This window comes from Leptosomus discolor, chromosome 19, assembly GCF_034619465.1.
Source record: "Leptosomus discolor isolate bLepDis1 chromosome 19, bLepDis1.hap2, whole genome shotgun sequence".
NCBI lineage: Eukaryota > Metazoa > Chordata > Aves > Leptosomiformes > Leptosomidae > Leptosomus > Leptosomus discolor.
The window spans coordinates 6,928,776-7,072,954 of NC_141409.1; the positions used below are offsets into that span (position 1 = coordinate 6,928,776).

The 144,179-nt window shown below is 43.3% G+C and overlaps 2 protein-coding genes across 3 annotated transcripts in view; both read right to left on the bottom strand.

Moving 5' to 3' along the window:
* Positions 1-8,944: 8,944 nt before the first annotated feature.
* CDK5RAP2 (CDK5 regulatory subunit associated protein 2) lies at positions 8,945-91,768 on the bottom strand. Of its 2 annotated transcripts, XM_086475520.1 has the most exons (40): positions 91,701-91,753; positions 91,447-91,508; positions 89,633-89,700; positions 84,960-85,070; positions 83,472-83,548; positions 81,988-82,111; positions 79,410-79,561; positions 77,479-77,641; positions 75,963-76,016; positions 75,418-75,537; positions 74,715-74,807; positions 72,631-72,849; positions 66,963-67,133; positions 66,021-66,194; positions 59,468-59,565; positions 56,335-56,465; positions 54,796-54,911; positions 53,178-53,306; positions 48,443-48,538; positions 47,239-47,286; positions 46,420-46,607; positions 43,749-44,211; positions 40,318-40,585; positions 38,810-38,926; positions 36,044-36,644; positions 33,779-34,011; positions 30,970-31,018; positions 30,067-30,251; positions 28,795-28,920; positions 24,300-24,416; positions 22,241-22,430; positions 21,905-22,026; positions 20,288-20,510; positions 19,895-19,905; positions 18,726-18,809; positions 18,341-18,600; positions 15,893-16,039; positions 13,903-14,041; positions 10,455-10,501; positions 8,945-9,593 (listed from the first exon to the last, which is right to left on the bottom strand). In XM_086475520.1, the coding sequence occupies exons 1-40, from the start codon at positions 91,751-91,753 to the stop codon at positions 9,534-9,536; spliced, it is 5,889 nt and encodes a 1,962-aa protein (XP_086331646.1). In that variant the 3' UTR covers positions 8,945-9,533. The 2 variants fall into 2 exon arrangements, with proteins under 2 accessions (XP_086331646.1, XP_086331647.1); XM_086475521.1 differs by lacking the exon at positions 19,895-19,905 and having other exon boundaries at positions 20,262-20,510; positions 91,447-91,514; positions 91,701-91,768.
* Positions 91,769-100,003: 8,235 nt separating this feature from the next.
* The window catches only part of MEGF9 (multiple EGF like domains 9), a 50,765-nt gene continuing 6,589 nt past the window's right edge, over positions 100,004-144,179 (bottom strand). Inside the window, exons 2-6 of the mRNA XM_086475830.1 lie at positions 122,250-122,451; positions 109,568-109,707; positions 105,895-106,038; positions 104,738-105,010; positions 100,004-100,458 (exon numbers count right to left, since the gene is read on the bottom strand). Coding sequence (XP_086331956.1) covers positions 100,004-100,458; positions 104,738-105,010; positions 105,895-106,038; positions 109,568-109,707; positions 122,250-122,451 — 1,214 coding nt within the window. The remainder of the gene's footprint in view (positions 100,459-104,737; positions 105,011-105,894; positions 106,039-109,567; positions 109,708-122,249; positions 122,452-144,179) is intronic.

Below are 144,179 nucleotides of genomic sequence, written 5' to 3' on the forward strand. Positions count from 1 at the left end.
TGTCCACTGTTATCTTGACAGTTGCTGACGATGATGGATGGAGACAGGTTTAGAAGATCAAACGCGAGACAATCTGTACTGCATTTCAAACCACCTTAGGCTTTTAAGTGCCAATATGACATCTGGTGGACTCAATAACATGAACCGCACTTTAAAACACCTTCGCTGTCCCCATCAGCCCTTATTTACCATTGTTATAAATTAATAGCTTTCTCCAAGATATTTTAACTTATTATTGCACGTGGGCATTTTGTGTGTGGCTCTGTTAGGGACAGGCTGTTGAGTGAAACTGTAACCGCATGGTTCATTTTTTTTTTTTAACTCAACCACCAGTGGTTTGCTATTTTTTATTATCTTTTCTGCCTGGAGGAGTTTTAGAACAAAGTAACTTTTAAAATCACAGTGTTTCTTTAATGCAATGTCTGGAGATAAGTTTATTGTGTTTTTACAGGATATAAGTAAACACATTTCTTACATATATTCCCATCTACAAAAAAAAAAAATAATCCTGCTATGGCTCCAGGCAAGCAGAATACTGGTGGGGACTGTCAGAGCCACAGTACCACAGGCAAGACTGGGTTTGGGGGTAAGGTACAGTCTCTTTTCGTCATTTTTTTTTTTCTTTTTTTTTATGCCTTGAGGGCAGGAGAATATGGGAGGGTTGCGGGACCTGGGGGGTAACACTGAGCTGCAAGGGGATGCTGCTGTTACCTGTTTGCCGAATAGAGCCTTGGGATCACAAGGTGGATTTCACAGCAAGTGACGCTGGAGGGAAATCATGAGCAAATGGGCTCAAATTGTGCTCAGGGGAAGCGGAGAACTTGCCTCTCCCATTCGCAGCACAATGGAGTTATTTAATTTCATATTACATGACTGCTGGAGAATGCATAATTTGCTCTGATGACTTGAGGCAAAGCAGGTTGGTTTTTCACGTCTTTGACATCATTTTTTCAAGGCTGCTGACATCACTTGTTGCCTTGAGGAATAGCATCGTTCAGAGCTATTGATATAGCGTCAGCGCTATCAGACTGAGCACTCTGATACCTGCCCATGGCACGGCGGTGGGATGCTCACCCCGGGTCAAACTGCAGCTGGGGTAGGAGGAGGGGGGCAGAGGATGGATGTGGCCCCCCTGAGAGTGGTGCAGAGGCAGGTAAGGTGTCAGGGTGTGATTTCTCTGAGACGTGCCAGCCCTGTGCAGCGAGAATATCTTAATGAAGCCTTAATGAACTGCTGCTTCTGTGCTTTTCTTCCCGCTGAACCACGAGTAGATGGAGACGGCGTGTGGGGATGGGGCAGCGCCTGCACTTCCCAGTCTCTGTAACGAACCACCTTGCCTCTTCTAACCCCTAGAATGTTTCTTTCTATATACACACCATCTCTATACAGCGTAAAGATTTTTCCCTGTCAACCAAGATACACTGTGGAGGTGTGATGAAAGGCTCAGCCTCACCTAGTTAGTTTATACAGCCAGTCTCCACCCCAGAAATCACGGCTGAAGATCTCGTATCCCCACCTTCACCCGTGAGTGTGTGGGAAATACACCAGCATGTCTCTCTTTTTGGTTTCTTTTGTTGGATTTGGTTGGTTGGTTAGTTTTTCACATCTTTATATCTGCCCTGGTGGGTGCCCGAGTGGCTGCTGGGGTTAACGTGTGGGTGGGCACATCCCCAGCACTAGTGTGTAAGTGCAGGAGAGAGGAAAGAGAGACAAAAATTCGCAGCCTGAGCCCGGCTCAGGGGTGGGATTGGGACAAGGAAACCCGACCCTGTGCCTTTCCACAAAACCCTTCTGCCCCCACGTGAAGCCCCATGGCTCTGGGAAAGTGCCATATTTCTTCATGCTGAGCAGAAGGGGAGACTGTAAAGAGTGAGACATGGCCTGTAGGCAGTTAAAATTTTCCACTTTTCTGAGCATTAATATCATGATTACGCTGTCTAAATAACGTTCAGGCTCTGACCGCCGTATTACCTATCCTAAGCATGATTTACCGCTGTAATAAATTAGCCCCTAAGCCAAAGAATCAAAAATAATTGGCCTTATATCTTGGTCCCCGTGTTATCCTGTTCCTTTTTCCTTTCCACATGTCCTCTTTCTCTCCCTCTTATTCATTCTCTGACACATTTTTTCCCCCCCTTTATTCCTTCTCGGGGACCACTTTCTGATTCTTTTCTGCTCCTCGTGCTCTTCTTGGGATTAACAGACCTGGTTTCTTGTCCTTCGTTTTCTCCTCCAGCAGTTTCAAGCTGCCGTGCCCGTGAGTGGTGCCGTTGCAGAGCGGGGGCTTTCGACCTCCTCCCAGAGCAGGATGACCCAGTGCTGGCCACAGCCCATCTCGGGAGGCTGGAGGAGAAACCTGCTGCCCACCGTGGCCCCTGTGGTCCTGTGCAAGAGGTGATGGAGGTGCCGAGGGCTGCACTGCAGCGGAGGTTGGTAAGGACATCAGCGTTGCAGCTGGATTTTAAACAGATTTTAAAATGAGCCACACATCTTATTGCTCTGAAATAATAGCAGATGACTTCCAAGCATGAAATACAGCGGAGCAGGGGTAGTTTTGATGGCCGATGAATTTTCTGCTTCTCTTTTTGTATGGTTCTGCTTTATCCATTTAATCAGAAGGCTTTTGACACAATGCTTAGCAGCATGTATCCTTAATCATTTAACCTTCCAGTGCCACCAGCTCCTACCATATCCCCACTGCGTAGCGAACCATCTGCTCCCAGTGTAACTGGCCAAGGAGTCAGGCATCCAGCCCTTGTGCAGGAGAAGGTAAAGGCGTGAGTGATGGGGGGGAGAGATGGATTAATAGGAGCAGATCTGGTACAAAAAGGCTCAAAGCCTTGGTGAATGTGGCCTTTGGGGTTTTGCCCCAAAGATTTGGCCCCATGGCATGCTCTGAAAGCTGTTGCAGCACAAACCACGTGAACAGGAGTGGCTACTACAGGCTTTATTTCTCTCCAGCAGCAAGAAAGTATGAGCTCAAAGATGCAAGTGTACATGCATTTCTCTGTGTAATATATGTATAGATACCAGGGGGGATGGAGAGAGTGAGCCTCCTCCTAGGAGAGGGAATGTGCCACCCGAGCTCCGTCGCTGTGGTGTGTTTGGTGATGTTGCACAGTGAACTCGCCATCGGCGCTGTCTCTGTGTGTCACACTGAACACAGCAGCTCTGAGCCACTTTATTCAGTCGCCGAGTGTGAGTGGGAACAACCTGACTGCTCTTGCTGCGTAGCTGCGCTGAGCAATTCCAGCTAGAACAGCTTGAGAGAGTGGAGGGTTGGGGGTTGGGTTTTTTTGCTTTCCTTCAAATAAATGGGCATTTTCTTCTTTCTTTTTTATTTTGAGCTGCTAATGTTCGTTTTGCGTGCGGGCACGCGATGCCGTTCCCGCTTCAGAATGCACACAGTGGAGTGCAAAAATAAAGATTGCATCTCATGCATAATGCATGCCCCAGCAACCTTCTTCAACAAATTACCCAAGTAGATTCTTCCGACGGGGCTGGGGGGAAGGAGGGGGAAAAAATATTGTAACAAGTATCTTTCTAAAGAAGTGACAAGATAAACACACAAAAAATAGGCATGCAGAGCTTTTCTCAAGCAGGGTCAACTCAAAAATTAAAGATAAAGATTATGTGGTTGCCGAGTGTGGAGCAACAGCAGGTTCCGCAGCCCCTGGATGGATGGGGAGAGCCCAGAGCTGCCCGCGGAGGTGCCCAGGGGATTCATTTTGTGTCGTTTGGAACTTATTAGAGGAGTAACTTCCCGGATAGATAGGTAGGAAAAGGGGTTACTTGTTGGTTTATTTATCGCTTTCAATTTGCTCGGTGGCAAACGTGTTGCAACTCTGCGCTGATGCTTGAACCCAGATTTTGTGCTGCTTCTGTGGAGCCAGGCGTGAGCTGTGCAAAATTGTCTTTGTGGGAGGACGGTGAGGAGTGGGACGGAAAGGTGGGAATGGGCCACTGGAGTGACTTGAAATCTTTATTTCCTCGGTGTCACCAGCCCAGGAGCAGCCTTGGCTTCCCCCACTGTTGCCAGTTGCTGCTTTGCAGCCTGGAGAAGCCGGAGGGTGCAGCCTCTCCTCCCTGCAAGGGGAATTTTCTGCAAACAGATGTTACAGCCTTTGCCTCTGCAAAAAAGGCATAAAGTGACCAAGCTCCTTCCCCATGGGTGCATACTTTCTCCCCTGATAAATCTGAAATATTCACTGCAGGATGGCAGGAGAGGCAGCAGCCCACTGCCCTTCTCCGAGAGCGCTGCCCTGCAGAGCGGTGCACTGTGGTCGGTGTGCAGTGTGAAACCCAGGTGCTGAGCTGGGGGTTCAGCATCAAACTTTGCAGTGGAGAGAAATGGCATTTTTAGGAGCACGTGGGGTTTGGATTGCTTTTATTTTGCCCTGGAGCGTGAAGGGGCAGGGGGTTGGCCTGCCAACCCAACGGGGTTGCTGTTGCAAGCAGAAGCAAGTGATTTGGTGCTGGGCTGCCTGCAGCACCCTGCCGAGGATGGGGCACCCTTGAGCGCTTTCTCCTCTGGAAGCTGAAGCCTGTTGAAGGGGTCCTGGGGGGGGGGGTTGCCTGGAGGGGAGCAGTACCGCAGTGAAAGGGCATCTCCAAAATGTCAGCGAGCGCTAAACATGCTGATAATTGCACCTTGGCGATAGCGCCGGTAGCTTCTGGATCATTACGATTCGATGTAGGGCACGTTTTAAGACTGTTTGGGATTGTTTGGGTTTTTTTTTTTCTCATTTGAGTCAGTAAGCCCTGGCTCCAAATCTCATCTTTTTAATGTCATTCACACTAATGAGCCCAGGCCCGATCCAGCAAGATGCTTTTGGGTTTGTTTCAGCTTCCTGCAAGCAGGAGACGTGCAAGACGGGCAGGAGCACAAACCCCGAGCAGCAGCTTTGTGCTGGAGGACTGGAGGCCGCAGGTACGTGCTGGGCTCTCGCCTGCCACGGGCTCCCACCGCTGCGGCCCCGCTTCTCTGCGAGCACAACTTGCTTTTGCCATCTAGTGGCATTTGCAGAAAGGCTCAAAAATGGACCCGGAGAGCCAAGGTGGGGATGGAAGAGGTCAGGAAGGGAAAGAGGGGGGAAGAAGTGTGTGGGGGGGGTGTATCTGTGCTGTCCAAGCAGCTTTTTTCCGAGTTGTTACAGGCAGGACAGCAGCATGGCGGGCTTTGCAGAGGTTGGTGCTGGAGCCCACCAGCCCGCGAGGCCCAGCTGTGCTCGCAAGGCGGAGAGGCCGAAGGCCCTCGGCCAGCAGCAGAGCCCCTGCCTGGAGCCGCCAAGGGCCCTGCAGAGCCCCCGAGGAGCGGCTGCCGCGGGGCAGCCGAGGGCTTTGGTCCCAGCGGCGGCCCGGGCCCGTCCGCGCTGCAGTGGTTTGCCCGCGGCGGCGATCCGGCTCACAGCGAACCGTGCAGCTGCGTCCCGGGTCACGCTTCAACCCCCAGCCCAGACCTGCCCAGGGTGGAAAAGCTCTGGGCACCCACGGCTTCACGCAGCCCGTGTCCGTGGGTGACTGGGGGGTCGGGCTTCGGCTGCTTGTCAGTCAGGATTTTGGTGTCAATAGGATTCCAAAGAGTCGTGCTGCTTTGTTTTTATGTTTTTCTCTCCGTATCGTCATTTCTGTTGAATTTGGAAGCGATGGCAGGATTTGCTTTCCGTCTAGTTCCAGAGTGTTTAAAATAAACCCAAAATGTAGAGAGGGTGCGTTCCGCTCTGCTCAGCCTCTCAGGACACAGCCGGGGGCGAACGCTCTGCCCCATCCCCGCAGTAACTCTGTCCCCCTCCCCGGAGCCCCACGAGGACCCGTCCCTCTCCGCCCCGGCAGACGGCATCCCGTCTCCCTCACAAAAACGGAACCGGCAGCTTTTGTCGAGATTAAAATACCACACCGAGCTGCTGCGCTTTTGTTTTTAAACGCTTGAATGCATTAGCATCGATTTATTTTTGATACAACCAACCACCTGTGATTTTTGGATATTATTTCTATTTGTTCTCTCTGGCAGAGGTAATTACAACGTTGTTCTTAAGCTGCGACCGCAGCCTCCCAGCCGTGCTGCCCCAAAGGGCTGGCTCGGGGCTGGCCGGCAGCGCCAGGTACTTGTGTGTATCTGTAATGCACCGCTCTGCCCCGATGGCACAAATATTTCCTTTATTCGGTGCTTTTTTGTAGCTGTGCATGTTGTAGGGGGCCTAAAGAGGAGGAAAAAGCTTTTTCTTTTCTTCTTCCTTTTCTTAATCACTGCTGGATTCAGCATCCTCTATGAGACAGACCACAGCCTGGTTTCTGCCTGCAAGCCTGGGAAACGAGTGGAGAGGTTCCAGGTCATAGGTAAAGACAACAGACCCACAGGTCTCCCCTTACCGGCTCAAATGCTCGTTCCTGAACTACTCCCTCAATAATGTTTCAAATCACCTTGCACATACAATGAAAGTACGGGCAGGAACTCACTAAGCAAATGAGCCCCTCCTTTAATTCCATTTGCTTACGCTGCTTTTTTTTCTCCTGCATAATTATTTTTAAAGGAAAATTTAATTTTGTTTAATGGGAACAAAGTTTAACACTCCATAAGCTTTGTCTTCTGCAGCCCTCCATCTGGTAAGCTTTTTTTTTCTCCTTAATTATTTTTAAACCGGCCCAGTAAATTGTGTGTGTTCAAGAGGCACTTCTCATTAAGATGAAATACTTTGATCTCGTAGGATCATCTGTTTTTAAAGAGGTAATGATATACTACCTTTTGTTCCCCCCAGTTAACCAAATCTCAGCAGTGAATCCGTCCCTTTGCCCTGCCCAGCACACGCACAGGCACATGCTCTGCTGGGAGCTGGATGCAGCGATGGCAGCTGATCGGAAGGAAAAAGGGGTCAGAAGAGCTCTGAGAGGGCACAGCAGGGACCATCAAGAAGTAAGTAAGTGGCAAATCAGCTCAGGAAAGGGAAATGTCTTATTTATTTATTTATTTATTTTTAAGTACAGATGGTGTGGGGGGGCGGGGGGGAAGGCTGCAAGAAGACCCAGAGATGTGGGTGTACTATATATAGATGTACAGCTGTTTCCTTCAGGTGTTATAACTCAAAAACGTAGGATGATTAATTTTGAAAGTTGAAATGTATAGCAGATTCTGATTACATCTGAGTGTCTATAATTTAGCTACTTAGTAAAATTAACTTGACGTTTTTAGTGAGCTGTGAGGACAATAATGTGTGAAGAGACTGAAGAGCAAGTTTGACGGCATGCTCTTCCCTTACCTCCCCCTTTTTCAATTTGCAAAGTTTATTTTTAACTTTTCCAATTTTTCTGGCATCTTTCCTCTAATCCAGACGAATGAATTTGCCTCCCCCTGCTGCCAGCCGAAGGCAGCGCGTTCCTCATTGACCTTCCATTTGCCGCGACGGACTAGACAGAGGCGCAAGCACCCAGGAGCCACCACCTGAAGTGGAGGGTCAGGGCAACTCAGGTAAGGGCTGGAGGTCGGGAGCTCCAAGGCACACACGAGTTCTCAGAGCATGACACCGCCGGGCAGGCTGTGGGACCTCCTGTTAAATCCATTTTCATATCCAGAGCAGGCCTGTTGCTGTGAACTTGCAAAAAGCCCCAGGGACCACAGAAACAGGCGCCTGGGAAGTCCACGGCTTGGTGCTGGTTTAATTTGATCAAACCTCGCACCACGCTCGTGTGGGAGTAGGAAATGTGACAGACTGTCCCCCAGCCAGGGCCGAGGACCAGACCACCTGCGAGCTGTGCGATACCTAGTGACCGTACCGGGAACCACCCCGAACCCGGGGGTGCAGCTCTGCCCAAAGGGAGGAGGCAGCAGCTCCCCCTGTTTAATACCAAGCTGCAATTTAGAAGCCAAGTGATTCAGAGCATCTTCGTGGCACTCTGTTAGCTGAATTATCAAACTGTTGGGAAATTAATTTGAATGAACCAAAGCTTCAGTGGAAGGCGGGAAGCTATTCTGACTTGTCTGAGCCTCTACACGTTGTGCACGTGCTACTGGAGCAGCCCCTGGCTCTCGGCCAGCTCCCCGGGTGCCAGAGCTATCTGTCTCACAGCCCTCTTTCCGTGAGCACAGACTCATTCTTTGTGAAAGCCTGTTACGTGTTGGTTAGTCTCTGGAGGGCAATATCCAAGGCCCCAGAATAACCACCTCCTGTGCTGAGATTTCCCAGGGCTGGTGCTAACCTCCTGGGGCGATGGGGGCAAGTGATCTTGTACAATAGGGACAGCGTTGGCGGGGAGGGTGGGGAAATCACACGTCTCGTGTGAAATCTATTTAGTTCAATAAAGCCATGATTGCATCGTGAAGTCCACTTTTGTAACCACCAATCACTTTAAAATATGGTCCTGTTAGGGTTAAACTAATCTGTTTCCCAGTTATTTTCCCAGTTCACTTCGTGCCACTGCTGTGGAACTGAGGGCTCGGGCAGCTCAAACCAAAGGCAAAACTGAAAAGGCACGGGGCAGGATGAGGGGAGCACAATGCTGATTTATGCTGGTGTTCTCTGGCCTTGCCAAAATATCGCTGTTAGATGTATCCATGTGGGAGATAAATTTAAATAAATCTATTACTTTGGGTTTTAAGAAACATTTTTTCATTGGTTTTTAGCAGAAAAATGGAATTCAGACCTGTTTGGCTGGGTCCCTTTCTGTCCTCCCCGTACCGCCCGCGGGGAGGGCAGGGGGTAACGCTCCCCTTCTGCCACCAGCAAGGGGCCTTTCCATTGTGAAACCCCCTGTCCAACACGGAGCCACACCAAGCGCTGCTGCCGTCCCCGACACACCCTGCCCCTCCGGGCTGGGATCATTTCAGCCAAACGCAGGAAACAAACGCTCTAATGTGACGTCTCTGTTCAGTAAGTGCTCAAAGTCTGGTGTTTTAAACAAAAAACCACACGCACATTATTGATTATTTTTCATTTTAATTTTCTAAGTAACATTTTCAGACCTAGCATCAGTCTAAGTTCCTAAAAGGGCACTAAGAAAGTTCAGCTTCAGGCAGCTTCCAGAAGAATCTTTCAGATATGTTTAAAATGCTTTAAAATATTGAACATTTCTCACATTGCTACAAAACAATGACAACTGGCAGAATAATTATTATTTTTTTTTAAACCTACATTCTTTTAGCAGTTGAGAAAAGAATTTGGAAGGTGGATCACATTCCTGATTCTTTCAGGACCTGGTTAACTATAACAAAAAACAGTTTTATAACATGACAAGTACAAATATAAAATTCCAAATGAGCCAACTTTTAAAAAAAAAAATCTGGATTTTTCTTCAATACCTCCAGTACCTTGCTTCCATAATAAATATTAAAAACCATCTTTTTACATTACAGAAAAAGTTAAATAAGTTATTTACCAAAAGATGTGTTTGTTTTGTTTTCCCCTCCTCCCCCTTTTTTTTTTTTGGTCAAAGGCTGATCCCATTAGAAGAGCTGAACCAACGTTTTTACATCAATAAATAGTAAGGCATAAAGAAGCAAACAACAATCACAGGACCAGTCTCTACTAGTGGAACTTTCTCCTTCAGAGAATCCTTTTTTTGCTGGTATGGGAAGGTGATTTTTGATTCTCAGCTGGTGGGACCTGGTTAGAAAAGCAGTAATTACGACTATTTTACAGTACTTCAAATGCACACGATTTGTCCCTCCCCCTGGGCCAGAATGCTGCAAAAGGACTTGCAAACAGAAGCTTCTGTGTTCAGCTCATCTTCAAATTAAAGCAGTAAGACAGACTTCTGTAAGCAGAAAGACTTTTTTGTGTCATGGCTTCCTAACTCGGGTAGGGCTGAGACAAGAGCACAGCAGCTGCTGGGGAGGGGAAGGGAGCCGCGATGCACGGGAAAGGTCAGAGGAGGAGTTAAGGAAGGGCTGGGAAATGCACCATCATTCAGAGAGTGGTGTGAGGAGAAGGATGGGATTTAGGAGTCAAGAAGCGTATTACATCCTTCTGGGAGTGAAGGCTGAACCTTCTGGGAGAAATCAAATCTGAACAGTGACTACTTGAACACTCAAACTAATTTAATCCACTGCTGTTTGCAGCAGCTTTGCCTGTTGGGTCTATATCTACAAAAAAGGCACCACCAGTTACTAGCACACACACAGGCTTTAACTAAGGGTGCCTTTTGTGCACTTATTCACTAGACGGGTTACTGGACTGCAATCTGCTGAAAATAAACTACTGGAAGATGATGACAGACATGAATCTTAATCTAGCGAAAGCAGCAGAAAGGAAAGGGTTTAGCTGTTTATGTGGTCAGTCATAAAACTAATTCAAACATCAAACATTGCAGAATATTTATCATACTAAACTGCTGCCTTCCAGACTTGATTAGGTAGCAAACGTAAAGCAAACCAGACTAATTCTGCAAAATACTACTGGCACAGCAATGCAGGCTTCTAATGAGTATATACCAAGGAACTCAATGCAAGCAAAAATTTTACTCACTTCCAGGTTTCCTCTAGCCTTCTTCAAGACATCATGAGTTAAAACCACTGGAAAGAAAGAGGAGATTAAAAAGAGTACTGCACAGTCTTTCTGTGTTCCCTGTATTCAAGTCTTATGCCCAAATACTAAACAACACATGAACTCCTATTTACACGTCGTGCAGCCACCAGGCAATCACACACAGCCCCTACCGTCACTTCCACTTTCTTTCTCACCCAAATCCAGAACTGTTCCTCCCTCCCCAGCCCTGTTCAGAAGCTCAGGCCAATGCACAACCCTCCAGCTCCAACAGCCCAAGGTTGAGGGGCAGTGCTGTACAAGCAGAGGGTTAGGAGGAGCTGGAGGAGTCACTCAGGACCACAGGGCAGGTCCGAAGCAGTGCCACCACTAGAACGCCGCTTCCTGGCCTAGCTCCCACCCGGCACATCAGCTGCTTTTCAAATCTAAACATCAGGGAAGTGGTTTTAAAGTTTTTCTACCGTATCCAGCGCGACACATGTGAAAATACACAGAGCTCTTCGCTACGTTTAACATCACAGATAATAAGAGCGCCCTGCGATACGGATGACTTGGTTCCTTTGGTCTAAGTCATCAAAGGAAGATTTTCTGTTCATTTTAAGGGGAGCTGGTGCATGAGCTAACTACAGTTTGATCTCTTCTGTAGCCCACTTGGGCTGGGGGGGCAGTGAGCAGGAGGGGGAGAAAAATTGCTCAGTGGAGAGGTTACGGGGGATGATGGGCTGGGAAGAGGACGGACGGCAAAAGAAGCCAGCCAGATCCTCCAGCAGTTCAAGGACAAAGCGACCCGTATACGCTGAGGGGAAACATGTCAGTGCCTTGCTCTGAAGGCTTCCAAGTTTTCTCTGTGCATCCAGCTCGTTTTTCTCTGTGGGGACAGCGCGAGACCTGTGAACGGCGGAGGGGATGCTTCTAAACAAAACTGATATTTAGAAATGTCAGGTTAAATATGTGATTCTCTAATCTGTGTCAGCTCCATAACTGCTGAAAAAATACCACTCACAAGTACCAATTTAATATTCCAGTCTCAAAAATAAACAATTTAGCCATAATAAAGATTTTTCATTACAATAATAAGAACCCAACAACTCCAAGGGTACAGCTGTCATGAGATAATTATACCCTTGGCAGATTACTGCAATTTGGCACTGCATTGTTACATGTTCAGAGGTTCAGATGAGGTTTATAAGCTATGAGTTTGCTCGCCAGAGAAAGCACACAGAAGACTCTGAGCCACAAGAATGTTCCAGTCTCTGCCTCTAAATATATTTAGGAATGCTCAACTAAGTAACAGAGGGAACCTGAGTATCCTCAGCGGAGTGGCCAGCTAACAGGATGTTTGGAGAATGAAGGCAGGCAAGGTCACCTGCTGCGAGGCCTTTCCCTTCTGACTCGCGAAAGCAGAAAGGAAGAAACAGCAAAAACAAGCATAAGCATCCTAACAAAATCCGGCAGCTTCATAGGACCCACCAGTGTTGTTGTATGCTTGGTCAGGAATTTGTGTACAGATGCAATTTAGAAACATTTCAGAAATTGCTCTTTAAGGCAAAGGTAACTCAACATCCATAATTCCCATAATCAATGAAACTTACAGAAAATCGTATCTAGCTCTTTCTGTGTAGCAGAGTGCTCTCTGCTCATGAAGAACTCCGCTAGTAAATTCATTTCACTTGGCAAACTAAATTTTTCTAAATCAAAAATATTAAATTCAGTACATGAAGAGAATTTCGAGGATGTGACACTAACAGCGAAGCTGCTGCTAGTCAGGCAGTACTTTGCATTAAGGAGATTTCAGAAAACGCAGGCTTCATTTCATTAGGACCTAGTTCAGATGAGGGTGATGCCCTGAAAAGGAGCGAGCAAAATAAAGGGGAGACATAGTTTTCTTTTTTAACGTACGGGTGGGTGGCGTGGCTGTGGGGATAACATTTTGGCCATAACAGCAAAATCTCTGTCAATTTATACTCTGCCGAGCCCTACTGAAATTACCCAGTTACGGCTGAGATGTCACTGGAACTAGGAACTGACCAAACTAAACCAGTAAATCCACCTCGTGGATAGTGTTTGGACAGACATAAAGAACAGCTTTGATTTTTATATGACAACCCCGAACTGAGCTATTTAACTTTAAAACCTGAACAAAACATCATTTTGGATTTACTATAGGTAGCTTGTACATCATTTAATACGACAGTTCTGGAAGGAGGGACCAAAAAGCAGCCCACAGATGCTTAGAAAGAAAAAATCTGCAGGCAGAAGATACATGTACCTTAGATACACAAATTACAGGCTATGGAGCAAAAGAACATTTATTCCTGTACATTGCTTTCAAGTGACTTGAGTAACCTACAGTATTATGGCCACTTTCAGAACTTCGAATGATGTGTAACGTTTTACAGTGCAGATGAACTACTGATAACGCAAGTGCCATGCCAGTACAGACCAGTGATTCCATTTAGTCCCACCTTTAAGAGAAGGTAAGGAGAGCTTTTTATCGTTTGTTTTGCTTTTAAGAAGAAAATTAAATCCTCCTCCGGCAATACACATATTGCCATAGCATGAAGCTAGAGAACAGGTTAGCTCCATTCAAGTCTCTTCTGATTAGTGATTAAACTGTAAAGCAAAAGAGATGGATCTCTTCAAACAGACACCCAGCTTAACACAGCTACAATACAGCCCGTGTCCCACTTGTTCTCATGTTTCCCAATAATTTTCTAGATATGGCTGCTAAGGGTAAAATACCATTTCACAGCATGTCCTAATTTTTCTTTGCAAAAATGACTTGTAGTAAGCTTTTCTTTGCTTATTCTGAGCCTTCTGTTCTCTTGCACTTGTCAGCCTGGTGTAGAGCGCTGACAAATCTCCTTTGCTGCTGCTCTGGCTTTTCCCAGTATTCCGCTACCTAGTGCCATACACGCAACAGACAGGTACGTCAGGAAATTTAAAAGCCTGATTCCTCATTTATCAAGACTGAGGCAAAATCACAAATTTGAGAAGGACAACGTCAGAAACTTTGGCTGGAATGGTCTACAGTAACGTTGCCGCTGCCAGGAACTGCTGTAGGATAGAAAACCAGAGGAACTGCAGTATCTGAAATGGAATAACTCAAGTAATTAGTGGCAATTAGCGGCAGCTGCATGGATTGACACAGTATCAGTGGGTTGTGGAAAACCATGAATCGCTCCTCATCATATTCTACGCAGGCTTTTGTAGTTGGGCAACTTCTTTCCATGTGAATGAGGCTCCACCAGTTCTGTACAGCCTGAACCTCATGAACTGTCTGTCACTAACTGAGAGCACAACGGGAACGCCAGTCAGAGCCAACTGCAAAAGAACGAGTGTCTATATTCATTTTGTTGATTCTCCAATTTTAGAGGTAGCCACCAACTACAAAATAAAATAAGAAACGGTAACAAAAGCATACACTTACGCTGGTCAATGATGACTTTCTCCATGTTTTCCTTCAGCTGGTTTGTGGAGTGCAAGCGTTTCACGGTGCTATGTAACTTCTTCTCTTGCTCAGACAGTTTCTTACGTAACCTAAATATTTCTGCTTTCATTCCTTCATCCTAAATTGAGAGAAGAAAATACTATATTAAAGTATTATATAGTAATTACTTTGTGCATTGTGAATTGCTAAGTATTTTTGTACAAGAGCCATCAAGCTTCCTTAGAGCATGAGCGACCTAAGGGAGTGAAACACCACTGAGTGCCTGCCCTTCCACATTCACATCCCCAATGACGTATGATTCCATGACATTTGCCAAGAGACAACTACAGTTCTTAGCTGGCTTTTAGTGCAATTAATTTTTCTGCTAGTCTGAGAAAAGTCTTAACACCAGTGCCTACTTTTGTTTTTAAACTTCCATTCCTCTCTTTCCCCGCCCCACCCCCCTCAACTAGAAAATGTAAGGCAGGCCTGTGCTATGGAATCAGCAAGTATCCAGTCTGCCAGGTTCAGAAATTCCACCTTCCTTCTCCAGTGTTCTGTTAATAGTTGATGCTGCCCTTCTCAAAGGGCTCGAAGGCATTGTACAAATGACCAGGACAGTTTTATTGCAAAATTATTTGGCAGCATCATTATTTAAAGTTCTGTTTTCCCCACCAATTCCAACTAAGTTATGGTTTGTGTCTTTTAAAACAAGTAGCCCTGACATAGTCTGCCGGTATCGCTGATCCGGATCCTCATGCCAATGTAAGCTTGTACATTTTTCTTCTTGTTGTGCCACCTGTGAATAGTATCTTCTGGAATTTGCCCCTAGCATTTAGCTCTTCAGAAGAACTGATTACTCACAGCTCCTGTGGGGCTGAAGAGAAGGCAGTGAATGCTCAGTACCTTTTGGAATCAAGCTTCAAGAGATATTCTTTCATGCACTGCATTTAAGACATCAGAAGCAATCTAATGTCCTTCAGATCTCAGGATGCTGGATAAGAATCTCTAGAAAAGATTCTATCAGACTAAGCAGGTGCAGCCCTGGGAACTCAGATCCCCCACACATGAGGTCAGGTTTTGAGAAGTGACAGATGCAGATCACGAAGGTTCAGATCAGTATGGCAGTAAAGCACCTGTGTGTGTGTACGGTATGTTCAGATACTGCCAATCCAGGCCAACATATCACTGTCTGTACAGACATACATACACCTCAGGGTAAAAAGGGAAGTACACACAGTTGTCAAGACATCCCAAATAGGGAGCTGAAACATCAGTGAAGAATATTAGACAGCACAGTTCATTCTCACTGCTTTTGTGATTTTACACATTTAAGGATGCTAGAAAAATCAAAACAAAAGTGTTATTAAAATTATATATAAAATATTTACTTTCCTAAAGTTTGTTTGGGTTTTTTTCCAGCAATATCCTGCCTTCCTTAAGAAACACATACAAAAACCTCAGTGAAAACACTTTAGATTTATTTTAAAGCCAGAGTCTGCAACAGTTTCTTTACTGAGTGGTGGTATTACGGCAGTATAGATAATTCATTCCTCATTCAGTTCACTTCCACTCATTTGCATAGCACAATCCTTTTTAGTTAAAATGTTCTAAAACTTGTCTCGGGGTTTTGTCACACTTTTAAAAAAGCATCCTATTTTACAGCTTAAGCATCAAAATGTAAAAGGAAAATGTAGCTCAGATTACATCAAAGTTGCTGAAGTTTCTGTTGTTACTAGTATATACATAAACAAATTGAATTTGGTTCTATAACAGGGAGTTCAAACCTTTTCTTGTTGAAATGGAACATTTGCCACCCGCCTAGGTTTCACGAATACTATGTACCAGGGTTACAGGTTCAAAAGACTTTCCCAAATGACATGTTCCTGACTGGTGCAGCTTCCTTGACACACTACAACAGTTATAAAAAACCCCCAAAACAGACACAACAAACAAACCAAAACAAAACAAGAAAAAAGAAAAATGGTACCTGAGTGCTGTGAGCAGTACCATGTACAGTTTTCAGTGGAAGGGAAACTCTCCAGAGAAGTTTCAGTAAACGTGCAGCCTCTTCTAAAATCTGCTGTACTGTGTGAGTATGTGCGGAAAAGCTATGCAGTGAAGCCTGGTCTGGTACCTATAGCATAGGGTTAGAGACATGTTATATTTTATGCTTAAAACATTACGAAAATGCAATCTTAATTAATGGTTTAAATCAAGTTGCTATGATTTCATATTTAAGATGATGTACACAGCTATTGTGTGCCACAAAAGCTAATTTGTTAGTTTACAAAGACTGCTGAATTATGCATTATCTGAGAATTTCAGGGAGGGAGGGGGTTTATCCTAATCAATAACCGTGATTAATATGAGATTATATTTACTAGATTTGCTATGTCACATGGTAATAGTTGGCAAGTCTCTTCTTTCTCCATTTGCATTTTGTGTCATGTTATTTGAAAGTCAAATGATTATAGACATCAATTTCAGCAATATAGATGTTTCTTCCTTAGCAGACCCTTTAAACTGTTCCATTTAATGCTAAAATAACTATCAGGACACACATAAAATGTTTTCCTCTGCTGACAGATGAGAAAACCAAATTGAAGAAATTGCATAAATGTGAAATAAAGGAGGGAAAGAATGCGAGGGGAGCAAATGAATTACCAAAGCAATGGTGATTCAGAAGGGGGAAGGGTAATGAAAGAAAAGCATTCACAGTTCCTGCCCCATGCAGCATATCATTTGAATACTTATTTAGCATTGTTGTCTAACCAGAATGCTCCTGTCACATAAAATATCCCATTTGCTAAGTAGTCTGAAACTTCAGTGATGTAAAGCTTGATAGGAAACTGCAAATCGTGAAACTTACTGCTTTTATCTTTACACCAACAAAACAAGTTAAAAACTTAGATTACTTTTTCAGTCATTATCAGTATCTTAACTAGGTCATTTGAAAATATATGATACTTCAGAGAGTCTTAAGTGTCATTCAGACATCATCTTAACGTGTGAGCACACATGTGATACCACAAAAAGAATTTCAGAATGGTTGAAGACTGCATCTTCAATAGCTTTACTAATTATAACTAGAAAAATAAGTAGTGCAAATTTATCCATGCTGTTAAGACCTTCTGGTTTTTGAAGAGCAGTGATCACGTTTTTTACAACATTTATATTATCATTAAACCATAGGGGTGAAAAGGACCTTCATTAGTCACCTAGTTTACTTTCCCACGCCACGGCAGGAAAGCATTACGTCTAATTTTTCAAACATTCCCATAATCTGTTCTTAAAAGCACCTCCAGTAACAGGGTCTCTGAGCACCCCCCACTCCAGTGTTTCATTATTTTTATCCCTGGCCTGTTGTTTTAAATGCCTGATCGAAGCCTTTGCTGTTGCAGTTTGAGTTTCTTGGCTCCTTATTAGCTGCCACGGACACGTACAGATTGTTCCTTCCCTGTTGCTAAAGCCTGTAGGTAGATTTGTTTTATTCAAGTCACCCCAGATGTGTTATCATTAATTGTACCCAGAAATTAACAATATCAAATAAGAAAAAATTAGCATAAGTAAACACTAGTTGTTCTCCTGATTCTAGAGGAAAAGGATTGACGTTATTCAATACAAGGCATTTTACCGGTTTAAGAATCTTTATGTTTAAGAGTACAGCAAGAGCACCATAGCTTGATATCACCATGTCACACACGATGCAGAAAGGAGGATGCGCTATGTCTTAGAAGAAAATACTTGATCATTGAGATATTCAAGTTTTCAGACTAGCTACTGGTATTGCTAAAGTGTCCAACTGATACCAGGAAGTGGAAAAATATTTAAAAACTTCCCTAACATGAAACAACCCTCCTTAGCATACCTCAGCCATTAATGTACAGTTATCACCTGGTGTTACTCAAGGGCTGAATACAAGCAATTGGGGAATTTTATCAGCTCTATATCAGATTTCTTTTAACTGTCTCACATTTCCTGGGTTTATCCTAAGCCTTCATTACAAAAAAATCTCCTTATTTATCTTTATCCTTAGGCTACCGATACACACCCCTAGTTTAAGCCCCTTCTAAAGCATTTTGGAGTTTATCTGTTGTTATATTTTTGTTTGGCGCTTTTATCGTTTCCAGTGTAACAATCACCAGTTTTCACAGGAAAAGCAAGTAGTTTCACCTTATTCCAAGTTGCAAGTAAAAGTGAGACTGCTTATTGAAGGACCAGAATTAACTAATTTATCCATAGCCTCATTAACACAGAATCACAAAGAGTTGCCTGCATCTAGATGAGACTTGGACTGTCAAGGGTGAGGTGTCCTGACAGAGTTATTCAGTTAATGGTGCTGCTGCACCATTAACCTAGTTCTTCGCTTTTGTAACCTATACATTTTGCACCTCCAGGTAAAATTCACCACCCTTTAACAGCTTTCACTGCTTACCTTTATTCCAGGCTCCTGCAGTTTCGTACCAGTGACCTCTCTTAAAGAAACCTCCATTTCTGCTAAAACCTGTTGCCCTTCCGAAATCTGTTTCCGAAGAGCATTATAATCCTCAATTAAACCAAGAACGTGGCGCCCGTTTTTGTTTGCCCACATACGGTGTCCAGGCACAAGGCGGGGGGTACAGGCCGTGCTGGAAGACGAAGTGCTACTGCAGTGCGAAGTGCTGTCTAAGTCGTCTTTCGAGGCTGAGTGCGTACCTGAGACAGAAAAATAGTTTTATTTCTTTTATCCTCAGATGTAGCAGTAATTGACACTAGACTTCTCGTCAACAGCAAGTCTGGGGTACTGATGACACGCACGTTTAAGGTACTTTTGGATGTACCTGGTTTTGCTAGCGAAATGCAATGTCCATGCTTCTGCAGCTCACCAATGTTTCTGCTTTCAGCAGGGCATTTGCAAAGATTTTCTATATATATAAATGGGACAAGGAAGAGTAGATCAGTAGACGTTAACATGCTTTAAAAAACACTTCCTAACTTTACTTCTGTTTCTTTTTTTTTTGTTGATGCTGCACTTGGACTCGGGAAGCAGGGACACACAGCTAATTTCCTAGTACCACGCCATGTATCTCCTGGTATTTACCTACATTTACCTTTTTAGCACCTATCCAAAGTTCTAGATATCGCCGAAAATCAAGTCACAGTCAGAAAATCTAAAATACATCCTGATGAAGATATTTTAATTAACAAATTAACTCCCACTAACTCCACAAAAAGTAGGACAGTCTCCACATCCATACCATACTAAAGGTGGTACCTATATCCCCCCTCTTCAGACCTTACAAATTCCCTGAGTACCTGTGAGTAAAGACTAATCACGGCACATCTAAAAGGCTAACAAATCCAGTTGTTGACATTCCAAGGAGTCTTTCTGGTCCATATCAAACCAAGCTATTATAACTCTATTCACCGTTTTCTAACAGAAATAAGGAGTGTCTCCAGCTCCTGTCTGCTCTACCTGATGCAGGTCAAAAGCAACAGCCAGGGTTCTATCAAGAAACTAACCAGGAACAAATGCAATTTGGGGGTGGTGGTGGTACAGGATTGGGCATGATGGACCCATAAAAGAAGTAAGGTGGTAAAAAACCCTGCTGTGGCTCATGAGCTCTCACACTAACCCTCTGGCTGGCGCTGCTTGCTCTGGGTGTGCATAAGATTTAGGTCGATGTGCTCAGGTGAAGTGTTTGGACCCCAAAAGCCCCATTACTATAGGTTCCCATAACATGATGTATACCCATACAGGCAGTAGGAGAGGTGGCTTTATACTGGAAGTACTGGAAAGCTGTTAGTGTGCAGAGTACTTTAGCAGCAAGGAAGAACATTCTTGTGCCCTCTGTATCCCATGTACATCTATATCGGGACAATAATGCAACCCCGAGTGTAAACACGACATTTTCACTGATTTGCTAAAACAGCAGCACTTCACAGCGATTGAAATAAAGGTAAAATATTCCTCAAGGGCAAAAAGGGAAAAACTGATTTATACAAAGACCATTTAGTGCACTTATTGATCATTCCTGAGTAATACACACTCACCCTTAGCAAACGCTATAGAGCTCTGCATTAAAAAAAGAACCCCCAGGTAAGCAAAATTTACGGCAATTTAATGCAGGCACCCTTCCATCCCAGAGACTGCAAATGCTGTTCCTGAATGAAAAGGAAGTGACAGCGGGAGGCTACAAGACAGTGCAGTGGGCATCTCGCCTCCCCATGCACTAGTAGCTCTAACAGGAAAGGGATCTGAAAGGCTGATGGGCAGCTCCCAAACCCACAGTTGATGCTGTGTGAGGCTTTAAGAGCTTCTTTAAAGAACAAGGCACAGGTTCTACAGTATAACAAAAGCACATATAGCACAGTACCGTTCATTCCTGCATAATGCTGAGACTCTTGTTTGAAAAGATAGTTCAGATTTACAGCTGACACTGATCCCACTTCCTCTCTCTTTTCTTTTGAAAGCTGTTCCTCTAATTTTTCATGCAAAGACTTGTTTGTCTCTATGCTTCTTTCAAGCTGCACTCGCAAACTCTGTATTTCAGTCAATAGTTCACGTAAGTCAAGTGGATTATTCTGATCTTTTCGGAATTCTTCTGATGCATCACATCCGGGATCTGAGACAATTTCAAAAGAAACACTTAACATCTTCAACAATTAAAATAATATTAGCCGTTATCAGAATGCTGAGCCAGTAAATTATAGCCAGCGTTATCCTCAACGTTAAGAATTAACTACAAACAGCATTAAGATAATGGTTTGACAAAGCATGTCTTAATTGCTTCTACTCTCGAAAGATTTAAAGAGCCGAAAATTATTTTTCACTTTGTCCATACAAGCTAGTAAGTCGCATGCCAAAAGCAAAAAAATAGAATAAAAAGAGAATGAAGAGGATTTACAAAATTTGAAGTGCATTAATGCACAGTCTGGGGAAAGAAAAAGGAATGGGTAATCTCAGAGTGCGGAGGAGAGATGGAGTAGAATTGAGAGTTTCATTTTATACACAGAAGAAAAGAAGAAAATAGTGATCACCTGGCAACCACGGGAACAAAACCGAACGGGAAAAAAGCAAGGGCTGTTTGTCTCTCCATAGAAGGAGGTCAGTACACAAACAATTCCATGTATTCTTTTGTGCTGAAATCAAACCGTTCTCCAGAGAGTGGGAAGGGGCTCAACTGCATGAGGAGGGTGCTGCTACTCTCTAATTATATTACCAGTTCTGCAAGGAGACTTATTTCCATCCCTCAGCCAACTTTGGCTTCAAGCCTTACGCCAACAGTGTTGTTCTGCTGCAGCTAGGCATGAAGTACAGTGACGGCAGGGCACTTACTTAAAGTAGCAGGAAGAAAAATAATCAAATTTTACAAGAACTTCCAACGGGAAATTTGCTGGATCCTGTAACGGGTATGCAGCAATGAACAGCGCCCCACTTTCTTATCTAACCGTACCAAGAGCTGTGTGTGCTAGAGCCTCCTTAAAAGGGGTAGGAAGAACTCACATAAGCCTCATTCCTACCCCTCACCTTTAGTGACAGAAAAGCGGGCAGGAAATTATTAAATGTCTCACTCAGAAAGCAGTGCCAGCACTTCTCCCCAGCCCTAGGGAGAAGACACTACCCTCATATTCAGACAAGAGAAAGCACCAGCTACCTGAGTAAGCACTCTGTGAGGATGCAGCAGCATGTATTTAGATGACAAGGAAATATCTAAGATCCCCATGAAGCTTATCCAGCCTGAGCCACTGAATCTTCAACATTTGTTTTTAGCTTAGCTAAAAAAGATAAAGGAAACTTGGGTGTGCCTAGTCAGAACATATCACACAGCTCGACCTCGCAGTTACACTCCCAAGTAAAAAGCAGCATTTTATCGTCAAGTTGTCAGTTCTACTTTGCATAGCAGACAAGTAGGAACACAGGAACAGTGACCTAGCCCTACAGTCTTTTGACAAGATCACATACAGAGAGGGAAGGGCTGCAAGGGCTAAGGGTACAGAAACAACTGTGCATTTATACCTGTCCTCTTCCTTCTTGCTTCTTCCAACTTTTCATAAACCTTGATCTCAGTTCGGAGCGACTGCAGTAACTTCTCATTCTCAGAGAGCTGATGTTGCTTTACATTAATTTCTGTTTGCAACCTGTTAAGTCCCAATAAACAGCTATGGTAAAAGTTAAATTCTAATATTTTGTTTCAAAACCTAAAATCCATTCTTTTTCCTCCGTAATTCTTCCTTTTCCTTTTGAATATATCGGTGCACCTCATTAATGTTAATGGCTACGGCTAAACACATGCTTGTCACACTGACAATTTTCTTCTCTAAATGAATGTCTAAATGTGGACAGAATCAATACCTGTTTAATTCATTACGACTGCTGTAAATTTGACACGTCAGATATCTGGTTTCATCTTCCTTTTGGACAATTTGTTTTTGCAACCTTTCATTTTCTCTCTTGATGCATTCATAATCCTCATGAAGATGCTCGATGATTGCATTCTTTTTAGAAAGAGATTCTCTTAACTTTTCATTTTCCTTTTGTTTATCTGAAACAAGAAGAAACACCAGGTATTTGCAATGCCCACAACCCACCAAACCTATGCTTTTTAACAAAATCAGCTTTTTCAGAGACTCTCAGAAAATAACAGCTGCTCTCATGAGTTTTAGGATTTCAGTATTTCAATTTTCTAATAACTTTTGCTAGATGCGTTTTCTGTAACTTGTGACATTTAACCCCCAGGACTCACAAAGGCTCAATAAAAACCTCTGCACAGCCTCGTATGCCAAATGCCCCCAACACCTCCCGGAATTTGGTCAGAAGGACAGCATTCAACTGTCAGGCAGCAGAATCCCCAAGCAGGCACATGAATTTTGCCAGTCCTCACAAAATAACGGATTTGGCTTCTCTTTGGGAAGAAAAGAACTCCACGGGATTGTTCTAGGGCATGTTGCATCCATGCTCCTCTTTGTCTCACAGAAATCCGCTGTCCTCTCCTTCCCAGCCCTGCTCATCTGCCAAATGTATCCTATCAGTCCTCCTTTCCTTGGCACAAGCTACTTCCCCAAGCTGGTTCTGTGACACAGAACTGCTGATAGGGGCAACTGAGTGTTTTGAGACAGCTGTAATCAGAGAGGCTTACGGGGACCCCAAGCTTTTTGTGACCTTACGCTTAGCATTGGAAAAGGTGGCAGCAATCTCGGCAAAGCAACAGCAGGGAGGAATCGTGCCATCTCCCAACAGTTAGAAAATCATTCCCTCATCTTCAGTAACCTTGTTGAAAGCGTATGGAAAAGGTAATCCCTCTGTGCTCTTAAAAATGTTCATCACCAGCCTTTTGCTACTAAAGGGCTAAGCTAAGACTACAGACAGAAAGCTCCCGAGACCAAAACATGCAGGAGGTATCTAAGAGATCTCTCTTTCTCTAGTGCATCCAGGAATAAAAGGAAAAGAAATTCACGAACTCCAGAGATACCGACATTATTTTAAAACACAAGGGTGACAATGCTCTATTCATCATGGTTCTTACAAAAAAGAAACCCTGATATTATCAGATCATATTGTCAACGATGCAAACAAAGGAAAGCAGGAATATATTAATTAAAAAAGTACAACTTGAACGAACTGATAAGCACCAAGATGCACTAAAACAGATGAGGCAATACATGACTCTGGAAGAAGCACCAGTACTTTTACACAAACAGTCTGAAAATATGGAGACATATAACCTGTTTGTGGCTTAAACTGCTTTTAAGAACCTAGTTGGCGAGTTGTTGGTTTTCTTGGGGGAGAAGAAGAGGGAAGACTTTAATATCCTCTCTTCACAGGTGTGAAAATGAGGAAAGTTTAAAATTAATCTCAGAGATTATAAATACTTCCAAATGGACTCCCCCAGTTCTGCTCTCTTCTAAAGTGTTTCCAAAAAGATGACTTGGCCTGTCCAGTCAAGCCTCTGTAGCAGACTTCGGAATCTAAGTATAATTAGTTTGCTTCCCTTTGCCACTCTTCTGTACTGAATGGTTTCATTTTCAGCAATAATCTATTCTATGGCTTCTTTTTTTTTTTTTTTAGAGGGCTTTAGAATGGAAGCATGGGGAAAAAAGCGCGAGAAAATGGTAATAAAAGACACAGAGGGAACAGGAAAAAGAATGTATAAAAAGAAAGTAATGCAAAAAGAAGCATGGAGACATGAAAGTGAATATCAAATGGAAAATGCTACAAATAAACGGAAAGAAGGAGCATTACTGCTACTCCTGCATCATTGTTAACCCCAGTTGGAATACTTATGGTTGAGCATGGAATTTCAGGGGTAGGAAGAATGGTTAAGTCAGTTTAATGAATGGACTGTTAATATTTTATTGTTTTCTGATCTGGAATGAGTTGCAGTCTACTGTAAAGCACAGTTTTACATTTTTACCTCTCGATCCTTTTGCTAGCATTGCATTCAGAACTTGATTTTGCTTCCTCAGGAAATGTATTTCAGAAGTCAGGGAATTATGCTGCTCTGAGCCATGGATAAAAATGTTTGCAGAACCTATAAATATATACATAAAAGATGATTTATGAGTCATTGCCAGGTCATTAAAGATTAAACTTTCGAGACAAGAACAATTTAAAAAATTGCAGAAAAACATGTTATGAAAGATATTTCTCCCCTATATATGTTGAAGGTTATCCCTACAGACTAAAAGGCAGTTCAGGTTAATGCCAAGTAATCCAAAGCCCTGCAGCACAAGTACCTCTCATTGCTGGGCAACCATTACTAAAATTGCAAAATTATCCCTGGCAGTCTTTACCTATCAGCCACTATTCCAACAGGGCAAAATACAGGTGTATTTTGTGACATTGCTATTCTTTGAAAATAATGCAAACTGTAGGGAGGTTTACCATATATTTCAGCCTTGCCCTGTTCATACTCTGTTGTAATTAAATGACACCATTGCAGAGGACCACTAGATTCTACCAACTGATCTACGGTGGTTAATGCAGGAAGAAATGTCAATAGTCCGGTAACAGATTTGTTACCGTGCCAGTCTAGAGCATAAGGCTGGAGTCACTGCCTTTGCCTCTGATTACAGACTGAGAACCCATTATGATCACAGGGATGAAGATTCATCCCTCTTAAATCCGTGCACCTAAAATTTAGGTAACTGAGGCAGTGTCGATCAACCATCCATAGTCATGGGGTGAAGCAGGCACCTCCAGAGAGCGACGCATCCAACGCATCCTCTACACATCTCTCTGTGGGCGAGACGGCCTGTCCTCCAAAGAGGTGTACTTCTCTCCAGTGCCTCAATGAGAAGCTCTGGGTAAGCAGCACAGATTCAGATGTCTAGCTTTTAGAAACTTAAGGGTGATGAATCCCACTCTGAGGATCTTATTGTGCTAGTTGTATGAATATAAGTGTTAAATCGTGTACCCAGTCAGTCAAATTCCACCCTAGGAAATCCTCATAATGTACTGTATTTATGCTACTCATCCCACAGTGATGTGTAATGTTACAGTACAGTCTGAAAAGTGCCACATTCCACTCTCAAGGTGGCTGCCTCTGAAATGCAAGTCAAGTAATTGTTATTGCCCTTTATAACCTGCTTATCGTCAGTAAAACACTTCAGGACCCACTGGAATTAACATTACTATTAAAAGTATTTTTCAGTTGATTGGTTATCCCAGTATCTCCTACCCTTTAAAGCCTGAGATAACTACATGAATGTCAACTATTTGGTTAATAGAGAAATAACCAGCTGGCAAAAAAATTAGCTGAATGTATGAGAAGGATGCCTTTCAGCTCTGGCAGTTCAATTCAATTTGATGTGCTGCACTTCCTCTAAGTAATCTCATTTTATTGTAATCCCAATTGAAGCTTTTACCCACTACCTAACTGGGATGTAGTGTGCCATGATATGCACCTCTTGTCGTTACTGAAAGACTCAAAGGCTCTAGAAGCCTGGCACTAATGGCATTTTACTATCTATATGTTAAAGAGTTGAGGTAGCTATGTGAACTCAAAAGGCTTTTCCTTTCAGATTTTAACAAAGCAATTCAACTTGAAGTGGCAAGGCTTGATGGTCTCATCTTGATTCTAATTTAATTTATTGCCCATCACCCAGCTTTATCCTATTTGAAAAGTTACGCTATCACAGTTCCACTGAAAGGCTTTAGAATATAACTATTAGTTATCTTACATAATAAGGGATAATGTAGAGCCAGTGGTAATAAGGCCACAATCCTGCAATTTGACCCACTACTGAGACTACTACTTCTGTGCAGAGCCCTGCTGACATCAATTACGCTCTCCATAGATGCAAAGGTCCATCTAACCAGACTAAAGTGGAGCATCAAGGCCTACAATTGCAATACACTTGAGTTTTCATTATGGTTTGTGCTGAAAAAGTGAGTGCTAAGGAAGCGTACCTTGAAGGTTTCAAAGGAAATACTGACTGAAAGACAGGCATGACTGAAAATCGAGGCAAAGAGGAAGGAAATAGTCATTCCCAGGTAAAGCAAAATAAAGGCATACTAAAGCTGAAGAGAAGTCTGAGTAGATACACTAGCTACTTACGGGTTAAAAAAAGGAAACAAAAACCCCTTTTAATGTTAACTGCTGTTAATAACATTTGAAACCTAGGAAACTCAAAATTAAACCTTTGATTTTATTTTGAAGCCTAACATTTGAAATGATTGAAGTAATTATTTTAGTTCTACTTGCACTGCAAACCTCAGCTCTACAGTAACGAGGTAGTTATTACCAGCACTTGAGTCATTTATAGAACACTAGAAGCCCAGAGGCATTTAAATACTTAAAGAATCTAAACATTAAAAATAGCATGGCAAAAATAGTGGGCAGATGTACGTATGTACATCCATATAATATTTATCAGACAAGAATAATTCTATTCATTAACTTTGGTTGAACAAACAACTCTGTATCACATGAATTTAACAGGCTCTCTCAATTAAGTGAATTACAACTTGGTTTTGTTTTTTAAAGGCAAACAAAGTAAGGATATTAAGTTAAAAGTAAAAGAAATTGTTTTGAATTATTATGTCCCAAAGATAAAATCTGCTTCAACTTCACTTAGGAACTTCTTTTTACACTGAAAGTTAAAAAACCCCTATCTATTAGGAAAAACAGTTGAAGACAAAATACGCCTATCTGATAACATGAAAGAGATCTTCAGAACAGAGAGAAACAGCAAGCACTGAGGATCACAGTAACAAAAAGGAGTTGTTCTAACAGGTAGTTGCTTTTTCCCTTTCTTTTCCAAATTTCTCCTCCATCCATTGGGAGAAGCACTAAGGCAACAAGAAGACAGATGGAAGACATAAGACAGTTTATAAAGAAAATATACTTTTACTGCATTAATGGATGTCCTTGCCAGAATCTTTACGAAGCTGTAAAAGAGCTGGAAGTGTTTCAGTGTGGTTATTTCACGAGAACAGTATGCCTTTCCAGCAGCGTAAATACTTCGTGAATGAAATGGATGCTTTTTATACACCTTTCCATCACTGTAAATTATTCCTGAAAGCAAACTGCCATTTGCAGGTAGTCTCCATTTAAACAACAACAGAAATGTATCATGGGGATGATGTAAAACATAATGAATCTAATGTCAATATTAGTGAAATTGAGTAAAAGGAAAGCATGTATGTATTTATTGCCTGCTTCCAGTCTGAGTAATATTGCATATTAATCAACTGTCCTATGGGGGGAAATGTGGGAAGGAGAGGAAGAACCGAGCAAAGTGTAGGAAAGTATGCTTGGTATGGTGTGCTTGAAAAGGTGCTACAAAAGCATCCTTAGTGAAAGCCTGGCTACCTTCTTGTGAAAAGTTCTAAACACACCACAGAGCCTGGCTTTCAAAGATGCTGAACACTAGCAACAGAGAGCAGTGACTGAATTTGCATACCTATTTTTAGTATTTTTCATCCACTGCTTTATATTAGAGTTTGGAATGAAAACCAACTCTACGTTAAAATTCCCATCAGTTTCTGTCAGGTATTTCTCATTAAAACCTCAGGATGTCATTTTGTGTAGAACACATTTATCACACCAATCATTTCAAATGACAAGCTGAATGCCACGGCCTAGGGTCTATCTAACATAAGATATTTTGTCCCTGTATGTAAACACAAGCTGGCTTTAACGCAGTCACAAAATGCCAGAGAAGGCATCTCCAACAATCCTGTTAACAGTGGTGCTGTACTGACCACCCCAGGTATACACAGAGTAGGAAAGCTAATTCCACAAAATCCCTACTTTGGATCGATAGCAGCAATGTAATTTAGAGCAAAGCACCTCCTCCTGTATTCATACTGGGCCCAGGCTCCACTGAAATTACGTTGATAAAATGGGCTTCGTCTCAAGCAACTCTCCCTGGCTGGACGTGGCAGAGAATTAAAAGAGGATGATATCCCAAAATCTAAGACCATTACAACACTAATGATATCTCAAAGGCACAATTAGAGAAAAAAGACAAAGAGCAAGCAGGCTGGCTGCTGCTAACAGAACTAGAAGGGTCTTTCCATTCTTTCTGTGAAATTCAACCACAGCATCACCAAATGGTAGTCCGGCTCCCTAAGCAGCCCGTGCAACTCTAGGTTCGAGGCTGTGTGGTGTACCTGTATCCCACAAAAGATTTGTGCATTGGTACTGGATACACTTCAAGCAATGGACTGAAGGAAGAGGCACATTAGATCTGTATTTATGCCGCTCTACAGGCAGCGTGGAAAAGCTGTGTCTGCTGATGGAGCTCAAGATGCAGCAGTACTCAGAGAAAGGCACATCATTTTCCAACTGTAAAGGGGTGGGGTTGATTCAAAAAAGCACACAAAACATTTCCAGCAGTGTTTGATCCCTCAGGCTTTAAGCAGGAAAGGTAGATTTAATTTGTCATGAAATAAATTCTTACCTTGATCTAGTTCCTTGTCTGTTACTTGTCTCTCAAGCTGCTTCCTCAGTCTCTCATTAGTTTTTATGGAGTATTCTAAACGTTGTCTCAGGATTCTAATTTCTTGCAGATGCTCCATTAATAACTCTAAATAAACCAAGAGACCACTTCTTATTTAAAGTAAATGACTGTATTCCTTTACACTGTGTTCTCCTGTCAAACCTAATGCGTGCTAATATTAAAACAATGATACAGAGCTGTTCAAAATGGCAGACATGAACTATCTGACTCCACAACAGTCTTTTTCCATACAGTGCCCAGACCGTGCGTTTAGTGAAAGTTCCTACTCTACATTTTAAACCAAACAATGCTCCAGCTTTAAGGCTCTTTAAATTTCTTCTTCCTACAAAACTGTAGTAGATAACGATTTTATCTAGTTAAAACATTACCTGTACTGGGAAATGAATCCACCATTCTGCAATGCAGCTTCATATTCAGGCTCAACGCACCAACAGTATATATTTTTCCGTATAACAATAGGAAGCTTACCAGAGTAACTCAGATATAAATTTGACTTTGACTTACACAATGCATAACATAATAAATAAATCTGTTCTATCAAGTTTCATTACCATACCTTTTCCTTCTTGTTTTTCCATTCTACATTTTTTCTTCCATTGGCTGTAAGTTTCAGCTCTGCTCAGGAACTTATCGGTTCTAACTGTCACTATCTCATTTGTCAGTTTATCCATGTCACACACCCTTGGTTTACTCTGCAATATTTTTCTCCTGAACAGTACGTGCTACCTCAGCTATTAAATTTTCATCGCTGCCTATAACAAACTACTGCAAGCATCACTTGTGCTTAGTGAAACTATCCAGGTCAAACATGACACCACTTATTAATTATGCAGCACTTACAATTCTCAAGGAAACACAACACTGGCTTTTATAAAATTAGAAAATCTCTCTTTTTCAATGTAATAATCTCTTGACAATTGTCTATTTTCCGCTTATAACTTGTCTATTTAAAGACCGTCTGGAGTACTGTAAAAGATGATAGTCTAAAACAACAAAGACACAAAATATCATAGTTAATTTTGTTTCAAACAGGAGGTAGTTCAAATCGTTGTCATCTCTGTATGCCTTATTACTGAAATTGCAATGATTATGCAAGATACTGGAAAGCTGAAGCAGACAAACATTCTTCATTATTTCTTAATTAGTTCCCTTGTGTCTTATTTATCGCATTTTCCCAATATCTAGCAAATCTTCAGTGGGGAAAAAAATTACCTGGGGGAAACTTGTTTGGCAGAAGCGCCAGTGTGCCATGCTGTCCTTCTAGGTCATGCTTGTGCTCAGGTGATCCAAGAGATGACTTTTCTGACAAATCAAAGTCAGACAAGCTATGAAGAGCAGATGGTACAGGTGACTCATCCTTCAGTTGCTGGTACATTGTAGTGTTCCTCTCGTTATCCCTTTTGTGCCAAACAAAACATTTTAAAATGTAAAAATTACTTTATTACTTTGGAAGCATGAACAGAGAGCATGGTGTCAAACGTACAGGACAGAGGTAAAGCCAGTGAATTGATGTGACGGAACACGACAAACCACCACACATCAGAGGTATGTACCAAGACTGAAATTCAGCCCTCACTGCAGTCACCAGGAACAAACCACAGGCCTCCAGCCCAGTGCTCACACTCCAGTGCTAGGCAGTCACCTTCGCGATAAGGGGACCTCAAGCTGCCTTGAACAGGCAGCTGAGGATTTCTGTAGCTCAGAAGAATCCCAGGCTGGCATAAACCCAACATATGCAGCATAACACCACCTGCTCTCTTCACCTTCAGCATAAGGGTATTTTGAGACTGAACTTCAGCAGCACTGTCCTTCTGTGATCCTGAGCCAGCCCCCAAGGTCACACAAATAGAAAGGCAGCTGACTACCCCTCCTAGAAGCTGCAATTCGGATAATATCTGAACATACACCACAGTGTCTTATGGCTCATGTTTTGTTTGTTCATGAAAGGAACAATCCTGGTAGCACGATGCTTCCTCTCGGTATCTCAGCTGTTTGATGAGAAGTGGGGAAAAAACGCCTTAGTTTGTTTGCTATGGACATTTTATTAACAAAATGGATATTAACGAAACAGGCAACATAAGCAAAGCCTCCCCAAAAGCAAGGCAGTGCACTTACCTTTGAGCTAATTCATAAAGCATAGTAACTTCTGTACCTATTGATTCTCCTGCAAAGCAGAAATATCTGATTAAAAACAGATATTGAGAATTACAATTTGTCCCCCCTCCATCTTAAACTATTTAAATATAGGATGGTAAATTAATGAGAAATTAGAGAAGTCAACAGATATTCAATGCACTGTGATGTGTATTGGTGTCAAATGCTGTACATGAGCAAAACTACTTACAGCCCAGCAACAAAGCAATAGCTTTCTTTGGAGTTAAGAAAATAATCGCTAGGTACCACAGCTGCCAGATTTTACAGCCTCGGTGTTTTAGTTATCATACAGATGTAAAATATTGTGCTACGTGGCAAAAGGATTAGGGGTACGTGCCATTACTTCTTCAATAAAAATTATATAGACCAATTCCATCGCACTTGGATTTTGTCCACCCAGAGCCTGGCTAACCAGTCATCCTTAACAAAGGGGCACACACAGGATTTTGCCTGCAATATTCTCAGTGGTAGAGTGTGTAAGCACAAGCACAATTCAGTGCAAGACACCTGGGCTCAGACACTAATTTGAATAAGGAAATGAGAGTTCCATGGTGTCACCTTGGCTACCCATATTTTAAAAATTTTGTGCAATTAAGCAAAAGTGGCAGGCAAGAGTTGCACAGCTGAAATTTCAGGGGAATGAACTGAAGGTCAGGATGGAAATGCAGAGACAGACGGTTGTTTACGCTTCTTCTTTACAGTCAATTCTTAGTACGCTGTGTGTTCTTTATAACCCTACAAACATCATTTTATTTTAATGTGTGATTCAATGCAACACCATTGTGTTAGATATATTGAATTGTCTCGGTTGTCAGTGACTTTTCATAGTATATAGGATACCATCTGTTGGTTTAAAGGCATGTAATGTTTATTCACTACACAGTCTTCTCATTTGTAATGCAAGGAATCTCTGTAGCCACCGAAATCATTGAATACACTCAATCTTTTATTACACTGCTATGACACACTAGCCGTAATACCTTTTTCTCATATACAGCTCCCTTATATGAGCAATCGAAACTGCAACACGCTGCCACTATCTTTAATGAAAGGCACAATAAAGATCACGGTATGGCCGGGCCCTGAATGTTTCTGAACAAAGTGATCTTCTAGAGCCAATTTCAGGAAGACGTGGGGGTCAGGGTCCCTATTTCAGGCCACCTCAAGTGTTTCGCTGAAGATGTCAGTTCTGCAGCTGAGTTCTGTGGAAGTATTGCTGGTTGTTTGGGTCAGAAAGGGCCACGCGTGCAACAACAGGAAAAGGTCTTTCTTGCTGAATTTCACTTCTGTCAGCACCCCTTCTCCATCGCTTTGCTGCCAACTTTCTTCAAACTCTGGACTGAAGGCAATAGGCACGATATACTCTTCCTTCAGGTGACAAATGTTGATTTTGATGCTCATTTTACAAAACATGGTTGCATTTTAGCTCTCTATTGTGAAAGATAGCATGCTTTTCTTAACCAGCTAGCCTTTTTGGCAGCAAGACAGAGGTCTCTTAGGAAATTAATTAGAAATGTTAGCAAAAATACATCTCCTGAGATGATCCCACTTCTTAGATGTTTAAGGCTTTGCCTTTTCAACTTAAGGCTTTGCCAAACAATAGGTGGTGGAACTGACGTAAACAGTCAAAGAACAAGGGCATTTTCAGATGTGTAAGCTCCCACCTTTCAGGCAATATGACTGCTTTCTCAGTGATCATTGAAAGGGCTTTGCTTACTGGTACGCATCACAACATCCTTTCCTGGGTACACACTCCATTCAGCACTCAGCTTTTGCAGACATCAGGACAACAATTCTCTGGTTGACTTCTCCTAGGACACCTGCTCAGGACGGTCTTGTTCTACTATTATGCCCCACAGAAACCCTTCAAATACACACTGATTTGCAACATCTGTGCCTCTTAAATTCGTGAGGTATTCAAAATTCTGAATTATTCTCCTCTGCCTTCTAACCAAATAGATCTTCCCTTTCTCCCCCCTTATTTTTATTTTCTATGTGCACCATTTGCATGGGTTTCTCATAAAGGCTATGGATCTTTTTCTTGGTGCATCTAGTGACCAATGATTTTACACCTGCACACAATTTAACTTGTGTTATTACTACAGGAATATCAATAACGTGCAAATCAGCATGGTGTTATCTTCCAACTGTCCGATGCAGGATTCCTTGAAGTTTCTTTAAAGGCATTGGCCGTAGAAAACTGCCTAGATGGACTACTACATAATAATTTCTTCTTTTACACCAAAGGCACAGCCCAGATCTCTGCACTGCATTTACCCTTCTTGCAAGCAACTGCACTTTAAGGGAAAAAAATCAGGAACCTGTAATTTTTTCTTTTTAGTTAAACATAGATTGTGTTAAAAACCAACGGTGAACCATGCCCATGCGAAGCCTTCAGTGGAGACATCCCGTGCTTAGGACCAACAAAGTCAGCTGGGTGTTTCCTGAAACAGAAAATCCTGAAGCCTACTTGTAACGAAACTTTTACTAAACTATAACCACTATATTTTGACCACAGTTAAAATATGCACGTGCTAAGATAAACAACTCAAAAAGGAATGTGTCAATACAGAGGATAACTACAAAAGTAAAATCCAGTCTTGCTGGAACACTAAAGTTTTACCTTCCAAGACACTCCTCCCTATAAAACACTTCAAAGCAACCAAAAAGGAAGTAAGGCCTCCTTTTCACTAAAAAAATTTAAAAAAAAAATCTAATTTTGAGAACATTAATATATTTCAGACAATAAGCACAAAATACTGCTACTCACCACACAGTAATTTCCCTTCCAGCTTCTCAAACAATAGTACACTTTGATTCAGTTGCTCACGGAAGCCTTCAGCAACATAATAATCGACGTCGCTGGCTTGAAGCAGTTCCTCAAAGGCTTTAATAAGGCTCGTCAGATGTTGATGGTAAGCGACACAACCACAGTGGATCTCTTTAATTTGTTGGCATTGAAAGGAGAGTTCTCGAGCTTGTGAATGAACTAATGAATCATATCTGAGAAAATTAAATTATCTTTAAAGTAATTTTCTGACCATAAATAACATTAAAATATAAATTAAAAGTGAATTAAACTTATATTCCTAAGCCATAATTTTATGTGAATCAATTTTCTTTTAAAATGCTTTTACAGGCACAATAAGAAATGTATTGTCTCTAACTGTTGAGTTTTGTACTTATGGGCATAACTTGAGGGTTATTATCCTTCACTTAACTGCTTCATTTATAAGATGGACAGAAACTAAAGTGATGACTTGTTTGTCTGCTTGGCAACAAACTGGATGGCATGCAAAGGTGACAAATTAAAGCAAATAAGAGTGAATACATGAAAAGAATTTTTAATACACATCTTTTTCCTGACTGGTTGGGGGGTTTTCTTGTTGTTGGTTGGTTGTTTGGCTTTTTTTTTTTTTTTTTTTAAAATCACTATGGAAGACTAGATAGAGTTTTCCCTTCTTCTGAAAGGACAGCTTTCAGAAGATGTATTTCCTGCCAGGAGCACAGTACTGGACTTTCTGAGCTGATTGTTTCACCCAGTCTGAAAATTCTGCACATCTCTGCATATTTATTACCAGAGACCTGACCATGACAACCACTGTAGTGTCCAAACTCTTGTACTCCACAAGCCAGGGTGTAAATTTCACCTCAGATCAATTGAATTTATTCTGCACTTGTAAATATAGACATCCCTTTTATACTGCCACTGTTTGTATCACAGACAGACTTTCTGTAGAATCATACATTAGAGAAGAGAAAAAGGAAAAGAATCTGAAAAGATGCAGGGAATAAAACAAAATATGGGGTATAAACAAAATCTACGATGGTGTGGGTTGTTATAGAATTTTTGTTGTCATTTGTACAGGAAGAGATGCATATCTTATTTTTGGGTCTGTCACTTGTGACTCATGCAGTTGTCCTAGTCAGTGACCATAAAACCTTTATAGCGATCCATACCGCCTCATTCCTTAATTTACAGTTAGATCTTCCTTTGTAAAATGGATGAGGCATAAATTTACATACCTTGAAAATATATGTACTATGTAGCACAATTGTATTTTATGATAGTAATACTAAGAGATATATAATAGTCCATGTTGATGGTTGCTCAATGTCTCCAAACATTTCTACTCAGACATTCCAAAGAAAGCCAAAAGGCTGAATACCTTTTTTTGTTGTACTTCCTGCCATTCTATGGCCCTCAGGACAATAAAATATATTAGAGGGGGAAAGAAGCGGGGGCAGGGAGTTAAAGAAGGCTTGGTCTTATGGGACCCCATGCTATGTCTGTGATTTGTATATATGCTAGGCAAAATGCTGTCCCCAGTTTTATCATACAAAAACCAAGACTGACAATTTCCAGCCTCCCCTAAATGATTTTCCAGCTTATGAGCTTATGCTATAAAATTTCATTCATTAATTTCTATATGTATCTACTTTCACATCCTTCAAAGGAAGGCATTACAGCACTCAACTGCAAAATAAATCATAATTAGAGCGTAAACTTATTTTGCACATAAAGTCTGGTCACACAAACAGAAGGGCTAGCATGAATCTGCCAGCCAATTGCCCACGGGAACATTTCTATCTTAAATGGGATGCTCCATTTTCTTATGCTTGCCACCTGAAAAAACCTAAGTGATGCAAAACTTCAATACTTTGATGACAGAGATCAGCCCCTCTCACAGAGTAACCTGAGGAGACCTGACTTTGCTCAGGAGAGGATGCCTTGCAGCAAAGAGAGCTGTGGACCTGAGGTGTGGGGAGAGACACAGGTGTCTGGCACAGAACTGTTACAGAGGATGATATGAGCTTAACAGGAGCAGTTCTGTTGCAAGAGAAATACTGTTTTGTACTTCAAGGCATCTTTTAACTAAACGTTTCAGTTGCTTGATGTTAATGTTAGTAAAGGCTGAATTTCACCATAACAACACGCTCCTATATGAATAAAATTATCTTCATATTACCTTTCTATGTTATTTGGTGTTGCTGTTTACAAGAAGGAACCTGAAACAGTAATAGCTTTACTCACTTGGACAGTGATGTTTCTCTCAGTTTGTTCTGAAGATGATTCACTTCATCAAGATGCATATTTGCAATTTGCTTTTTTTCAAGTTCTGCCCCATTTCCTGATAGCAGTTCCTTAAGGTTTTGTGCTGTCCATGTATCACATGCTTTTGAAGACTCTGAATTCCTGCTTTCAGTGTGGATCTCGTAATCCATCTGCTGATGGACACTAGAAGATGTTTTGATTTCTTGCATAGCTGTATCTTGCACTTGAGTAACATGTCCTGCCATGGGCAGAGCTGTGTCACTCAAAACTGTATTGCAAATACCACTCGAGAAGAGCTGGTCAGAGGTCTGTAAGTGAAGCATGAACATTTTGTACTTTTCAAGCTCAGACTCCATACTCTTAATTCGTTGTTTCAATTCTTCTATATCATCTATGACTTCACAGTCATCCAGTGCATCTGCACTTGTTACACCCAATTTGAGAGAACGCGGGCACTTGGAACCTGAATATGCAGCGGCTGAGTCAATGTCCTCATGTTCCATGGAATAAAACTCTTCATTTCTCTCTTTTAATGAACGCTGGATATTCATGTTGCTAATGTTATGATGATTTTGCATTTCTGAAAAACAGGAGGCTGGTGTGTGAATATTAATATTTTTTTATCTGACATTCTGTTCTTAACATCACTAGAATGAATTCATTTACTTCTATAATAACAGAATAAAAATGCAGAATAATTATGAACTATACAATATTAGTTTTGCACTTTCGACCTCTTTCTATGATTTGCCCATTAATTCAACTTGCACATCAAATATTTCAAGCCCCTTATCACCTTTCAAGTAAACAATACTCAAAATACACCCACTTTCTTTTCCCAAATGACTGAAAATTACTTTTGCTATATGCAGTCCTGAATCAGACACCACTGAAGCCCAGACCTTTCCAGTCACAAAGATGATAACCTCAAACATAAGGCACTGAGATTTTAAAGTACTCTATGACTTTAAATGGTTCTTCCTAAAACTTCTAATTAAATATTCTTTTTCTCCTCACTTCAGAAATCTATACAAAACCAACTGGAGCACAAAGTCAGTGGAATTTTAAAAAGATTATCAACAAAATAGTAAAATTTGAAAAAGGGGCTTTAATAACTTCTTTTCAAAATGTGTTCTAAACAAAATCCATAAAAATGTTTGGTGTTAAAGGTTTTACTGGCACTTATTCGGCATGCACATCACATCCCTTAGCTGACTTTGCCATTCATAAGTAATGCAATCACCCCAGATTCAGCCCAATAAAAGCTATATATTCCTACATATATTCTATGTTTATGTGTATGTTGAGGGCTGCATGTCTAAGTATCTAGGAAAACGGGTATTTTCTGGTTACCAGTAAATTAAATTTTCCCCTTCTATTAGTTCTGCAAAAGATCACTACGAATTAGAACCTCCCTTCTGGGAGTCATTCATTGATCTTGCGGAGGTCTTAATACTTTCAAATTGGTTTCCATGGAGAATTCGAATGCCCAGGTTCGAGCTCTGAATCAGTACAAAATCTCAGGGGGTGCAGCTCTATATGAAGACCCTAGTCAAGCCCAAGCCCAAGCACAAGAGAATAAAAACAAATATAACCTAAAAGACAGAAAAAAATGAAGCTGTGATACTGGGATATCAGCATAGTTGAAATTAAGGCTAAATGATGTTCTCTGCAGTGCACAGTTTGCTGCACATCATTATGTGGGTCATCCAAAAGGTGACAGAACCACAGGACAGAAACACTTGCAAGAAAACGCCCGTCTATGAGTTCAAGAAGTCATATTCAATAAGGAGATGCAACACTGAAGTTCATCAGCTTCTCCTCCTTCCCTACCAGCTGGTTGCTGCAGTAACACAGATGTCAAAGGAAGTTGCAGACTGAGATGGAAAAAAACCCAGATACCGGATGAACTCTTAAACTCTGCAATCCTGATTTCATGCAAATGTTCCAGGGAACAAAAAGAGGAAATAAAACCAGATATTAGGGAAGAAGTACTTCTGATGACTGGCTACAGGTTTTAATGAAACACTGCCCTTTAATTAAAGGAGAACTAAACAGCTCTCTGTGCATGTATGTGTCCACACACACACAGGGCACACATAGAGCACAATCCTTCAAACCAACTGACCAGCTTCAATGCAACTACTTCTACAAATAAAATTAATGAGGTGACAAAGGATTACAAAATTGGCCGTGTCCTCTGTACTCCACACACAACATGTTAACCAGGTTATTCAAGCCCTCCGGAAAAGACTAATGGATGATGCAGAGACACGTAATACACAGTATTAAGCCTATTTACATTTTCATTAAATGATTCCATTAAGTTTCAACCTAGTTGAATGCCTTCAACTAACTCAGAGGAGCAAAATTCTATCATTCAATTGCTTCATTCCAGTAGTTCATAACTAGACGCAGAAGCAATAAGTAACAAACACTTAATTCAGAGAAGAGTTCAGATGTGAGGACATTAGCCATAAAGATCAGAGTTAGGCATACAACTCATTATTTTTACTGGAAACTAGACTCATAAATCCCTGTGGCCCTTCTGAAAGCATAACCCTTAAAAGACCAACTAGATTCTTAGAGCAATTAGTCCGTACTAGCTAAGAAAACGAGATTTAAAACCCACAAATAATGGCAAGGGAGACAATCACCTGCACTAATTTGCAATTTTGCACAATTCAGAAGGAACTAGAGCTTTGACACATTTTTTTTTAATACTATACTGTATAAATGCTCTACCTTGATAGTTTTGCTGATTTTTGTGCATCGCATATTCATTCTTGCCCCCTGTACCTGGATTAACACCTTGTAACTCCACCTGGACCTTGCTATTATCCAGTTTGAGCAGTAAGTCACCTGGAGAATAGTGGGGGGAGGTAAAACAGAAGCCAGTAAGTAACTGCAAAAAAATTCAGTGGGGACAGTTAAAAAAACCAAACAAACAAAAACCAAAAAACCACCCCATAAATCCAAATGTGGTTCTCTGATAATTTGGAAAAGGACCATCTAAGGAAGATCAACTATTGAAAATTTAATACAAACATTACTGGTCATATGAAACACTGTTTGCACATATTTTTAAAATACTTGAACTAATTATAAGGATAACTACTAAGAACGCGAATTGCAAAGGCTCTCTACCAACAAATGAAGATAAACATTTGCAAGTCCCTTTTGTAATGTAACAGTTAATCAATTTTTAGTGCATTTTTAAATGTTTGATGTTAAGCTTAGAGAAAAGGCTAAAAAGTCTCTCCAATATGAGCATTGATCATAAACTAATCTTCCACAATCTCCCATTGCATCAAGTCTCAGAATTACTAAGCGTGCAGTACAACAGCGTGGAAAGGAAATCACAGGACTGCAGTGCTAACAGGTTCTGATTCCTTTCAGGATCCAATTCAAAAGTACTGCCCTTATCCGAATTCTCCATGGATTTTCCACCTACCAAAATTAATTGCTATAGTCCTATCAGCTTAAGTATTTACAGTAAAGCTGTGCCATGTCTGTCCCTTACCACAGTAACGTTATTAACAACAAAGTCTCTGCAACCTCTGCATTTGACAGTGGCTCACTTGCTACTTGATTGAATCTTATTTCTTATATTTACACCTCCTCTCTCCCTCACCTATGCGTTATGCCTCTACCCCGTGTTTAATCTAACTGCTAAGCGCATTTTTATTTGCTTTACCACTCCAAATCTTTATATAACACCCATTGTTCTCCGCCTTGCAATTTGTCATACCTTGCCGATTAAGACACTTTGTCAACAACCGAGTTTTAACTAACCCAGCCACACTGGAAACAGACCCAGATGACTGATCACTGGAATACTGGAAAACCTTATTTATGCAGCATAAACAAATACAGTATTTTTATACTCTCCTATGTCCATTACAGGCAGTTTTCATTAGATTTGGCATCCTATAAAGGAAATTTTTCATTTATCTAAACATTGACACATATGTTTGCATGTGTGGGCACCCTGTGAAACTGCATTTATTATACACTTTATGCCATGTGTACACAAGACTTTCTATTCCATATAAAGCTGGTTTACATTCTAACAAAGATGAAAGGAAAAAAAGGTGGTTTTCAAGATCTATACATATCTGCCTGTCCAAGAGAATCATAAGATTAAGCAGCATTGTACAGATGTGAAAATGACCTGGTTTTACTTTGTACTATAAGAAAAAAGCCACTATTTCAAGCAGTATTACAAGTCATTATGTCTGCTCTTTATTTACCTCTCACTGATGTGCTTTCCTGTGCAGGCTTTTCTTGAAGGTTTTCAGTTACAAACTCATTCAATAATAACTCTCCATTTGTTTGTGGCTGTAATTGTTTGTTTTGTACTTCACATGCTTTCAAACCTTCGTGAGATGCCCTGGCACAACCCTGCAGTTCTGAATCTGTCTTCTGCACACCGGAGTTCAAAGGCGCATTTCGTAATGGTCTGGACGGTTTTAAGAGAACGGGCAGACGGGACTTCTTGGGCAGGTAAGCAGAAGCAGTCTGAAACAGGCATGGAATAAAATGGGGAGTTGGTAGCTTGGATGTAATAGTCAAGTAAAGGAAGTATAAACAAACATTCCAGGAAAACAAAAACTCTCCTGTAAGATCAGTCAGCTGGCACATTAGTTTGGAGAATAAGATCGCAATACCCTTGGCAACTTGAAAAATGTTCCGAGGGAAAAAAACCCACTATCCCAGTGGTTCAATTTTCTTTAAGTAACTGCTGCTTATGCATCCACATCCACACAGTGAATGGCTTCCAGTTCATGAAGCAAGATAGCAAAGTCACCATTGACTAGCAAAGGCTTTTAATCCCGAGGTATATTAGCTAACTCTGAATTTGTGTATGCCCTAGGAAAAGAGTTTCTGACCCAAACTGACCTCTCTATCTGCTACTTCCTACTCTCCTCAATTATTACATAAATGTCTGACAGCCCAGTAACTGTTTCCCTTAAATATTTTTCTTTTTTGAGGATTCTCTTAATTTTGCACAATTCCTGAACGTATTTTCCTTTCTTCGTCTCCACCCAACCAGCCCTATTTTGTACCAGCCCACTTTCATACCTTTGCATCAGCCACAGAGGAAATTTATTTTGCCATTGAGAAATTCTTTAGGAACAAGAATAGCTTCTTCGCCCATACACTCTATAAATTGCTTCTGCGGATTCCTGTTTCCTACTGTAACAGACATTCGATCCTTGGAGTTGGGGGAGAAGTTAAATTTCTTAACTCACTACGTTTTAGTCTCTCACCTTTTGAAGACTGCATAAAAATAAATGTGTCCTTGTTTAAACCACAGAGCATAAAATAGTGCTATTTCCAAAAAGATAAAAACATGCTATATGTTGATGAGAGTTATGGAATTGTGTGTAATAATAATAAAAATCAATAATGGTATGTTCAGATAGATTTAGTTTATTTTTTTGCTGTTCATTTGCTCCACCAGTGTCATAAGTCCCGTAATTTCTTTTACCACCCAATGTATTCTGAAATACCTTTCTACATTCATTTCTTAGCAATTATAGTCCTTACACAATTTAAAATAATAAAAAGCCAAGTTCCATTTTCCTAATGACATACTCAATTCCTTTTGTACATACATGAATACAATATCATTTGGAAGCTGAAAAATAAATCCAGGCAGGATGAACTTCCTGCTAGTTTTACTAAACTGCACTAATAACATCGAACAATTTCCAGCTGTCTCAGCCTGTAGTACAGACATATATGTCACCCAGATTACCCAAAGTCCAGTGCAGCTGGCTACATGAAATTATTTATAAAAGCCATTCAGAAGCAAAAGAGACATTGCATTAGTCCAAACAAGAAAGTTTTTAAAGCAATTGACTTGGGGATTGCATTGAGGTTGCAATGGATTAAACTAGAGAGAAATCTGGAAAATGATGAATCAAAACAGTATATTGAAACTCAGTGAAAACAGGAACTTGAAAAAAAAGAGAATTGCAGAAAGAACTCTAGGTATTCCCTGTGGAGTGCAGACAGGCCTTTACTTGCCTCCAGAGATTGTCCTTCACGCCTGAGAAGTGAGACCAGCAACTCGAAGACATCATTAGTGTTCTTAAGTAAGCCACCACAAGGAGATCTTCATTAACAGACCAGCTAGGTCCTCAAACCCCTTCCCCTCTACTACCCATCTTTACTCTTCCTGACTTCCACCTGCCCTCATCTCTTCACGTGTGCCTGGAGTCAGCTGTCCTGGACAGCACCAACACAAAGGGAGGAGGCACATCCACTCCTTTCCGGCTCAGACTAGCCGAGGCACCCCAAAGACACAGGAACAGCTATCACAGTCACTGACCTGCCCAACACAACTCACCAAATGCCTCACAGGCTACAAACATTAACAACAGCCCAAGAACATGTCCAGTATTATCCTCTTTCCTCCCCAAACATCCATGTTTTTTAAAGGCAGAAAATTTACTGCCAATAAGAAAAGCTTAAAAGACTAAGAATGTACCTGAAGATACTTTGATAGATTTTGATTTCGGTTTTGAGTTACTTAAGATTTTGACTTTTCAGAGGTATCATAACCTATTGCTAAGACTGGCATGAATTTTCTAGGGTGTTTGCCAGGGACCAACCACGCATGCCAAAATCTTTCCCTTAAAATCCCAAACTATACTGAAATGTTTATGCCTGTACAGAACAAAGTCTTATCAACATCTCTTGGTTTACAAGTCCCTTCCTTCAGCAAAATGAATCCAACAAGAACAAGCCAGAATAAAAGTCAATTGTTCCCAGTTGGTAGCTCACAGAAACCGCTTGATCACTAAAGTCATGGAAACCGTTTTGTGCAGAAGGTGCTACAACGTTCTCTGTTAGCAGTGCACAGACCCAAAAGCAAGGACCTCCTTTGTCTGCTCTGCGAGAGCCACGATCTTCAAAGAGTTTTCAACTTCGTTTCTGTAACTGCTACTGAAACAATACACATGAACTCTGTAGTAGGCACTGGTTTCCCACCCCTTTGTTTGGGATCACACACTGCCTGCATACAAAAGGCTTGAAAAACGTATCTGGCACAACAAGCAAACTCCGTCTGTGCTGACAAAACAGATTCTGTGCGCTTCGGTTCCAAACAAATCAGAAGAACTGGCCCCACAGTTTTATGGAGTACTACTGGTCATACTTCTCAAAAAACAAGACACAGCAATAAGATGACAATAAAAGCATAGAATTAAGATTCGGGTTTGTTGGAATCTACCACTACTCTTCACCAGCATGCTCTCAGACATCATGCAAATCTTCAGTTTTGTAGACCTCATTTGCCATTTAGACTTAATAAGCTATCAGTTCAGAACGCTCTGGTCCTGCACTTTATGAACTTCTATGCAGAGACACAAGGTAGTGCAGAATCAGGCCATTATGCTATAAACTATTTCTTTTTCCAAAAGCTATAATATTTACTAGTATCTGGTTCCGGTGAGGACTGAAATTCAATTAATTAATGTTCTAAAGCACACTGAAGTATGTGATTAAAAGCTCTGAACATTAAGAACAATTATCTAAAATACAGTCGGCTTACATCTCTTTTTCTAATTTTAAAAATTACACAAAAGCAAGATTTAATATTAGAAACGAAACATTTTTCTCTTTTATACATCTATTCCCTAAGTACTGAAAAGAGAATCTTAAATAAACTTACTTCATTTGTTCTTGTAAAAAAAAGTCTTTCATGCTGTTCACCCTTCTTATACACATTTTCCTGCTGATGTTCTCTTTCTGCATTTAATCTTGAATAGTTTGGCTTTTCTTCTGAGGCTCCTTTTTTGCCTTCATGTTTGAATCTCATGATATTACTCTCTAAAGTCATTGTTTGTGTAGCTGCATCTTTCAATTCCGCTTTCAACAACTCAATATCCTTATTAATCTGTGGCATTGCATCTGGATAAAGCTTCTCCTTCCCATCAAAAGTTGATTTCAATTCTACTTGCTGCTTAAAGAATTTATTGACCTGCTTGAAATGTTTGAGTTCAGCTCTTAGTTGAATAATCATTTGCCTAAGATCTTTTTCATCCTTTTTCTCTATATCTTCACTTGAACATTCTTCCTCGGTTGTGCTCAGATGATCTAAGAGTTCATTTACAATTTTCATTTGTTCTTGTCTGCTATACTCAGGAAAGAAGAAAGAAAAGGCATGAATTTTGATTTTTATTTAAGCAAACAAGAATACCTTCTAAGAAACACTTTTGCAGTGTCTTGACATATCTGAAATTCCCAGGAGATTGTTTTACTCACTAATGAATTACCAACAAACAGGATTTTCGAAACCTGTTCACAACATAGGTTATATCATGAATTATCTCATCAATGCTTTTCTCCTATTTATGACCATATATGCTCTCCTGCCCCCTCCCCATTTGTGAACAATACTAAACCTCCAGTAACTAAACCAATTGCTTACGTAATGTAACAATATAAGGAATATGAATGAATTTCCGTAAGAGTTTACTCTCTGATTTAACTACCTTAAAAATAAAATTCTATCCAAAACACAGGAGATTCTAGACATTGAGATTTCTGAAAATCTACCCCTTTGTGTATTTCTAATGTAACAGGAAAGATGGAAACTGAGAAAGCAGCCAAAAGCCTGTGAAACCAGCTCACTACAGACCACCAAACTGCCCCACAGATAACTAGTAGTCCACAGACAACAGTTTGGAAAGCAATGTTTTAAGAGAAACAAGCCAAATAAGAGACATTTAAAGCATAAGCAAGCCCTTATATACTGCAGACAATTTCACACGTCCAATAGAGAGCTGTACGTGCCACTAAACATATAAACCAGCATGTGAAGCAACCGCATTTGTATAGCTAGCATCTGAAATGGTAGAAGCTAACTAGGCTTTTTATGCCTTTCTCTGGCATCTAATTGCATAACTGAATTCTCACTAACGACAAGTACAGGCTCATCACCAGTCAATCTGGTCATTTATACTTGAACATAGAAAAGATTACACACTAGAGCGCTAAAGATGATGGTGCTGGAATCACTCATTAGCAGACTTTTAAGTAGAGCTAACAAATAAAACAATGTTATCTATTCATCTTCTAAGACAGTACCATCTCCTCATTTAGCACTAACTAGAGCTTTGACAACTAAGACCATTTATGCCTGTTGGAGAGTTTCAAACAGTAATGTAAAAATACAGAATTGCTTGAGTAAAGTCAAGTGCAGTGCATGCTGAACACAGAAAACGGGATTTGACTTGTGTCACTCCACAGGACATTCTGCTACCAGCATTGCTGAGCACAATGTACATGGAAGGTCATTCCTACTACTCTCCAGAAACCACTATGGCTAGCTGGAGGAACAGCACCGATGGGCACTGAAGAGTCATGTAATACTGTACATAGTCATTACAGTGTGGAGAGAACTAGGAAAGGAAAATGAGAATGATCTCCACCAAAGCTCCAATTCGGTTTCCAACCAGGAGATTAAGAGGTGTAAGCATGAAATTGGGGGAAACAAAACTAGCCAGGGTGTGGGTTTTCTATACCCACATTTCTTGCTTGGTACTGCCCAGTTCCATGGAAATGGGCATTTCATCTGGGAATTAATCAAACCACAGTGTAACGCATACACACTTGAAAAACATTGGTTACACGAAGGCTTATACAGATTTAGTTACACAAGTATTTTTCTCCTGCATGAAAACTGACCTAAGTACTTACAACAGGGTTCATCTCGCACAGTCCTACAGGTGGTTACACCAGAATAACCAACGAGTCAACTGCAGCACATGGGCCCAGACTCCCTGAACTGCTGACAGAGAGCAAACCGCTGTCTGAGCGGCTCAGATGAAATGGCAAAGGCCATAAAGTATAGAGTAACACCCATTCAGAATTAACCCTGTAAAACAGTCATTGTAACTCCAATTCCTCCACCCTCAGTTCCTTACACATACCATTTTTAGAGCTGTACCGTGTCGTCCCCTCCACCACACCACCTTTCACTGGCCTGTGCTCTCAGACTATTATTTTTTTTAAAAAAAAAGGTACCACCTATTATCATCTGAGCCCTTTCACACTGCTAGACCCCATCCTGACAACAATCAGTCTGTACAGGAAAGCTCTGTGTATCAGGAACTTTGGAGACTTTTTTTCTTGTAATGGGTTTTTCATAAGGATTTCTACTGATAGTATGTTTCCTAATTACTTAATTGCATGATAGACTAAAATGGCTCTGAAGGCACCTTGCCAATCTCTCAGGTAAATTACACAGTGCCATTATCTAAATTCACTTTAGCAAAATTACTTTATTCTCTTCTCAAATAGAAATACTGTCAAAAGCAGTGCATATCCCTCATACTTACGTAGATTCCAGTACAGATGTTCTATTTTCTCTTGAAAGAGACGTGAGCAAGTCCTCTTCTGTTTCATGTTCTCTCATTCCTATTCTGCCAAAGTGTTTGCCAGTTGTATCATGTTCAAACTGAGGCTTATTTGGACTCCTATAATGTCTATCTTTGCAGAAACTCTCTGAATAGCCTGATGGAGTTATCTGTTAAAAATTGCAAACATTCTCTTATTACACAGGTATGTAATGTTCTATTAAATTCAGGGCTGTAATCTTTTTGTAATCAGGTTTTGTAATTCGTGATGCTCTTTATCTACGTTAAGAAGTATCCACAGACATTTCACTTACTATTTATTAATAGAAAAACTAATTAACATCTATTTCATATGATTAATTCACAGTGATCAGTTGTTTAGTAAGTAGTAAGTAGATTTCCCTGAAGGTCTTTATCTATGAAGAGGTAAGAAACCTCTGGAATGTTGCCTGCAGATTGCAGCTAACTTTTTATCAGTTCACTTTTGAATCATGTGTCTTTACAGTACAAATTCTGTCCTGGGATCTCCAGATGCAAGCCCTGATGGACACGACAGGATGCAACTTGAAGCATTTACAAACTGCTAACTTTTTCTATGCAGCACCATAGATGGGTCCTGGGAAATTTCTACACGGGGCCTCTCCAGTAATTCAACCCACATTTAAATCAATTAATGTCTTCTGTATCAATTACATGAGAATTCAGACTGGGCCCATTTGGATACAATTTCCATCAGCAGACATCAACAGTGAGAGATTAAGATGTTTAAGAGTCTAGAGAATTGTACCACACAGCACTTACCTGTTTATCCACCTCGCAAGGAAAATCCAAAGATACTTGAAGGCATACCTAGTAAACAGAGAAACACAGAAATTACAAATTTCAAAGAGCAGAACTTCATTATTTTTTAACATTACTAACCAAAATGCCCAGGTTTGTGTCATATTTAGCATGTTGTAATTTTTAAACCAGAAAGGTTTCACTTTAATTGCACTCAATGATCCTCTATAGTCCCTTGCCACCCGAAGTATTTTATGATTCCATGATGCTTTATATTACACCGTGTTTGAATGACAGAATAAGGGGACAGCAGACTCCGGTATGTATGAAAATGGAGTCAACAAGTTACCAAGACATCAAGTATTTCAGCCCTGAAGAAGGACCTACAGTATTTTATTCCTCCATCATAGCAGCATGTGAATTTTACATAATTTGTACTATAGGCCTGACCGCAATGCAGTCTGAAAATCAGCGTGTGTGTATGTAAAGAAACACAATTTCAAAGGATTTTCTCTTATCCCTATTAAGGAAGATTACGAGTACTTGAACAGGAGAAAACAAGGACCAAAACCTACGCTATCTTGACTGCAAAACCCCAGCAGCAGAAAAATACAGGAAAAAGCTTTCAGAAACTCTTTAGGGTAACAATTAGTTGAAAGCAAAATCAGATACCAAGAAAAGTATGTTTTGTTTGCAAAAGGGTCCAGAGGAGGCCATGAAGGTGCTCGTGGGGCTGGAGCAGCTCCCCTGTGAGGACGGGCTGAGAGAGTTGGGGGTGTTCAGCCTGGAGAGGAGAAGGCTCCAGGGAGACCTTATAGTGGCCTTCCAGTGCTGAAAGGGGGCTACAGGGAAGGTGAGGAGGGGCTCTTGATCAGGGAGGGTAGTGATAGGAGGAGGGGTAATGGCTTTAAACTGAAAGAGGGGAGATTGAGATTAGAGATAAGGAAGAAGTTCATCACTGTGAGGGTGGTGAGGCCGTGGCACAGGTTGCCCAGAGGGGCTGTGGCTGCCCCTCCCTGGCAGGGCTCAAGGCCAGGCTGGATGGGGCTGAGAGCAACCTGGTCTGGTGGGAGGTGTCCCTGTTCACTGCAGGGGGGGTTGGAACTGGATGGTCTTTAAGGTCCCTTCCAACCCAACCATTCTGTGATTCTGAAAAAATAAGAATTTTTAAAGGCATGCAGAGAAGAGAGTAGTGTAACGTAAGGTACCCAGAGCAGAGTCCTACCTGACTGACTCGCTCAGAAAATTGACTGTTCTGTGTCTTCCTGTCTTTGTCACCCCCTTCAGTCTGCATCACAGGCTCCTCTGTTATTTCAAGACACTACACAAAGTATGGAATGATATGAAAACGTAGCACAAAAAAAATACTGTGATATGAAACATGCATAAATAAGTCAGTGACATGTCTTAAAAGAAAAATAAAAAAAGCCTGTAATACAAAGTAACAAACACTGAATTAGATTTCTTCAAGAAGATCAAAGAAAATTACTATAAAACCCAGGAGTGACTGAAATACAGCGAAACTTTATCTTACACATTCCTTCATTTTTATTTAACCATTTCTCCTCAGAATTTACAAAAAAATATAAGAAAATCACTTAACCTCTCCTGGCAAAGGATCTCTGTATCGTCACTCATGTTCTCATTGTGTCCAATTTACAGAATTTATTTTCATTTCCTACACAATTTAGGCTGTTCTCCAGCATCCAAGAAAATAGATGCTTTTTAAACAAAGCACTTGTAGCGTGATATACACTAAAAAGATTTACTGTAACACTGAAAGTTACAATCTGCTGTGTCTTGCCTAAATTTGCCAATCTGTAGCAAATGGTGCCAAATCATCTTTTCCTCCCTCTTTTCCACAGAACCCAATCCATCTCCCATCCCCAATATTTCCTGAGCAAAGAGGAGGAGGAAGACTCAGCTTTTTTTTAGCAGTACAACCCAAGTTCCTGACATCACCACTACTGACAGTAAGATCAGGATCCCTTTGGTTTGCTGGATGTCACATCCCAGCAGCAGATCTGCAGGGATGTGACGCACACGTTGCTTCTCTCTCGACAGCAGCGAAGACCACTACCCAGCGAGCCCCATTTATACACAGTTCACAGAATATTTTCGCTTCACTTACAACCCCCTTCCTTTGCTCAGTTTGCTCTGTAGGGGAGGACAGAATTTGGCCTTGCCTGTGTTGGTTTAATACTGATAATAAGAAAACCTATTATTTTCAAAGAATTACTATATTCAGGAGCCACATTCTGCCTTTCAGAGAGCAACCCGAGTACAAGGACAGTCTTTCATCCCACTATGGGATCCACCACAAATGACCCGCAGTTACCACATTCCACCACTCCCCTGTGATAAGACCACATTGGACATTTGTATCACCCTGTTTTAAAGCAACATTCCCCAAACTAATAGAAAAACATAGTTATTTAAGATCTTTGCTGCTAAAATCTCATTAAATAGTAGAAACATGCAAAAGCAAAGGTAAATATCAACGATGCTACACTTAATGTATCTAAACCATAGGTAGGATACAGCACCAACACCGAGATTTCAAACCTGCACTGGATAAAAATTTTAGTCATAAAGCACTTGTGGCAATACTAGAGCACTGCTGTGTGTCACAGTCACATGTTGGTGTGCCTTGGGCTAAAGAAAAATTACCTTAAGACAAGAAAAGCAGAATCTTAAGCATAGTTAAGAAAAGTGGGATTATAGGTTCATCCACTCAGATGGTGGAATGGAGGGAAAGAAACTGGTGTCTAAGGGTCGTGGGTGTGATATTTATAGCTTCGATGGAGACACAGCGCAGTGCTGAAACTTATGGCATGAAAAGAGAAACCTGCTTCCCCAGCAGCACATGCTGGAAAGTCTTGGCTCACAGCATGTCAGTCCAATTGCAGACAAACAGGACTCTGCAAGGAGCGCTATTTTTGCTTCCTAAGAACACTGGGACTTGAATGCTTGTGTGGGCTTTGATTTTTTTAATTGAGTATGCACAGAATGTATGCGTGTGTGTGTGTATATATATACACATACGAAATAAACGAGAAAAGCCTTTTTATCTTCCAATCCCTAATAGTATAAGCAACTCTAATGGTTTTAAGTACAAATTTTAAAAGGCAGAAACCGGATGGTGCAGCGTATTAATGTATTTGCCTTTTATTACTAGAAATCTATATTGAAAACTAATTTCCAAGTCATGTTTAATTATTTCGGTATTTTCACTTGGTTTTCTAGGACATCGCAAAGACAATCTGAAAACTGGGGGAACACACACAGATAGGATTGTGACATACAGCAAGGGCATGCATTATAAAAATATCTTTCCTTTGTAATCCTGGGTTGCCAAAAGTCCAATAAGGTTAGCTATTATAAAAAAACAAAAAACAACAAAAAACCCCACCAACTTAAGGGTTAATCTTCCATGTGTAGATCCAGGGCAAAGCCCACATTTACATATTAAAAATAAACTTATTTGCACTTACAACTTATCCACCCAATGCAACTACCTTTTATGACTCAACAGTTTTTAGTATATGCTTTTCCCAGGCCAGTATTTGCTTTAAGAAGTGATGATTCTTAGAACAAAACTATTAGACCAACAAGTGATAGCACACTATTACACCTGACTGCAGTTTGAGCCTGGTCCTACGGTCCCGCGTCTGAGAGACTGAAAAGAAACTTTCTGTGCTCCAAGGAATACAATCTAATGTTCAACAAAATATTAAAAGAAAATAAGTGTCTTAAGGCCAGGAAAAAAGTCTACCCAGAATAAGCTGCCTGTTTAAAGTATTTCCTTGGAGACTGAAAACCTTGAGAATGTTTTTCCTAAATGAACCACTGCTATGCTTGGTTTGCAAAGATCCCTGGAGCCCTGAAGGCTGAAATCACTGAGGCTGCTTCTCTCAAAGAAAGCAGATGTTCAGAGGACAGTACAAAAACAACCTTTTTCTCTCCTCCTTCTCCCTCCCTTCCGAACACGAAGCCAAGAAATAAGAGTAGTAGGGCTGTCAGACCTCTGGGAGACACCCGCAGAGGCACCAAGATGCAGATTCATCTGATTTGTGCTCCGGCTTTGTGAAGGAAAAGAAAGATGGGTTCATTTTAAGAACCTGAGAAGGATACATCTTCCGGTATCTGTCCAAACTCCTCTTATAGCACATATGTTCGTGTCATCTCAGCACTACCTGCCAACAAATTCTAGCCCAAAATACACACAAAAAAAAAAAATGGAACTCAGGTTTTTTGGCAATGGTTATTAATATGCAAAACACACTGTTGTTACAATCCATAACCCGAAATCCAGGTTGCCATCTATTGCCAAGGCTGATAAAATGGTACTTTTTAAACTAAAACCTTTTAATTACAGATCCTTTCACTTCTGAGCTCCATGGTACTATTATCATTCTGGCACAGGTTAATACACCAGATTTCCTTTTCTATTTCCTTTACCAGAATTTTGAGGTCTATTTATATTTTGCGAGCTTCACTCTTTGTCAGTCTACATCTAATTCCACGTAGACAGCTTCTTAAGTAAGCAGCCCCGTAGGTACTTTTCATGTCGAGACAGATGCAGGAGTGCACAGTATCTTGTCATGATAATCTTAGCACAGGAATTAAGTGAGGGGGCAGCACCCTCTGCAGGATGAGGAGGCAAATTACTAAAATTATTTAATCTATAGAAAGCACTCTGAAACAGATTGCCCACAAGCTTTTCACGCAAACCTATTACCGTAACACGTAAATTCATTATTTTAATAAAAGCCATGGCACCCCTAAAGGTTGATCTATAGTTTCAAACATATTTCAATTAAAAGTTGCATGAGTATGTCTTAAAACTGGAAAAGCAAGACTATTTCATGACTTCTGATGATTGCTCACATTTGCAGCACATACAGTAAAAGACATGACTCTTTTTCCAAAGTCCTGCAGAATAAACTGCCCTGTAGAAAAATCAATACCAGAATGCCAGTTCTCGAACCAGGCAATGCCTACACATAACTGATTCAAACTGTTCCTAATGTTCCGTTCTTTTGAGTTTAATGCAGAAATCCAAGACACAACAATACTAGCACCATTATTACTCCTTTTATATTTTTCCTTCCTATTCAATATGTTGTGCACAACAAATGTAACTGAAAGCAAAAAACCACGATAGAACACAAAGAAAAGTACTACCAGCCACATGTCAAGTAATACTTTGCTAAAAGGTTCACTGGAATCCACCAGAGGCTCCTGAACATCCTTCATCATTAACACAGAATAAGGCACATGGGGACCCAGCACCCAAAATGCTTCTCAGTACAAGTATTTTGCCAAGACCTCTTCTTCTCCACAGCTAAGAACTGTCTTAGCTTTGGGCAAAAAGAATGAAACACCCAGCAATGATTACTTCCAGCAGTCTACCGCAATGCTGGCCAATTCTTCATATACTTCTATATATGAAGGAACAGCCACGCATTTAGGTGACCTGAAGTGCTATTCTTTCTTTTTTGGCTACAGTGAACCCTAGCTGTTTTGTAGATGCAGAGGAGATACGAGCTAAGGGCTTACAGAATTAGACGCAGCATGAGAATGACTCTTGAAAAGTAGACAAGCAGGCTTTCAGCAATAACTAAAATGTTATATAAGATATTGCTTTCTTTGTAAGATTCACTATTTCCTCCCCTTTCAATTGACAAAACAAATAGATCATAGACCCAATTAATATTTTAATGTCTATGTTGTTTCCTTAAAATCAACTTGACACATCACTGAACACTTGCATTGAGCTGATTCTCTGTTGTGCTAACATCTTAAAGTTGTTTACATCATTAATTTAAAAAGTTATTATAAGGAATTAGCAACCTAAGCCCCGAGGGTTTTACACTCATTCCGCACTGATGTAAATTACTCCACAAGGTGTATTAGATGTGAGAGTTAGATTCACTACTTTAACACAGAAAACCTACCTCACTGTGGTTTAATATTTTTAGTGCTTCCTTCCCTGGAGAATCTGTTGTACGAAGTCCAAGCTGTTTTTTCTTAAGGTCTTGATTAATTGACTGCAGATCCTTAACCATCAAGAGAAGGTCAGTAACCTAAATAACCAAAGAAACAACAAGTAGAACTGGTTACATCCATTCTAGTATGAAAACAAAAGATGATATACAAGTCTCCAGCTAAATCTAAACTGCAGAGTTGGAAAGTCTGGGGTTCTGTATCTGCTCATGAGGCAATCTCCCTATCTCTGAAAACAAGATTATGAATTTGTGAGCTAATGTTCACTTGTAAGACTGTAGTTTCCAGCCACATTATTAAGTTGAGGGATCAAGTTTCACAACTCAGCGGCAAAAAGAAACCTGAGGGCACCTCACACCAACAGGCTGATTTGAGAAGAAACGTTTTAGTGCATGACAGGGAAATAGTAGCATTCAGAAACAACCTGTTCTACCTCAAACACTCCTTACAAGCCACTATCATTCCGAGTAGTTTCACAGATACAAAATCTGAATGAACAACCATGTTCAACACTCTTGAACAAACATTACTGCCACAGACTCACATAATATATCAAGAAGGCAATGTTTGCAGAAGAAAGTGAAATCTTTTTATTAGACCAATTAATATATTTGGAAAAAACAGATCAGCTTTCAGGCATACAAACCCTTGCTCAAGTAAGAAACGGTTTATAAATGGCTTTTGCTAATGAGTGTCCCTGAACCTACTGAAGGGAATATGTTCAGAGACAAAAGTTGTATAACCCCAGAATGGGACTGGGACACAACCTGGGGCTTTGTTTTATTGACACCTGTTCAGTGTAAGGCAAACGTCTTTCCTTCAGATTACCCACCTCCAGGTTTTTGAACACCTGCCTACAATTCAGCTGGCCATGAGAAATATAAAACTTCACTTATGTTCACTCCCAAACAACCATATTGAATAGAATTCCTTATCACAAACCGGTGCACGGATCAGTGGACACTGCACAAGACAAGGAGTCAGAAGAACAAGTTTCTGAACTCCAGTACTGATTTATTGTATGATGATGTCCTGCACATTTAACCTCTGTGAATTCCAGTTCTCCTCATGTAGAAAGGAGACACTAACTTACCTCAGGGTTATTTTATAACATGACATATTTACCAAAAGACTTGCAAATCCTGGGATGAAGTGTGCTAAAGAAGTATAAATTATAGACACCACTACCATCTTCATGATTAATAAAGGTGCATGAAATACATATCGTAGACTACTTAATGAAAAAACTTTTCTTTGGAGTTGGTGTAATTCACGATGACTAAAATACGGTATTGAGTCTGAAACTTGAATCCAGGTGTCTAACTCTCACAAAATCTTTGCAGCAAGCCACCTATCTTTCAGCTGATTCTGAAGCTCATATGGTGTAACAAAGACTAAATAGTTCATAAAAGGTGGATCACAAACTACAGAGACAAGAAGTTCAAATCCTTTCAGAACTACCCAACTGTACCTAAAAAAACCTTTTTGTGCTCTCGAGATAAACAAACTGTAAACATAGCAGAATTAAGCCATTAGGAACAGTAAATAATAAAAAAAAAAAATCAATACCTTTTTCTTAAGTTCTTCAAGAGACAGATGGTCTATCTGTAGGCTTAAATGATCTTGCTCTCCTAAACAGATACTCATATAAGATGTTTGATCTCCACAGAAAGACAGTGTTTCATCTGTCAAAATAACCAAGGACAGGAATTATTTCAGAAACTCTATTTGCAGGAAAATAGAGCATAAAATGCAAAGACAGGACTTTTTGAATAAGAACCCACTAGTAAGTCTGCGGGAGGCCAGTTAAAATGTTTCATCCCCCAAAATAAGCTTTCTGTTTAATTGAACAAATTTTGTCCTCATATTTCTTTGTGCTTCTGACACCTAGACATGCTGTATTTTCTGCAGCTGTATTTTCTGTGGTTATCAGCATGAGTTGTGAATGTAATTCTGAATTATAATTTGCATATTTAGCATTACAATTAGAAATAATTTTTAGGAAGGATAAGTAAGGCATGAATAGTTATTCTGTTTTAACTGTATTCTTATGAACACGAATTCAAGGTCTCAAGGCAAGAAGTCAGGTTAAACAAAATTATTGAATTTATTTTGCTTTCGGGTCAAAAGATCGTATTAATTGAATTGAAAATAGCTACTTGTTCATTTCCTCTATAACAGCAGGAATGATTTTTTTTTTTTTAATGTTTCAATAAACACCTGTTCATTTACAATATAGGTGACAGTAAATTCTAGAAATATATCTCATTAGATAGGAAGAAAGCATCTCTGAATTAGGACAAAGAAGAGACATCCAAACCCTACTCCCAGCTCTGACACTGATCCCATGGCTGCTGCAGGGACCCAAAGCTTCACAAATGATTACCAATCTTCAGAGCCTTCCTTCCTAGCAGTCTCACCCTCAACACAGCTGCTCTTGAGAGGCCAGGAGCACCCACAGGACTCTTTGGCCTACCCTGGTTGTTTGTCATCTCTGTGCTTTTGAGACTGGAAACTCAACAGCAGAAGTTTACCTTCTGTCACTTACCATAGCTGTCAGGGAGTGATGCTAAAATTGAAAATCTAAGTTGAAAGGGGTAAGTGAGCAGGCTTTACTGTTATTTATATATCCCCTACGGAATAAAGCAGATACATCTGTACATATGCAGTGAACTATATTTAACAATGACACAATCTCTTTACCAAAATATTGTGAAATAATTACATTCCATGGTCAGAAAGTGATCCCATGGCCACAGATTTATTCAATGCCAGGAATCTCCGACTTCTGCAGAAAACAGTAAATTCTATGGGTACAAAATTGTAGGCAGCCTGAAATGATCACTGCGGTTGAATTGCCGTAGAATTACTAACATTTGCTCACGGAAAGAGAAAAGCTGTCCCTCTGTATATGCCCTATCGCTCAAAGACATTCTGTTACAAATCCCTCAAATAATTTTCAGCATAAAAAGCCAAAAAGAAGTCTTTTCACACTTTTCTATACTCTCAAACATTTCTTCTCCATCACAGCAAACTGACTGTAATAAAACCGGTTTTCTTTTGTGCAAGAAGATCAAGAAAAGGGATGGGCTGCACACGTATACAGACCTTGATGGGGTCTAATGTGCTTAATCTGATCTTCCAAGATCTTCTGCAGATTCCGATTAGCTAAAATGTCGTCTTCGAGTTGTTTGCGCAATGTGAAAATGTTGTTTAATTCCGTCTGCAAGCTATTTATACTAAAAAAAAGCAGAAAAAATATCTTCAAGATTAAATTCAAAACACTTTTTTGCGCACCTCAGCATCTTTTATACATCCAGGCTTCCACAACAAGCCCACTTCACATTAGCCATCACTGTTTTTCACCACACAGTTACATCATTTTGCTGCATAAGAACAAAAAAATCCCTACACAGAAAGACGAGACTAAACATTTACGTATACGGCCTTTTCTTGCTGTTTTGAGCTGTGCTGTTTGTAAATCAGCTTAAACACGACAGATATATTCTGCCAGCCAACTTCCGTGTAATTCTTTTTAAGGAAAATCAAAATTACTAACTTCTGAGAAGTTTGCTAGAAAAATACCATTATCACCTAATACTGACGGCTCTGTGTGTTCCATTACACAGTGACCATGGAAACTTTGTTCCCGTGCTACAGAACTGTACTATATAATCTAATGCTCCACTTGAGAAAAACATAAAAAATTGCACTGCATTGAAAACATGATCCAGACAACTATATTCTTCGTTTATCTGACAGTCTGTAAAAAGACCTTTTAAAGTCTAAATTGTCTCAATTATCTCAATGGGGTGTAAATACCAAAATTTACAAATGGTAATTTGTCAAGGTGAATTAATTCTTTAAGCAGGTTTGTTCCCAGGTGGCCACTGAAGCTCTTTAGCCTCAGACACTGCCCCTCAGGCCTCACGGTGTCAGCACCTCTAGCTGTCCCTTGCTAGATTTTTCCCCATAACCTCCAGCACCAATAAGACAGTTCTGACCAGTCCATTAAAAGACTTAAGTACACTAAAAACTGAAATTGTAATAAAACAAAATAAATTAGATTTAATAACAAATAAACAACAAGGTGTAACTGAAATTGTATTATTTATTTTCCCATCTACTTCACTCAGAACCTCAGTGTTCTAAGATAAACGAAGCTGCTGTAGAACTTCCAATTTACTGCACTAAACGCCAGAGAATTCAGGAATTATTTTTAAAAATTTAAATCCATTTTACAGGAGACTATACAGCAAAATACAGCACATCATACTTGCATGAGAATAACAGCATATTGTAGAAACACATTAATTAAAAGGCAGCAAGTATGAAAAGACTCAGTCTGACTTCTGACAGGTGTGCTGTTGTCAGTGTTTCCTGCACAAGAAACTATTGCTTTAACCAATTCTCCCTCGTTCAAGAGTACCTTTGAAGAGACAGCTCTCTTAAATCCCCAGCAAAAAATTAAGTACTAAACCAAACCAACACATTACTAGAAGCTAAGTAAGCACATTTTCTCCTTTTCATGAGCTAAAGTTTTTATAAGAAAAAGCATTGATTCCCTACTTGGAGAGACAAGAAATGTCTTGGTCCTGACATCCAGTAGCTTATTTTGAAAAATAACCACCCAGGTTGCTTAAAATAAATAATGCCTAAAAGAAGCTACGTCAGCAAGAAAACAGATGTTTGCCTAAAATCCACGTCACGGCTGAATTTATCTGCAGGGGTTGTTTATCAGCTCCCCAGAACTTTGGGGGTTCAAGCCTTCCTTAATGAGATTTACAGCGCATCTCAGCCCACTGAACTACAAGGAGGAAAAAGAAGACAACCTGCTTCCAGCTTCCAGCCTGGCAAATCATTGCATACCCTCTGCAAATCGCTGCATAACATGCACTGCTCTGTGCATCCTGTAACGCCGTATCAAGAAAACGGCACTAATGAACCTGCTCCTGATCTGCAGAAGCTAATTGCAAAACTCCTATTACCCTAATGATTATAACTACAGTTACAATTTTCCTCATTTGAAAAATATTCTAAGAAAAAAACAGTATCAGAGCTATGGTACTTTGTTGTCTTCACTGCACCGAGTGTTGACAACCACCTTACCCACAGTCATGTTTCAATGTCAGGTCACACCCTCCATATGAAATATTAAAATAAACTGGCTTCTTCCTTCATTTGGCAACTGTTCAACAGAAAAGTCACAAAAGCCAATGCTCTTTTCCCAGAGATAAGAAATAATCTCCATCATCTGACTTCTATCACTATTTCTAATGAAAAAGATTCTAAACAGCTCCTGAGCTGTGGCCAAGCACAAGATGGCATTACTATTAGGGCGCTTTATTCAAACACCAGATCTCATCTACTCTAGTGCTATTCACTTTATGGTTTCCAAACTATGGTGGTGTAAAAACCAACTCCAAAATACAAACACACATTCCCACAAAGTTGGCAGGTATAAACCATTGCCTTCAGGCAGGCAGAGTAAGGAGCTAGCTCTTAAACGCTGTCAATACCTAATTAAAATATTTGTAATTATAGCAGTAAAAGTACATTTTGTATAAAACATTTAAATTTATTTACCAGAGGGTTAAGAATTTTCTTCATTTTATCATAATGTCTCCTCCTCAACTGCCAAATAATAACAGGATACAAAGTCGGCCACAAATTTTTTTCTAAAAATGTTATGTTCTTTGATTTTAAATGGTTAAAAACCATCTGCTCCTGCCATACTTCTGAATGTTTTACATTGAAACCATACTATGCAATTCAATTATTCTGTTTTGTTTAACCTTCTCCAAAATCTGACTAGCTTATATTTTCATCAAAATTCTCACAGTGTCACCTTTGAGATAAGCATTATCTGTGTTTTAGGAGTAAACCATAGCAAATCATCCAGCACGCAAAAGTTTACCGGGATTTGATTTTTCCCCTGTATTCCAACACAGGACTCAACTCCTGAAAATCTTACTGCTTGCTTTGGTATTCAAATGGAAATCTGGCTCCTCTGAGATTCCAATCCAAACATAAATATTTTCATAAACATTAAGTAATTTAGATAATATAATCTCACTAACAAAAATATTTCTCTTTTAAGGAGACAACTACAGCAAGCCCTGTGAAAAACTGGCCAGTAAAAAATGCTCACCACTCCAGTTAAGCTGCACCTTTTTTCCCACAACTTCTGACTTCTGCCCTTTCAGTTTTGATTACCCACCAAAATAGAAAATGTACTCACCTATCCGATTCTTTGAAGGTCTTCACTAGCATTGAATAAATATTTTGTTCTTTTCTTAAAGCAAGGATCAGCTTTTCGTATTCAGCTTCTTTATTTTCCTAAATTAAAACAAGAACATATTAAGCTTACAATGTATTTTTTAAGTTTGAATGTCTACAACTATATGTATATCTGTGCCCTAAAGAAAATGTGAAAGAAGTAGAAATCCAAATCTGCTGAACAGGACTGCCCACCTCCAAAGCCTAATATGAATGTGGAAACTATTCACGATACATAAAATCAGCTATTATTAAAGGAGGCAAACACTGTTTCACTATTTACCTACTGTGAGTCACACATCCAAACAGTCGCTCATCATTTTTATCACAGTCTAAAAAGCTTTCCCCCTCAACCCAAGCATCCTCGCTTCCAAAGTTCAGAACTCAACAACCCAGGAACAACCCGGCAGGTAGCTATTTCAGAGGAGGGGAAGGGAGGGAAGGGAAAGCAGACAAGTCCAAGATCCAAGCACACATCTTAGAGCATTGTCCTAGCCATCCTGGCTGTGTTCTGGATAAAACTGGCTTTCTTTGGGGGAGGTGTTTCTGCAAATGCAGTTCCATTTCTGAACAGAATCAAGCCAACAAATGAAGGATGAACATGCCAAATACCCACTCCTTGAGTCAGCTTTCTGCACACTCAGCTGGGTCACTACAAGCTGCTGCTTTAGTTGTGCAAAGAAAAGAAAATTGTTTACCTACAGTCTTGCTCACAGAAAGTGCATCATTATTGTTGTTATTATTATTATTTTAGAGTAAATCCAGACTTTTACGCTACTTTCTCAGTAAGCATCCACTAATTTCCCAAGACTTTTTTCACTCCAAAACAACCACACAGCCACTTTTTCAGCAGGAGGCAAAAAAATGCAGCTACTTAAAGGAGTATTTGCTTGCACTTATTACATAAAAATACCTAAGATATCAGCAGTCTCAGAAGAGAAAATAACAGGGATATCTACAGCAAATTTAGATGCATTAACGTCAGACATATATTTTGCCTTTGTCTGAGAAGAACAGTAGGCCTTGTTGTTCTCTCAGTTTTCTTTTTCAACTGAAAATTGAAAGGAAGAACAAAAAAGTGCCACAGCTAAGGGGGAATCTCAGCTAAGGGAACTCTCAAGAGATAGTAAATCATTAGTGAACAGATCATTAACAAGGAAGAAATCTACACCCAGGAGTTTTAAGCAGCTGTTATTACTCCAGTTGCAATTCTTAAGGAAGCAATTGCAACAAAAATTCACTTACAGTGGAATCTCGTTAATTCACACTAACTGTGCAGAGACACTGTTAATTTGAAAAATTCAGTATTCTGCAAAGTAAACAGTACAAAAGCAAGGACAACTGTTGTTTACTTTTAATTATTTACACTCATACTTCACAGTATGCTAGCAAATATGTTAAATAATATTTTGCAAGTCTAATCAAGTTTTGATCAAATTACTCCCGTTAAGGTAATCTGCATGTCAGATCTTACTGCAGGAAGAGCAGCTTCTGTCACCTAATGCTACAGATTCTGTGACAAAGTGACCTTGCCTTTGTACATGTGCATCGTGTTCAGCTACCTTCATTCCTAACGGGAGCTGTATTCCAACAAATCTTTCCAGGTTCTAATGCAATTTATACATTAAACTCTATTCTCTATATGAAATGCAAAATACTGAGCTTCATCACAAGTTTATTAGCTAGGTGAGCAGAGGAGGAGCACGCAGCAATGGCTTCTGCTGAGTACTGAGAAACACAAAGGCAAATAGATGGAGGTGGGTGATCCAGAGTCCACTAATAAAAAAAAATAAATCACAAAAAACACATGTAAAAAAGTACGTCTTAACAGCCTGAATTAAGGAGCCTTATCAACGTGTTGGAATCTCACCCTTTCAAGAACAGTCACTAAACACAAAATACACAGATTGCAATTTAACTTGGAAAAAGTTCGATCGCAATGACACTGATCAATGACGTAGAAAGGAACAGGAAGAGAGAAATCTTTTGACTTAATTTAGCTGGTTAACAGCCTGATAAAAGTTCTAGTGAACTCTTCCATATGTCTGATACAAGCCTCGCAATTATTACTGAAGACACCACACAACTATATCCTAATTAAAAGCTCTTTCTGAAGCGCTGGCAAAGTAATGTCACTCTGAAGAGTTTACGGTACACAAACGAGATAACGGTTGTCACCAACGGTTCGGGGTCTATGGCTGCTGCATTAACAAAGCACTGTTACACACAGAACCATGTTCCAGCTTCCTGTGTTTCTTTTACAATTCACATGTTAATTTAGTTCTACGTTTGCATCAAAATCTCACAAAATCCTCCCAGCTCTTTTTTTTTTTTCTGTGTAATGAGAGACGTGAGCCGTTTTTTAATTCCAAATGCCACAGACTATACACAAATTATTAAATTCTAAATTCAACTATCTACGTAGAGGTTAGCAAAATCATGAAGAAATGTTCTTGATTTTTCAGAATCTTCCATGAGTAATAAGGATGAGAAGATACAGCATGAACATTCTTTTTTGTACATTATTACTGTCATTTCTAAATAAAGTGTAGGAGTGAATTATTCCAATCAACTCCCCAACAGTACACAAAACATAAGGCAGCTCTGTAACTTAAATAGACCATAATGCTGTGGGAGTTAATGAAACATTAAACCTCTTGACACATGGTGTGAGGGAAAAATGTGTTAGAGGAGATAGCTGCAAGACATCCAGGACCATATTGCAGTGAAAGATTTATATTCCCGTGAAAGGAGGCAATCTAATACATTAAAGTCTATATTTAAGTCTGAAATACTATTGCTAAGCAGCAGCAGTGGAAAACATAACTTATTTTCATTAAAGGTTTCTCCAGTTGTAAGCAATGAAAGTAAAAGGTTTATGCCTCCACAATAAATAACTTATTGGCAAAGTCACAAGAACATCCGGCCACCTCACTGAATACTCTCCTGCTTACAACAACCACCAGGATCATTACAAAATCTCTGAAGGTTAGAGGACAAAGGATCGAGAGAAGGCCGTAACCTACACCTCATCACTGATCCATCCATCCATCCATCCACCAGCACCAGAATTTGATAATTTCTTCTAAGGTTGCAGTAAAGTTTATGCATGGTCTACCCAAAATGAAACCATCGCCAATAAGATTAAAATTGTTACAGTCCACTGAGTCATATATCTAAAGAAGAAAATTACTATAGCAAAAGACTTTGTGGGTGACTTTTAGAAGATGTCATCTCGACCACAGAAAATGTCACAAAGCTGTTGGCTCCAAAGAAGTTATGGCCCTGCTTGGTGATACGTGAGGCAAGACTAGTGGGCTGTATAAGGATCTCCAAATATCACTTCACCAGGCTAACTCCTTTAAGATGAAATTTCTGCTAATATGGAAATGGTGAGACACACCAACCACATCCATTCCCATCACCAGGCCATGCTCAGAGTCACAGGTAAAAAGCATCGCGTTTAAAGTGTGTGAAGACATGGATATCGACAAAAAAAGATTACTGTTTTCAGCTATAAGCTAATCTCATCAAATCAGAAACTGAACTATCACCCTGTTTATGTGTTCACAACATCGATTTCAAGAGACTGAACGCAACCACTACAATGCCCTGATCACTATTTAACAGACAGGACACTTGTGTAAAAAAAAGAGAGTCAACTACATCACTTTCCATAATCACGACAGCAACAATGTGCACGCTGCTGCTGTTTCAACAGCTAAGACATGTCTGCAGTACTGCAACAAAGGCACCAATTCTCACTCACCCATCACCTGCAAAGCTCTGGCTACATCAGTAACTTCCCGCACTGACTCTAATTTCTCCAGCTGCAGCAAATCACATCACAACTGTACGCACACAGGATCCTTCCGCTCCCTGACGGCACAGTATTAACTCCCTAAATACAGGAGTAATAACCAAAGTCAAACAATGTGCTGATCGCACAGGAATCAGAAAGTGACTTGTGTCTGCAGAAACATCAGATTTGCCTTGCAGAGTATCAGCTAACTACATTTCCCACTCCACCCTCAAGCAGTACATAAGCTCCCCCTCCCAAAAACAGACATCACAGAGAGGCTACATAACAGCAAATCCAATAACCTTTTTTACACTTAAAGAAATCAGTTTAGAATTAAAACCCCTGCCCCTGTGGCCCCTTACTGCAGCATATGCTGTGTGCAAGATTACACGTGCAACACAACAGAACCCAGAAGCACAGCTGAGCAAGAGCCATTTTTCTCAATTTTGATCCTTTTCTCAGGAATAAAACGAACCACAAACATCTAGAAATCTGTGTTAGAAACACATTTACCTATCAAATACTCCATCAAAGAGACCTTTGTAAGTATAGGTGTATTGGTTGTGAGAGAAGAGCATTAAGCACAAAACAAACTAAAGTTTACAAAATTATATGGAGTCCATGGCACTTCTAAATTCCTTGGCTGTAAAACGTATTTCATTACGAGACTTCCCAGATACCAGAGTCAGCAGTTGCATGACTAACCTAATTATCAGTGCCCTCACTCTCTCTAGCCCATGACAGCGGCTCAAGAATCCAAACTCTAATTAGAAACTGTCATTTATCTTCCCTGGCCTGGCCAAGGCACCCAGCAGAGCTTTGGATGTTGGTTGCTTTTAAATTTATCATTACATTAAAATAAACTAAAAAGGTATGATGAAAGAGAGAAAGTTCTGCATCTCTCAATTCAGTTTCTTCAACTTTAAAGATCAGTGAGGCTAGAAGAGCTTGGTTTCTGTTCTCTCTGGTGGGGAGGATCCAAGCTGTGCGTTTGTTGAGAGTCGGTGCAGCACTGTAAAGTCATCAAAGGGTCCAAGGCAGGCAACGAGAGCAGAGCGCTGGATAATCCGTGTCCAAAAACTTATGATTAATATGCCAAAGTGGGTTTTTACAGGAGATATCTTACACAGAGGTCGAGCTGAGAGGACAATGCACTGTGATTAGGTATTGTTCACAATCACTAAGCGAACCAGCCATAGAGAATGGATTGTGATTAGAAGGTGGGTACTGGGTCATTACCATGCATGGCTTTGCCTGCCACTGTTCTCTCTCCTGGTTATACACCTGTATTGGAAGTGGGGTGTACAGAGGAAAGGTAGTGTTTGATTTTCATTAATTCTGTATGATTTTCCATCACTCTTCGGTCCCTTTGTGACAAAAGTTACGTGCGTACGCTGCAGTTTGTTTTACAGAGGTAGAATTTCTACTCAACCTTTCACAGGCTTTACTTTCTCTGTGTGTATATTCATATCTACTTTGATACACTCTGCACTGGTAGCCTGGCAAGCAGTGATGCAGCTCCTTTACTCTGAGCTTCTCAAATAACCCATGACTCAATGTGTGCTTGCTTCTACCTTGTTTAATAGCAGTGCCCATAACATATTAAGCATTATTAAGCATCTCATCACGTCTGTGTTCAGAATGTGACACAAGACATAGCACTCATGTTTCCTTTGCCATTGGCTCACTTTATTTTAAACTTTCTTTAGAAAAATCTCATTTAATGACTGATATATTATTAAAGAAACTAAATAGCTTTCTCTGTCATTAGTACGTACTAGACTAATTCTTCCTACTTTGCCTGATGCTTTTGGAGACCTTAACATACTACGCTGCAAGCAGCACAAAAAAAGAGAGGAAATGTACCTTCAAAAGCAGCTTACTTGTTCAATAATCTGTATGCAATAATAAAAAAATGCACTGATGGAGACAGCAAGTGATTCAAAAACTTCTTAGCAGCACCGGACAGGTTTTTTTCCTAGTACAAAAGTGAGGGGTGAAGGGGGAAGGAACTAACTCTACATTTTAAGATTCTGAATTTTGACCTCTGATTTCAGGTACTAACAAGTCTCTTCAATCTACAGCATCAAATAAAATAATGGGCATATATTGTTCACCTTTTATTTATACATATATATATATATATATTATTTCCTTTCTTCTTTGCTTTAGAAGAGTTTTGTTCTTCCCCAGACATATCTTCACTCCTACCTGCATTTTTTATCCTCACGCTCCATTTATCTCCTGTGGTCACTATCTCTGTAGAATCTTTCCCCTTACGTATCAGAAGTCCACAAACTGTGCTCTGCGCCTCTCCCAGAAATGCAGACACCCTCTCACTCAAGGAAATATGTCTGCCCTAATGATCACTAAACTCCACCTCTCAAGCAACATCTCACATGCTTTCTGAGAGTAAAGAGTTGAGTGACACCATATAAACTCATCAGAGTACAATGCTATGTACTCTTACGATGCCAGATCAATACCATCACAATCATACAAATCATAGGACACAATTATTAATAAAGCCACCATTATCTTTTTAATAATACAGAACGTTTTCATATGGTATTGATATGAAGGAAAAACAGCCCCTTGCTACAAGAGTGAATTACCACGTACGAGTCCGCACCTTTGAAGCCAAAGTCAAAATTCTCCTCGATTTGAAGACAAGGCATTCAGCTGCAAATGATCAGAGTTATGTAAAACTCACCTCTAACTCTCTGACTATCTTGATGATTGACTGTTGAGACTGCGCAGCGCATTTTTCCTTCACTAAGCCCTCATTTTTCAGTTCAAGTTCTTCATTGGCTTTTAGAAGGTTCTTGTACTTATTCAGGAGCTCCTGCAATTCTGCATCCTTTTCTTTAACTGTTCCATCAAGCTTCTAGCAAAAGGAAACATTGAGACAGTTTTACAAAATTTACTCTAGTTTCACATTGTAAAATAGATAAACAAACAAAATTCATGAGAATATCCAAGGATGATCCAGCACATGTTCTTTATGCACCTTGCAAAAGAAGAGCTCAATTTAACATAATAGAAGCAAAAAAAAGATTGAACAGAAGCTGTCCCCAGCTATCCAATCTTTTATTAAAGTATTAAAAAATAAGTCAAGGCATGCACCTTGGTCTCCAGGTATAGATAAACTTCAACTATTACTCTTTGCATTGCATATCAAATACCATCAGTACTTCTCAGGGTTATGGCTCCAGCTATAAAAAAAAACTTGAGCAAGGGTCTGTTAACATTCCGGCAGCTCCCTTCTCACATACATCATTTTGAATGGGCTCCAAAAAAAAGAAGATAAAATATTTCAGTATTTATACCTATTCTTCAGCTTCTAGTTTCTGCACAATGAACTGAAAATCACAGACACTTCAGAGCTTTTAAAGGGTCTTACCACAACAGTGAAAATTCTACATTAGTAAAGCTTTCTTCCTTATGTCCACGTGCTTCATAAAACCCTAAGAAAACTCATTGAATGCCACACACTCTGTAATTATACGTCTGTTCTGCAAATACAGTATTATAAAGTGAAGGATTATCATCAAAATCAACAGTAATTCCAAATACAAATGTGATTTTGTAATAACTCCTCATACAAAATCAGATGATGACTTTCCATTTTTCATTTCAACTTAAGTCTACCTACGTGAAGCAGTAGATCCTTTTGATTGACATTGTCTGTTAGCCGCTTGATATCTAGCTCTTGGCTCTGCACCTTCTGATTGCTTTCACTCAAAAGAATATTGTAATGATGTTCAACCGCTTTTTCTTTCTCAGTCATTTCACCATGTAATTTCTCTAGTTGATTTCTAAGGTCCTACAAAAGAAAAAGAAAAAGAAACTGAGTATTTAGCAAATCAAATTTAAAAAAAGTTTAACCACCCACCTCATTAGTTTACTTTCCATTGCTTTAAACTACCCATATCACTGAACAGTCTGGAGAATGCATTTAAGCCAGTATCTTTCTCTTGCATCAATGAATACAATTAACCAAAGAAAACATTTAGAAGAGATGTCAGTATTGTCTTCTAAAAATCTAGGTTGTTATTGTTTAAATGATTTTCAGGCAGAATGACCAGACTCCCGAGGCTGAGGGGAATATCATGCACGTAGGTATTTCTGCCGTCAGAATGAACACTCACTTCTGAGTCAATTTACTCCCTTGCTAGAAATAGGAGGAAATTGGTTACGGGTGATTCAGTTTGTCATTTGCGCTTTTCCTCATCACACCATGGGAATTCTTGCACTATCACTGTGTTACGAGTTACTTTTGCATCAAACAAAAGGTCACAAATGTTAAAACATTTTCTTTTGACAAGAGCAGAAAATCCAAACGACCAACCAGGTCAGTCTCGTGATGAGAAGTTGTGAACAGAGCTTGATCTTGATTCTGACTCTGTTAATTACTTCCTGCAGCTCCAAGATTAGGTGCATCATCTCCACATCTTAGTTCCCCATCAGAGAAACACATACTTCTATGCCCATTTTGCTTCTAAAACACAGAAACAATCTCTTTCAATAGCCTTATGCAGTAGCAAGTCCAAAGGACTAAGATCTGTTAGGACCAACACGGACTACCGCAACATAAAAAGCAGCACCTCCCAGTTTTGCACTTGATGCACACCACAATTACAGCTTTCTCCTCTGCATTCCTACAGATCCTGTCCCACTTCACTTGAAAACCCACCGTCTGATAACTGCAGCTATCTTGGGGGGTTTCAAAGTCTGACCACCCGATAAAGCCTTAGGTTCCAAGCAATAACATCAAACAATTCCTACTCTTTACATTCAGCTATGACCTGGGACAATCGCTACTCGATGGAAATACATATGAAATTATTAGCATGTAATTAATAATGAGTTCCCAGTTACAAAGTGGAAAATATGCAAGAGCACAGAGCAGCAGAAAAATCCGTAACGCATCTTCTCTATCCCTTCAACTGCTCTCCCACCACCACAGTTTGTCCCACTTCAAACTTTTATGCTGATTTGTTGGAAGGTTCAACATTGCCAATTGAAGGAGGCATAGCCTGCATATACACTAGCCTCATTTTATAAGCTTTTACTCCGCAGGAAGATGTAGAGCATTTACTGCACGGATTGTGTGGAAAAAGAGAAGTAGAAACTTGTAACAAAGGAGCTGTTGTCTAAAATTAAACAATTAAAACTTACAAGAGACTTTATACTATCTAAACTTCTCTTCAGACCCAAAGAACCAGGCAACAGCCCACATCTTAAAATAAATGTTTTCCATTTATTCCCCAAAAGGGCCCATTTGTGAGGTATCATGAGCCCTTTAAATAGTTTGCACATATGGTAGTCACCCACAAACTTTACATTTACCTCCACTGGGATTTAAAATTCAATAGTTGTTTCTTATTCTAAGTACAAAGAAATAGTACTAGTGACACTTCAATTGCAATCTCTTTACAAACTGTTTTATGTCCTTTTCTTGACTTAATTACCTTGCCTCATGCAGGTTCAGATCAAATCCTTAACATCATTTTACTACTTCAGTGTTTTACTTCTGTTTATTTGCACATTAAATACAAATTGTCATTTACAATGTCTTTTGGTTTACATGCTTAATTTTAGCTTCATTACTAGGACTCAGCTAAGAAATCCCTAATAGCTCCCAAACAAACCCTCAAATGTTACTCAGTTTCAAAGAATGATTAAGCTTAGACACCAGTTCTGCAAACTCATAAAGGTAAATTTATCAGGACCAAAAGAACTACTTGCTTGACTAAGAAAACTGAAGAACTATAGAATCCAAGTTTTGCCTCTATTTTTTACTATCTACCAACCATAATGTAAACTGCAGTGTAGTGCAGCCTTTCTGCAAGCAGCGTAATGGTCCGATAACTGCAAAGTCTTTTGCCTTCAAGTCATGGAGCTCTTCAAGTGGGTCATGTTCAGCCTATTCATATACAACACGTGAACTGGAAACAAAGGACCAACTGCAGCGTTATGATTTTCACTGCATTGCAAAGTTCACTCCTTGGCTTTCTGGTTTTACGTTGGTTTTATACTATTACATCACTGAGAGGCTTTAAGTGAATACGTTACCCAATAGGTAACCAACCATCAAACAGAACGCTTCTGACCTGTCCTGTCGCTTCAAGTGACCAATCCTCTGAAAACCATAAAGAGCTTTAAGAAGAAAAGACAATAGACATGCATAGATAGAAGAGATGCTGCTGCAAAACAGTGCTACACACCTATTATCTGCTCTGTCATCTTGGTGCACAACACTTGTCAGGTACAGAAACTACGCTTCTGCCTTTAAAGCAGCCCAGGTATTACGGCTAGGTTTGTGGAAAGAGGTGGACTGACAAGGCACACTTGTGGAAAAAGTAAAAAAGCCTGCGAGAGATCTGCAATTTGCAGATACTTTGCCCCTACTATTTCTGCCTCCAAAGTTCCCTGAACCCTTCCCAAAACACGCTAGAGCTGAGACTGAAAATTATCTTCTTTGCATGAGCTCGAATTCTGTAACGCACAGAACTATCCATCACTATAGCAGGTTGCTTGAACTCATTGACCACTCAAATTGTCTGGGAGAAAATCTATTGGTTTCTATACATTGAGTTGCAAGGATAATATAGTACCTACAGTTCTCAGAGCATAAACTTTGCAATTCCCTCTGCCAGCCTTTTTCCCAAGAGACCTTCGTATGATTAATGATAGTTGAACTAAGAAAAACGAATGTGAAAGACTATAATGTAGGAGACTGGAGCAGATGCCTCCCCCTCCTTGTCAGATGGAAAATAGGTTGGTGAATAATTAAGTCGTGAAGCTCCAAAACCTCCCCCTCAGGCTAAACTACAGGTAGGAAGACTAAATAATAAATTCTGCCTAATGAGTTATTCTGCATTTCCCCAACCAACTGATCAAATATGAATACCTAGTAAATACACTTTAATTGTCTACATTTAGGCCTGGAGAGAGAATGGATACTTAAAGTGTTTAATCATGTAAATTTGAGCAAACTCATCGACCAAGAAGCACTGAATCTCTGTTACAGACACAGTAACACGGTGGACACAAGCAACATTAAGGATGAATTGATGCTTATTCCTCACCAACTGTATGTAAGACTATATGCCCAATGTTTCTTGTTTCAAAGAGCTTAGAGTAAAGCAATTTTGCTTTCAAAGTTGACCTAGTAAAAAGCCAGGGCAGCTGCCCACCCTAAGGCAGGGACACTGTTCAAGAACACCTACGCCCATCGTTCCAGAAGGCTCCTATTACTGGGAACAGTCTGTGACTGGGTCTCTCAGCTCACATGTAGCAGTCTTAATTAATTTAGTTTAACCTTCTTCCATTTCAGGACAGTAACACCCAATTCCTCTCCAAACAAACCGGAGAGATTTTTGTTGTTGTTTTATTTTTAAATAGATGTATGCAAAAAATTGGATTATCCCAATTACAGTATATGAAAAGTCACTGAAAATTTCCCTGTGAAATCTTTCCGAGTGAAGGGCTAAAACAGCAGTTCATCATAGATGTTGAGGTCATTTTCCACAGTTTATACACATTCTTGCTAGTTTTATTGTAACAAAATAGAAACACTGATAAAGAGGTATCTTGGAGCATAAATAGAACAGAATTTTCAAGGCTGTCTCATAAAAGGTTTGCATCAGATCATTGAAGTGGTTTTCTATTTGTCAAAGAGCAAAATATCACAGCATATTTTTTTACTCCCACATATCTTCTACTTAATGGGCAACATTTCAGAGGCAACATTGCTATATCCAAATGTACCAGCACTTCTGAAATTGAAGCAGCTGTTCTGCAAGGAGTAGGAAATAGGTTAGGGATATAATTTTTATAAGACTGCTCATCTTTTGGCAGGAATGCTTTTCCCCAAGGATCTAGTCATTTATATGAAAAACCTGGACATAATGGAGTCAAATAGGCTTCTGTAATACAACTAACTTTGAATCCCCTGGCACCTCCCTACTCAGTCCTATTTTTCCTGTCTTTCCTATACAGAGTTATATTCTAGCTCCCCTGAAAGATGAAAAAAGTTCTGAATAGAGAAGACAGTTAAATATAAAATACTTTCAATCAATAAAATACGTTCTTTGTGGCTGTTTTACTGACAGGAGTGATCTTTTCTTTCTCCCCTTAACCTCAACACCCTGAAGAAATTTCAAAGCGTACCAAAGATAGAGACTTTGTGACGGCGCTCTAACCACAGTTGACAATTAACAAAAAATGCAAGTTAAATTGAGGGCAGGGGAGGAGAACTTATTTGTTTGTAAGTAAAGAGATCCCTCTACTGGCTTTAAATGATATTGCAGGAACAGCAATTTCCACATACACCTGCTTTATTAAGGTCCTTATTTAATAATTGAACCAAAACATCCACTGCATAAAGGCAAGTTCGTTTAATCTTTTATGTAATTTAATACAGCAGGAGACTAATCACTAACTGAAGAGGGCCAGACTTTGCATGCAGGCAGGACTCATTATGCAAATGCTGCCCTAATGGAAGCAATGGTGAGAAGACTTTAGAAAAATCCACATGACAATACACAGGTGACAAGCATGTTTTATGTCAAAAACTGAGCAGAAGATGCATCCTTTTTTAAAAGAAAGAAAAGAAGAAACCTGATCATTCACGTTGTTGCACGAGCTATGCATGCTGGAAGCAGAAATGCTTATCTAAATGCCCAGAGCAAGGTAAAAAACTCTAAACAGAATATGAAGCAAGAAAAATTAATGAACAGATACAGCACATCATTTTTATGTTAAATCGTGATCAACTAATCCTATGCTTTGGGAACCTTATAAGCAGAAGTTACTAAATATACAGCCTTTACAAGGACCCTGCTACGACAGCAAAAAGCAAGCTGAAGTTTGGCTACTTACTCCTGTTCTGCATTAGAACTTAGAAGAAAGTTTAATTTAAGTAGTGTAATTCAAGATAATGTCCAGACATGGAACAAGACAAATACAGCAGAAATACAAGACGTACATTGTCGTGCATGTCCAGCTTCTCCCATCAGAAACACTGAAACCAACAGTAACCATTTACCACTTCTAAAGGCTAATGATTTTTCTAGGACCTAAGACTAACAAACCTATGCTTATTTTAAAACATCTGTCTGTGCAGACTGTGAATCTTCCTCAGCCTTCTTGCCCACATTCTTTTGCATACTGGATGTAAGCACATGCATTTACCTTTCCAAAATTATTCAAATTCAAAAACTAATGTACAAACTAAATTTGTTATAAAAAGGACATGCTAGAAGTGCTAAATTATTTTTAGACTTCATGAAATAAAGGAAGAAAATGATAATAACATTAATGGTTTTGTCACTTCTGCTCTTCTGTAGTTGTGCTTCATCCAGCTCCTTCTCCATTTTCTCTCTTTCTAAATTCAAATCATTTAGCTCTTGATCGGTCCTTTTAATCCTTCTTTGTAGTTTACGATTCTCAGCATCCTTTGTAAGGTTTTCTGAACGCAGCTCTGCTAAGAGGGTCTCTTTTTCCATCAGGAGAGCTTGATAATCCTCAGCACCCTGAAACACAAAGCAGCATTCAGGTTCTATAATGGCATTTTGTAGCAACTGGAAGTCTTTACTCCTGTTGTGTCCAAACCCACTCCCCCGCACCTCTTTCCAGTACTTCAAAATTGTAGTGCAAAAATACGGTGAAATGACAGTTACCCACACAACTGGGAAAACGTTACATGAAAAATTTTCTCAACTAATTTAATGCAGCTTTCAGTGACAGCCAGCACAGGATAACAGTGTTTTAGATAACTATGAATTAGATAAAGGTTGACCTGCAAAGGAGTCCATAGTGCAAATGAGACCATCTTATTATTTATTGGTTCCCAAAGCTCTTATTACATAAAGCTTTCTACTTCTGGGTCAGTTTGAATCCAGACTAGGTCAAGTAGTTACCAAGTCATATTTTTTATATGAAACAGCAAGTCCAATTTGTGTTCTTCCCCATCACGTACTGTGACAACTGGCCTCAAAGTTCACAACACAGATGACAGGAGTAGCGGGCTATGAAGCATGATCTACTCAGAGAACTGCCTACAACTCAAGTTTGTAGCTAAGTAGCAGAGCAATGAGGAGAAAGGCTTGCTCTGTCACCCACCATACAGTATGGATTCTGCGGACAAGATGGATTAGTTGCACAATTTTTAAACGTAGAACTTTTCAAATATAATCAAGCTCTCAAAAATTAAAGGGTTAAAATTAGAGGAGTATTTCAAGGCAGGACTTCCATGGTATAAAAAAAACCAAACATAAGCTATAGATTCACACACATGACAAAATGACCCGAAGCAGAAACAGGATGTACTTTTCTCAATAGAGCACACTTAAAATTTGGGTTTTTGAAGAAATGCTCTGCGAGAACTAAACGTTACTACTCCCTTAGACTCTGAAATCAAAAAACAGTACAGTCAGTCACAAAAGCTTTAGGTGTGTGTACTTCAGAGGCGAGCGTATCACCCACTTCCATTCCTGCTGAGCTAAAAGTCCAAGTGGATGAACAAACATCATAATGGAAGATTCATCACTGCCTCTAGTCAGTATTAGTTTGAGATGAGTTTGAAAATATTACAAGAGACATGATGTTCCTTCCCTGCGAGGGTGGTGAGGCACTCAGGTTGCCCAGAGGGGCTGTGGCTGCCCCTCCCTGGCAGGGCTCAAGGCCAGGCTGGATGGGGCTGGGAGCAACCTGGTCTGGTGGGAGGTGTCCCTGTTCACTGCAGGGGGGGTTGGAACTGGATGGTCTTTAAGGTCCCTTCCAACCCAACCATTCCATGATCCTACGTTGTCTATTTTAATATAAAATTCTTACTTTCTCCCATTTTACATTTTAAGCCACATATAAGGCATAAATGATCATCATAAAGTCCTTTCTCCTCCACACACATAAGTCTAATACTAAATCACATTTTCACAAAAAACATTCCACTATTTCACAACCAGTGGTTTCACATTTATTATATAAATAAATCCAAACAAGCGCGTCATACCCAGTTCAGCTCTGCTAACGTGACGAGTGTGCCATTACCATACTTTTGGAAGGAAAGACAAAACAGTCTTAGGTCAATGAAGAAAACCCAATATCATCTCAGCTCCACAACTATCTGGGTCTTTATTTTTAACTAGTTTTGCTTTTACACTTTTCTCCCTTAATTCTCAGTTGTTATAGAAGAAAACACTCAAGAAACAAGATAAGTAATCTGACACTTTTAACACTATCATTTCAATAATTTGATTTTGGGAATTTTTTTTCAAAGTACAAAAAATGAAACTAATTTCCTCTGCCTTCAAAGATACAAAGTACTACCCGCTGTGTGGAATTACAGAGAAGGAAGGAGCAGGGATGGGGGAAGCCACATTAATTGCTTTCTTCTTACCTTGAATTTTTGGATGTGTGCTTTGTGAGTTGCCTCTCTTGCCTTAGCCAATGAAGCATTCAGCTCTTCAATTTCAGAACCAAGCTCCTCATTCTTTAAGTAAAGTAAAATGAATACTATGTAGAAAGAGTTATTTCCAAGGGATGGTGATTCAGTAATAGCTATCCCATCTCCTTATCCATTCATCCAACTACACAAAACAAATACTTTAAAGAACAAAAACACCAAATACATCATAATAAACCTTGTATAAAGAAATCCTTGCTCTTTCACAACATGCATTACAGTGCCTATCAAGTTAAATATTTACCATTCTTCCATGAAATGTGAATTTCAGCTGACACTGACCTCACCTACTTTAGCTGTCTTTATGACAGCTTCACTTACTCAACAGCACAAAATACCTCTACCTTTTAAGTGGTGCTCAGAGCTGATAAAAATCAGTGTGCAACTGAAAACATTTTTCCTCAAAGTTCTTAAGGAAGAAAGTATCAGTTAAGCATGTTTTTCCTCTCTCCTCCTGTTCAAGACCCAAAGCTCCAGACAAACAGAACTGCTTACAGATATGACAGCAGTGATTAAGGACCCACTAGAAGCCTCCTAATGGTCACAGTGAGATCAGTCAACCCCTACCACATACACAATGCACATAATCCCCTCCTAATGATACTTCAACAAACCAGTAAGATCATAATCATCATACCTCTTTTTCCTTTGCTTTTAATGCAACAGTTAGCCCTTGAATGGTTTTATCCCTTTTCAAACCATTCTTCTTCTCAACAGCAAGCTCATTTTCCCTCTCTTGTAGCTCTTCTTGAAGTAACTAAATTAGATTATGTGAAAGTTGCATTAACTTCCCACTAAGAGATACTGTAACTGCACATTAATAAGTACATTCTCTCAGAGTTCTTATATCTTATTACTCAGATTACTAACATAAAATATAGTCCCAAAATGTGAGTCATCATCTTAAAGATGTGCCTGGAATACAGTATAAGAAGCCTCATCTCATGGGCTGGCCACAAGTATCAGCTTCAATACTTGATGAGCATGCCTATCAGCTTTATTGAAAACTGCTTCAAAACCAAGGTGAGCCTTCCTGTCACCCAAGATGAAAGAGAATGTGCCAGAGGATCTGCTTTGCTTCCTTTCCAGTCAAGGCCTCTCTGTATCTATGAATGCCGAACACAAGAGATCCCAACATGCACTGTAAGTGGTCGAGGAAACAGAAGCAAAACTAGAACTTACCTGGATTTTTTTTTCAAAAGAATTTCTCTCATTTTTAAGCTCCATTCTAACAGCCTATAAGAACAAAACAGATGTTTTGGTCAAGTAAACTCACTCTAAACACAAATGTAACTCATGAAGCATTAAACTGAAGCAAAACGAGCTTAAAAACCTTGGGAGAGATCAAAAAAAAAACCCAAACTTCTATTACTACTGAAAGGGGTATACTATTGAATCAGTTGCTTCCTGGAAGTCTAGAAATCTGCCTGGGCACAGTACGAGCCTGTTCAAATTTAAAAAAAAAAAAAAAAAACACACACACACAAAAACACCACACATGAAATGTTCTTCCATGAGACAGGAGAACTCTACCTGCCAAGATAATAAAAATGCATTTTTATGTGACATGTATCTATGTCAGCAAGGTGCTTTCATCATGGAAGATTTTCATTAGCACTTTTCCTTGGGGAGGTTAAAGAATTTTATTTTTTTTTAAAAAGTAATCATACAGGAAAACAAAGAGTTGCGCAAGGTATTTATCAGATTTTTTTCCCAAAACAATCATAGTCTGTCCACCTCCTATGAGATGATTAAAGATGACACTGTTTTTATCTTGACACACAAATACTCTTGTGAAACCAGGGTAGTTTTTCCTGACACATATTGATTTAATTGCAAGACCATCCAGAACTGAAAATTTTTTAATTCCACTGATCAGTCCAATCGTAGAAGGTTCCTGTCTAGTCTTGATGTAAGCAAGCAAAGTGTGTAGGTACTGATCAATATTAACTTCCAAAACAAAAAGGAAGAAAATTTCCCAGAAGCATGACAGCCTCCATGATTGATTACTTAATTCTGCCAGCTATAATTTGTTGTTTGAATAACCAATACAAAACCAAACAAACAAAACCACAAAAAAAAACAACAAAAAAAACCACCTCAAGCCTTAAGACCTGTTTCTACTTTTCAACTTTCAGGATATCTATCTTCCTGTTTAAGAGCCAAGTGAAATAAATGGAAAAAAATAAAACCACCTGACTCTTAGTACCTTTTGCAAGCTAAAGACTAGACTTTCACTTTATTTCATGAGATTTTTTTATGCCTACCTCCCTTACCACACCTTTTTCTCCAGACCATAACAGTAGAGATAATTCCCAAAACTAAAACTCTCAAATCACATTCTTAACTTCTACAGAAGTTGTCATCTATTAAGCGATCTGTTAACATCTAGCTTTTTTTTTTTATACATACTTCTGTAAAGCAACTGCACAGTATCTATAATACAGGCATAAAGTCAATGGGAAACGTGACCCTTCATTGAACGAGTGATAAGCATGGATAATAAGGATGAATATTGACCACCAAACCACAACATAACCAATGACTGTTAAGGAAACGGAGAAGGGAGGGAGGGAATAATTGTGAAGAAGAATATTTTTTAAAATTGGCTTAAGTCACTCACATGCTGTCATGCACAAAACCTTTACAATCCTGCACCACATGAGATTTGTAACATGTAACTGTTCGGTTTCCTCACCTCTATCTCACTATCTTTTTCATGCCTCAAAGCAACGGTAAGTTCTCTGAATTTTTCTGCTGATAAGTTCCCATCATAAGATCCACTCTGAGACTTTTCCTCTTCCAGGTGTTGAATTACAGCTTCTTTACTTTCCAATGACAGATTCAGTTGCTCTATAAGTCTAAAATTATAAGATTTTTAATATTAATCTTGCATCATCTGCCACCAATTCCCCAGTCATAGCAGTAAATCTTGCAGACACCTCTCCTAGGTGAAGACTCCAGACCACACTTGTAAAACTTAGAGGAGTACTTTCATGACCCCTTTTCCCTCCAGAGAAACCAGAAAAGGTGCCAGAACTTTAACACAAGCAACAAACAGGGTTGAGCAACCTGCAGAGTGCCGATTCTTATTTTCCTCCAGTACCATTTCAAATGTCAACACTTAGGCTTCAGTATTTTGAGTTACATTGTCCTTTACAGTACACACGAAAAGCTTATCAATCTATTCCACTTCTAGCACATACAACACCGTATCCTGACGTGCCATCGCCACGTGCCCCTCAAGTACACAGTTTGTATTTGTACCTAAGCTGGTTCTCCTTTCACAGAAGCAAGAAAAAAAAGAGTTAGGTCAGCGCTACCTTCTTTGGTCAATACACATCTTGACACTTCCAGTATTCCAACTGACAAAACCACAACGCTTAAGTTTTCTGACAGGCCTAAGAGTTACATGTGAAAACTTTCTGGCATAAGATGCCAGCTGTGATTCTCTCAGTATTTTGTAGCCCAGATGGCGAAAGTATCTTTTTAACACAATACAAATTCTAGATGTGCTACTCCCAGACAAGTTTAAACCACTGCACATTAATATTTTACTCACTTCAGGAAGTCAAATATTCTCTTCTTCCACTGGCACTTTGTTTTTCTGGCCCTGTGAATACTTACACTGATCTACCAGCATGTAATTATAGAAGATCCTGCTAACACTGGATCACACAGGGCAGCAGGGAGAAGCGGTGGGAGGGGAAGATGTTCTTCATCATACTCCACACAGCCTTCGCTTCAGTGATCCAATCCTGACAGTCTGTTTCCACACTTTAAGCACTGTTTTCACACAAGCTATAGAGGTGGCAACTAAAGTACCTCTGAAAGGGATTGGTTTTATAACTCCTTCCCATCTCAAGTCACTCATGTGAGCAACTGTATTCAGGTAGATGACTAGCAGACAGGAAAACAGGAAAGGAAAAGGGGAAAGGAGGGAGGTAACTTGAGAGCCAGGTTATAATTACTGTCATGGCACATAAGGTGCAGTATCAAAACTTATTAGAACAGTTTCATAACTTTATGCCACTGTAGAGGTCAGATTTGCAGTTTTCAATCTGTATGCTTTTACAAAAACTGTCTGGAAAACACTGCAAACCTTGCTTTGGTCCTACTGTAACATCAAACCTATGAAATGGAAGCCTCAGGCCAACGTAACTTTGTCACCAGGGTAGACCGGTTACTCACAGAGCAGCGACCTGCAGGGTTCAGTCACAAATGGACAGGAAAGGATACACCAAAGTATAAGGAATCATAACAATCTCCACCCCAGGCTCACATCCCCAAACTAACTAAGCTTTACGGGAATGCTCACCAGTTCTATTCAGCAATGGGTCAAGAAAGCAGCAAGGAGGAGGCAAGTCAAAGTTACAACAATGCTTTAAAGAAGGACATGCTTGTGTCTCATGCATACTGATCCTTTTACGCTTTCAGACAACTTTAAAAGATGGTTTTCCTATCATGCGGCATGTAAACTGGTTGCTGAATAGATGAGACGGCCAGTAACACTCACTCATGTATCTGAGGGTAGGATCAAACTATTAAAACCTATATCCACGTCAAGTCTTCACCTTTTAACAGTAAAGAATTCCAGTAGTTGGAAACAGCACCGGCAAGAGTTCTGACCTGTCTTTCTCAGCTCCTGTAATCATATCCACATCCTTTGCAGGGGCATTCATAATTGAAGAAAGTTTCTGATCAGCAGCTATTCTCAAAGCTCTCTCCTCCTCTGTCACTGCAATGGCTTTTTCCACTTCTTCCTGGGCAGCCTTAAGATTCTGTAATTAAAACACACAATCCTTATGCCTACAAGAACAAAATGCTCACAAAATTTTTCACGCATTGAAGTTTCCTCTACCAAACATATGTTGGTATGTTTAATTTAGCAACTTTTACCAAGTAGTTCAAGCACCTTGCAAACACTTCAGAACTCACTGTGTCTGCGTTTTCACAATTAATCCATTTTCTGTGGTACATAAAAAAGGGAAGTTTGTTCCAAAGAAATAAAACAAATATCCTAACTAGTAGCAGAACTGGAAACAAAAGTGCGCCTGTGCTATGGCTTTAGTTGCAGCTATTATAATTTGGCTTTGTCCACCGTCCTCCCACTATCATAATAAACAGCTACACCTCAATTAAAGCAGTTAAAGAAGGGCTTTTTTTATTCAGAGATGAAATTAATATTCATAGGCTCACTGTAGCTAACTGGAACTCTTCCCAACATCATTAATAATATTTTGCAAGAACTGATAAAGTATGAACTCGACATTTTTCTATTGAATGGCAGTGGAAACAGAGATAACACCCAGAGATTCCAGTCAAGTTCCTCTAGGTGACCCAACTCATGGAGACAGGGAATACCAAAAAAAACCACACTCACCATACACTACATAAAATTTGTTCCAGATCCTCATTTTTATATTGTAAGCTCCCCTGCTGTGCTCACTGAATTTTGCTACAAGATAAAAGTCTCCTCGTAGCCTAACAAGTGATTTCCTCTCTCCTTCAAGTCTATACTAAAAAGCATATCTCTTTGGGGGAGGGGGAGGAAAAGGTCCTTCATAACTAGATTTCATTCAATCCCTCTCCTGAAAAGCTGTTCTGCCAGCATTCATCTTTCAAATCAAAAACTCGGAAGAAAATTAATCTTTGTTAGAAAATACCTGGATCTTTGTAATTACATGGCGCTACATAAACAAGTGGCTAATACTACTCTGTAGTGTTTACATTCATAAGTATAATAAAATTAATGTGAGGCCAACACTGTCTTCAGGCCAGAGAAAACATAATATCATCATGAGATTGGAATATTTGCCCTTCTACCTGTCTCATCTGGGAAACATCAGTTTGGCTATTTTTGTACAGAGTAAGTAATTGAGGAACTTCTCTACCTATCCAATAGCACAAAGAATGCTTTGAGAAATCCCAATTCCACTAAACCAAAAAAAAAAAAGGTCATGAAGATTCCCCCCTCCTCCTCCCTGAAGGAGCTCACTGCTTTATGAATACTGCTAAATCATCCTGATGGAAAATACCACCAGGAGATTGCTAACAACACCTTTCATGACCAATTAATTCTTTAGGGATGGGAAAGCAAATATTGGAATATATCCACTTCTGCTATTTCTATTTACTTACAGAATGAGCAACAGATATCTATCCCCCTCACAAACACAGCTACAAAACCCCACACCTCCAGATAAGTGTATACAGTCAATGACGCAAAACAATCACGAGCTTATATATTTCTAGAACTTGACACAAGCATTTCCAGCACAGACCACTCGATATCAAATTTGTTCTTTACAAGAAACTGAACTTCTTGCTTCTCAGGAAGCATGTTATTCATACAAAGAATTTTTTTGTTGTTGTTTTTGCTTTTTTGCTTTTACACTACAAAATGAGGAAAACGTGAAGCAATTCCCCTGTAAACATATCAGCAATGGCTCAACAATAAACACAGGAACAAACTGTCTCAGACAGCAAGGAATTAAAAAAAGACATTGTTAAGAATAACCCTGCGGAACAGGAGAATGTTATGCAAAAAGGCGATGCAGTGACAGCAGAAGCCAACACTATTTAGCAGATAAAGGTCAATCTAACAACAGAGCGTAAGGCATGCAGGCAGAACGGAGGGAAGCACCCACTGCTTCTCCTACCCAGAAGCTGCCATAAGTAGGTGGCCTCTCAGCCTACAATGAACACACAAGAGCGGAGATACACAGAGGCACGGAATCTCAGATTTATACCGCCATACTGAGGTCTCACATAAAGATGGGAGATGACAGGAGGGCTTCCAGAGTGGTTTCAGCTATTTATGAGCTGACACCTTATCAGTAAAAGCATTCAAAATCCAGCCCCAGTTCCTCTAAACAGAGAATGCAGTTCTGAAAAAGCAGCCTCCTCACACTGGGATTCAGGAATCTAAGGTTTCTGCTGAAGGTATCTAAATAATACAAATGGGTACAAATTTCCTAAAGAACTGCTGTCCTCATATTTGACATTTCAACAGCAGCTAAAAACACCTTCCCTTTCATTGTTTTTTTTCCTTGGTTTTTGTCTTTTTTTTTTTTTCCTGCTTTTGCACTGACTATTTTTCCAGTAAAGCTGAAACAATTTTGAAAATATAGGTAGATCACAGTGTCAAATCTCAGACAACAGTACAAAGACAGCACCGACTTTAACTTCAGTGTCGGCCACTCACCTCTTCCAGAAAGTTTATTCTCCTAGTCAGGCTTTCTTCCATTTCTTGCATCTTCTTTTGTGCCTCTTCTTTCACACGCTGTACTTCAGCATCACCACCCTGCGCCAAGCTTTCAACTGCCTTACTGGAACACCACAATATAGATAGAAATCCCATTGCATATGAAAGTGGAAAACATTTATATGTGAGTGGCTGATAGATTATGCACAAGCGCCTTCCCCTTTATCTGTAACTGTTTGTCACTTTAAGGTTAAATACATCTACACACTATATAGCCGTTTTGGTGGTACAGTCTCAGAGCTCCACATGAGATTTGTCACAGGGGATAAGCAAGCACTTTATACGTGTCACGAAAAAGTGTAGTATTTGCTTCATATTTTTAAAGCTTCCAAGCACAGTGTGAAGCCTTTGGTAGAGTTGTATTTTCTACAGAAACCAGCACTGGAATAAACTGAAGATACGTAGCTGCCGAGATTTCTCCAACTGGCTTTTCAGTAATTGTTAATACCTTGTAAGAACAGCTAGTGTTTCCTTATCAAACAAAGGATGACCACTTGTTTATCACTTCCCCCTAAATTTTGCTTCCTATTACAAACTTGTGCAAGGTTCCATTCAACACTCAGCAACATCCTTTGACAGCTACCTGGAGAGACCAAACAAACATTAATCTGGTCCTCAGGATCTACTTGAAACTAGGCCTCTCTGAACTACCGAAAAAATGCTAATTGTTAACAACTCAGTGCCAGTAGGTAGGCCACAAAAAGAAAAGTCCACTGAAACCGAGGCCCACGTAGCAGTTGGTAGCTGTCAGTCATGGCCAGCCTGCATGAGTTTTGAACCAGACATCTAGAAGGAAGGAGTTCAACAGGCTACTGTCAGCCCTACAGTCATCCATTCCCTCCTTTAAGCATATTCCACCTTGCCCATGCCACAAGGCAACGTAGCACTAAGTAATTTTTAAAAAAGTAGTATCTATTTAGAAAAGAGGTTCTAACAGAAAAGCAGAAATTTTAAGTGTATTAATTTTTATGTCATTAAAAACCAGACGATTCATCCTAGATCAGCTCTGAACCGCTTTCTCAGCCTTACTGAGAAGTGTTTTGTGTAATGTCTGCTCAATCCAGTGCTGTAACAAAGAAAAAAAGTCCACCTCTTCACCTGTTGAGATAATAAGCTCTTAGCTTAACTTCTACAATAGGAATACTAAGCCATTCCCAACCAGGGAGTCATTTATTTACCTGAAAAATACAGTAGAATGAAGGATAATATCGAAGTTGCACCATCCAGTATAACTACATTAACATCATTGTGCATTTAAGAATTCACACATGTAATTTCTGTAATGAATGAAGCAATTTCTAGATAAGTGCCCTTAAAATACTGCTTTGGGATCCTCATATTCCTAAAACATTAGGAAAAGACAAACAGAAGCAAGATCTTGGAAATACTAAGTAACAGACATTGAGAAATATACTGGTACTTACGAGGCTTTGATGAGTAGTTTCTCCCTCTCCTGCAGATCGTGCTTCAGACTTTCTATCTCAACTTTCAGCTCAATGTTCTAGGACAAAAGAATGAAAGTGTTTGGAGAGAATTCAGAGGTCACCCTACCCAAAAGTTACTGGCAATGTGTAGATTACTTTTTGCTTGGACCAGCAAATATAAAGTATCATTGGGCTAAGAATAGCCTAGCGACATTTTAGCTTTTAAAGAACATATTTTGCAAGGTTCAAGACTTTCAGAAATCTCAAAAAGCATTTAGGACCATTGTATTCAAGCAATACGAATCCTCTACACACGCGCACACACACACTTCAGTACTATAACGGGCAGAACTGCAGATCAGCTTGGGAGTTTCTAGGGCTTCCATGCATGGTTTTCCTTTGAGCTATGAGGTATTTTCTTAACTTTTAAAAATCTGACTGTATCAACCATCAAGGTTTTTATTAAACTTAAAGCTATTTTATTATAGCCTGAGAAAACTACTCATGACATAAGCCCACATTGTACAAAGCTGACAGATACCATTTCACTACGTTACCCGTTGCAAGAGAAACACCAGTGTAGCAGACCAGGCCAGAAGGCCAATCAGCCATAATCAGTTGAAACCATGACCTATGCAAACATTGATTTACGTACTTAACTACAGCAACAAGCATCAAGAGAGACTTAAGTTTCCATCCTATTATGGAAAAAGAGACCTGATGCAAGCATCCATCACAAATAACCCACCACTGCGTTACCAAAATGACTCCTCTTCCCTTCTAGAGCGCAGGCACCACCAAAGGGTGTAAGAAAGGCTTCCTACCATCCGCAAACCTGAAATAACGAGGATGCAAGACATACCACTCCCCTCAGATCCTTCTTCCAACTTAAACAGATACCAGTGCCTTCCACAAACCGACATAGGAACCAAACAGATTTCCTGAATCCTGTACAAATACACATTCTTTCAATTTAGAGCAGTAACACGAGAAGCTGTACACAGCCCTAACACAACTTCATCTACACGCTTCAAAGGAAGCAACTTTGAGCGGGAGTGCCCAGACAACCTCCAAGGAGCTGTACTGACGTCTGACAAACCCAAGAAAAAATAGAGGAGTGAACCAAACTGCCCCGTAGCAGAAAGCTGAATAACGACATACCAAACTCAGGAGAAACACACTGCTGCTTCTGTTCCCCGTTCAGCACATGACCTCAGTAGCACAACTACCCACTCACCGGAAACGTAACATCTCTTAGACTGCCCCGTAACTACGGACACTGACGCATTTGAAACTAATTTCTCCACACCTTATAATAGTTATGTTAATTTAGCTATTACTGAAAAGGATTAGGCCAGAATAAAAGAAAGTTATCACACCAAAATTCCCAACAACAAAAAAGATTCAAAAGTTAAGTAAAAGAGGTAACCTCCCCAACAAAACAAACTCTTTTTTGAAGAGTTCTATTAAATTTTTCTAAATGCATACAATTTTATGTATTTCTTCAGTGGGACCATCAAACTTCTGCTGCATTCGCTCCTCCAGAAAGTATATACGAAGCTTCAGGTTGAAGTTCTCTTTTTTCAGATCAGTGATTTGCTGTGAAATAAGAAAGAAAATAAGCAAGTTGGGTCATGTGTTTCAAACCAAGTAAAATAAAGAGTGAAAGCTACTACCATTTGCTTTTGCTCCCCACAGCGCAAGATTAGAATTCAACCCACTGGACAGAGTTAACGTATACATATGGGCTGGTGACAGACACACACACTTTCACATTGTGAAGGTGTTAATAACAGAATGTGACACCCGAGTCAAAATGAAACATCCTTCTCTCCAAGACAGCGTCACCCAGAGAGCTGCAAATCCTGGAAGCCCTTCAACAGGTTTCTGTCTTCTACAGCTTCAGCACGTTATCACAGACTGCATTTTTCTCCCACCATCCCACTTGAGCCGTAACATTTTTCTTCCCCCATCTCCATTCCTCACCTGAACAAGAGGAAATCCCACTCCAGTTTATACCTTCTATATGTTTCGTGTTTGGTTTGGTTTTAAGATATATAGGCACATTAGCACACACACAAACTTCCTGTGTTTGTGTAAGATACTAACATTTAGCTTGTGTTTACTTTTAACCCTGCTAAACTCTGAGACAGGAGCACTTAAGCAAATAACAATTACAAAATAGTATTGTTTAAAAATACGTAATACATGCTGTTGTGCAGACAGTGCTTTCTAGACTATTCCTCCTTTAAGTAACTAAACATTGTCTGATTTTACATAAAAAGAATCCAAAAGAGTTTTAAAATCCAAAAATATTAAGTAGTTCTTTTTTGTATAAAGTAGAACTTCAAGAAAATATAAAGCGTCATGTTGAAACCGAAGTATTCTCTTGGCAAAAGCTTGGGATGGCAGCCTTATTTATGGGAAGAAAAAGCCACAAGCACCCACGGCATGTCAGCCCAACCGAACATCGATAAAATCTTTATCCCATCCCATATTTCACAGTGCAATTCTTTGGGAAAAAAACGCTCATGATTTTTAACCTTCCTAGCAGAAGCAGTAACATAGTTGATGGTTTCATTAAAGAAAGGAGTCTCCCTCTAAATTTTTTTTTTTAAGAGACTAAGCATAAAACATTGATTCAAATAAGACTTGTGTCCCCAGCCAGATGGTTTCAGCAAAAGGAAATCTAATATGTTACAGAGCTACTAATAAAATATTTATGTAGGCTTTTCCAGACAAGTATAGTACCACTTGTAAAAATTATAGCAACACAATTCTTAAAATATTTGGCCTGTGAAACCCAAGATTATTTTCTGTAACTGCACTCAGAACCTGCATCTGCAAACAATTCTTCAGTTTAATAATCTTTGCCCAGCAAGATGCCTCGTCATTATTCACACAGGTAAATATCATCCAAGCAACTGAAAATACACTTCACCACATAAACTTTATGGCCCATTCACACATCCTAAAGAAGTCTGTCTCTAGAAGCAGTAGCAATACATATATTTAACTTTATCTTTGTTTCCCTACAATTCCAATTGGATGATCACAAACAGTAGTGGATATAAACTTGAACTATGCAAGTTAAAGCGTGATACCTCGTTGAGTATCACAGGGTATCTTGAGTAACTGGAATGACTATTTTGGAACATTCATATAGACATAAACACAAAACCAACGCAACTTTGTCCTTCAATTCAAGTCACAAAGCCCAATGCAGAATATTGCTCAAAATTGAAATCCTTATTCAGAGTAAGTGAAGAAATTAAAGATTTCTTAAATGAAGCAAGGCTGCAGAACAGTGGAAGATCCTGCACATCTTGCTGGCAAGTTCAGTACTATGCTCAACTAGTGAGAGCACACCTTATAGTGTTCCGTTCGGTTTGCGGTGTGTTTGTGTTGATTGTTTTTCAAGCTGTCAGTAGAACATTCCTAACAGCTAGTCTCTGCTTGTTCATTCAGAAAAAGTCCAAGTGCCAAAGACACTCTGAAACTGTATCAGTTGAACTTCTAGTTAGTCTTCACACATTCAATACATGTCACACATTCAAAACAATTTCAAAAGAACTCGGCATACCTTAATTCTACTCACATGTATTTCAGTGGCAATAGAATTAAACCAAAGAGCTTAAAAGTACTATTTTCAAAAGGCAAACAAAACAGACTACGTCATCATCAACCAAGAAGTGAAACCAATGTCATCTCTGACATCCAGTTTCTCCGAGGGAAGTTAATTCAGCAGACTACAATTAAAAAGTTACAGCTCAATAAAAGACAATGTGTAAAATGTGAACAAGTTCACACTGCAAAGGGATTTTAATGGTAATCCTCTCAACTTAAGCATTTAAAGACTCGGTCTTAATTCCTTTATACATTTTGATTTCTGTATTTAAAAAAGGAATGAAAGAAGAGAAATAGCAGACACTTCTTGAAAAATCAGGACAATGGAATACACTCTACACAGAATATCCCACCCCACGGAGAGCAGGGTAAGAAATACCACTTTTCTAGCTCCGTTTAGCTCCTTTCCAAGTCTGCATAGAGCCACTGATATGGAAAATGGCATGTGTCAGCAAAGGCTATGGTTTCACAGCATTGCGCTGTTTTTGCCAGCAGAGGCCATTATACAAGCCAGCAAAACTCTAAGTGGGTTTGGGAAGACAAGAAAAAACCCACAAATTTTATTACTTAGTTCCCTGACTTGATACCGATCCCCCTTTCTATTCATGAACATCCAATAATCTATAACGAATTCCTCAATTAGAGATGCCCTTCACTTTGCCCGTGCAATCACATTTTCTGTCACAAGGTGGTTCCCCCCCATATTGCAAAAAAAGGGGGAGACTAAAAAAATCCACACCTCTAACATTATCTAGCTCAGCATCTTCTCCAGGTCTAAACACAAAAGGAGCTTTTCTACACAGATCCACCCTTGAGTCCATTCAAGGGTCATTACATCCATCCTGTTCTCTGAGCTGCAAGGCAAGGAGCCCGCTCTTCATTGCTTCCCTCTTGTACCCTGTATAAATAACATCGCCTCAAAGACCAGCAAATCTGTCCAGTAATATATACATACACAAACAGTCTCCGAGCAGGAGGTATCAGGAACTTTACCTGCTTTATTTTAAAGTTTTGTTTTAAGAACAGCCTTAAGATGCCAGTCCGAAAGCCCATCTAAATGCAGCTACTACTGGATGCTTGGTAAATAGTAAAAGGACAAGGTAAGTCAACACGCCCTTTCTCAGATTTAGCCTTCCAGCTACCAGCAATCTTAAAGACTCAAAACCAGAAGTAGTAGAAATATATCCATGTTTAATGATTGTTCTTCCTTTACTTGAATGGATTTTTGAGCTTCATTATACTGTCGGCATCCATAAAAGCCTCTGAGAAGTTTTACAGCTCAGTTCAAGGGGTCTGTATGTACCAGGAAGCCAGAGATCTGGGGGGAGACCCTTTCTCCTTTGCACCATACAGAACAAACAACAGATTTTTTCCTCCCTTCTGCAACTTTCTCCCCTATGCAAACAAACACTGCAGATAATAAACCACCTGCAGAATGAATATTCTGGACTGAGGTCTTTGGCACCTGTCACAACAAAAGGTTTTAAGCACACACTAATGCCAAGGCCGTGTTTTTCTACCCCAGCCAACACACAAAAGAGAAAGTGAAATAGATACAGACTGTTAAAAAAAAAAAAAAACCAAAAAACAACAACATCCTTCAGCAAGGCTTTCCAAAAGAAGCTTTAAATTCTGAGCGAGGAGCATAGCTTTCTCCCCAGAAGGATGTAAGGCCACAAGATACTTAACCAGTTTAGAAGAACCACTCATTTCAAACATAACAGTGCTGCAAAAGGTAACAGCGGTTACAGAAGCACACCAAAACCTGCAGATGCTCGAACACATCCTAAAGATAACAAGGCACAGCCTTTATCTGCTGCAGTCATCTCAGCCATTTTTGATTGCTTTCCCCTCTACAGTTTCTTCACGCCACCGTAAGAACTTGAGCTAAACAATTTAAAACTTTTTACAGGGGAGGTGTCCTGCAGCACAGCTACACCCCAACCTAATCATCGTTCAGCAATGACAAACAATTGGCTTCTTCAATTTAAACAATCAATACAATTAATATATGAAAAAAACCCCTAGTAAGTGCCAAAACCAGTTTTATCTACAGAACGGTCACAATACTAGACCTTTACAACAAAAGTATTCCAAGCACACACGTACATAATTGTAACGGTAAAAGGCATTTTACAGCAGTCAGTGATTAAAAAGCCAAATCCTGTACTCGTCTAAAGGAAAATAAACTTGATGCTTTCCTGAAATAAATCAATTGCAGGCTTGCAAATCAAGTTCTTATGTTTCTGGTGATTGCATGAACTTTTGAGTAGAGGGTGCCAATTTTTGTTTCGCAACTTAAGAGCGCCAGTTGGCTAGTCTCAACAACAGACTTTTGCTTCTGTTTTTGAAAGCAATACTTAAGAAATGGAGGTTCAAAGCATAGATAGCCAGCTGGCCACATCGCCAACAGATCTGCGTTGATTGACACAAACTAAGAACCTGACCCACAGAGGCAACACTTTAGCCAGCACATTAGAAATATCTTGGCCATAAACCTATCACCGAGTCTAGTATTAAAAAAATCTGCTTACATTTTCATAGTCCTTCATGGTCCGAGCTCTAGTGGGTGAGACTGTCTCTTCTGGCACATCTGGTAACACTAGACAGTTAAGAAGACAGAACAAGTTCAGACAGCGGAATCTCTGCGCTAGGCTTCGATTTGGAGACAGCAAAGGCCTACGCTCATCTCAACATATTGAAAGTACACCACCTTTTGGGAAGTGAGGAGGCTTTTTTTTGCCCCTTGTTCACATTACATGTTAGTAGCTAGATTTCCTTCTGATCACAGCAAATTGTCTATCACTTAAGCTCCCAAATTCCAACATCACCAATTTAAAACAAGGTGTTCACTAAAATTAAGCTATGTGAGGTGCACTTTCAAGAACAAGCCCTCAGAGCAATTACACAGGACTCCCATAGTAGAATTAAGTCCTATTAAACTGCTAGAGAGCAGTTCAAATCTTTCAGTATCTTACTGGTCACAGGACAGCCCCCATGGGCAGAGGAAATGGCCAGTATCGGTGTTCCTAAAATGTAATCCCTCCTGATCTACATGTACTTAAACTTCTGTTTGCACACACACTCTGTAACAGCCACATTTAACTGCATAACTTATTTCCACTCGGATCTGCGAGAGCAAACTTTTAATCAGAACGAGATTGTGTAAGACATGTGGCACTTACATCACCTTAAACATAAACAAGAGGTAGCACGGACTCAGACTGACTCTCATACTAACTGAAAGAAAATATGCCGTTTAAAGTGCTTCCAAAATCGTTACAGAACTATGTAGCACAGTCTTGATAACAACCCAAAGAACAGCAGCTGGTGTTTTTCGTATCTTGACATTCTAATTAATTTCACAAGACAGGTTTCCTAGAGCACGTGCAAAATGCAGTGACATTATTTTGCAGCATGGGTATGTTTCTTATATTTGCTTCCTTTTCATAAGCAAACAGGTCTTCCTGGTAAACCATCTAATCTGTCTTAGTTTCAGTTACCTACTTCATCTATACAATGATGACAGCCAAGTTATGCTGCTGAATACATGCATGCACAGAGAGAAATCGAAAACATACACCTTAAATTTACATAACAGAACACAGAACGGTTAACAACACAGATGGAAGGTTTCAAAATAGTACTTTTCAGCCATTTTACTCTAAAGCAAGTGTGTCAACCAAGGCTCCCACACTTGAAGATGTACATAGTTACAGGGGCATCATACAGAAAAACGCACTGAATTACAGCTTCTGTTCCACAGGACCTAGATGGGAACGCTTCTTAAGGCACAAATCGATAAAAGCCAAGATACTGAGTCTAGATCAGGACTTCAGGCAGGAAGTAACTCTGAATAACTGAGCCGGGACAGCTAATGACACGCAGCCTGCAACTTCCCTACAGCTAAGCAGCGTATGAAACAGCGGTACTGCCCGGCTGGATATTCTCAGTATTTTAAGTACACGCTCCACAAAACCGCTGATCATCTTATGTAAGACTCGAAGCCATAATGACCACAGGCAACGTAGCAGACAGCAGCAACTGCAGCAGTATTATAGTCTTTATTAAAAAGACGGAACTTCCAAAAAGCTGCATCACTTAAAGACGTTTTCTGCCTTTTTTTCTTAGGGCATGAGTTTTTCCCCTCAGGTTTCGAGACTCGCACGAAGCGCCGAGCCCCCGGCAGCGGCGGGCAGGGCTCCCCGGCAGCACGGACGGCGCCGGGGGGGGCTCGGCCCCCCGGAGCCAGGCGGGCAGGCGCCGTGCCGGGCTGCCGGTGCGGCGGGGGCCTGACGGCCGCCTCCCTGCGCCGCACGGGGGGCTCCCGCTCGCGATCCGGCCTTACCTTCGCCGCCGGCCGGGCCGGGCTGGGGGTCCCCGCGGGAGACGTCTGGCAGCTGGGAGACACTGACGCTGAGGAAGGAGGAGGACACCGCTGAGGGTCCGAAACCCAGGGGGTGCCGTGCCCCCGCCACCCGCTCGGGGCCGGCAGGCCCAGCCCCGCCACAGGCACCAGCGGGGAGGGGGACGGCGGGCCCGGCGCCTCAGCCCCGCGCCCGCGGTGGGGCCAGCCCCCGCCCCGCGGCCCCGCCCGCCTACCTGCCCTCAAACGCCACCGGCAGCGTCAGGTCTTCCCCCGGCAGCGAGTCCATAGCGGCGCCGGCCGGCGGATCCCGCCGGCGGCCACAGCTCCGGCGCCTTTGTGCGCGGCTTTGGCGGCTTCGCTGGAATTCAAACCACCGCAATCGCTTCCGCCATCTTTGCGTCGGCGGAGGTGAAGCCGCTGAAGCCACCGCGGAAGCGCGTACAAAGCGGGCACGATAGAAACCGAAGGGGAGCCGCCATGTTTGCTGCGGGCGTTGGCTGCAGTTGGGCGGGCAGGCGCCATGTTGGCTGAGGGCAGAGTGGGGCGGGGTATGGTGGAGACTGCCAGCTGGGTAAAGGGGCGCCATCTTGAGTGAGGGAAGCGACAGCGACGTCCTCCAGGGGCCATCTTTTTTTGACGGAAGACAGGCGGCTGGAGGGCGCCGTATTTATTGAGGGCACGGCGGGGCGTTCCTGGGCACAGCTGCCATCTTTGCTGAGGGCAGGCTGGGCGCGCTTTTCGAGTCTGTGGAGGGGCGCCCGGAGGGCCCGGCTGGGGCGGGGGGACGGGGCTGAGGGGCGGCGGCGGGGAGCGGCCCCCGCTTCTCCCCGGGTGCCTTCGGGCCCTGCTCCAAGAAACACGCCTTTGGAAGAGGCTTTTGCTGGGGCGCGCCGAGACCCCGGGCTCCTGGCAGAGCTGCTGGGGCCGATTGTTTCCATGTCCTCCAGGGCGCCAAACCGCCGTCAGATTTGGGGAGAGAAACAATTACGCTTTAGTTACAAATTCTAGTCACTGTTGTGTGTAACTGGCAGGGATGAAGACCCGGGAAGCCAGCTGCTATCATGACCTGCCCTGCATTGAGGCAGCCTGGTTTGGAAACGATCAGGGTGGGGGGTTTTGTAAAGCAAAGGTCTGAGCGTTACAGGTTTCCTGCTTTTTCAGGGAGAAAATGTAATGACGGTGAACGTTTCAGAACACCGACGGCTGGAGATGCTGCACTGAATGGCGTCCTGCCGTGCTTCCCCTCGCAGGTGCCACTGTCCCCAAGGTCTGTGCAGAGGAGGCCCTGGCCTGGGGTGACCCTGCCGGGAGCAGGTGGAGCCCCAAATCTCACCGTGCTTCCCCTGCTCTTCGCCCTCCTGTTCCACTGACTGTTGGAAACCTGTGTATAGGTTTGAAATACCTTCCTGTAGTATTTACAACCTCAACTGGGGCATCGTGCTGAGTTACTGTCAGCATTACCTGAAATATGAGGACACTCAGTTCCAGTGAGACATTCACCTGGCTCTCGCCCACAGGAGTAACCGTGTGCTTAAGCATTAGATTTTGTTTCTTCTTCAGTACCAAGTGTGTTAGGTTTCACTATCATCTGGGCTGTCTCAAGGGGATTCTTACCTGGCCAGAAAATAGGCCACAGGTAAGAGCTGACCACGTGCCACGGTAATTTTGTGGGTTTATTATTCTAAATTGTCATGGTGCCCTGTTAGCCATTTTCTCCAGGTACCCGCACCAACTCTACTTGCTGGTCAGAGCAGATGGAAGTTGTAAGCCTGTAAAATGCCCCAGACTGGTGTTAGTGGCCTCTGCAACCACTGGATGTGTATGGTTACAGTGGGCTTCCCTACTTCTGTCTTTCCATTTTATGTGTAAAATTTTTATGTAGATGATGGAGCAGCTGTTAGTGCCCCAAACTAGCAGGAAATGCCAGGCACTACTTAGCACAACTAAGCTCTTAATCTCATCTCCTGTCCAGTTGGACATGCCTCATGCTTTGCATTTGAGGTCTGATGACCCTAAGAGATGTTCAGTCCCTTCAACTCCCCCGAGGCCCTTGAGAGGCAATTGTCACCTTATGCGACTGGGTCCCCTTTTGCGGCGGCCTCGCCTTCTGCCACGCTGAAGTTAAGTTTGCAAAATCGGGTCTGCCATATGGCACCAGGATCTGATCAGCCAGTCTGAAAGGTGGCTTCGCTTGTTTACAGAGCGGATCTTACTGAAAGGACAATACCAATTGGCTGTTGGTTAAGGTTACAGTAAGGTGTTACATATCTGATGCATGCCATAAAATCAGCATCCATCAGCCACAAGTACAGTGCAAACCATTCACTGCTTGTGTGCTATGGGCTGGCACAGCACCTGCAGAGCCACAGTTCATGTCCCAGCGTACTCTCTCAAAAGGAAATCAGCAGAGTCCCCCTTGTTAAGCCTATCACTTCATGAAATGGTTGTCTGATGGACAAAGGCCTATAGAGATACACATGTATATACACACAGACATGATGGAAAATTTCCCTGGGTTACTGCACTGCCCAATGTTTTAAAATCTGCAGCAGCACCAAAAAGGTGCGAGGGGCAGAAATGGCTGGGAAATAAATTGTTAAGAAGCAGTTAACAACTTGCCTTCTGATAATCTGCTTAATGTTGTTTAACCTTATCTTAATTAGTAGTACATTTGGGGAGATTATGTTAATCCTCATATCAGGAAGCCACATTGGAATGACGCTTTCCTACTTTACAAAGCAGCCTGAGATCCTTACCACCTCAGAAACAAAGTACGAAAGGGAGTCGAGGAAAGAAATACTTATGGTGAGTGTAATGGTATGGATGAGTTGACCACAAACTCCCAAAGAGCAGGATGAACAGCCAGCTGCTCGGCGCCACAATGGTGGCACAAGGAGGATGGATGTCACTGTCAGCTGAGCACAGGTCCTCCTTCCCAGCCTCTTCTCAAGCCCCTACTCTGGGGACCTGGTTCAGCATTCAGCTATGCCTCCTCCTGTTATAGTTCAGAGCAAAATTCCTCCTAAGCTAAGTCATACGCAGTCAAACTGTTCTGCTAATGCAAATCATGTCTCAAACTCCCTGGAATTTCACCAGGGTGGCCCTTGCTTATATAGCTCTGGCTTAGTAAACATTTGAATGAAACTTAGTTTTAAGTGCTTGCTTAATTGATGCTGACTTACCTCTCCAAGTTCTTTGCTTAATAAGGGCCAAAGAGTTAGACATAACATTCAGCAGAAAAGAGTAGCCTTCAGCATTAGTGTTTGTTTCTGTGCCAAAAAATTAATCCATTTCCTAACACTGACAAGTGAGAAAGAAATGCAATTTTTCCATAGGTCCTTTTGCAGACACTACCACAACTCTTCATAACTATTGATGCCACAGATGTGGTTTTCAGAGTATCTGATAACACAAATTTCCTTTGAAAGACCCAGCGTGGTCATGAAGAAAAAGCTGATACAATATCCTCTTCCAACTTCTAGCATTGCTCTGTAGGTTTCATTTTTAATGACTGCATGCATCTCCGACAAAATACATCTATGTGAGTATTACAGACAATAATGGGGAAATACACATTGACTGCCCAGCTACCAAACTCGTTAATGAAAGCAGCTGAAAGCTGGAATGGTTGATAAGCAGACACAAGAGATCATAGAGCTCATTTTTCAGATGGATTATCTGACACAGAACGTCAACTGTATTTATGAATATCTGATGTTAAAAAACGCTTTCGTGCCGTGGTTCCCACCTCACATATGGGACTATAATGAAGGAATAATTCTCTCGGAACAAATGTCATTACTGGGATGAGATCAGATTCAATCCTTTAAGTTTCAATCCAGCTCTACTTGCTATCAGTGGAAAGACTCCTGCTGAACTTTAATGGACAAAAAACAAATGCAAAACCCAAGTGGCATAGATACAAATTATATACATTTATTTTTATTCATTTTAAATAACATTCTTCTGTATAAATTCTGACATATATTCAAATCATACACTTTTTTTTTTTAGAAATGCATTTGTAAGCATAGCATATGCTTAGGAGATGCCTTATTTGGATGTGTAGACTGACGGGTTTCAGTTGGGAGCAAGTACAACTTTTAAGGCCCACATTTTTCTTATTTTAATCCATCCCTCTGACACATGAAGAGCAGAGACCTATGGGAGCTCATTTTAAAACTTCACTTTAATGAGAAACGCATTTTTAGGATTCAATCTTCTATCCTTTATTTAAAGGAGACTGTGCAAACTTTCTGCCGCATTTACATTGCATGTAACATTTGAGATAAGGATGCTGTCTGTATAGCAGCAGTTAACCGGCCCAGGATACCTGAAGGATGCTGAATACATCCCCTCCTCTTTCGTAAGTGGCTTCCAGCACGCTAAGTTTGCTCAGCCTCGTCCAAGGGATGACATCTGACAGCTCCCCAGGGCTAGCGCTCCACCAGTTACTTCTAGCTACAGCAGCTCATAAGATTCGAGATCATTCATTCACATTAACCCAGTCACTTTTTTTGCACGCCTGTTGCACTCCCTGCTTACCAAATGCTCTCCTAAGTTGTGAGCCATCCACGCTGCCCCATGCCTTTGACACATCATTGCTTTTTGCCCTTTACCCTCTCCATTATATCCTCTTGCCTTCAGTTACACGACTGTGGAGCTGAATTCACCCCATCCAGACCAGCTGGGTCCACAGGGCCCTCATGACCCTGAGGATCGTGCCTGGAGAGCTGGTTTCCCTCATTCACCCAGCCCTCACCTGCCTTGTCGTACCTTCTCCATGCTCTACAGCTACCGTACCATGCCATCGCCTGCCTTTCTCCATGACCGCCACACCACTGCAGCCAGACAGCAGCATGCCCAGCTAAAGGTGATGCACAGTGGCCCTTAAGAACACCACATGTATCCGTACTGACACATCAGCCCTAGAAGTCCCCTAGATGCCTTCCCCTCATCTTGCTAGCTTCCGAGTCGGGCCTCAGTGCAGCCCCATAGCCCATTTCTGGTTAACCTTCCCACAGCCCAACGTGGCGTAGGGCAAACCTCAACATCTGGGAAGCTTCATGACAAGACACAACACTCAGGCAGGTCGGTGGTCCTGGTGGCCTTTCGTACCCCGGCACTGGTGTTTTAGCTCTGCACCGCCTCAAAGTGCATTGCCAGCCTAAGCTGACGGGAGATACAACTAGCCCAGCTTCTTCCTCACCTCCTGTGGTGCCCAGGGGACAGCTGCACGATTGATGAGAGAGCAAGGAGGGTCTAATCTCACATCACCAAAGTCAAACACGAAGCTGTTTATTCTTTCTTTGCTGAGGCACTGATCTCCTTTTGTAAGTGTTGTTCCTCTACGCCAAAGGCCTGGCTGGCTGGAGACGGCTGGTATTTTCCTGCTGAGCCATCCTGCCATCTGACAAGCATTGTCCCAGTGCCACATCCTTGCTGTTCTCCAGTCCCTGCTAAAGAACATCCTGTGCTTTCCTCTGCTGTCCAAACCTGGGCAGCCGGGTCCCCCCCCCGCCCAGCCAAGCTTCCCAGCACATCTGCAGGGGCTGCCTAGATCCCTTCATCCAGATGCAGGACCCACAGACAACAGCAGGGCTGTACCACCCTCCCTTGCTGACTGACCCTAAGGCATCCTGACCTCCTCCTCTTTCCAAACCCAAGGCTAAAACACAAAGCATTTAGAGTAATCTGGAGGTCAGAAGCAGCCCAGACACAAACACCTCCTGTGCTGTCACAGGCATGGACTAGGAGGGCTCAGCATCTGAACTCACGCTCTGGTTTTACAGATGGTCTTTATTTCTACAGCGAGAGAAAAATCAAAGCCTGTTCCCATTACAAAGTAGCCTACAGCCATACCAAAACTTGAGGAAGAGGTGTTTTGTGGCAAAGATGAAAAGATTTACTAAAATATTTTGGAAACATTAAAGTGAACAATTTGTCCTTCACTTTGCCTGCTAGCATTAGTCCCAGAAGCTAACACTTCCTAAATTGCCTTCCCCCACCCTATGAAGTGACCAAGTGCAAGTGTATCGCTAAATCAGCACTGCTAAATACTTACAATTTTTAGGAAATCATCTATTTTGTCACCACTCTGCTCTTTAAAAGTTTGATGAGTAACTTGAGGATTAACAATATCCAGATTTTCTCCTCCAGTCCTCCCCCGTTCTATAACTAAAAGTAACATTGCTCTGAATGACATCAGCCAAGTCGATTACCTAAACTATGGGACCCACCCAGGCCCGTAGCAGGCAACAGGAGATTTTCCATCAGCTCCGGCCTGTATGCAATATCACATTCTGCCCTCACTGTTTCCCTCGGTCATCCTCAACTGTTTTCCTTCTTACTTGCCGTGCCTCATCTTGAAATCAGGCAGCAAGTTTGAGAGGCAGAAATGGCATCTTTGTGCATGTGTTTAAAGCACCTACACCCCCCCCGCCCCCCCCCCCCAAAGTCTCCAATGATAAGAAAAGCCTCCATGCAGCACCAGAAAGCAAATAAATAACCACCACATTCTTCCTACCATTTCTCACCTTGAGAAATATTTACTTCTGCCCGGCTCTGAGGATGCATCAGTCAGCTCCTGCTACCCTGTCGCAGGTACTTCATTTATCCTCAGCATCCATCGCTTGCAAAGCACCAAGGCGCGCAGCAATGCAGCTTTAGTTCTGAGGTCGGTCATGAGCGAGGTGAAATATTTGTTTTCACGCCCTGCTTAAACGTAACGGTAGTGATTTCCACGGGTGGGAACCTGGCGGCTCTCTGGCACAGGGAGGGCACGGTGCGGGTACCAAGTGAGGAGCTCCGTGGTGGACCTCCCTGTGCTGTGCTGCACATTAGTTGTTTTCTCTCTGCTTACAGTCCACCGGCCTCCCACAAAAATCAGGGGAATCTGTAAAACCTAAAGTCCCCTGTAGGTTTTTTTGACAGCTGATACCCCATCACTACCTTGTGCTACATAAATTTCCTGAAAGCATCCGTGCACTTTTAGCTTTCAAGCCTAGGAGCGCAGATCGGCTCCTGCGAGCTCGTCAGCTGAAAGCTGTTTCCACATAAATCCAGGAGGTTTTTTTGCTTTTGCCCTTCCAGAGGCCAGGAGGCTGCGCTCAGCCCTCTGGCAAGCCTCCCCCGTCACCGTGTCAGCACGGCAGAGATGGCAATGAGATCCACTCACGTGATGAGCAGCCACTTCGGAAAAGCTCAGCCATTGAGCTCAGGCCCTCAATGCCTTCATGACAGTGTACTTGCATTTTGTATAAAGATTTAAAAGCAAGTAACAGAATGGTACATCTGATTTTTGAACACCTACTAGGCCCTAGTCATGGCGACACTGGTATTCACTCTGTATTTAAAGGAATGGGAAAATTCGACAGACGCAAGTAGGAAGCACTCACTTTTTCTCTAAAAAAGGAAGATATTCAATGACACTAGAAGAAAAGCTTTAAGCAGTCGGTGTTTGCCGGAGTCCCAGCTCCAACAATATTGCCATCTAATTTACAGTGCTTTAAACAATCCTCATTTTTTTTTTCTTTTTAAACAATGCCACAAACCGCTGTACAATTAAAATCTAGATGACAAAATATGACTTGGGGAATAGGGGAGGTTGGGGAGGGGTTCATGGTTTTGTTGTTGGGATTTTTTTGGTTGGTTGGTTGTCTTTTTTACAAATAATTACAAATACAATTGCAAGAAGATATATTACATTCTATATACAGAACACACCATTTTCTATCAGGGTAGGGTATTAAGCCTAGCTTTTATTTTTACATGGCAACCCTGAGATGTCTTGTCGTCTTCCCTTGCACAAAAACTATACAAGTTCATTAACTCCTTCTAGAAAAAAAAAAGTGGATTGCTATGTTTTAATAGCATCATCACCCTGTATAAATACTCAGAAAGGGAAAACTTAAGTCTCTTCCCTAACTCAAATATTTTCATGATTTTTTTTCCTGTTTCCCTGCTTAGTGGAAACTGATAACAGTGACTTCTTTCAAGTGTGCAACTCACTCCTCCACTTGCCTTTTGGTAGTACAGTGAACAATTATTTCCCTTTTTTTGTCCTCTTTTTCAAACAAAGTTATACCAGGAACTAATATGAAGCCTTTACAAAGGTCTATTTCCTGAAAATCCACTGTTAATTCATGAGCTACTTTTAAAACTAAAGGATGCAAACACAAGTGTTAGGTCGGCTGGAAATCAAGTAGCTTCTGATTACTCATGGGGCACTGCCTTCTCCACCCCACCACCTCTTCATAGAAAAAAAATATTTTCAGATCAGCATAATCAAGTCTTTAACAACAGTGAATTCTGTGGATCTTTATGGAGAACAGGACACTGAATGCATTTCACCATATTACCCGAAATTCAGATGTACTACACTTTTTTCTGTTCACCTGCAAGCTACAGCATGCCCAGCATAAGAGTATCTGAAGAGCAAATTCCTCTGTGTGGAGCCTTGGCACGGCTCCTGATACCCCTTCAACAAGCCCTGTAACTTTTTTAAGCCAACTTTCAAACAGCTGGATCACTTCTTCTAAGCTTTATAATTATGCATGGGAGTCGTCAGCGTTAGCTGTCCATTTGGTGCAACTTCATTCCCATCGTCTTCCAACAGCCCCGAAACATCAGCATTGGGTATGCTGTCGTGGTAGCTGCTGAAACTGATGTTGTCCTCTTTGAGCTCAATGGTCCAAAAAGGAGCATTAAGTTTTCTGTTTTGATACTCACGGTACATGTAGACAGCACCCACAAAGCCCATCAGTAGGACCACAACAATGATGATAACTGTCAAAATAATTATGTTAAACTGAGTCCATGAAACATCTGCAAAAGCAGAGGTACTATTGTCAGAGGAACTTAGAGGAAATATAGTCTGTATAGTTGTTGGTGACAATGTACTGTTTATCACTGCTGTTGAAAATGATGTTGCCTTGCTGGCATTTGGAGCAGAAGTTGTAAACTCCGTTGTTTCTGGGCCAAGAGTGGCTTCTACAAAACAAACAGAAAATGATCAATAAAAATATGCTAAGCTGGAATCAAACACAAACATAAGAGATTTGACGGCGACAGAGCCCTGGAACAGGCTGCCCAGAGAGGTTGTGCAGTCTCCTTCTCTGGAGACATTCAAAACCCGCCTGGACGCATTTCTGTGTGACCTGCTCTGGGTGGAGCTGCTCTGGCCGGGGGGTTGGACTGGATGATCTTTCAAGGTCCCTTCCAACCCCTGCCATTCTGTGATTCTGTGACATTTACATCACAGTTATTACGGCAATTAAGGCTACACTGTTAAAGCTCATATTTTTTCAAAACAGTTTACAAAAACGGTTAGCCTGGGTTGTGTTTAGTTTTTTTTTTTTAACTAATTATCATTGACTGCAGCATTCCTATGAAAAATCTGGTGATGGATGGACAGGTGCAGTGGCCAAGATTCAGTGTTAGATACACGAGCTCATGATGGAAGCAAGCCACGCAGTCCAGCTCGCCCATGAAAACGGGGCTCTACCAAGTGCAGCAGGAGTTTGGACTTCAAACCTAACAAAGGCAGAGTTTCACTTGTCGTCTGCGTGGGCTGCACCACCAGGCTGGGAGGACACAGCAGCTACTAGAATCATAGAATCATTTTGGTTGGAGAAAACCTTTAAGATCATCAGGTCCAACCACCATCCTAACACTGCCAAGCCCACCACTAAACCACGACCCTAAGCACCACATCTACATGTCTTTTGAACACCTCCAGGGATGGTGACTCCACCACCTCCCTGGGCAGCTTGTTCCAAGGTTTAATTCCCAGAGCTTAAACCTTTCACAGTTAGCACACTAGATGTAAGACTTTGCTCACAGTGTTACTATTTCTGCCTTACCTGTACAAGAAGATCAAAAATGAAGAAATGAACCATGAGTAAGTACTCTGCCACCACAGTGTTTAGCAACGGATTTCAATATTTACGTAAAAGGACAAAATAATCCCAGTTCTGCTTTTGATTTAAGAAGTCATACACAAATCTCACGGAAAACCTCAGTCTGCATAGCCAGAAGCAGAAGGTAACCAAACCACAATAAAAAAAAAAGACTATGGATGTTCTTAGGAAGTTTTTGAACACAGCAGAAGCCAGTTTGGATCCTGATTTGGTTTCAGCTGCTAGCATATGTCCACACACAAAGGATAAGAACATGGGAACTACCAGACTGTGCCACAAGCTCTGTCTTCCTCTGCAGTCTGTTCCCAAGCACAAAATAGCTAAGAACCTGCCTTTCTTCCAGCAGAGATGGGATAACTCCCTTCTCAGATCTAGGAGTCAGCAACAAGTTAACCCTGGAGATCTCGTAAGTGGGATGCAAAGTCATTACACCAGCTCCAAACTGGTTGAGCTATAGGCCTCTGAAAGCACCATAACAGCCTGAGTATTAGGCTCCCAAATGTAACTAATAAAGCATTTTCTTCATAGGAATAACCTGATTTATTTTAGATTCTCAAGTACAGGCAGCAGGAACTCTCCAGAAGCTGAAGCCTCAATCAACCAAAATGTACACCTATTGCTCCACAGGACTCTCTGCATCCTCTTTCCCACTCTCTTCCATTTCTCTTTCTGCTATCAGAAATGCAACTTCATTTTAAACCCACTTCCAGCTGCAGCAATTACAGCTGACAGCGCCGTGCTGTATTGATCCAGCTCTCCTGAAGAGAAAGTCTACTAATTATGACTGAGGAGGAGGGTCACTTCTGAAGAACTAGTTTTGCACTAAGTTGCATCTCCAATGGCAACAGGAGCTGGAAATTTTCAGCACAGGGTCTCGGGGGAACTCCCACGAGTTAACTTTGGGCTGTCGTGTTCCCTGTTCAGGCAACGGAGAAAGAAACTCCTCTGGAGGAGGCATCACACACCTAATTTAGGCTCCTGCTCGGAGTCCCTCCCTGCAGCAGCTCTCCTCTGCAGGCCCTGCCTTAGGTTGATAAGGATACTCAGGATGCTGAATGCCAGAAGGCATTTCCCTATGGAATAACATGCAGAGATTTGCAGTAGGAAGCAGCGTGACAGGAGCAAGAGGTTCCTGGATACAGCTTTGGGAGAAGGGCATGATGAATTCAGTCATCCTTTCCAAATTCCTTCATCAACACTCAATTCTTGGCAAACCCTGCCAGTAGCTATAATTAGAAAAAAAAAAACCAGAACAGAGACAATGGCTGATTCACCAGCAAGGAAACAGGACTTTTCTGGGCTTTATTTGTGAGTCAGCATCAGCTAAATGCTGGCAAGGGGGACATGGGTGAAAACATTTCCTGGACCCGATGGTAACGTCATGGTGCAAACGCTCTGACTGCGGACTGGCGCTCTTGGGCCGTGGCACAGCGATGCCTGTTTCCGCTCGCCAGGGCCGTGCCAGCACTCCAGATGTCCTCGAGCCGCTCCTTGAGAGCGGCAGCTGTTCAGTCAATGGGCCGCTTTGGCAGCTTTGACGTGAGCTCATATCCAGCTGCTTGATTGAAATGCAGGCTCTGCGAGGCTTCGCCTCCTCCTGCCATGAATGAGCACCGGCAGGAGCCAGGGCCGTGCCAGCAGCCCACGCGCCAGCTCCCGGGGAAGGCTGCGATGCTCGGCTGGGTGGCACAGTGCCACGCTGCATCACTAAGCCCTTGCTGCTATGCCTCATCATCGCAGCAGGAACACCATCCACCCAGGGGTCATCCCACGTGTCCTTTGAATATTCTCTCCATCAGCCTTGAAAGCATCAAAGTCTTGGTCAGGTTTAAGGCTCCGAACAGCCCCTGTGGATACTCAAGGTTGGGTTTATCTTTGTGCAGGCTGTACAGAACATGCTGTCTCATCTCAACCGCAGCCACTAGAGTCTGGGTGATGATTTCACTCTAGAAGCTACTCAAAACTAGGCCGCTCAAATGCATTAGTGGTTTATGAAATCTTAACCTAAAACTAGTTAATGCACAGCACCTCAGCATGTCAATTTTTAGGCATATTGTGTGTAAGAAACTGGAAAGAAATTTTAATTGCTTAAGAAAGGGGAAAAAATAGGCATCAAGGAAACAGGAAAGCTAGAAGAGCATGTCCCAGTCTCTTTGAAAGGGGACAGTCTTTCCCTACATCAGGAATTGCCTGTAATAGTGCCATCAAAATAAAACTGATGGGTGAAGGCTGCAAGCATACAAGCAGAGCCGGACGTATGGATTTTAGTGGACCAAGGTCATGTAGCTCTTTGCACAAAGACAGACTGTTCAGCGGGAGATAATGGATGACCTGATGCAACAGTGCCGTTTCCAGCCCTGTAACTGTACAGTTACAGCTAATGAGCATTCAACTTGTTTGTATTGATCATCTCCCCGCTCAGAGAAGGACGCTGTGATTACACCTCCAGAGAGCAGCACGGGAGTGAAAACTGCATTAGCTCCTCATGGAAGAACTGAACTAAGTCTCTGTTGGCGATAAGGATGAGTTTGGGCCCAGATACTTTCCTGAACTCTGGGTTCTCCTACCTAATACATAAGACTGGTGATGTTTCCATGCTTGGAGCTGGAGATCCACCTCCTGGACCAATCTTCTGATAAGCACCGAAGGAGCCCCTTAAGAACCATTTTCTGTCATTTCACTACAAGCACTCCTGCTGTGCAGTAGCCTCTGTAAGTACCAGAGCTAGTTTGCATCTGAGATGCTACGCGCCATGTCTCAGATGTGGACTGAAGACTGATGAGAGACCCCCAGAGCAGGTACCAGTAAATTCTGGTATTGACTTATTGTGCAAGTTTGGATCTCGTCTCTCTGAGCTTTGGCTTCCTCACTTAGAAAGAAAAAAAAAAAGCATCTCTAAATTTGGTTCAAATAGTCACTGTTTGCAGAGTACGAGAAGTGACAAAACTTACTATAAACACCCTTTCTAGGGAACTAGACAGTGCTATGGAATGGGCTAGTCAATAGGGACAATTCACTGGGCATGAAGAGATCAAGTATTTCAAGCAATGGAAATTTGAAAACCTACATTTAAATACACTGCAAATAGTTTTTGTTCTCCAGCTTGTTCACTAGAGGTGTCTGCCCCAGTCTGGGAATCAGGGTGGTTACAGAGCTAACCCTAAACCACAGATTCCAAGGCCAGTAGGCACCAATGTTATAAAGGTCTGGTTTTCTTCCCTGTTCCACAGGCCAGACAAATCTAAACCAATTCGAACAATTGACAGTATTCCCTCCTCAGCCTTCAGGCAGCTTGTGCCCACCCGAGCTGCACAGCAAGCTTCGACATGGATTTGAGGAGCATGTTTTACCTTTCCTAGTGCAGTTGGTCCCCTCGGGGTCTCGGACGTAGCCATCCTCGCACTCCTCGCAATGAAACCCCGCCGTGTGGTACAGGCAGCCGAGGCACTCCCCAGTATCCGGCTTGCACACGCTGGGTGACCGCGCTGGGTCCACGTTCCCGTTGCATTCACATCTTACACAGATGCTGTCGGAGTTGTAGTAGCCGCTGTCGCACTGGTTGCAGTTCGGGCCAGTGTACCCAGTTTTACACTTGTCACACCTTGGGGCAGTTTCACCAGCCTCTACAGAACACAAAGCAAAGCAGGTATGTGCCACAGCCCCTTGCAGAGAAACACCCGCTGGGGGATTTGTTCTGTGGCACCCGACCACAAGTCACTATGACAAAAATCAGCAGCCATTGAGTATAAACCAATCTCAAATCTTAAGCTGAAAATACAACTTTTGAACTGCATGAGCTTCTCTGTTCCTAGGGGAAACAAAAGCTTTGAAAGCTTCTGATGCCTTGTTCCAGCATCACAGAGCACTCTCAGCACACGGCTAAGCAAACAGATTATTACTGCTGAACATTTCCATCTCAAACAGCCAATTTCAGAAAACAGCTGGAACTATATGAAGGGTGCTAGCAGTCTGCGGGAACTTTTGGTCTATACGAAGCCAGAGGTGGCTTGATTGCAAAACTGATGAAGGAAATACCAAAAAAAAGTCTTATATGTGTTTATTACAGCTATGACTTCTCTCGATTACATGAAAATACAGCAGGAAGACTGGGGAATTTCTGCTTGGAGTCCCACGGAAGTGTTCAGAAGAGGGCTCACAGAGGTATGGACGGCTGTGTGGCACTGCTGGCCATCTCCTGTACCTCTCCTGGCTACCACAAGCTCAGCAGTTTCTCTCTGCAAAACTCTGCAGGTTCTTCAGAGCAGGCTGCAGCCTGTAGCGAAGCATTTCTGATGCCCTCCCTCTGCACAGCCGCTCTCACCAGAGGCAACACAAGCACCAGGGGCTCATTGTGGCAGGCACCGCTTCCAGCAAGGTGCCTCGGTTCCCACAAACAGGGGATTCACAGGCTATAAAACGTGTCACTAGGCTGATGCACTCTGACCAGCAATTTAACTGAAAAGAGCTATTCATCATCTGAGGAATCAGACCGAACCGAAAGCCTTACGTATTTGGCAGGTGCCGGTTGATGCCACAGTGGAGCACGGGCAGCGATGGCAGGCGTGGGGAGGGTGGGTGCTTCTGTAGAAGCCCTCCTTGCAGAGCTCGCAGTGGTTTCCCTCGGTGTTCTCCTGGCAGTGCAGGCAGATGCCTGGGGAAGGGACAGGAGCACAAGCAACCGTTTGGCAGCAGGAACTGGAGCAGAACATTTGGAGCAAGAATCCGCACGGAGCGCGCTCAATTATCAGAGCTCACAGGTGATTTTGGATACCCTCTGGGCAAAACATGATCCTGGCCTCTTATGACCTTCTCTCATCGTCTCCCCCTCCACGTGCACACACACACAATGTGAAAAAGCAGGCAGCCCCAGCAGAGGCGCCCACAGCCCGTCACTTTAAAAAGTCAGCGCAGGTAAATACATGCTACCAATATTAAACAGTCCTCAAGGAAGGGGCTTTCCATTTGCATCTGCGCCAGTGAGACAGGATCTTGATCCTTCCAATCTCCCACTCCCACCCACGAGGGGTCCCTCAGTTTCTGTCTTTGCCCTTTTTTGTGTGCAGCCTTTTGCTACACCACAGAGCTGGTGGTTAGGTGTAAGGAAGTGCCACTGTCCTGCTCTGGGGGCAGACGGCTCCATCCCACCAGTGTGGCTCCAGCTCCTCCATCCCCATCACAGGCACAAAGCAGCAGCAATTATTGACCTTTCCAGAGAAACAGAGAAATGGGGGTTCACATGAGCCTCCTCCCCCTCCTGGGGAGGCCCCTGAATGAGAAAACCAACGTGCTGTGTCTCAGCAGAGGCTGTGTCCTAATGGCCCTCTAAATTGCATTTTGATACTATCACAACCAGAGAAGGAAAAATCTCCCTAGTTCTAAAAACGCAGCCTCTATCAAAAGCCCATCCATCAACAGGCACACCCTGTAATTCAGCAGGCTCCTTGGCGAGGTGGCTGTGACCTGAGGGATGCTTGTATGATTAAATCCCATGTACAAGACTCTGAAAAGGCAACAGCCACCTTCTAACAAACCAGGGCGGCAATTCGCTGCATATATAAGCACAGACAGGAGATTCACTGAGCTCATCTAGCAGTGCTGCGGGGGTATGCAAAAGCCTCATAGAGACATTAACCACAGAAAAAAAATCCTGAATTAGGTTAATGCTGACTGTTAAAAAAACACAGTGGATTTTCTTATTAATATCGGAACAGTTTGGCTCCCTTGCAAGCCCAACACGCTGCACAGCTCCTACTCTTCTCTTTCCACAGCAATGACTCTGCAGCCGAGCATCCCTGAGCAAGCCCAGCGCGTCCCTGCAGCCGACCCTCGTGCCAAGGGCAGGGAGCAAACCCTGGCAAACCCCGGCAGCTGCCGCTCTTGGGAAGCGGCTGATTCACCCCCGCGGTGGGGCTGGCAGCACCCCCACGACTAAGGACACTTGCTCGGCGTCAGCTCCCACACACTGTTTACTCTTCACCCAACAGCTTGTCAGACACGAGCCAGTGGTTTTTGTGGGAGAGATGTCAGGGCTAGAGGGGAAAAAAACCACTAGGCTCCATTTCTCCAGTTGCAAACCTCAATCAGCTGATTCGGCGGGATGCCTGGGACAGACCGGCTCATGGAAGGTTAATTTGCCCCATCAGCAGCAAGGGTGCCTTGAACCGTGCTCTGCAGCCATTAATGGCGGCATAAATCTGGAATCACTTGCGTTTTCTGTACAGTCTTGGTCATTTCAGGACCAATGTCTTTCCCATCGGCAGAAATGACTCACATTTATCTACACCAACCCGGCAAAATGGCTGTGTTTCCAATGAGTCAGCAAGTTGCTCAGCCATGCAAAGCACGCATGGGCTTGCAATCAGGTATCGCTGTGGAAAGCCTTAATAATTAATAACACTTCCCATCCTGATAATGCCCTCAGGAAGGATCAGAGCTCACGGTACCCCAACTAGGAAGAAGCCACCAAACCCATTGCGCGGACACAACACGGAGCACAAGGTCGTGTCAAAGGAACTGCTGTCGCCTGGGGAGCTCTAGCTGCCCAGTGTCCAGCCCAATAATTTTAAATATTTCTCCTGGGCAGAGCAACGCCGAGCAAGGCCATGCAGAGACGGTCGCAGAGCCTGCAGAGGGAGCCCGAAGTACAGCATTAATGCAAAAGAAACCTTGAAAATTTGACAAAGACTACACACAGTTGATGTAAAGCTGGGGAGGTCACACAAAGTGCAGCCTCTAGAGCAGGCTGAGTGCGCTGCGTTACTTATTAGACGTCAGATCTAATTTTTAATTGACTGTTCTCTGTGCTGGTTTTGTTGGGTTCCCCCACCCCCAGCAGCAAGTAGAGCAGATGGAGGAAAATTTTAAAAAAGGGATTTTTGTCAAATCAACAATAGGTCATTAACCAAAAAAAGAGGGTTTTTCTTCGCAATGCTGTGGTCAGCGCAGGACAGCCCCAGCAGAAGGACTGCCTGAACAGCCCCATCCTAAAGGCAAGGTCTGTGCTGGGTTTTGGTTTATGGTTGGGGTTTTTTTTTGTGTGTGGGGAACATCGAGGGAGAAAAAGGAAAAGCAGATTATCATACTCCTTCACAAAACCCACACACCCAGCTCCAAATCAGTAACACAGCTGATGCACGCACAGCTTTAGGTACAATCTCACATCCTTCAGCATTAGTAGGACATAAGCAGATCAAGTTCAGTATAGGAAGGAAATGCAGTAATTGACCCTCAAGGAGTGCAGATCTGGTGCCTGCTGCTACCCCTGATGCTGAGCAGGATCAGGGCATCAGCTGGGCACAGTCAGCACTGCAGCTACCCATTCCTCTGCTGCAAACACACAGGCCACAAGGGAAGAGACACCAGTGCAGAAATTGTCCAGAAATACCTTATCTGATAAGCTCTGCCTCTCTGCCAGTTATGCAAAAAACCCTGCAATGTTTTTTGAATATTTCTCCTTTCTAAGCTCCTGAGTAAATATTACAGAACTGCATATCAGCCTGGAAGTTTTGATGAGAATTTGGATTTTGAAATGTGAGTTTTGTTGCTAAAGTGGGGATTGCACAGGCAGTCACATAACATCACTCCTCCAGGATCTCTCCTTTCAGTGGAGATGGGAAAGCAATTAGGGTCCACCCTGCCCTCCCAGGAGCTATTCAAGCACAGGTGCCTCAACATTTGCACTCCATCAACATCTGGATGAGTGAGAGACAGTCAAAGAAATGATCAAGGAAAACGAACAAGGCAAATTTAGAAAAAGTGGATAGTATTAATTAGGTGCTGCCAGTGTTTTCCAGCACTAATCACGTTACCTGTGGCAATAACAGTGACCTTGCGTCAGTCCCAGTACAGTATATGTTTCCAGGTAAACAGCAGTTAAACAAAAGCTCCTTAAAAGCCCATGTTGTGTATTTGTGTAAGTGCAGAGAACAATAGAGCACTGATTTCCAATAGAGACCACAGAATAAAGGCTCTGCACTGCAGCTTGGGGTAAATAATGCAGCCTTTATCAAATTTCTTAAGAGGACTAGCTCCAACCCTACCCCACATTTTAATTTTGCTTTTAAGGTAAAAATTCTGGGTCCTTAAGACATAAAGATGCAGATGAAGATGCAGATGCAAAATCCAGAGACAAAGGAGACAGGTGAAGTCTGCACCCACCTCGGTCAGAAAAGGACAGTTACCTGTTAAGCCGTCGCAGGTTTTGGAGTGGTTGTTGCACTGGCACGGCTCGCAAGTGGTTTCATTAAACCTGTAGTATCCATCACTGCACCGGTCACACTTCAGGTCCGTGACACCAACTTTACACTGGCATTTCCCAGAGCTGCACAAAGAAAAACAAACAGTGAAATCTGGACGGGCTGGGAGGCATCCAAAGTACAAACTTGTGGTCAGTGTTTTGGACTCCCTTTCCAGAGCAGGCAATTCTGCAGGAATGCCTGCTGGAAGCAGGACACGAAACCCCTGAGCAACAATTTCCAAAAACTGATGGGGACTTTAAGATAGGCTGAGTCTCTGCAAAACCAGTTACCCTGACAGCAGTTTCCAGCTGGACACCAGAAATAATCACTCGTTCTGGAAAGCCCTGCCCCAAAGGCATCCCCATATAGCAGCCCCCAGCAGATGCTCCGACAGCCCCATTCCAGTTCCAGCTTCATCAAGCACCTGCACTGGCCCTGGGTCCTGCAGGGCACTGGGACACCCGTGATCACTACGCCTGAACAATAAAAGAGCACCCACGTGGTTAATCGCCTCCCCTCCACATTGGTGCCGAGCAGCACCTCCTGGATTTTCGGGCGAGCAGACAACTCCCTGCTCATCACCTGCCTTCCTGGCTCCCCTGAGAGCCATCGCAGCAGCTCAGGTGTCTCGCTCAGGTTTCAGCCCAGGCAGGCATCAACCACCTGCACTCCCTCTGCTTCTCCTCCATGATCCTATTTATCCCTTCCATGCAACATCCCCACAGCCACCCAAGCAAATCTCCTCTCCCCAGTCCACTTCTCCTACACAATAAGAGCCAGGGAAAGACAGAGAGGGTTTTCCCTTCCCCAGCGGTTTCCACTACAGCTAACCCCAGACAGGAGCCTGATGACTTGGGCACCAAGTCTGCCTGCACGGAGGGTGGAGCTCTGCACAGCTAAAATAGAGGGTATTGGTGGTAGCTGGGACAAGCAAATACCAGGAGGCTATAAAAAGCAGAGGTTATCCTCATTCCTTTGGCTTTCCATGCCAGTCTCTCCACACAGAGGCTTCCAACCCATCCCTTCATAAGCGACTATACACTAGCAGCATGTAGGCTCAACTCTCAGAGAAATCACAGGAATGGAAAAAACGCTCTCTCCCATCAACGCCCTGGCACAGAGACTGCCGGCTGTGCCTCACACCACCTGCACACGTGGGACCCGCTGGCGCCCGAGCCGAGGACGAGAGCTTGCAGAAGCGCCTCTCTGCATCCCCAACCACCCCGGGGGTGACCAGCAGGAAACCTCAACCCCTGCGGGCTGCACAGGGAAGCCAGGACAGAGCCCCAACTGCACAGGGCTTGGTCTCCTCCAGGAGGTGGACTCATTTGCAACTGCAGCAGGCGAGGCGGGTACCATCCACGGAGCAGCCCCTGCACACCGCTGGGTGCTCCTCTGCGCTCTTCCCCTGTATAACCTCCACCCTATTCACACACTTTTTAAATTCAGTATTTCAGAGTTCGGTGTGCCTGCACAAAGATAATCTATTGTTCTCCCTCGCTCCTCCTGGGGAAGAGCGAGCAATGCAATTTGCTTCTAAAAGCCCCTAGAAAAATCTGCTGATTAAAGCTAATAGAGGCTGAGGCTCCAAACAGCTTGATGTACTGGTGAGGTGTTGTTTTTATTTAAAACGCAATAGATTGCAATGTTTTTGGGAAGACATTGCTTCTGTTAGAAATTAACATAATTTAGTATTTGTCATTGGCTTGCTTGCCAAAGGAAGAGGAAATACTCAAAGGCACACCAAAATACAGAACTCAGCCCAAGTGGTTACACAATTAAATAGTTCCTGAATATGAAGCTTCAGGCATATTTAATGGACTGATCACAAGAAGGAAAGAAATACGATGTTTCCTTACTCTCCCGACCATTATCTGGAATTGCAGCAGGCAGATGCAGAATTCAAAGGGATGCTGTTAAGCAGCTCACTAGGGTTGACTTTTAAAGAGCTTTTGACAAGACCTAACATTAATCCAAATGTTGTCACAGTGTTCAAAATAAGAGCAAACAAAAAGCAGTTTGTTTTTATTTGCTTCTGAGCACTACCAGACAGATATTCCTGTAAGCAGGCAGGGGACAGGCAGAGCCAAGCAAGGAAGAGCAACTAATTTGGGGGAGATCTGCCATATAGCCTGAATATACATGTTCTGGGGATGTGCCCTATGAGTAAAACTTTACACGACCAAGCACTAGAGCTATATAATCTTCACCCTCCCAGGCCTCCTCCTGGAGTCCAGGGTGCTCTGTTTTACTCTCTCCTGTCCCTCGATCAAGCCTTTATCTTACTGACACCCTCCTCTTCCTCCCGACTGGCACCCTTCCACCCAGACTCCTATTTCATTTCTTTAATGGAGGTTTATTTCCCCAATGATTCTGCTAGAGCTCAATGCAGTATTTTGGGTCAGCGTCCCTTGATTTTATTCATTAGCTTAAAAATAACAGGAAAGCAAGCTATTTTTTTTTTAAAAAAAAAAAAAGAGATGGTTTTGGAAAGTTTGGTTTTAATGCCTCTCAAGCAGACCTTTTCTCAACATGTTACACATGGCACAGAGCCAAGTTCTGCATGTGCAAGAATTAAATCACTCAGCAAATATAAAGCTTTGCCTGTGGTCATTGCTTCCATAGAATAAAGCCCCCTTACAACACTCCTTTTCATAGCTCCAGTCCAGTAAAGACTGTCAGACACTTTTTAAAGCAAAGGTCAATGATATAAATGCCTTGAAACCGCAAAAAATAAAATCATTCTGTTAACAGACCAATTGTGCCCATAAAAATCCAGAAACTTGAAAGAAAAGACCCACAGTTTAATGCTTGCACAGTGAGAACTGAACTGGATTTTGAGTATCAGCCAGGAATTTCTTTTTTGGGGGAAGTGGGGGGGAAGGAGGGGGAAGGGAAGAGGGAAACATTTTGATGCAGCAACATCAATTGCTCAACTCCATTTCAGATGATTATTAACTCCACCGAAGCCAGCCAGTTTTTAGCTCTCACAAAAGAATTGATAGAAGGATGTGTCGGGACAAAAACAGACTTCCAGTGACAAAAGTGTCCTGCCAGGCTTGGTTTCTACCAGATTTTTATGAATATACTTACTTTAAAGACCGTGTAGGTAGTGTGTATCCATCGACTTTATATATGTTTCCCAATGATTAAAAACATCACTAGCACGAGAGATCCTGGCAGAAGGAGCAGGTAGTGATCAGCCGACCGGCAGGGATAGGGGCAGACCACGTGCAAGGCTTGGATCTGACGCCAAATGATCCAGTCCTCCAGGGGTGAGGGCTATACGCCAGGTTTGGGACCCCCCCAAGGCAGGAGTTCCTGCATCTAATTGCCTGCATCCCTTGGGCTTCGTGTTATGCTTTAGGATCTGCCGTCTCGACGCCTGCAGGGTGACAGCCCGGGGCTGCAGCACCCGCCGGCAGGAGGCGGTCACCCAGGGCAGCAGCACCCCAGCAGACACTGAGGGGGCTGTAAATAAAAGCAAAATATTGGGCAAGGGGAACAGCCTACACCCCAAAATACGCTTGCAAAAAAAGCCACTTCTACTCTGCAGAGCCCCCTTCCACTCCACCCAAGGGGAACAGCTAGAGGATGCTGGAAATCCCACCACTCACCGAGTGATTTCTGCCACTAGTGGCAACAAAACGTTCCCTGGGGTGGATTTTACATGGGACTGCAGCTTTACAGCTGCAGAATTTAAGGGGAACACAACAGGGATCCCCTCTCTGTGCCTTACTCTGGCTACTCTTGAAGAGGAAGATTGCAGATAGTTTTGACCCAACTTGGAAGTGTCCTAGGAGCAGAGCACGAAGAAAGGCGACACCTCCAAAATCCTGTCTCGTGCCCGGCCTGAAGCTGCACAGCACCCTGCAGAAAATTTTCTGCCAAGTCTGATGGCTGGGAAGGACACTCCGACAGGACAGGCTCTGCCTGGGAGCTTGGGCAATGCCCTAAAACCTTGCACTGCTCAGCACAAGACAGCACGGGAACCCAAGGCCTCACCACAAGGAAAAAAAAAAGCATTAAAATATCTGTGATCTGAGACAGATCACAATGTGCAGTTGCATCTGCAATGGATCTTCACTCCTCCACAGAAACATCCTTAAGTTAGCAGGGACATGACAGACACAAGATGGATGGGAAGACGGAGGACCACAGCCTCAAGGGCTGTTCAGAGGCATGCTGTGCACGGTTTAATGGTGTAACAGAAAACCCTCAGCAACCTCTAATTGTTTCATTTTTTTAATTTATTTTTTTTTTTTTGCAAGGAGGAGGGAAGGGATAAATTAATTTCAAATGTTTTCCCAGCTGCTAGAAAAACCTGGATGCCCAGCTGCCGTTGAGAGCCCAGGGGCTGCCTGACCAAGTCAGAGCCAGCCAAAATGGTACAGCACCAAGATTTTGTGCCTTTATTTTTAAAGTCTGAGACTGGTAAGATTTTGGGGCAGAGTCAGAGAAGGAGGGAGCTCCCACGGGTCTCAAACCAGGGCACACCATGCAGATGAGCCACACGAAAGCCCCCAACGTCTTTGAAGAAGAGCTTTGCCAAATACATTCACCAACTTCACCTTGAAGCACAGAGCGTACGTACGTACTCCTCACACCACAGCATCTCCCAGGACCACGCCACTTGCCAGCACCATCCCCACAAGAGCCAGTAAGGGGCCACACTGCCCTGAAAAAGAGGAAAGAGGGCTCCTGCCAGCCCTTCCCTGACCCGGCAGCACCTCCAGCTTCGCCTGCCTCCCTGCTCACTCCCAGCCACTGCCTTGTAATCCTCTGCTTACAGATATGCCCATCATTCATCCCAGCAGGGCCCGGAGGTGTTCCTGTAACATATACAATTAACAGCAATGTCAGCGCTCCGTCTGAATGAGGAAAAACGCGTTGCTGAACTACGAGCATCTGTAAAACAACCCCCATGAAAAGGCTTTGTCACACTTTGATGGAATAAGACAAAAGGATGCTGCACAAGATTAGGAGGATTTAGAAGAGATGTCGCTAAAAATGGTACGTTTCTCCAGTGAGCCCAGCTCCTTTTGTGCTGATTTTCTGTGATGTCTGACAGCAGCCAGGGGATAAATCTCTCTCGCATTTTCTGGGCAATGTAGAAAAGTTAACATTTGAAAGATAAACGCTCCAAGACACTTCCATGGAAAACCACGCTGTTAACACCCACCCTGAGCAAACCAAGAACCCTCGTAACCCACGTGTTGACTTTCCTTTAGGTCAATTCATTTGAATATCAGCATGCGGGGAAGTGGAGAGCGGGAAAAAGCCCCGTGTTGGGTTTCACCTCCCCGCTCCCTCGGCTCAAACCAAACGCTTTGGTGGAAGGGTTAGTGCCCCCACGGCCGAGCCCCATGCCCGCTGCCCCACCGCTCAGAGCTGCCTTTGTGGAGGGCAGAAGAAGCGGGGCTTTATTGCGGCGAACATTGGGCCATTGTGCGCCGCATTCCTCGCTTGGTGCCGGGGGACGGCATCTGTTTATATGGCAGCCCTCGACAGAGCGGGGACACTTCACAGCTCTGAAAGGCCATTCTGTAAGTGTCAAAGGGCCACCTTGTCTGGCCACCGCCGCCTCCACGGCCCCGTCTCCCCCGCCGAGGATGCCCCTTGTTGCTAGGAAAGCCGGGGAACTCCAGCCCGGGGCTGTCTCGTCTCCTCCGGGTGCCCTCCCAGCACCACCCGCCAGGACCTCAGTGATTGAGGAGGGAGGAAGCGATGGGAAGAGCATGATGGCCCTGGAGAGGGAGGTCAGATGGGGTCCTCTACGATTTGGCATAAGGAGGAGCAGCAAAAGCCTGACAAACAGCAAAAAAAACGGTGGGTCCCAGCTTCCCAGAGCATCCCCTGGAGATCACGGCAATGCAGGGACAGGACAGGCAACCTCAATGCAGATGAGGACACATCAATGGGGAAGGCAGGGAGGTGGTGGTGGTCCCCACTGGACACACCAGTTTTGCTCAATATAGTCCCTCCATCCCCCAGATCTCTACTGATGCCTCCTCTCAGGCAGCAGAAAAAGGTGCGGGCAACAAGCGCTGCCTGAAGTCAGGCTGGGTACCACCTCCCCCAAACCACAATTCAGCCATAAGAGCTTAAAAAGTTGAGCCAGTATTTTTTGAGGGCAGTCAATGTTTACCAGAGCAGCAAGTTTACAACAGGCAACACCAGAACGGCAAAGCCTGCTGGAAAAATCAGCAAAATCACAGGATTTCTGAGAAGCCACAATTACTGTAGGGGAGATGATAACAACCTACCTTCCCCTGCCGCTGTGTCCAGTCATTCATTCATTTCCCATCCCTGCCTGCAACCAAATATAAATGGGTGCAGGTACAATATTTACCTGCTTGTGGGGGAATAGGAGAGCTAATCATATGTAAAGGATGAGAGTCTGTAATAGGAGAGAGATTTAGATAATTGAAGCACACAGAAAAATATGCTCTAACGGGGTATTCTTCTGCTTTTCTGATGTCCACACATAACAATTTCCGCTACAAAAAAAATCTGGTCTCTGCAGTGTGATGCTGACAAGGCATTACTGGGAGATAATGAGCCACTGCTTGTGCTTAGCCGATCTATAAAAGGGACAACAATCTTTTTAAAATAGGGAAAGTGATGTGTGTGTGTTTTGTTTGGTTTTTGGTTTATTTAAAAAAAATAAGTCCTTGAGGAGTTGGGCTCCCAAGGTCTTGTCTCCAAAGGAGCAGTACCCAGTGTGGCTGGAAAATACAGTTCCCACGCAAAGAACAGACATTTCAGAAGTGTGATGACACTCTAAAGACAGAAAATGAAGATTTTTCCCTATGCAAAATGAGAACTCCACCGCCTTCCCCCAGATAACCTCCTGTGGTTGGGATGCGCAGAAGCCCTGGGAACACGAGGTCTCTCTCATCTCAAACCAGTGCCACAAGCACCCATCCTGCCCAGGCTGATGAAGCGCCAAAAAAACCTTCAATTACAAGGGATCTGCATTTTCTGACTAACAAAAAAACCCCACCCAAGCTCTGCCCCATGTAGCTTCATACCGTATGGTGGTCAAGGTGTGTCTAGTCTGTGACCCACCTGGGTGCTTCCCAACACCATCAGGACCAATGTTTCTTATCTCTTCCCCCTCTCCACAATCTCTTTCCATCTTTTCATATCCCATCACCTCTGCAAATCCAGCGTGCAGCTCCCCCTGCCCAGCTCCCCAAGCTCCTTCAGAAATCCCAGCCCTTATTCAAAGACCGTAACAAAGAACATTGTCCAGTGCCGCTGACCTTACTCTCACCAGCAATGCTCTTGCAAATCCATAGGAGTTGGGGTCACAAGATCAGCCCCTCCAAAGAGAAGCCCACTACAAAGAAGGCATACAGGGATGGTGACTGCCCAGCTAACAGCCCTCCCCTTGCAGCATCCCTGCTCCAGGGGACACCCGCGCATAAATGCTCTCAGGGACACTCTGCCCTTAATTCTTTCTCATATGAACACAAAGCACAAGTTCCCCTTGAGGGGGCAAAACACCTCTGAATTAACACTTTGGCATTTATATGCATGCTTTAACTTTTTTTTAAACTTTTTTTCTGAGCGGAAATGAGTGACAGGAGATCTCTCTAACATGACTTACGCTGAGCCTGCGGCACGAACTGTGCATGAACCAGGATCACGCGTTGCAGAGCTGTCTCCCGAGCCAGCAGTAAGGAAAGGCTGCTCCGTTAGCAAAGGAGCAGAGTGCTGCACACTTGGGCAAAGCTAACGTCACCTCCAAGCAGCACATCAGAGCCTCTGCTTCCCATTGCCCTTCTGCTTGCGGGGAAACTGAGGCACAGGTAGAGGGAGCAACTTTGACTGACAGACCTCAATTTAACATGCATCTGTTTTCATTAAGGACAATGGCAGCACATTATGTGTATTTAGCTTAGAGATTTTAAGGGAACTGGAAAAACCTAACACAGATTAGATGGTTAGCCCAGGTTTAGCTAAACATGGGAACCCTTAAACACCCACAGTGGCCACAAGTCTCCCCTTCCTCACTAGTGCAGGTAACGGTGCAACAGAAGTTGAAGGGTGCATCACCTTGCCTTCCCTAGAACACAGGTAAGTTAAAGACAAAAATCTCACAGGGAAATAGGGAATTGAGGGCTGAACTATTCTGCCAGGCAGCAACATCCCATAGCACCTTCTCTGCTTTGCAGCCCTCCTTCTCCATCCACATCCCAAATCGTGGGGTGCAAGAGCACCCATGTAGGGACAGTTGCTCGTGGGATAAACATGCTGGTCCTGTGGCTGTGGGGCCAGGCTTTGGAGAAAAGCCCCAAAGCCCTACACGCTGGGCTAGGAAAACCTCGAGCGGGTGCTTTGCAAGAGGTAAATCAGGGTAACACCATCTCTCCCTCCCTGCACTGGGGTGCAGGAAAGCCCTGCACCAGCGCACAGCAGATGAACGCCCAGACTGCTGGATCACACTGGGCTACCCTTGGCCAGTTTTCACCCATGTCTGCAGCCCAGTGTGGGGATGGCCAGCGACGCTAACAAGGTGAAAATAAACAAATGAAAGAAATGCAGAGTCACTTGAAATCTCCTGCTCACCAGCACTGTACCACACGCTGCCTCTTCCAGGCTGGGCTCTGCCTGTGTGCAGTCCTGCTCCTTTCAATAACTCAGCCCAAGGACAGCTTTACCCAGGGAAATTATTTCCGCCTGCATTTAAACAGCTGCGCCTGTGCAGCTCCTCATGTCAGCGCACGGCTGTTGCTTTGCAGCAGGGAAAGGCTTTCCCCCATCCAAACCCCTCTCCTCTCATCCCGCACTTCCCAGACAGAGCCCCGCCACGTCCCGGGGCTGCCAGCTCGCCCTGCCACGAGTCTGCTGGGGACACAAGCGGCATTTTTGGGCAAAGCTGCACCACAGGAACAGAGGGGCAGGGGTGTGCTGGGCACTGCACAAACACTGCGAGAAGCCACAGTGCTCTCACCGCCTCCCCGGCTGCTGTCCCCCCCAGACCACCTTTGCTGCCTCTGCCTTGGCTCCTTGTCTGGCCACAGGGAGCAGGAGATGAGAGTTCAGGCAGAGGAGTCTGCTCACAAAGAAAAAAGCAAAATAAATGCACAGGGGTGCAAGCCTGGGAGATACGGGCTGGCCAGCCTGGGCATGGCGACCTTCTCCAGGAACATCGCCTTCACCTCTGCCTCCTCCACCAGGTAGGGACATTCCTGCTCCGTCTGAGAAGGACAGATGGACAGACAGGACAGTATTCAACCGGAGGTGCCCAAAAGATGGTGAGAGAGATGCAGCTGGTGGGGGGCAGCTCCTGGCTGAGGCCATGGGCTGGGACCACCACCAGGCACCCTCCTGTCCCAGGCACTGTCCCCGAGGCTTTGCCATGGAAGCACAGCCCTTCCAGCTCCGCCTGTGCACCCACCCAAGTCACCATTCCTCATTCTCCACTACTCCATGACTTTGACCATGGCCCTTGAAACTTCAGCCTCTTTCCCCACCCTCCCTCTACGGACTACGAACACTTCCAGGCCACAGCTATCTTTAGCTAGTATCTACACAGCATCCAACCCACTGAAACGCGGTTTTATCTGAGGTTTCTAGGCGTTACCACAACAGGGACAACACACTCCCCCTCTCCGAGATGGGTCAGCCCTCCCCGCGCAGCCCAGGATTGCATCCAGCCCCACAGCGAGCTCCAGCTTCAACTACACACAGCTTTTCATCTAACAAAAAAAAAAATCACCCAAACCTCTGAAAATCCTCTGCCATCCCAGAGGGGGATCTGTGTGGATCTCCCCAGATAATCAAATTTAAAACACCACCAAAACAGACCTTTGATTAGCAGCCGTGGAGTCCATTCATAGCGACAGCATGTCAGGTCAATGTTCACTCCCAAAATCAACTGTCTGCCTCGGGAAAGGCTTTTTTTTATTTTTATTTGATGGTCTGCATTTGAGGTCTAGTTAATAAACAGTGTATTTGGGTGTGCCATCTGGCCAGCCACAGAGCATGCCTAGAAATAATACTAATAATCATCATATGGTGGTGCTTTAAAAGGCCGTTTTACAAAAGCCTAGGCAAGCTGATTGAAACCTATCAGGCATGTTTTGTGTGCCCCGAGAGCTCAGCCTTTAGGCAGTCTGCCTCCCAAATCAAAAAGGGTCAGAGTCCAAAATTACGCTGCTGTTTTACTCGGAGACTCATCTGAACAGTGGCTCTCTTTTTCTTAAGTCAGCAGGAATTAACTTGTGCAAGTCAGAGCTGGGCTGGTGCTTTTAAAAAAAAAGTACAGCTTACAGTATTTTTAACGTCAATGGAACAGAAGCTGTTTGCTGGTGTTGGGCAATGGTTGCGTGCCTCACCCCAAGCAGGGATTGCCTGGAGGGACACGCACCGCTCACCCAGGGACTCGGCGGCAGGTAGACATCAAACTCAGAGCCCCAGACCCAACATTTCCAGAACAAAAGTCAAAAATCTCATTCCTGGATTCACACACACACATCTCCTTGCAATGCAGAAGAGGCTCTCCCACCCACGGGGACAGACCCCAACGCAGGGGCTCACCCCGCGCCCCTGCCTCACCAGACTTCACATCCCGTTTATTTTCCCATACACATCACTACGCATGAGGCTGCCCATCTCACAGCCATACTGATGCCCCCAGCCCTACAACACAGACAACTGACCTAATTTTCCTCTTTTTAAACACCCAGAGGTCATCTCCGTCTGCAGCAAACCCCACTGAGCAGGGAAGAGAAACACAGAGCAATCTCTGTTAACATCGGTCCTCCTCCCCGAGTCTTCCTCCAAATTTTGCCACCCTGTGCTGCCTCTTCTAAATGCCTGAGGATAAGCATTTCCCACATCCCTCAAGGCTGTAAAACGGTGCTGAAGAGGAGAAGCTAGGGAGGTCCCCTGCCATTTCTGGGTCCACACACGTTGTGGCTGGGTGTGACATCTCACTACGTGCACGATCTCCACCTCGTCCTCCTTCATGACTCGAAGCATCTCAGCTGAAGTTCCCAAGGGCGTTTCCTGGCTCACACCACACAGCGAGACGTGGGGAGACATCACCTACATCCCTGCTTTGCCTGCTGCCTGGTGACTCAGTCAGGGCAAGAACACTCCCTCTCAGTTAACCCAGCTGCTCCAGTAGCACCTCCCTCCTCTCCCAGCCCTCAAAGATAGGATTTGCCCCATCTGCCTTTCTGCCCAATTTGCCTTTCCAGTAGATCTGACCAAGCTCAGATTTTCCAGTCTGTGGCAAACCCTGATGCTTCAGGACACATCTTCCCATACCTAAAACAAACAACCACTAAAAAAAAAAAAAAACAAGTGAAAAACTCTACACTCTCCACCCCCAAGAATCACCTTTTTTAGTAAGAAGGTCACTCTAGCCAACTGGAGCATTGCTTTTAAGTTCTGATTTTTCACAGAGCTTATGCAAACACAAAAATGCATTGAAACAAAAAGGGAGGACATCAACAAGGGGTTTGGATGTTTGGAACAAAAAATGTATTAAATAATTACAAAGAGCATGTCCCTGCAGAACATTTCAATTCTGACTCAGCCCCAGCCTTGGCAGGGAAGTGCAGGTGTTCAACACACACTGAGCCTGGACCAAACCCTAAAAGACAACAAGGCTGACGCCAGCACAAGGCAACCAGCACAGCAGCAGCCCACTGCATCCACACACAGGTATCGCTTCCCTTGCGGGGACCAGGAGAAGGGTCAGGGGCTTCAAGAACACCTTTGCTGCCAACTTTCTGGTGGCAGCAGGAGAAGGGAGCCCGGGAAGGCTGGAAGTCGCTACAGGGTGGTTTGTTGCGGGGGGGGTCTCCTCCAAGGAGAGACCTTGCAACTTGCAGCCCCGTGAGCACGAGCAGGGGACCCAAAGGGTCAGGGTGCTGCTCAGACCGTTCTTTGCAGGAGCACAGAGACACCCTCAACTCAGCAACAAATCTTTTATGACTGACAGATCACTGGTTGGAAAAAAGAATAATTGCGTGCTGGCTTTTAAAAGGCAAGATGTGAGGGTGGGTAAGGTAGAATGAAGAGGAACACGTTCATCACACAAGTGCTCAAAGCATCAGCTACGGCAACTTTCTTAACACAGCAAAGGAGAGGAGCTGGCAGGGTTAAACACCAGGCAAGGCAAGGGCAGAGAAGAAAGCTTCGCCTGCCCCTGGCGTAACAAACATCCCTTTGGAAAACAAACCTCTCCAAAGCTCCTCCGCTCCCCTCCTGAGCTCAGGCATGAAGGCAGTCCTGCCTGATAGGGACTAACGGATGCACAAGGCATTAGAGGAGAGGTTCTGCTTCCGTACAACTCAGAAATGCAAGTTCACTCCCTTGTGGGTTGCCGGGGCTTTTGCCACAGCTATGGGTATTTTTATAATCCAGATCTTGAAAGAGAGGAAAAATACGCTTCATGAATTTTTATAAGGCCAGCTTCCTTCCTGCTTTTTCTTTTCTTTTTTCTTCCTTTTTTTGTTTTTAAAAAATACTAGCACCAGATGACAAGATCCATTCTTGCCTCATCTGCACCCCAAATCCCAAAACACCCCCAAATCTCCCAACGTCACGCACCCGACCCCCCGTAACCCCGCGAGGCTCAGCGAAACACCGCCTTACTCACTCATCACACTGGGTGCTGCTGGAGCCGCTGGGGCTGCAGCCACAGGGACGGCACCGCTGGCTCCTCTGCTCCAGGTAGAACCCCTGGGCGCAGCTCTCGCACTGCAGCCCCGCGTAGCCTTCGAGGCAGGGGCACTGCCCCGTCGTGCCGTTGCATTCGGCCGCGCTGGCGCTCCCCACGGCGCTGCAGTTGCACAGGTCTCCTGCAAGAGGAAAGAGAAGCTGAAACCGGGGTGCTGGGGGCACGGTGCTGGGCAAGACCCCGAGCGGGGGCACTGTCAGCTCAGCTGCCCTCCTTTTGCTCCCCCCAGGTTGGAAGCATCGTCACTATAAGGATGATATTTGATTTAAATTGTTGAGATGATTAAAAAAAAAATGTTGGGAGCACCCCATGGTTTGAACGCCTATGGTTCAAGTTTCAAATCTGACTCCAAAAGAGAGCGAGAAGATGGGGGTATAACTACTTAAATACGTACATCTGTAGCTGTATATAGTGTCTGTGTGCATATACACACACACACTCATGGTGGTTTGGTTACGCGACTCCAGGAGCTGACAAGTGCTCACTGTCATCATATTAGGATAAAATCAGCAATAGGTGGCAAAATCACTAATTATAAGATCCACCATTTCACACCAGTGGAACACCCCTGATTTACTCACGAGCTGGTCCTTACGACATGGGACATACACAACACACCTCCATGACGAACTGGCACCAGCATCTCCCACTCCTGAAGGATGGAGGCAGAATCCCCCGACCAGGAGCTGGGGGAGTGGAGGAGCTGCAGGCATTTGGGCCGATGTCAGGGGTCCCCACTGAAAATCTGCTCTCAGGGGAGCACGGGAAAACAGATTTAAAAACTGGGGTGGCAGAGCTGGGGGCAGGACAGAGACCTCCTGGCTGCTGCCCTTCGCTACCTAAACCCCACCTCTGACCCCGTGGTGAGTGGGGATGGCTCAGGAACCCAAACGTGTCCTTTGGAGACATCCCTTATTTAAAAGGGATATGGAAAGGATGCACTGAGCAGATGCTTTTTTAAGACAGAAGCAAATCTTTTGATCAAGTGATGAATTCCCAGTCCCTCCGCACATTATTTCTCATAATACCACCTCTTCAGTGCGTTTGCAGCACCAAACGCACTGAAGAGAACAGCCTCTCCCCAGCAATTTGTTTCTGCCAAGAGCTTTATCTCCATTCCTTCATAGCTAAATATTTAGTGCCTTAATAATTTAAAGTCTTTTTCTGCCAAGACTGAATTATAAACAAGGATTATTTGCAGATATAGTGCATAAAGCATCAGGGGCTTTACGCAACCACTGGTATTTGTTATTCCCTGAGAAAAGCCAGTATTCAGGGCACTTCACGGAAAGGGTAGAAGCCAGGTCCCCATCCCAAGAAAACTTGACTTAAACAAAGCTCCAAGCATGTCAAGAAGACCCAACACTAACGATCTATGTCAGCACGAGCATTTCAGATTAATTTAACATTTATGTCATACACTTGTGCTCCAATCCAATGGAAAAGGCCTCAGCCTGGATCGAACCACGCTTAAAACCTACTGAGTGAATAAAAATTAATTTATGAATATGTAAGTAATCTGCTCCAACTGGACCACACTGAAGACCTCACAGTATCTTTGGAAACACAAGCTACACGGTCTCCCGCATCACAGCAGCATTGTAACGGCTCCCCAGTGTCCGTCCTTTCTGGGGAGCAGCCCTCGCACTGGGCATGTTCGCCGGTGGACTGCAGCCGAATGGGAAGGCAGATTATAGAGCACTAAATGAACATAGAACCACAAAAATAAGTGACTTTTCAAGGAACACATGAGCCAAGTGGGAGGAAGGATCCCCCTCTCCCCAAAGAGGGACCATGCAGAAGCTGCAGGACCCCTCTAACCAACAGTCAGGCTGCAGCACCTGGCTGTTAAATAGCTCCCGGTGCTTTTATTTTTCATCAGTTTTCTTCCAGCACACACAGAAATGTGAGTTATTTAGCTTTGTTGCTCTATCAATACATGCACGGTATCCCCACAGAAGTCATCGTGTACCTATACACCTGTGAAATCGCACCTAAATTTTCTTCAATCTGAACTAGCAAATAGGACAAATGCCTCAAGATCTGCAATTATCCACTTCAGCAGCCTCTTCACATAATGAACCAAATTCCCATCTCAATTATCCAAGTGGAACCTTATGGATTTGGGCACTTGGGCTTCTCCCAGCCAACGCAAGCCACAAAAACTTCTTAAGCAAAAGCACTTTGGAGTTTGTCAAACATGCATCAAAACAAGTTTGCCTTTCAAAGCTCATTATGTGCAATGCCATTAGACCTGCTAGACTTGAAGAAAACAAGCACTGTATCAGTTCTAACGGCAATGTGATGCACCGAGAGAGCAGTTCCAGCACGGCAGCGATGAGCTGCTCTGCATGGAGACCACCTTCGTGCTGCAGGAGCATCGCAGCCAGAGCCACCACTGGCTGCACGCCGAGTCCATCCCGATGCTCCAGCAGCACCGAGAGCTGAGCTTCTTCATCTGGAAAGCCACGGATGCTATAAGTCAAATTCCCATTCAAAATTCTGCCGTCCTGCTGGCATGTGTGCGATGGGAAAGAGTTCCTTCATGCTGATGGGGATGACCCGTAAGCACTGCCCTGATCCTGCCCTCTCCATCCAGCAAACCAGTGCCAGTGGACATGGCTCACCAGGAGCCACCAGAGCCCTAAAGAACATACAGGCACAGCCAGTACCTGGGCACATTGCTGGGAAAATTAAATAGCCTGTGAGAGCCTGAACGGCCCTTAGTGAGACAGGGCTGTGCTGTAGTAGCTTAATGGACTTGGTTTTGTGGCCCTGGTTGCACTAGGGGAAAAACGAGGGCTGTCCCCAAACATATTATACTGACAGGAGAGGGGAAAACTCATGTTGACAGCATATTACCTTCCAAGAAAATCAGCCATGGCAAAACAGGAAAAAACAGAAACCAGAGAAGAGGAGCTGTATATACTGTCAAGAGCCTCTCATTTCTTTAGCCCTTTATCAAAGGACCTCAGTCATCCATCAGAAGGGTCCGGCCATCGCCAAACCACGGTGCAACTCGCTGTGAATGTCATTGCTACTGACAGCAGCCCCACACATGCTGGGCAGCAGTGGGAGGCGAAGGCGGGATCCAGCCAGGCCCCACTGCCTTATCTGAGGGATGCAAACACAAACAGCCTTGCTGGAAAAAGCAGCCGACTTTGGGTTGATTTTGGCAATAGCACCAACTACCAAACCAGGTTTTCCTTCCAACAGCAGGGCTGTTTGTGCGCTGAGACACTTTTGGAAAGCCATATGCTTTCCAAACACACACACGCAGCAGCTTCCCAGTGCCTTTTTCTTTTTCCTGCGGGTCTTTGCCCATCAAAATTGCACCAAGTCAGGTCAAAACCCAGAGGCAGCTCAGCCTCAGCAGCCGAACTCAATGGCAACGCAGACACCACCAGCTCTGCCTACACCGGTTCCCCAGGAGAGTGAGAAATGCTGCAATAATCCAAAATAACACAGGCCAAAAGCAGCTTTTTGTTCGCAGGCTGGTGGAGTGCCGGCTCCAGCTGCCTCGGCAGCAATGGGGGAGGGCTGGTTCTCTTGCTGACAGGGGCGCAGAGCTGAGCCCGCCTGCTGCAAAGCCACCCCCGAGTGCGTGATAAGGCACAACGGGGCAGATACAGAAGACCCCTCCCAAAAGGATCATTTCCCTGTGGGCCCTGCCTCCCCCAAACCACCACAGAGATTTCTGGGGAGGGACAACGGCGCAGTTCAGGGGAGCAGCATCACACATCGTGTCCCCCCCACCCGCCCCCAAGCCACCCTTATTGCACCCAGCGTGGCTTGTGCATCCGCCTGGCTGATGCAACCCAAAAATGCCCTAAAGCCCCTTTGGTCGGCAGCGGAGGAGAATCAGACAGCAGCATTAAAACCTACTGCCTAGCGCAGCGTCAAGGTTTGACATGATGATGTACCAGACTATGAAAACCCGAGGCTTAATTTAAAACACACTTTGTTGTCCCAATAGCAGACGGGTTCAAAAAGGTGAGAATAGTCCACAGCCAGAAAAGGAAAGCGATAACAAACATCTACGTTAGACTCTGGGAACACAGCAAAGATGATGAGCACTACGGAAGACGATCAGGGAACATTATCCTGGTTCCTAGCCAGAGAGCGCCAGGGTTTTTGGAGCCTTTATTCAGATTTCTCAAGCAAATGTTTTGCTTTTGAAGGTAACCTTCAAAACCACCTTACCGAGAGCTTTTGCAAACACAAAGGAATGAATACAGGAGGATGAACCCCAGAGCTGCCTCACATAGGGCTGCTCAGCCGCAGCTGGAGGGATTGTGTTGAGGTTGGGATAACACCATCAGCAACGGAAGCCAAGAGCAAAGACCTCTCAGGGATGGGGCACTGGTTCCAGCTCCAACTCCTGGCTCTCCCCAACTTGCTATAGTCAGTCACTCTTGCTTTGCCTCAGTTTCCCCATCCACAGGGTTTTCACTTGCCTCTCTCAGGGCCTCCAAGCCCTGCTCATCTCTGCCTCTTGTTTCCCATTTCTAAATCATTGCGGTTTCCCTTCCCTCCCCAAAAAGCACCATGCAACAGCTCAAAGTACTTGGCTATCACTGATAAAAGCCACCACCTTTGCTTGTGAAGGTGTTGACAGGCTTTAATTAACAGCCCAATGATGTTTCGAGATTCAGGAATATAGGCACTATAAAAGTGTGTATCACTGCCACACGTTACTCCTTCAAGCAAAAAAAAACCCAAGCAAACACCGCTCCCTTCATGAGCAGCATTTTACCTTTACTTTTCATTGTTTAGAGGCAGGTGGAGTGAAAAATAAGGTTACAGTTTGCTACAGCAAGGGACACACCGCTGTACAGGAGACACAGATTTAATATGCAGTTTCAGTTAGCTGCCACCCTGAATTGATTAATTATGCAAAAGTCATAGGTTACTAATAAACTGGAGAATAGTTATTTCTGGTTTTTATTGTACTGGATACAAGCCGTGGCTGTAATCAGCACCAACACCACCAAGAACGTGCCAGGTTTGCAGAACCCAGGGAGCGCAGTGCCCTGCGACCCTCCACACAGCCACTGGCTCCCCGAGCTCAGCAGTGCCCAGCGCCAGTGCCCCCAGCCCACAATCCCCAGTAGGGACCTCATTTTCCAAATCCAACCCCCAAAGCTTTACCCTGCAAACTCCAACAACATCCCAGCCTGAGCCAGGTCTGGCACGACACCATATCCCTGCATCTCCCATCCCCTCCTGGTACTCAAGGAGGGCTCATTCTGGTGTAAAAATAATTTCTCAAATTATTTTTTCACATCTGTTCAGATTTGCAGTGTTTTAAGTCTTTGCACATATTTTAAGCATGATTACTTCTCCCATCCAAGCCACTTAATGAATGAATAATTTAAATACAGGTGAAATATTTACAAATGGCAAAAGAAGAAAACGCTATGAAATGCATGAAGATGTCCATATGAAACCACATTTGCTGGGGACATCCTGAAAGAGTGTAAATCCTAAACAAAGCCACCTGCTCACTGGGAGTGAAATGGAAAACCCAGGATGCACATTTTTTGTTAGAAGAATGTGCAGCTGAAAGAGTGAGCTGTGAAGTGCCAGGGATGCTGTTTATTGTCCTGCTTCAAAACCATCCCCAGGGAGACAGCCATTTTCTATTCTCTAGACTTAAATATACATAACCTGCAGGTACTGTTAGGTTTTTGGGTACTAGTATTGCCCTGGCAGTGCTGGGAGCCAGAGGTGCAGCCCCAGTGTGGTTTCTGCAGCGCAGTGCCCCAGGGCTGAAGCCAACAGCCTCGTGTGAACCACGCAAACACAGAGCTCAGAGAACCTCACCTCCCAAACACCCCATCGGTGTCCTGCTGGATTTAAAACAGCAGTAACGATGCCAGGCTTGGAGCACCTCCTGCCATTTGTTGGCAGAGGCAAAGCGAGATGCCCTCACCTCCTCCCTCCATCATCTGCACCCTCAGTGCCCCCCTGCACAAGGCGAGCAGCCCAAAAGCCCTACCAGTCCGAGGCTGGAGGCACTCACTTCTTGAGTACCAAACGCTTGCAATTACACTGGGTTTACACCAACATAATCTCACTTCACACCAGTCTGACTTCCCAAGCAGTAGAACAGCACCAACTCAATATCCCATTCGTTTGCACAGAGGGGATGAAGCTAGGCTATTCACAACAGCAGCCCATTCCTGGAAAGGCTCCATTTTGGTATTAATTTAGCAGTTTCCCCCCCCTCTCCCTATACTTTCTTCCCAAATTCACACCCTACCTTCTCTCCCTTTTCCTTCATTTCCCCTTCTCAATACCTCTGCAGGCACCATTTGACAACACAGGAATAAAAGGATCAGGCAGCAGGTTTAAAAATCTATCCAAGGCCATTTCCTTTCCCCTTGTAATTAAATTGCGGCACTCATTGTCAGGTGATGTTCTGGGAGCCAGAAATACCTATGGCTTCAAAGGAGGACCTGGATAAGCTCACAGAGGACAGGTCTGCTGGTAGCTGTTAAACACAGATCTGGAGGAAGGATCCTGATGAGAAAGTCTCCGAAACACTGGCTGCAAAAAAATCAGGATTATGCCCTGTCCTCTTGGCATCTTCTGGCCAGTCTTGGATGGGCAAAGCTTTGCTCAGACCCAGCCTGGCAGTTTTGATTTTCTCCCCTTTTCCACTGCTCGGGGATGGTTGCAGCTCCAGTCCGCCGCCCAAACACACAAATCCCCCCTAAAGGGTCAGACACAGCTATTTCCACGGGGAATCTTTTATTACTACAGCCAAAGGTGCAGCTGTGCTGCACCACTGCTCCTTCCCTTCCCCCCCGAGAAGATACTTCATCCCATCAGTACGATCCACCGGTGGGTTAAACCTCTCCCAGCAACAGGACGGAGGTCAGGACAGTGCTGTCTGAGCACGGGATACAGGACAACAAGAGCATCTCTGAGCCTCGCCACAAGCTGCCATCTGCTTAAAGAGAAGGTCCTATTTAACTCAGCCCTTGTAAAGCAGTTTACTGAGCTCCAGCCTGTCCCTTCCACATCTGATGCCACCATCTCAGTATGGTCAACTCTTGCCCTGGACTGGTTTTTGCATGCTCCTCACTTGGGTAGCTGGGTGCAACCAAGCTGACACGGTGAATGCATGAACTGTTACCCCAGTGTAAGGATGCTGTTGCCTCCAACCGTGGCAGGCAGCCTGCCTTCACCCCATGGTCTGCAGCAGATCTGAAAGGGCAGAGGCTGGTTGGGCTCTCCCACAGGGAGCGGAGGAACATCTGCCATGGGCTAAGAGCTCCTGCAAGAACAGGATCAGAGAGCAGCTGATGCACTGTAAGTTCTTAAGGAGAGGTGTGCTGCCAAGTCCTAGGATTCATTCGCATCTGGACAGCACTCAGCACAAAATAATAGCCAACTCTTGTATTACGAAGGTGCATTAAAGTGCTCAGACCTGTAATTTACCCCCACTGGAGGCTACAATGCAAAGCCAAAGTGGTAGGAAGAAGATATCTGCCTACTTCAAAAAAATTGCATATACATATAGAAGCATCTTCTGTTATTTTGCATTCATTACTGAGTACATCAGATGCAGGGCACTTGCAGACTCCATCAAGCTCAGGGCACTGCAGAGTCGGGCATGCTGCTGGTGAAGGGAACAGCATCGTTCACATTAATGCTGTTAAGAGCTTTATACAAGTCACTTGTGCTGTTCCATAAAAGGATTGTATGGGTCAACAGGGTGGAAAAGACAAGCATTTCTCAATGCTTACACATCACTTGTAATATCATTAAAAGATTAAACATACTTGTTGAGGAAAATGAAATCAAATTAAATCTCTTATCACTTGGAAAGAAGTACAAAGCCAAGGTCCCACCTCTCGGGGTCACCAGCAGCCACACAAGCACTTTTCATTGGCGTGAAACAGGGAGACTTGGGGTTTCAGCCAAACCCAAGCTCAGCCCACACCACCTCACCCCTCTGCCTTCTCTCCGCGTTTTCAAGGGGACACAGCATCACTCCCCACTCCACAGCCCTCCTACCCAACGTGAGCAAAACCCCACCTTAGCTCCTCTCCTTCAGCTAACCCACAGCCAGGACTCTCAGGCCTTAAACAAATGCAAAGGCTGCTCGCTCCTGGGATTAGTTATTTTCATTCCTTCCCTGCACCTGCAGTCAAACACACACATATTTGGTTTCTGAGGGTTTCCTGAAAGCTCCTCCGTGCAGTGCAAGCACTGAGCAATTTTGTTGCTTTCCCTTCATTTTTGATGCTAAACAAGTTATCAACCTGTGCAGCGAGCTTTGAACCAGCTCATTCCCCAGTAAACGTGCATCAGAGAAGGCAGACTCACAGGTGTACAGCTGTCTCGGGAGACTAAAGGATCAAATCCTGTAAACGTTAGCAAAAAAAAATAAAAGATGGATTCTCATTAACCTTGTATTCCTCCTGCACTGGGAGATCCCCGGCTCGTGGCACCACCGGGGCTCAGAGCAGGGCAAAATACCAGAGGAGATCCCATCGATGAGACAAGATGATGTCAGGAGAAGCAGGAATGGTCCAGTAGTTATTAAGAACCAGGTTATAAGGCAGAAAGCTGCACAGGAGGGATTACACAGCTGCAGATAAAGAATTACTCCTATATAACAATAACTTTCATATGCAGACAAACCCTTCGGGTCTCTTACTAAGCAGAATGTGTGCAAAGAAGAATGTGGCCCCAAAAGTTTACGATATAAGAAGCTACAGTAACTTCAAATAGACCAAATAAATGCTTGAGGATTAAAATATCAACAGTTAAAAAATGGATCCAAGCCTTTTAATTAATTTGAAAATAGTTTTGTTGGCATTTTACTTTAGTTGGTTAGATTTTCCCACTAATATTTCCACAAACATCTGCAACCATATAAATATTCCATGTTTCTGTTTGAAAAATCTCCGTATTTTTTACCACCCAGTGTGTGACACAGCCAGCCCAGCTCGGGGCTTAGAGACAAACAGGATGAAATTTAACTTTGGCAAATACCTCCACAACAGCCCACAGCAACCCTGGCAGCTCATACCCTCCTTACAGCCGCACTTTCTGCAGCACCTCCCAGGAAATTTAATGTTTTTGTCAGCAAAATGCTTCTGTGCGAAGATCAAGCCACCTCACACGGGACAGGGCTGGGAATTTATTAGCGAACTTCAATTTTAGTATCTATCGACCGTGTCCTAGCAGAGAAAGGGATTAAAAAAAGCTGTATGAATAATATGAGCTATAATCATCTGTTTAAGTCTCCGTGTGCTCAGATCCCTGCGAAAAGTAATTAAAGTCACAAACTTTGCTCGGTGCTTTGGGGAATTGCAGCTAATGAACGAAAGTGTTAATTTATACAGGAGCTTTAAAGCCGCTGCAGAGAAAAACTGTGAGCAAGAATCATCCTTTTAACTGTTTGCATTTGGGCTCTAAAGTTGTGTTGCATGAATAACCAGCACGAAAACAGGGGTTAGGAGATGAGCTCCAATGAACCCCTGCGTTTACCGCTCCCCCAGCGAGGCTCCCAGCACGCAGCCAGGGCTGGTACTTCCCTGGGCAAGCGAAGGGGTCAGGTTTTAGCTCAGGCTGGCTCCTCCAGTCCAGCTCCAGGCTCCTGCACAGGCTTGCACGCGCTTGAAAAATCCAAGTTACTCTGCTGAGACAAAACTGGCAGGTGACACCAGCCCAGGCTCAGAGCCGTGCAGGAGGAGGTTTGCCCACGTCCCAGGGACGTACCGAATTCCTTCCTCAGCTTTCAAAAGCCAGAAACTTTTAGATGCAGTGAACATCCAAACCTTTCAAGAGCTGCCTCCCTCCGTACAGCCTCAAGATGTGCTGATGTGCCGTGACATCTGGGGAGGGAAAGGCCGCCTCACTGAAAGCTGGGCAAAGCAAAGCTTTTGTGCATCCTTCTCGCTCAGCGACAAGCTGCAGACTCCTCCAGGTGACACCTCGGGCAGGGCACGGTAACACCTTTCGCTTAAAGAACAGCCAGGTCGGCTGCTCCAACTTGTTGCCGTAGAGATAAAGCAAAACTTTCTGGTCCTGATGCACTTGACAGCACCCAGTTGCCCAGCTGCGGCCGGAGGCGCTGCCGGTCCAACGGCCACAGACCTTCCTTCGCAGCCGCCCGGCTGAGAGCAGATGCTCCAGCGGGACAGCCCAGCCTGCACAGCCACCCTCCTCCTCCCCAGCCGAGCTGTTGCAGATGTCCCTCCCGAGCAATTCACACCCTGACAGCACCAGCACACTCCCTGACACCTTTTGCAGGCTGCCAAGGTCAGGCAGCAGTAACAGCCAGGTGCAGAGTTTAAGAACCCCCCCCTCTGTCCCCTTTCCTAGGGATTAGTTGACCCAACCCATGGGTGCTGGTCAGGCACCTGCAGGAACAGGCTCACACACCACTAAAAAGGGGTAACAGAAACAAGGTGCTACTGGGTGGCTCCTCCGGCACTGTAACTGGTGCTGCTGGAAGGTGAGCCGTAGGGGATAAAGCAGCTGAACAAGGCAAAGCAAACAGGAAAGAAATATAAAAGCAAAGAGCAGGATATAAAATGCAAAAGGCAGCAGGCTGGTGGAAGGGAGGAAAGGGAAAACCAGTTCTGCAACACCCGTCTTCCACCAGTACAAAGACAACTTGCACCAAACCATCTGATCGCTGCCCGGCCAGACACACTGGGAAGCTCAGCTCAGCATTTGGCACGCCACGTTAGCCTTCGTGCCCAGCTACGCTAACTGCTGAAACAGCAGGAACCCTCCGACCCTGCTGAATGCCCCGTGGTGCTGCTGGGTCTGTACGGGAGAGCTCCGTCCTCAAGCCACCTTCTTCTGGCATTAATTGGTTGTGACTGATTCAGATGCTGTTGATGCTGGTACAAATCAGTGCAAAACACTCAGGTGTCCTCAGCCAAGGCTCCCAAGGGCTCTGCCTTATTAAAAGCATCTTTAACAAGCTCCCATCCATCAGCTGCCCACCCAGGATGGCGGGCACAGCCATTAGCGTCATCCCACAGCACCTAATGGGTCTCCTGCTGAGAAGCAGAGGCCTCCAGCAGAGGATGGGGAACAGGCAGTGGAAACTTCTTAAACCATCACAGCTGGTCTTGTTCTCGTTCACTGCAGTAGAGGAGAGGACTTTCTCACTGCCAAGAGCCATCAATGAAGGTAAACCTTCATGCAGGTGGCCACACAGGACCCAGAATACAGGAGTTTTGACACTTGAGTAGCAATATAGAAAATCTGAAAGCTGCGCTCTCTATCTTTGCTCCTTTATGTCACATCAAGGCTCACCCACCAGCCATGGTGCAGAGACTATGCCAGCGCAGGGTTGAAGAGCCCAGTCCATGGGCTCACACCACAGGCTGCCGGCTTGCTCCTCCGCCCAGACAATGACCCACCCCTTAATGGACCAGCAGCTTCTCCCAGCTCCCCCAGCACAGCAGGCACTCACCACACCATGGCTGCCACCACTCACAGGAACCCAACTGACAACTGCAAACCAAGGCTGCCCTTCCCCAGGTGGACATGGGACGCTCATCTGACAGATTCATAGAAGATGTAGCATTTGTTTATTTTGACTTTTTTTTTTTAAAGCAGCTACTACTGCAGATAAGGCAGCCCCACACAACAGCAGCATGGTAGCAAGACAAGCCACACTTACAGTGAGTCCTTGCTGGATGCTTCTGCCTTTTCCCTGCATGCCTGCTGTGCCAACACGAGCACCCTGGTCCTCTGAAGCTGGCACACAACTCCTGGCCTGACTTTACCACCTTCTTTCCCTTCACTTTACCAGCTCTGACCATCACCCAGTGAACATTACGACCCATTAAGGCAGCATCCTGCTAGCAGGAGAGCTGCATGCTGGGAAGTTAAACACCACAAGTGATTTCTCCTTGCTTGAATTAACAAATAAAAACTTCCTTGCAAAGAATTCTGATAAGATGCAGATTACAGCCACCAGATACTTTAAATACATAGCAGTTGAGGAAGGCATCACCAGACCTGCACTCTCCGTGCCTCCATTGCTAAGACGGTTACAAACTGCAAGTCAAGAAAGGGAAATCTTCAACCCCAAAACTCCAGCTGAATCACACAGAGGAAGACACCTTTGCTCCACTAACAAAGCCAGGGCTTGCCTCCCCCTCTTTATCCAAGAGCCTTTTTTTTTTTTTTTTTTTGCACAAATGCAGTAGTTCTTGCTTGTTCATCCCACCCCAGGCTGCCAGGGCTCCGCTCCCAGGGAAGCTGCACAGGCTGCAAAGCAGGGACTTTGTCCAGCTTGCAAGGAACTAATCTGCCCAGCTACAGGAGCTGCCTCCTGCCTGCACATTTGTCTGACAATTAAGTTACTTAAAACCAAAATACATTGCTGCAGGGTGTGCAGCCTTCCAAAGCCTTTTCCCCCCTGGACCTTGCCTGCTGACAGCGCCTGCAGATGCAGTAGCTCCTCTTCTCCTGAATCACCACCATTAACTCCTTGTGCTGCTCTCAGTGTCAAATTCAGCTTCGGCATGAACAGACGTGACCTCCAACCTCCTCCTTCCAGAGCACCCTAGACCCAGCTCGGTGCCAAGCACCCACTGAACTACCCACCCCGGGAGCTACGTGGGTGCAGGTGAGTGGGGTTTGCTGTCCTGGGCCATCGCTGCCCCAGGTCCATGGGTGTGCCCACACTGCCTTTGAGAAGAGAAGGGAACGGCCAAGTTCAGGCTGCTGTAAAGCCATTTCTTGCTTCGTACAGAAACCATAGAATAGGCGATAACACATCGGCTTCAGCACCATCAGCTGCTGTGGCTGAACCCTGCGCCAAAGGGAGGCGAGCTGCTGGGGACTGTGACAGCCAACATCCCTCCATGTAGCTACATCACAGAGCTTGGACCTTTGGGGAGGTTTCCCAGTGAGGTGGCGAACACACATGGCTGATCTCACTGCAAAACGCATCTTTTTTGTGTAGCAAAGACATAACCCAATTTCTTTATACTAGGTGTGGCCATGGTGTAACCAGGTGCTCTGCTGATGTACAGAGCGAGCTGTAGCTTTCCCTCGCCACTGACACCGGGCAGAGTTACCAAAGCTCTGTCCAACACAGGATGGATGTGGTAAGAAGTCATCCTTCCTTTCTCTCTCATTTAAAGCAGTCACACTGGGAGGGGAAGACAGAACAAAAACATGGAGATGCTAACAGCAACAGCACAGGCACGCAATTAATCCATAATTCAATATAAAAATGCTGGGAACTGCATCCTCCTCTGGCAAGGCAACAGTGAGAGGCAGAAGAGCGCTCCACATCTCCTGGAAGCAGCAGATGCTCCCTCAGACAGCTGCCATGGCCACCCAGCCAGCTTTGGGGCATGCACAACCTCTGGAAGGTTGTCTTCACCTTTTGGGGCAGCACAAGTATCACACTCAGGTGTCTCTCTGAGCAAGCACAAGTGCTTTTTAAACTGCTCTGTAATTCCCCAAGATGAGAGATGCATTCAAAGGGAGACTTCAGACATCCACAAGAAGTGGAAGATGAACCAAAGGGGTTCACATTGCTGCAAGACAAGAAACAAGGTCAGACCCTGAGCCCCAACTTGGGGAAGGACCCGCTCCTCCAACGCACCCCATGGATCACAGGACCAGGCTGACCTGTCCCCCCACCCCATGTCACCAGATAATCCCCTGGCTGCACGGGTGCTTCCATGATGGACCACCACAGCCCCTCTCCGCCCGGTGCCCAGCTCCTCCAGAGCAGACCTCCCTCCCATGGCAGTTAAGATGAACAAAAGCCAACAGCAACAGGAGCAACTCTCTTTAAAGCCTTTCAAGACAAAACTGCTGAAGGGGCTCACCCATGTCTTCTCAGCTGTTTTAGCATGAAGTGATGCTCTCCATAGACACAGGGCAGGAGGCCACCACGCACAGCTCTGCACACAGGGCAGCAAGAGGCATTTGTACAACTTTTTTTGCCTTTTTTTAAGGACGACGAGAGGGCAGGCTTGCTTTAGAGCGTTTTAAGCTATTTTATGTTTAAGCCTGTGGAGAAAATTTGGAATGAAAACTTTCATCAGTAACCCCAGCAGGTGCCCAGGGCAGTTCCTTTTAAGATTCAGCTCCTCCACTGGAGGAGCACAAGGACCGACACAGACAAAGGCTTCTTTTATCCATGGCGTCAACAAACACTTACTGAAAGTGTTAATAAAAAGAAGCTTTACAGAACTTGAGTTAAGACCCCTGTCCTTCTCAACTCATTGCATTTTCAAGCTTGGAGATGAAGCAAACCTCCCAACATCCCAGGATTCATTCCCAATACACTTTCCTAATTTTTTTCCTACTCTAAATAAACATATTTAAAAGCAGACTTTTATTCAGCACAAACAGCAAAGTATCTTTCTTCCTTTCTCATTCTCTTTAAAGGCTGTGAAGAGGAATGGCAAGCGGACTTGAAGAGAAGAAAACCTTTTGACAGTCTGAAGCCAGCAAGTCCCAGTTCTCTTGCTGCTCCCGAGCCTGGTTCCAAGTTTAATAAAGGTGTTTTGTCTCCTTGCTTAATAAGTGGAATTACCATAGCAGAAACTCCAGCAGGAGAGAGGGACAGCGCAAAGCATGAGTAATCACAACTGGTTTCGGGCAGGTTTTGCCATTTGGGTCCTGTTTCAAGGTTATGATGACATAGCGCTACGGGCTAATTTGGAGTTACCATAAGTCTTGCCAGACAAGGAGTTGTAAGTTATAACGTGCTGCAAGCAGGGAGAGCTGCTGGGATAGAGCAAGGAAAACGCCTTCTGAGCTGGAAAGAGGGGCTTCCTGCTCCATAAGTTTTATTCCCTTACAAAATAAGGCAGCCTTGTACTTGCCCTGCTAAACTTTGATGAGACACAGTGCTGTATTTACCACCAGCTCACATCGGGTGACTTTAACTGCCCCTTTGAGAACTTGTTTTCATCCAGCACCAGCTGAACTGGGTTGCAGATACTGCAACGAGAAAAAAATTGCTGGCAAATCCATGGACGAGAAGTTAAGCTTTCCAAGAGGGAACTGATATGGGCCAGGGCACATCACAGAAAGAGACACCTGGATGGAGAAAGCTGTCACTTATCACTGGAAACGGAGAACTGCAGCAGATCCGCTATCATCTGCTGGGGGACCTGCAGAGCAGGAGCAGACACCAGCAGGGGACAGCTCGGTGCATCTAAGCTACACTCCAAACCCTTCTCCATCAACTCTGCAGATTTAGAGAGCACAAATCCCCCACGCACACAGCACAGGGGCAGAGTCCACCCACCAGGGCTTCCTGAGGGCAGCTGCCAGCCCCTGCCTCCCGCTCGCCTTCCCTGTAAACCCCCGAGCCCTGCAGCAGATTAATGACTTCAATTACAGCTGCACTTCGGCTTTTAATTTCTCTCTCCTTAGCACTGTGCTGCTGCCGACACTGACAGACACTGCAGCTCCTTCCAGTCCTGGCTCCTGCCTCAGCCACGAGGTATTGCCTGTATTTATTTCTAGCAATAGCTCACCTTCAAAAGGAAAATGTTTCCATTAAACAGCACAAGTTCAGCAACTGCAAATAAACAGGGACTTAAAGTCTAAGCCAATTGTCTGAAACCTCCACAATAAACACTGGGCCATCCAGTGGAGTACAACAGGTAGCAGCCCTGTCCCACAGAACAGACAAATCCTCTTTAAATAGGCAAAACCCTTAAAAGCGTGACGGGAAGGATGGAGGCAGCCAGGCACGAGGGCTTCAGGCATCCTGCGCAGCGCTGCCCGTCTCGCCCACAGCTTCGGCACTAAGCTAACACCAAGTCCGAGCCAAGATGCTAAACCCAAACTGCTGATTCACAGGCTCAGAGCCGAGCCCCCAACAGCACCACCACTTGCAACCAGGACGGCAGCACCAAGGGGGAATTACCCTCGGCACAGGCAGCGCGCTCAGCCTTGGGCTGGCAAAACCAAGCCTGATTCAAGTCAAAGAGATGCTCAAAAACCACAGTTTCCTCTGTAGCCAGTGGGTCAGCTAGAAGACATTTGTTGACTTTTCTATCCCGACCATTTCCCAATTTGAGTTTTATGACTGCTTTGGTACTGCAGGAGGAGGAGCAGTGCCTCCTCTTCTGCCAGCTCCACTGCTGAAGAGAAACCCTGCAAAAAGAGCATCCAAGTCCCATCTGCAAAGAGGCATCCAAAATCCTACCAAATACAAGGGAGCTGCAAGTACCCGACAACCGTGGCAGTGCAGAGAGGCTCTACTTCAATGTGGCCAATATTGCACACACTGTTAAATAATACCTGGTATTACACCTGCCTATAGGTGGGAGAGGTATCAGCTCTAAGGCAAGGGCCACCTAGCTCACATACGTTCATGACAGTGGACACTAGGAATGACCCTCAGAGGGATCACAAAGCGATGGGTGGTGGAACAGAGAGAGGAAAGCACTGACTCCCCAGCCCACAAGCTTGAACTCACCATCTACACACGTACTGGGAAGCTTTTAAGGGGCTTGCTAACCAAAGATTGGTGACAGCCATTGCTCCAGGCACTCCCAACACCAAACTGGGGTGCTGAGGGGACAGGCTCTCTCCTGGGCTCAGCAGGACTACCTCTCCCTCCATCCCACCCCAAAGCTTGCTGTCTTCTGCAGTGAAGCCAGCACTGCCCTCATACCCAACTGCTCCTTCAGAGCTCAGTCCATCTCTTGTTTATTTTTCATTTTAAATGGATTAGACATGTACAAAAACCTCCCTTGAAAAGAAACAACCAAGATGTGAAAAGGATGGGAAGATCCAACTGCAAGGCGTCAGCACTAATCCACGTCAAAGGGCATGCCGTCCACAACTTACTGTAAACTTCCAGGAGGCAATAACAAATGCTCAGAATAAAATAGTTAAGTCCAGACAAATGTTTGTCATTCATTATCTGGAGTCAAGCTTGGATTTCTCAACAACACAGCCAAGTCAAAGCAAGCATGTTAATAATAAAACATCTTTTAGAGGGAGCTACACGCCAGGCGTGCAGCCTGCCCTTGAAGGGAGAAAGGCTGGAGGCAGGTGGAGGCTCTGTTTGCTTTTCTCTGATAACAGGTATTTAGTTTTCTACGTCACTTTGCTTTATCGTAGCCTGAAACCCGGCCGAGCAGCCCAGCTCCACCTCCCCATCTGCTCCCCGCGCCAGCTGGCCCTGTGGCGCAGGGGATGCTGTGCAAGACGTGGTGATGCCATGCAGCCCACTGGCTCCCCCCCAACCCAAACGGGGGGACCCTCAGCCCTGCCCAGGAATTGGGGGTGCATTGCTGGCAAACCCAGTAAGACAGATCTTAACACACCACAGTCGTTTGCCAGGAGGGGAGTGCCAGGAGGTGCGATGGCTGCGCTTGTGTCCAAGTCACCTGGGGAGCTTAAAAAACAAGGCAAATCCCCCCAAATCCTCCCTCAAGAACTGGGACTGGGAAAAAAAAACAACTGGCCACGGCAGGGGAGGGCAGAGCATGAGCTGGGGAGGCTCCGGCAAGGACACCTCCTGTATTGGCACAAAGTGAGCAAACACCCAGCCTAGGCAAGAGCTGGCAGGTCGGCGTGCTCGACTTTAATTCGGATAAGCCTTTTGTTTTGATAAGCAACCTGGAGCAGATTCTCCACTTTCTCTGGATATCCTGGGGTCCTAATTGCATCCCAGCCCCGCTCCCCACACCCATCAGGCTGCGGTTTGGGGTAGGAAGGGGTGCACGGAAATGACACCACCACCCCCCCCCTTCTGCAGCCTCTGCCAGCCTCAGGCATTGCACAAGGCACCGTGCCCTCTTTCCCCATCCAGCAGCACCTCGAAGGTGCCTCGGCCCTATTACTCACACGTCTGCAACCAAGAAGTGTTTCAGGGAAGCAACTCTGCTTGTAGGAGCCATATCTAAAAATTCTGCTTGTTCCCTTGGCACCCAATGCTGTGCATCTCTCCCAATTTTCCCCCCAAATAACTGGCTTGTTGCAGTGCTCAAAGTAGCACATCTCTGTTTTGGTGCAGGAGAAGAACACCAGAAAACCATCTATAATGTTTGCTTTGTTCCCAGTGTCAAAAGGCAAGAGTTATAGCTGATGGGAAAAAATAAATAAAAATATTATTTGTATTATAATAGATATGCATTTTTTATATATATAATCTGCTTTGAAATCTAAGGCAGGAGGAAAACGGAATTATTGAAGTTCTCATGGACCAAGGAGCTTTGAAAAATTCGGAGGGAAGGAACAAAATGTCAAGTTTAAACTGTTTTCAATGGAAAAGTCCATTAAAGGAAAAGAGATCTTTTGCAGAAAGATATATATTTTGCTGATCTTGACAAAAAGCCCTGTTCAGAGGCAGGGGAAAAAAAGCCTTCCTTTAAAGGTTTAACATGGTTTTGCATCTGTACAGCACTGTTCATGAAAGCATCCTCACAAACGTGTTGTTGCTGGAGCACTGTGTGCCCAGGGAGAAGGTGTGTCTGACCACACACTGGGTGCGGGCAGGGGTTAGGAGACAACTCTTGCCTGTACCACAAAAATAAGCAGGTGTTATGAAAGGCAGGGGGGAAAGAAATAAAAAAAAAAAAATCAGCTTCCCCCACTCTGTTTTGCCCCTGGGGAAGGGAAACGCTGATCCTCCAGCTCACAGATGGTCCCTCCTGGAACAACCTCATGGTTTCCACCCCGTTGGCCATGTCTGGCGACGTGGAAGGATTTTGGAAGAAGGGATGAAGGACATCAGATTTCCTCCCCAACAGCAGCGCCAGGAGCACTGCACATGCCGTGCACACCACAGGATGCGGCGGGTATTTCCTGGGATGAAAGATCACCTCCGTCCACCAGTCCCTCCCAAACACATCTCACACCACAGAGGAGGAAGCTGCGGGTTGAGCACACACCTTCCCAGCAATTAAAGTCATTTTTTTAATATCGACCAGTCCCAGCCATCCTGTGACGGGCCACAGAAAAATATTCATTATACCCCCTCCAATTTAGACCAGTTTCTCATTCAGGTGTTGCTAGACCTGAGCCACAGCCAAGCTGAGATCCAGCACATGAGGATGGACTGAGCATCACCTAAATATTTCTAAATCCACCTTCCTCCAAGCTTCAAACAACCGCACACACAGAAATGAATTTAGAGTAATGCCACCAATGAAACACTCAAATTAATAGCAATAAAGTGTAAATGCTCCATGTGATAGCGGCAGAGCCATGCTTGGGAAAACGATCTGTGAAAGCTTAAAAACCAGCACAAGATGAGACCACTGGGGAAAAAAAGCAACAAAACAAACAGTCCATTTCAATATCCTTTTCATAAGGAACCAAAATGAACCCGGGAACACATCAGAGAATAATCATTTAGCACAGATCAAACAGTAGAACTAGCACATTAAAAATACATCCAGCATTAATCAGCCACGCAGAGTTATATGCCATCATTTCCATAAATAATACAGGATCAAAGCAGCCCAAGCAGCACTATCAGTTAATATAGTCAGCCAGTCAGTCAAAATAGAGTAAGGCTGCCTGAAAACTACGACAGTATAATTTGCCAGGAATAAAGCAGATTCATCTGAGAAGTGGCATGACCAGTTAAACGGGTAAAGGTTACCACAACCTCTTAATTATACAGAGGTGATGCCACAAAGGGGGGAAAAAAAAAGGGTTAATGCAGCCTCAAAAAAATTTCTTTTTTTGTTAAAAGCGTGAAGAATATCAATGTGCATCTTGTCTAGTGATAACTCCCTGAAGAGACACGGTGCAGGGAAGAGGTGGTAGGAGCAACCGTACCAGGAGCATCCCCAGTGGCACCAGTCCCACGTCCAGGCTGGCTGGTGATGGCAGGAGCAGGGGTGACCCTGGGGGTGCCAACTAAACCAGAGGCCCTTCCCCAGAGCAAGGGCAGCATTGGAGGGGCTCCCCTTTGCCCAGGAGAAACCATCCCGCCTGCTCAGGGCGAAGGCTCACCACCACTGGCCTTTGAACACACACTCTACCCCTGCAGAGAAGACGCTCGTGTCTCATCAAGCCTTTCGCTGAAGGGCTGCAGAGCCATTTAACTGGCTGATTTTTAAAACAGGCATGTGGAGCAGCACGAGCTATAAATAGCAGAGATGCTTGCTTCGTCATGTTTCTGGTGGCTTATAAGGACAGGGGGCAACTGAATTAAAAATGGTAGAGAGCAACTTGGGCTTCTCTGGTTTCAAGGCCGAGCTGCCTGAAGACAAAAACCTTCCAGGTTTTGCTTTTTTCTTTTTCCAGGCGAAAAGCAAACACCCATCTCATGCTCAGTCTGAATCAGTTACATTTACAAGGCAAATTTTAATTCATACAGCAGGTGTTCAGAAAAAAAAAAATCCTGCTTTAAGCAGCACAAGACCAAACGAAGGCTTTGCGCGAGTTCATGCGGCTCTGGGGAAGCTCCTCATTTACTGAAATAACCGTGTGTGTACAAAGCAGGAGCAGAGACCCCAAAAAAATCTTTTCCAGAGTTGGGGGGGGGAACAGAAGTACTGAAGGGGGTTAAGCAGAGCTATTGCCAAATACAAGGGCTGGCAGCTTGTCTGGCATCGCAACCACGCTGCATTTCATGTGACGAAGGGCAATAGGAATTTTGCATGGGAAGATCCGGATGAGCATCAGCCAGAGGAGGAATTCAGCCTCCAACAAAAGAGCTGCTTTGGGCAGCTCAAACCATCCCCGGCCGATTAGCGCTCCAGCAGCGTGTTTAGATGGTCCATTCTTCCCAGGCAGCTAGGCGCAATCCAGAAAAACCACGTGAGCCAAGCGTCCCCCCTCTGTACTCAGTGTCTTTATTAAATAGCTGGTGAAAACAAGGGGAGCCAGCCAGGCTGTCCCAGACCTGCTCGGCTACAGGACCTCAACTGGTTGGGATATAGGAGAAGCTGGACCATTTTTCCAGCGTTCCCGGCTGTGAAGAAGCAGGGAGAGGAGCCATGGGGGGAGCAAGTGACCCCATCAGAAGAGATGACATCCTCCACTGCTTCTCCAGGAGAGGCAGCTGTGGAGGAGCCAGGACCAACACTGTTGCCATGTTTCTTACTGAATTAGGGAAAAAAAAAAAGAGTTCTGTCCAAACAAATGAGGTTCAATTATTCCAAGTCCAGAATGTCTTGTTCAAAATGCTTCCAGACTGACAAGCTCTGATCCAATAACAAATCCTTCCAGACAAGCCTGCTGGCATTTTGGGAGCATTTACCCCCAAAATGGACCCAGGAGCCCCCAACTCCACACTGGGGATGGCTTTAGCCCCAAGCACAACAAGAACATAGATTTGATGGGAGCCTCAGGCCCAGGACCCCCGAGCTTACTGGAAGTAGCAGCAGCAGCAAACCAAGAACAACCATTTCATTTCAGTCTGACTCAACCCAAAAGTCAAATTTAAAAAAGCAAGTAATTTCCTGTGAACCAGAAATCCCAATTTTTGGCCAGTTTAATGAGACTGAATTGCAACCAGTTCTGTTCTCCCGGGGTGGTGGAGACACATGACCCCCCAAGGCAGGGCAGATGGCTAGACTGCAATCTGGCCTTTAGCTCATAAAACATATTAATATCCCCACCAATTATAAAGTGCCAGACTCTGCACCCCCAGCCCCCTACTCTCACCCAGCGATGCCTCACTGCACACAGCAGCCCTGTTAAGCTCAGACACACAGCACAAGCTGGGGCAGCAAAGCCTGTGGGCTGCCAGGACCCCTGAAGCCAGCCCAAGCCCTTGCTGCAACCTCATTTAAGAGCTCAGTGAAGTCTCAGGTGCAGTCTAGATGCTGCACAGCAATCCAGCTCCTTAACATTTTTTGTTTGTTTGTTTTATTTTAACTACTCAGAGGTAAAGCAGGAGTCCTC

Excerpts from the sequence above, each read along its gene's own strand:
- CDK5RAP2 (XM_086475521.1), bottom strand. The coding sequence starts at position 91,753 with ATGGACTCGCTGCCGGGGGAAGACCTGACGCTGCCGGTGGCGTTTGAG. Across the intron at positions 82,112-83,471 it reads AAACTACTCATCAAAGCCTC|TAAGGCAGTTGAAAGCTTGG; the intron begins GTAAGTACCAGT and ends GTGGTGTTCCAG. Across the intron at positions 22,431-24,299 it reads GCTAGCAAAAGGATCGAGAG|ATAAACAAAAGGAAAATGAA; the intron begins GTAAAAATGTAA and ends TTCTTGTTTCAG.